The sequence below is a fragment of the Brachionichthys hirsutus genome, unplaced genomic scaffold (genome assembly GCF_040956055.1).
Source record: "Brachionichthys hirsutus isolate HB-005 unplaced genomic scaffold, CSIRO-AGI_Bhir_v1 contig_939, whole genome shotgun sequence".
NCBI lineage: Eukaryota > Metazoa > Chordata > Actinopteri > Lophiiformes > Brachionichthyidae > Brachionichthys > Brachionichthys hirsutus.
Genome location: NW_027180321.1, coordinates 433,254 through 574,261, shown reverse-complemented (window position 1 = coordinate 574,261; position 141,008 = coordinate 433,254). Strand labels below are relative to the sequence as shown.

At 44.0% G+C, this 141,008-nt stretch overlaps 11 protein-coding genes across 11 annotated transcripts in view; 5 read left to right on the top strand and 6 right to left on the bottom strand.

Moving 5' to 3' along the window:
• LOC137912678 (protein MTSS 2-like) overlaps positions 1–14,257 on the bottom strand; it is an 18,889-nt gene extending 4,632 nt beyond the window's left edge. Inside the window, exons 1-8 of the mRNA XM_068756812.1 lie at positions 14,189–14,257; positions 11,434–11,495; positions 11,246–11,319; positions 1,933–2,017; positions 1,644–1,735; positions 1,471–1,545; positions 1,077–1,085; positions 76–233 (exon numbers count right to left, since the gene is read on the bottom strand). Of these exons, the coding sequence (XP_068612913.1) occupies positions 76–233; positions 1,077–1,085; positions 1,471–1,545; positions 1,644–1,735; positions 1,933–2,017; positions 11,246–11,319; positions 11,434–11,495; positions 14,189–14,257 (624 nt within the window). The remainder of the gene's footprint in view (positions 1–75; positions 234–1,076; positions 1,086–1,470; positions 1,546–1,643; positions 1,736–1,932; positions 2,018–11,245; positions 11,320–11,433; positions 11,496–14,188) is intronic.
• A 5,359-nt stretch (positions 14,258–19,616) lies between these two features.
• Positions 19,617–25,500, bottom strand: LOC137912689 (mitogen-activated protein kinase 12-like). Its single transcript, XM_068756823.1, has 12 exons — positions 25,240–25,500; positions 23,608–23,737; positions 23,359–23,417; positions 23,119–23,230; positions 23,003–23,032; positions 22,802–22,849; positions 22,506–22,620; positions 21,450–21,521; positions 21,254–21,333; positions 21,011–21,089; positions 20,754–20,927; positions 19,617–20,623 (listed from the first exon to the last, which is right to left on the bottom strand). The coding sequence occupies exons 1-12, from the start codon at positions 25,356–25,358 to the stop codon at positions 20,556–20,558; spliced, it is 1,086 nt and encodes a 361-aa protein (XP_068612924.1). The 5' UTR covers positions 25,359–25,500; the 3' UTR covers positions 19,617–20,555.
• Positions 25,501–25,968: 468 nt separating this feature from the next.
• LOC137912690 (protein adenylyltransferase SelO-1, mitochondrial-like) lies at positions 25,969–31,265 on the bottom strand. Its single transcript, XM_068756824.1, has 9 exons — positions 30,686–31,265; positions 30,370–30,573; positions 30,110–30,287; positions 29,475–29,605; positions 29,018–29,295; positions 28,268–28,436; positions 27,624–27,809; positions 27,273–27,429; positions 25,969–27,050 (listed from the first exon to the last, which is right to left on the bottom strand). Exons 1-9 carry the CDS (start codon positions 31,237–31,239, stop codon positions 26,826–26,828), a joined length of 2,082 nt encoding a protein of 693 aa, XP_068612925.1. The 5' UTR covers positions 31,240–31,265; the 3' UTR covers positions 25,969–26,825.
• Positions 31,266–31,740: 475 nt separating this feature from the next.
• Positions 31,741–33,437, top strand: LOC137912683 (calcium and integrin-binding protein 1-like). Its single transcript, XM_068756817.1, has 7 exons — positions 31,741–31,904; positions 32,238–32,272; positions 32,378–32,477; positions 32,610–32,763; positions 32,846–32,964; positions 33,083–33,171; positions 33,259–33,437. The coding sequence occupies exons 1-7, from the start codon at positions 31,854–31,856 to the stop codon at positions 33,278–33,280; spliced, it is 570 nt and encodes a 189-aa protein (XP_068612918.1). The 5' UTR covers positions 31,741–31,853; the 3' UTR covers positions 33,281–33,437.
• Positions 33,438–33,486: 49 nt separating this feature from the next.
• On the bottom strand, positions 33,487–35,499 carry LOC137912682 (RCC1 domain-containing protein 1-like). Its single transcript, XM_068756816.1, has 8 exons — positions 35,310–35,499; positions 35,003–35,197; positions 34,763–34,928; positions 34,395–34,516; positions 34,200–34,312; positions 33,954–34,080; positions 33,850–33,879; positions 33,487–33,727 (listed from the first exon to the last, which is right to left on the bottom strand). The coding sequence occupies exons 1-8, from the start codon at positions 35,497–35,499 to the stop codon at positions 33,576–33,578; spliced, it is 1,095 nt and encodes a 364-aa protein (XP_068612917.1). The 3' UTR covers positions 33,487–33,575.
• A 262-nt stretch (positions 35,500–35,761) lies between these two features.
• Positions 35,762–41,574, bottom strand: LOC137912686 (protein unc-45 homolog A-like). The gene is made up of 19 exons (XM_068756819.1): positions 41,551–41,574; positions 41,248–41,440; positions 40,815–40,990; positions 40,631–40,720; positions 40,310–40,477; positions 39,989–40,157; positions 39,708–39,878; positions 39,291–39,462; positions 38,856–39,156; positions 38,671–38,765; positions 38,394–38,535; positions 38,082–38,222; positions 37,625–37,752; positions 37,471–37,537; positions 37,251–37,364; positions 37,041–37,156; positions 36,675–36,792; positions 36,435–36,590; positions 35,762–36,334 (listed from the first exon to the last, which is right to left on the bottom strand). Exons 1-19 carry the CDS (start codon positions 41,572–41,574, stop codon positions 36,059–36,061), a joined length of 2,817 nt encoding a protein of 938 aa, XP_068612920.1. The 3' UTR covers positions 35,762–36,058.
• A 4,796-nt stretch (positions 41,575–46,370) lies between these two features.
• On the top strand, positions 46,371–57,017 carry LOC137912687 (alpha-mannosidase 2x-like). Its single transcript, XM_068756820.1, has 23 exons — positions 46,371–46,502; positions 46,876–47,133; positions 47,218–47,362; positions 48,083–48,254; positions 48,478–48,605; positions 48,818–48,991; positions 49,423–49,609; positions 50,031–50,208; positions 50,463–50,665; positions 51,480–51,662; positions 52,300–52,414; positions 52,512–52,582; positions 52,663–52,828; positions 53,733–53,969; positions 54,170–54,292; positions 54,484–54,598; positions 54,709–54,842; positions 54,987–55,128; positions 55,268–55,401; positions 55,637–55,714; positions 56,156–56,350; positions 56,439–56,552; positions 56,749–57,017. The coding sequence occupies exons 1-23, from the start codon at positions 46,371–46,373 to the stop codon at positions 56,899–56,901; spliced, it is 3,537 nt and encodes a 1,178-aa protein (XP_068612921.1). The 3' UTR covers positions 56,902–57,017.
• Positions 57,018–61,934: 4,917 nt separating this feature from the next.
• On the bottom strand, positions 61,935–107,147 carry LOC137912685 (furin-like). The gene is made up of 15 exons (XM_068756818.1): positions 106,971–107,147; positions 86,512–86,610; positions 83,104–83,199; positions 81,402–81,530; positions 81,201–81,277; positions 74,306–74,394; positions 72,415–72,587; positions 67,941–68,153; positions 67,021–67,121; positions 65,590–65,693; positions 64,859–64,976; positions 64,437–64,616; positions 64,098–64,225; positions 63,387–63,515; positions 61,935–62,641 (listed from the first exon to the last, which is right to left on the bottom strand). Exons 1-15 carry the CDS (start codon positions 107,145–107,147, stop codon positions 61,935–61,937), a joined length of 2,520 nt encoding a protein of 839 aa, XP_068612919.1.
• A 7,000-nt stretch (positions 107,148–114,147) lies between these two features.
• Positions 114,148–121,651, top strand: LOC137912694 (1-aminocyclopropane-1-carboxylate synthase-like protein 1). Its single transcript, XM_068756828.1, has 15 exons — positions 114,148–114,790; positions 114,904–115,625; positions 115,730–115,789; positions 116,525–116,595; positions 116,679–116,748; positions 117,418–117,484; positions 117,868–117,965; positions 118,333–118,410; positions 118,821–118,921; positions 119,729–119,818; positions 119,916–119,961; positions 120,101–120,242; positions 120,545–120,687; positions 120,804–120,957; positions 121,258–121,651. The coding sequence occupies exons 1-15, from the start codon at positions 114,148–114,150 to the stop codon at positions 121,638–121,640; spliced, it is 2,868 nt and encodes a 955-aa protein (XP_068612929.1). The 3' UTR covers positions 121,641–121,651.
• Positions 121,652–122,888: 1,237 nt separating this feature from the next.
• LOC137912697 (uncharacterized) lies at positions 122,889–126,537 on the top strand. The gene is made up of 4 exons (XM_068756830.1): positions 122,889–122,974; positions 123,144–123,342; positions 124,442–124,633; positions 124,953–126,537. Exons 2-4 carry the CDS (start codon positions 123,156–123,158, stop codon positions 125,219–125,221), a joined length of 648 nt encoding a protein of 215 aa, XP_068612931.1. The 5' UTR covers positions 122,889–122,974; positions 123,144–123,155; the 3' UTR covers positions 125,222–126,537.
• A 9,391-nt stretch (positions 126,538–135,928) lies between these two features.
• Positions 135,929–141,008, top strand: part of LOC137912679 (V(D)J recombination-activating protein 1-like) — a 5,142-nt gene continuing 62 nt past the window's right edge. Inside the window, exons 1-5 of the mRNA XM_068756813.1 lie at positions 135,929–135,961; positions 136,487–136,488; positions 136,947–137,282; positions 137,370–138,481; positions 139,332–141,008. The exon at positions 139,332–141,008 is cut by the window's right edge and continues 62 nt beyond it. Coding sequence (XP_068612914.1) covers positions 136,954–137,282; positions 137,370–138,481; positions 139,332–141,008 — 3,118 coding nt within the window. The 5' untranslated portion in view covers positions 135,929–135,961; positions 136,487–136,488; positions 136,947–136,953. The remainder of the gene's footprint in view (positions 135,962–136,486; positions 136,489–136,946; positions 137,283–137,369; positions 138,482–139,331) is intronic.

Genomic DNA, 141,008 nt, shown 5'->3' with positions numbered 1-141,008 from the left:
GAACAAATTAAGGCTAATTTAACATGTCAATGTTAATGTGTAATTTTTCACCAATACTATTTCAAGTGTTCCTACCACCATGGGCTGCAGCATGTTAATAAACGTGCAGTAACGCCCTCTCTCCTCCAGGAGGGCTCTGCGCACCGCCTGCTTCTCCGTCTCCTCCATCAGGAGGTACAAGTCGCTGACGTCCTGCATGGCACTGTCCAGCTGGGGGCGCAGGTTCCCTCGGCCTGGGCGAGGGAAAAGGAACACAGGGGGGAGAGGGAGGATGGAGAGAGGGAGGGAGCAAAGATAGACGAGAGAGGACGAGGAGGAGGAAGAGGAGAGATAAGACGGAGACAAGTAATGACAGAACGGATGGGTGATAATTAAAGACGTGACATGAAGGAAGAAGAATGTACAAAGTGCAGTGAGGGGGGAGAAAGAGTAAAAATGAGACATGATTAGGACATAGTGATAAACGGTTTGTGTATTTGAGGCCAATGCACTGACAGACACTACAGTCCAATGGCTCTTGTGCATGGCAATGAGAGGACACTGAACACATGTCATCAATCAGGCGCTGACGCAAAGCAACTGGCGCTGTGCTTGTCCTGAAATGAATGAGATTAGATGCATAAAAGTAAACAGGATGTCTGCGAGTCATTCAAGACCGCATACCACAAACACACAAGATGATGATGGCGTCGATGGAGGAGGGAAAAATAATGAAAAGGATGCGATGAAGATGATGAGCTATCTCTCACGGTTCGAGGGCCTGAGCTCAAACTGCCAACTGCTAATGCCCTACAGAGCACCTTTACATAGCTTGAAGAAACGCGCTGGACACATGTTACCAGGCGAAGTTTAGCTGTTCCCATTTTCAGCCTGATGAGCCAACCCTGCTTGTGGTAGTTTCATATCTCGAACACATGTCATCAGTCATCGATAGGACGAATGAGCATTAGTTGGACGATGTTTCTTTTACCTTTAAATGAATAATTAAAGTAATGGCCTTTCCTTTCACTGGCCATTCTAATCTAAAAATGAATATGATTTGAAAACTCTTGTAAAGTTCTCACCAAAGGACACACCCAGAAGCTCTACAGCCAGGGGAAAGAAACAGAGGAGGGGTTTGCAGGAACAGGCAGGGTGGTGAAGTGAGAGGAGGACAGAAGAACAGGCAATGTTAGATACGTCAGGTCAGGGCATAGTGCATGTTCATGACTAGCCCCTGTTGCTGTTACACAGTAAGGCCTGAAAGAAAGTAGAAGTTTAATTACAGCTATCAGCAGCAACTAATGTACGAACTGCCAGGAAAGATCCTTGAGTCGATTTATAGGGCAGAAGTAGACAAATAATCTGTCGCCTCTGAGATTGTGACAGGCGGAGATGGTGTCATTTTAATCAGAACCATGTGAAACCATCCTTGCTATGTGAGCTGCTTTTATCTAATAGGTTTTTCGTCTCGAGGGAAAGTTTTCCCACCTTTTCTTGCTTTTTTCTGGAGTTTTACTGTATCCAGTGACTTCCTTTTGATTTCCTGGCGAGATCGCTTGTATTCTGTAGAGCGATGCAAAACCAAAAAAGCATTTGTCAGTTTTTCCGATACGATCACAAATGGCCATCTATCCATTTTTGTGTCCTCCTGGTTTATCGACCTTTGGCATGATCTTTGTCCAGCTGATTGGTCGTCTTCTTCCATTCCTCCATCCTGTCCTGAAGTGGCGTAACAAGCCCTTCCATGAGAGCACTGCAGCGACAAAGAGACACAACATGAGAGAGAATGAGGAGCAACCCAAAACACACTCAACGTAGAGTGGCAGAATGGGACGAAGGTCAACAGAGATGCAACGGGACCCGAGACACTCATTCACGCACACTCACGATTGATGACATGGGAACACGATCATTCTCAAGGTGAAAAAATAAAACATTGGTTACACTGACTTGGTAAAGTGGCGTAATTTTGCCTCGATACTGCGGTGCCGCATACACATCCTGGTCAGAGCTGAGCCGATGTCCCTCGTGGCACCTTGAATGGGACGAAACACAAATTCTCATTTACAAGGTTGATATTACAAATCAGAGGTGTAAATCTTTGCCTTAAAAACAAGTTTTCTTTCTGTGAGGAAATATAATGCAAATATAATGTGCAGAACGCTTTCTATTCAAGGAATGAGAGACACTTCTTATTTCAGCCACTAGGTGGACAAAGACAGAGTCCAGAAATGTCACATTGGTCGGGAGGAAAGAAAAACCGTCGCAGTGCCCTATAACAAAAAGCCTACGATCCCTCCATCTGGACAAAAACATGCGTTTTACACTTGAAGATGGCGTGCATGACTCTCACCACGGAGCACCAGCAGATTGCATTGAGCTCCTTCTCTACTTTTCCTCTCTGAAATGTAATTAAATGGGGTTTCAGCCCCTAAAGCCGCGGCTGGCCCGCTATCTAACTAATAGTTCACAGACCTGTGTAATATGTAGCAGTGCTGATCCTGTTGTAATCTGGGCCACATAGGGCTAATCTGAGCGTCTCGCAACACACACACACACACACACACACACACCTCTCAGAGTCGAAAAGCGAGATCGTATTCGTATTCATGAATGAGTTTGGAAGGGCCTACGCACAGGTTTTCCTGCATCCTTGTGTAGATGTGGACAGGTGGTGTGATTTACCAACCCCAACCCCACCTTTCCTAAATTCTCACCCCCTCTATCCTGAAGGGAAAAGGAGGGTAACCTGAAAGGGGATATCCCTCTATTCTTCCGTGCTTACTCTGCCTTTCCTGTTCTCTCTGCTTCCTAAACACCATCCATGGGCGGAGAGAGGGAGAAAGACAAACTGCGGCCTGACCCAAGCCGACGGAATAAAACAAAGAAGCCCACGACTAATATAGCAGGCCTGAAACCAGATACAGAGCGAGGAATGCCGCAGCTGCTCGTCCGGGGAGATCCGTGCCATTTTCTAGTTATCACAGAGAGAAATTAGGCTTACGCCTCCGGTCGATATCGAGTCACGGTGCGAGTTCAAAGACCATTTCACTCCAGCGCTCGGCTGTCAACATCAGTGCAGCAGTTCAAAGGCTGGGTGAGATATGGACTCAATCATACGTGGACGTTTTCAGCAGGCAGGGTTGTTGTTCTTTGTTTCCGAGGAGTGTGTGTGGGGGGGGGGGGGGGGGGGGGTACAGGTTATAGGCCAGCTGATTCACATGCGAGCAGGAGGTGACGGAATCATCATGGGGTCTGCATTCAAGGCTTTATAAAGACACGTGTGACAGGTAGACATCTCTCCTCTGAAAAGCGTTATGGGATGCCTCCACAGCTCTCAGAGGACGGGGGGTGAGGCAAAGAGGGGGGGGGGGGGGGGCAATGTGGACTCTTCTATCTGTACAACAGAACTTCCTAATGTCGCTGTCGCCAGTCAACGGCTCCATCCTCCACCCGCTCCGCCCATCCACACCTGCCAATTTGTGTCTTTGCTAGTGTCTCCTCCTCTCCTCCTTCCTATCTGGGGGAGGAGGAGGAGGGGGGGGGGCATCAGCTGACAGCTCCATCCTGGGAAGGTCCAGACTCTTCCTGCCCATATCCAAGAGCCCTACTGTCCTCTGGCCTTGGCCCGGATAGACCGGGACAGAGATTTACTCCCATAGCGCCACCCAGCACACACACACACACACACAGGCATGTGACAAACAAAAACAAATTCTATTTGCATGGATTCTACTATTTTAAATGTTATATTGTTTAGTTTAGTAGAGCCTTATCCTTTTTCAAAGCTCAATCTTGCTTTGCAAACTGTCTCCCCAGAGAGCAGCGCTGGTAGTAACACGTAGCAGCAAGAGCAGTTAATAACACGTTCGTGTCGCCTGAGTCGGAGCTCAGGGTGGAGTAGCAACCACGCAACCAAGCCATATATCATGAGACACGGAGCACGGCAGTTCTGCTGTCCAAGTTGAGTGGCTGTGTTTACTGGTGGGAAGGTCAAGCCCTGTTTGCTATAGGCTCTGTTGGTAGCTGAGCGCCGGTACCCAGAAGCAGCACAGTGTGGTCAAACGTTTAGTCAGCGGTCCCATCCAGACCCCTGGTTCTGATTAAGTCCCATGATTCCTTGGGGAACGGAGGAACATTTTAATAGGGCTGCTTTATAGAGGGCTCTCCTGCCAGGAGCCCAGGAGCTAAACTGCCATGGGCCTTGTTCCCTAATGTCTTCAACGTGGCAGCTTAGCTTAACTATCTCCGTTTCAGCATGTAAACGCCGCAGCTTTCTTCCGACTTCTTTTGATTTCAAGACTACCATGCTGGGCAACAGTCTGCTGTAAATCCAGTTCTCCTGAGTCAAGTGTTTCTCTCTCTCTCTCTCTCTCTCTCTCTCTCTCTGCATCCTTAGGAAATGAAGCATGCTTATGGGCTGTAGAACCCAAAGGTACAGAGCATCCCTACAAAAACGATAAATGAAGTCCCTTCTCTGCTTTTGCTAAGCTCTCACGCAGTCACTGCTAAGCTGAGAAAATTGCGTCTTCCACGTGTTAAAGGTTATTCCTCACGTTGGCACCTTAGCTGCGGAGCTGGCAAGGACTGTTAGGACACGTGCCTTTAACCTCCTTTTAAGCGATAGTGTGAACTGGCAGGGACACAGCGGAGGCCACTGATGGGAGAAAAGGGCAGGAAGGCAAGGGAAGGGAAGAATGAAAGAGGGCTCACACTTCCAAGGTGCTGGGAGGGTTCGGCCAGTCGGAGGGCAGAGGAAGTGTTAGCTGGCTGCTGCAGGTGCAACAGGACAAAATCTCTCACAGCAAATGGTCCAGCAAATAAACGATTGATGAAGATCAGGGGTTCACGGATTGCTTTTAAAAATCTAACCTTTCATGTGATCCTTCACAGAGAAATGGAAACACCATGCAGATATTTTATTTTTCAATTTGCAAAAGTGATAAGACAACAATAAGGATGAAAGATTTATCAGAGAGATTTATTAGAGCCTTCAACCAAGAATAAGTAAAGATATGACGTGCTGGTTGGTTGGCAACATTGCTAGTATGATCAAGTCCCATACTAGTTCCATTCTAGTTTATTTGTTTCTAGTTTTAAAAAAGCGACTCAAAATTAACAATCAAAATCGACCATAGCCCAAAGGCTGTAGGATATGAGTGACTAAATAAACATTGATTTTAGTTTGTACTACACCAGAGAAAAGTCACAAATTATAAAGCGAGATGTATATATAAAAATAAAAATAAAAAGTCAAACTTTGCACGTGTTATTCATGAGATAACATTTGCGCATTACGTGCTGCATGTTTTCATTAGAAAACAAAACAGCATTCAGCACCTTTGTCTCACTTCCTTACTTGAAGAACGTCATTTTTACCAGCAACAATGCTAATGAAAGGAAAGGAAATGGCCTCAGCATCAACTGTATTACTCACACAGTCAAACACACTCAAGCCATTGTTGTCTGGCCAGCAGGCAGCGCAGAAACACCCACAGACACAGAGACCCTGGTGTTTATGTGGTTTAAACATGTTCTGGAGAGCATTAGGACGAGACCAAAGGAGAAGCAGGAGGAGGAGTAGGAGGAAGAGGAGAGAGCGTGAAGGAAGTGATATTTTTTATTTTTGAGGAGTTTCCTGTTGGGGGACATAATTGCTGCTAAAAATAAACGAGCCTTTTGGCTCTTGGATCGCACAAAACAGAAATGGAAAGAACAGAAAGCCCAATGATTTTCTTCAGCATGCCTTAAAGAAAGAGACATGTGAGGTTATGCAAGGCAAAGGTCCAGAGGCTTTGTATAAAACTTCAGACAAACAAGAGGGACTCTGAGGACAGTTCAGTCAGACATTGTCCTGCTTCAAACCCTTTGTACTCTTGATCTCAGCTGGCAAGGCTCTGCCCTCTATTTTGCTCCACCAAAGCTCCCGCAGCTCGGCTCATTTGCAAACAATCCAACAAACAATGCTGACGCCTGTGCTGATGTTGTGGTTTCTCATAGGCCCCGCCCACCCCCCACACACCTGTAGCCTTTGTTACCCTGAGAGTGCATTTCTCGTCGCCATTTCTCTTCCTCCTCAGTGAGAGATCAGTGCAGAGATGTAAAATACAGACTTAGTACATTCTATATAATTCACATAATAATTCTAGAACTTTTAATGTCCTCTCATACATTCCGGAAGCGAGCTCCCTCTTCTCAGTATTTTTCCTTACCTCCCGTCCACTGCGAGTTCGTGTTTGGGCTATAGCTGAACACTGTGTTCTCCCCAAGTCTCCTGTTTGTCTTCTCAGCTCCGCACTCAGCCTCAGAATGAAGGCCAAGCAGAGCCAAATGATCTGTTTTCTCTAGCAATAGTATTCCTTGCTTCATCATCTGTTCCTCACATCACTGTTGCAGACACGTCTCGCCTTTCTTTCACCGTGTAATCTCTAAAAATGGATGAAAGATATTTGTTGACCAATTAGAGCTTTTCTTTTGAAGCCCATAAACTCAATAGAAGGAAATCAGAGGCTCTCGCCAAATGTCGAGTGGTGAGATGGCAACCGAAGATCAGAAAATGTCAAACAATATCCCAGCCCCTATGCAAAGTACACCATAAAAGCGGCTGCATGAAAGTGCACATCTAAAATAAGATACTTTAAATCTATTGTATAAAATCAACTCTACATAAAACCCAGTGCCAAAGTTCCTGTATTTGTACATACTAGTACAACACTGACTCATGTCGGGCTTGGACATCAAATACTGAGCTTGACAGAGGGGTGTCAGAGACGGCCTCATGGGCGCACTTATAATTTGACATGTCCGTAAAAATAGCTGCGCTGCTGGGATAGTGCGGAGGAGAATAATCCCCTGATCTCTCTGCATTAGACCATGGTCACATCCCGCCTGTGCCAGGCCCTCCAGATGGCGGGGAGGGATATCCATCCCATCTGCCAAACTCAGACGAGCACAGGCCCGAGCAGATTACCAATTTGCCGAGACGCTGATCTACAAGCATACCTCCAATTCCTCCACTGAGTTACGAGACTGCAAGAGTAAAAGCCCGCCAGAGCAGACTCACAGGAGTCCGTGTGTGTCTGACGGTGCTCTGTGGCGCACAGATGTAGAGCAAGGAATGTTTCGTCAGTGTTGAATATAATTTCGCAGCGCATCCCAGTATAATCGGTGATGCTGCAGTGCGGATATATAAAGCGAGGCTCTGCTCATCAGGAAGGGATGGGAAGCCATGCTGTGTCTGTGTGTCACAGAGTGGGGTTAAGAGGATTAGCTAAACGACTCTGCCTAGCCTGGATACCCAGGGCTGTGGAAATCCCACTGAAATCACATCCCCCCACGGTAGGCCAACCCAACCCCCCCCTCCGGACTCATCTCACTCTCTCAAAAATATGGACCATGTATCTCATACTCTGATGGACCATTAGCTTTGAACTACAGAGGGGTGATCCTTTTTGTAACAGTATCCGACAATGCAACGCCGGTGGCCATATTTGTGGGCAGCTTTTACAGAGACGTACACAATCACTAATCATAACGTGGTAAATTCCTACCCGGACTTGGTCAATTACCTAATCTTTCAACCCAGCCTATTGTACTCTTTGAAGGACTTTGAGAATGATCGGAGTCTCGACAGCTACAATAGTTTGGTTTTTGCTCTGCTCACATAATCCAAACTAATTTTCGAACAGACAAATCAATGTAATATAAAATGTGGGCTTCATTTATTATGATATTACATCGAGCAAATGTTGCTTAATATAACCTGCCTGAAATGATCCAAGCAAACACAAACATTTTGTTGGCCTTTCATGCAGCTGAACGATTTTCGTTGCTCTACCTGTATATTTTGTCTTTTATTAAGAGAGCTGCGTTTTCTTTTTATCCGTCTCTCAGCGCTCACTGTGTTTCTGGAGTCATATGTAAAGGAATGTTCGCTACCATGCTAAAGGCTGAGCATAATTAAAGGCTTCAGAAAACCAGTCATCATTGTCTGGCCGGGGTTTAGCCACAGTCATAGCACGGCACAAACGGATCGGTTGATTGCAGCAATCCATGCTCTCCTTCGCCATTCACACTTCTGTTCTGTCGCTTCCCCTTGCCAAGAAATAACCTTAGGAACGCAATAGAAGCTCTTTTATTCCCTCTCCCTCTGCGATTCTGACGGTTTATAATAGCACACGTAGTCTGCATTATCACTGGATGTACGATCAACAACACTGAAGCGTGTAAACGCAGCCCACACATAAGGCCGCCCGCAATGCATTGTGTGAAATTGAGAAAAGGACGAACCCCTCTATTGGATCTTTGACCTCTATCTAATTCAACCACATCTAAAAATGGAGGAAGAAGAAAAAGCACCCTTCATCTGAGGCGCATGCCATGCGTTTCCATAGCAACAACAAAACACCAGCCACAGAGCACATGTCAAGGAGAGATAGGTGTTTAAACATAAACAGCTTTAAAAGGATTTCATTATCCCAATACATTCCTCCATTACAGCCCTTGTGGTTTGTGGGCCTTTACTGAACCGGATCCAAGCCCCCGGTTGAAAAAAAACATCAGCGCCAAAGCGCCTGGCAGCCGGCTACTCCGAATGCGCCATAAAACACAAACGCTTTAGCCTCGACCACAATCGTGAACTCTACAACGGGACAGCAAGGGCAAACGGATGCCTGAACATGAGCAAAGACTCTGCACGTTTGACACATTAACATGGCGACAAAGAGGTCGACACGTGGAAACATAAACTGTTTGGAGAGCGTGCAGGGACTACAGCAGCGATGGAGTAAATGTGTCAAAGGTAGATTAAAGGAAAGAAGAATAAGATGAAACCTCCAGCTGTGCCAACAGCTGCAGCTTGTCCCACAACGCCAGCGGGGAATTGGGGTGACGGTGATGACGGCAGATTTAAAAAAACAGATGAAGGGAGAAAGAAAGAGAGAAACAAAAGGGACAGAAATAGAGACTTATGGAATGGGTTCTTGAGTTACTGTTTCCTGAACAGTCGTAGCCAGTTTGGCTGACGGAACAATTGGAACGTTTGAATCCCAAAATACGTTTGGGTCATAAGAGAAGCAAACTGTATTTATCTATTGTCGACAACGCCTTCAACCCAGGGTTCAAAGGTCACCCAGTCCACCCCAGGCAACTCCGATTCATATTCACATTCCCTCACGCTCCAAATTAAAGGCTGGTTTCCAGAGCATGCAGAGAAGCTCAGCTCCCACGGGAGAAGTGGGTTTGAAGTGGTACGCTGGAGAGGAGTGCATTAAAAATGTACAAACGCTTTCAGATTCATTGAAATAATTGTTGCACTCGTCTGGTGGATTAAATTAGTATCCGATTAATGTGGGCAAAACTAAAACTCTTCCTAAACCACCATGAATTACTGCGCATTTAGAACAAAGTACTTTATGATGCTGTAACACAAATCATGTTGGGTTCACAGTCATTGAACTCGTCGTGATTTACAAATGAATGTTCGCAAAAAATAACGACTTAAAAGAGAATCTGCTCAAGACTGCTCAAATAAAATGCAGCCTGTGGCCTAGCTTGCAGCTATAATGTGATGATGAAAATTCATCTTCAAAAAATGATATTACTGTTCAGTATTTGTGTATATTATTGTTTTCTTTATCTATTTCTGCACTATGTACATCCTGTTTCTTTGTTGAGTGGAGAATTGTTGCCGATATAATTTCCCTATGGGATTATTAAAGTATTGTGATTCTGATGAGCAAAGTTTGTCAATGACCTTTTATTTCCATTTCACTTCTACTGTAAGAAAATGGCGAGATGACACCAACATTAGCCGAAGCTAACCACGACTAAATCAACACACAATAGTGTTGACAAAGAAAGATAATTAAAATGTAGTTCAAAGACAAATGAAAACTTCACCAACACTAATCCAATCCATGTTCCATTAGTCTCTTGTCACACAGATTACCCTGCAGCCCTCATACACTGATGAGTGTGTGTGTGTGTGTGTGTGTGTGTGTGTGTGTTAATCCCCCAGTGTGTGTTTAAATGACACACTTAGAGGGATTTCTTTAGTTGCGAAACTTAACACAGCCTTCTCGCTCATCTCTCTCCGATCCATTTATCTTCCTTCTGTGTTCCCTTCATTTACTGGTGGCAAACTCTAACTTTGAACTTATCTGCCTCTGGCTGCATGGTCCGTACCAATGTTTTATTGAAGCAGGCTGCGAGCAGCGCCCTGCTGGACTCCAGCTTACCTTGCTTCGTCTTGCCAAACTAACACACATTTACATCAGGAATCATTTAAGGTGATGTGACATATTGACCAATAGCAATGAGCCTCACTGTTACTGGACACGTTGCAGGAGTGAGGCTGGTGAGAATCTGCGCACGCCCTTTGAACAAAAGCCCAATTTGAGCCATTTTCTCCAGCAGTTGGTCACACTTGTTAAGATGGTGGGGGGGGGGGGGGGGGGGGGTTGACCTACATGCTACTCTCAATGATCAATTAAGAAATCTTTGTTAATCAGCTGCCTCTCTGGCCCGCCTGGCTGCTGCTATCTAGAAGGGTGACTAAGCAGATCAGCAGACCTCATTAAGACCAAAGAAACAATAAGCTCAGATTTTCACTTTTCCTGAGCTGAATGTGCCCCCCAGATGCCCCCCCCCCACACCCATGGCCAACCGAGAAAGGAAGAACCGTGTCTTTTGAGGTATTCTGTCTGCTCACACCGAGCATCAAATGTTTCACTTTCTGTGGTTACATGGAACACCAAGGACAATGGGACTACACACATCTACTTGTGCAATGTCAGTTTACTGGCAAGAAAAGAGCTAAGAATAGGCTTTCTAAACGTCTGATATTTAACAGTGTATATATCTTCGCCTCAGTGTTGGCGTTTAACAGTTACTGCTGACCGGAGAGGACATTTGTTTTTTTCATGTCACAAGTGTACAGAGAGAATGGGATAACAGAGAGTGACCTGGAATCTCTAGTGAGTCCAGCTAAAGGCTGGAAAAAAAAAAACTTAGAGCACAGACTCACACTCTTTCGGCCATTTTTCGCTACCTTGCTCTTGAGTTGTTGGGTTTTCTTTGGGGGGGGGGGCGGGGGGGATTTGCAGTATCCTTTAATCAAAAAACGTTTCACTTCCAGGGTTAGCTTTTTCCATGCGTAAGTAGGTAACGCATGTCCATTCATAATGGGGATACAGTCTCTCTCCACAAGTCCTCGGTAAACACTGGACAGAATTCCTTTCAGAGTCTAAACGCTCTGCCTTACCTCTTGAGCTAGTAGCCATGTCCGCCACCTTCTGAAAGGCATCTAAAAAGGCCACTGCTGCCAGAATTGTGGTCCTGTAAATACATTGGCACACGTTCACCGCACTATGACTTTGCAAACACAGTCTGTAAATGTTACGCCTTACTTTTCTCCCTCAAGTTTTACCATTCACAGGAAGCATTTCTCACCTGAGTTGAGAGTGCAGTTTTGTAGCTTTGGCGCAGAAGTCTTCCCACACGGGATAAGAGCTCTGGTGAGAAAGAGAAATGAAGTGAGTACACAACTGGACATCCAAGTGCATAAGCACACCGTTTCAAAACTGCGTAATACTGTTCAACAGGACACAGTCTGGTTTCCTAGAGCCGAGTAATAGTTCAGCTGAATTTGTTTGCCTTAATGCGCTGATTAGACACACAGTTGAGATAAAGGTTAAATAACTCAGAGGGCTTACATTAGATTATACCCTGGAGGTGAGAAACAGGTTAGTGTACGAGTACCATGCTCTGACTTGTCTTTAAACAAAGGTCAGAATGATTTCTCAGCAAAACACTTGGGTGATTACTGCTGCCTATGCACCCAAATGCCTTGTTCGTTCATTCCGGTGGTTGCCTTCACATGCTCTTTATGTCTTTTGTGCAAGTGTGATCTCCATAAGCTCTCGTATCACAAGCGTTTATGTTCACAGGCAAGTCAGTAAAGGCCAGTCTTTGTAAAAAAAAATCTGGATCAGATATTGCCCCAGGATCATCACGCCCCTACTTTGAACTACAGGAGTGAAAGACAAACAATAAACACATTGGAGGCTAGATCACATCAGAGGAAAAAGCCTGGCCCCCTGGAGAAAGGAGAGGAAGGACGTAACCCCCAGATACGCCTCGTTGATGGCGAGGAGCTGAAACAGAACACATTATCCTGGTTAGACATATCCTGTCTTGCATTCCTCCCCATTTCCGATGCGACCCTCCCTCCGGGGCACTGACGCCTTTAAATTCATTTTGTTCTCAGATGAAGTAGAGTAGAAGTAGATCATCACCCCGAAAGTAAATGTTTGTACGAACCTCCCAGCCCTGCTGTCTTCTGCACTTGACTGCCACAGGTGTCTAATTAGCTTTTTGTGACCCTGTCAGTCCCAATGGGGGGGGGGGGGGGGGTGCTTCCAACACAGCTGAGGTTGGAGGGTGAAGAAGTGAGCAAAGGGAGAGTGTGGCATGCACAGCAGTAAGGGGGAGTAGAGGAGGGCACGGTATTCTCTTGACATCCTCAACCAGGCGCTCCCGAGGAACTGAGTGGCAGAGGTAAATAGGAAAAAGGAGGGATGGAAAGTCTTCCTCCTGTGCACCATCTTGCACAGGAGGGTGAGGTCAGGACCATCGTGACTTATCATCTCTGAGTCTCATGGACGTCTAACACAGAGGTGTTGAATCAAATCCAACGTTGACCTAATTCCTGATCTTATCGAGATGAGTCATTGTTTCCACCTCCTCTTCAACCATCCCCTTCTCCTCTCACAGCATCAGCATATCATTATTAACCAATGCATGTTGTTTGTGCAGCCTGTAATGCAGTGCAACGGACTGCACTGCGTAGGTATCATTAAAGGCTGCAACACTGTTCGAACCCAGCGAGCTCAGAGCCAAACGCGTGGCTCCCTGTGGGTGGAAAGCTGGTCTGACAGGCTCGCATTGGCCCAGCCAGGCAGCCAGGAATGAGGTCAGATCACAGTGGACACCGACACTGTGCTGACTAAGGGCTTCAGTTTCATTCAACTGTTCTGCCTATCAATACACAGACTGCCTCTCCAAGAACCCCCCCCCCCTCTCTGTCTCTCTGGTCCTGGCATGCAAACAACACAAACTGGAAATATATGAAACCGAAGCAGGGCTGCCAATAGCTGAAGGCTGATTCCATTGGAACACAACAAACCGAGGCCCATAAATGGTCAGTCCAAAGTGAGCCCCCCCCCCCCCCCCACACACACACACACACACATCAATGATCCCAGGGTGAGAAGTCCCTCCTGATGCACGGACCTGTCGGCTGTTGTTGAAAGCAGCCTTCACAATGAGCTGCCACCCAGCCTGATGAATGGCGCACACTTTCCAGCTGTTGTTGCAAATAACAACCACCCGAGTTCAACTTCCTCGGCTCGACCCCTCCCCCAACACACACACACACACACCACTTGGATGTGTGTGAAAGATAACAGGAGACAGCTATAGGATCCTTTACATCTTTAACAGAGAGGAGTCCAGTTTGTGTTTTGTTATTTGGGGTTGGTTTGTATCGCGTGGCGGCTGCGATGCAACCTGGATTAATTTGGTTTCTTAACTGAGGCCTGAATCCAATTTGTCTTGAAATACAGCTCAATAGGAATGTTGTTGTTTTTCATGTCACCAGAAAGATCAAAGAGCCAATGTCAATAGCATGTGAGGCTGCAGGGCAGCGGGCGAGTTTCCTTTCAGAGCATCTCACCATCTTTTATGTTCAGTCTGGAAAGAAATCCTGTCTGGGATGGAGGCGTTAGAAATAAAGCAGCAGCAGGATATTTGTTATGGCGTAATTAAAATGATCCTCCCATTCTGATGGCCCTTTTTCCTGATTTTGTCTGATTGATGTCAGATCGTTGAACTAAACACTGTAACCCCCCCCCCCCCCCTTAAAAAACGCGTCTTTCTCTGCTGATACTGCAGCACGAGCAGTCCTGACACGACGAGTGGTAAACCTGAAATGTAACCAGTGTCTGATAGACCGACCTCGCATTACGCAAATAGCACAAAGGGAAACGCGTTTCATCTCTCATTTTGTCCCGCAGCGGTGTTTCAAGTGGGGGAGGTGGCGGGGGGGGGGGACCCCGCAAAAAAAGGGACAAAGGCAATAAAAATATGCGCCTGATCAGCCATCGGGCATAAACTGAAGGTCAAATATGATCGCGGGTTAATTTACCTTCATGTCGTTCACGATGGCTTGGAATAATCCACCCAGCGCGCCGCACTCCTTCTCCACAGACTCCATGGTGTCAAAAAAACAAAACGAAAAAGCCAGACGACAAAAAAAATCAGAGGAAATATCCGATTACCGAACCATCACACATGGAAATCTCTGTTTGGATGGTCCGCCCTTCCCCTGTCCTCTCTCACAATGCGCCGGCAGCGGAGGGAGAGGATGCGAAGCCTTGCGAAGCCTTGCGAGCCCGCGGCGGGGGCAGCAGCCTGCGGGGCGCGCAGACAAAAAGAAACGCGCGGCTCGAAGGCACCGGGCGCTGCCGCTGATTCTGCCGCTGCTCGCCGGCCCTCGGCCTCACAGGACGGATGGAGCGAAGGGGAGAACGACCTGCAGCCGGGTACTGTGTGCACGACTCACGCACCGTGCATCGTCATGACCGCCGCGTTTACGCAAATAACGGAGTGGACGCAGCTGTGGTTGACATTCTGGAGAGGGATGGGGAGGAGGAGGAGGAGGAGGAGGAGGTGGCACCGCGAGAGACGGGCTCGGTTGTTAGTGGCTGAGCAGATGTCTTTAGGGCAGGACTCCCCCCCCCTCCTAACACGATCCGTGGGAATGGAAAAGGGGCTGTACAATGGTTTTTCTTTTATACGTATGGAAGGATTGATTTTTTTTTTTTCCAGGAATCACTTAATCTCCCGAATAAACAATATAAAGGCAAATAATTTAAAATCAGTCCATCGTTTCCTGAAATTTAAAGGAAGAGTTCCAGAAAAATACCTCATTTTTGCTCTCTGTTCCATAAATAAATAAGAAAATTTGCGTGTGCAATTTAAATGGGACAGGGCGACTCCAATCGGGGGGTAGTTTAGCACGAAGTGCCTTTCAAATGTCACCTTTTAAACCCCTTTGGTTTTGACATAATTTTATGATTTAACATGATCATGTGATATCAGACAGTGGAGGTGGGGGTGAAATCTTCAAAGTGAAATAGTATTTCTTTGATTCTCAAAAACAAAAATGAAACGAGGGAGACTGCAAATCTCCTCCACGACAGCTCAGCGTTATCAGTCAGGGCCAGATATTTATTTATGTTTATTTGCTATGTTTATTTTTAGTATTAGAAATGTGCACCTTATCTGTCTTACCGTGGGAGAGTGGAAAACGTCCTCTCGATTCCTCGTATGTCTTGACATTTACAGTAAAGCGACTTTGACTTTGACAGACTGAGTTTGGATGTTTCAATAAGCAAACAGTTCAGAGGTCTTGGACCGTGAATTGATTTTCTGTGCCGCACGACTCCATGGAAACATCAGGCTAACATAAGACAATGATTTAATCAGTCGTGCTTCTCTTTCATCACTGCCTTTGGGTCACTAAAAATAGCTTCCTCAGGAATTACACAATCTGTGTCTTTTGTCCTGCAATAATATTCCTCATATTTCTTTATCCAGACGAGCACACGATTTCCTCTGTGGGGATCCATATATAGCAACCAAATAACCTGTCATGATAGCAGGATTTATTAACAAGAACAGGGTCTTAAACACGAGTCCTGTGGGAATAAAATCAACTGAGACTAACACAAAGAAAACACAATTATCCTCTTTCTTAAGTTGCGGTGACGAGATTCAGAATCATGTCAACCAGACTCCACTTTATTTTTCTTTAAGTTGTGGTGACTATTTTAGAACTATGTCTGGTTTAATATCGTACCCTCCTGCCCAGATGTGAGGTATTGGATGGGCTCAGAGCTTGTGCTTTCACCACAGCACTCACAGGCATCCTCTGAGTAAACAGCCATAAAACAGAGAATATCCCCAATGCAGATGCTGACATTCCTAGCTCCCAAGCAGCATGAGCCCCCTGGGAAAAAATGGGACGAGGGGGGGGGGGGGCATATTGATCTGTGGCGTAATATGGATGCATGTGCTCTGCATTCCTTAAATCAGAATGGGCGGATGTTTTGGAAGGATGAAAAGTGACGCGTCTTTTTTTTACTCAGTTCAGACTGTGAAACTGGCAGCCATCGCCCTCAACGTTAAAGGCTTTGAATTCTTTGGGAGTTTTCATCCATCATTGTATGATAGATCTTTTTTTCATCTCCCATCAGTACCAAAAACCAGAGGACAGCAATTCATCACCTCATTAACATAAGCAATCTGATAATTACTTCTCTTATGTAATATAAATCTGGATAAAATAGTGAAACATAGCACAGGTTATAAGTTCCTGAAAGTTTCTTTCCATATTTTCCCTCATGCTCCTTCTGAATGGCATTCCAGACTTCCGCTAACCTTGACCCAGCCATGGGAGGAGCGCTCCAGCACATAGGAAGGGAAACACAGGCCCTGTGATATACTGTGACCTCTCACCTCAGAGTCAGGTCCCATCCTCGCTCCAGCCGGAGCCCCTCACTGGTTCATCACCCAACCGATGAACGATAAAATTCAGGAAGCTGTGACCTCCAGCAAGGTCACCGCTGAAGACTTGTGCCCACTTGAGCATAAAATCCATCAGAATTTAGCATCTGTTTGGTCAGACAGAAAAAGGTGGTTTGCCCTCTCTGGGTTGGCTCCAGCACGACCGGCGACCCGGTAACGGACTAAGCGGTTCAGAAGATGAATGAATGAATCCTTTTGATTCATGTAAAATCTGATGTAATGATATGTAGAACAGTAAATGGAAGCAAGAACCGGATGGACGAGATGAACATTTTGTAGTTTAGCTTTCAATCTAGCAGAAGTCATTTGTCTTGGTTCAGCTGCTGGCATCCATTCTGAATGTGCCCCCCCCTCAAAAAAAAAAATCACATCAACACATCACAGATGGACACAAAATTGTTCTGGGAGAGATGACAGTCGTTCGGTATGCAGTCTTCAAACAGCGGGTGGATTTCTAATGAATGAGCTAATGTAAACTAAACTGCCCATTCCGTAAAGATAGGCTCTCCCACGGGTAGCCTGATTCTTCTTTTGTTGTTCCGTCCTCCTTCTCCTTTTATCCACCCATCTTTTCTTGCCTGCTTGTTTCAATCCCCCCTCGTCCTCACTGTTCTCACCATTTTCAGAGAATCCTGCTTAGCTGCTTACACAGGGGCTCACCAGCTCCATGTAAACCCGAGGAATGTCCTCGATGCTTTTCCCGGCAGTGCCGTCTCTCCTCCTGAAGGATCCCACAAGACACGTGAGCTTCGGTTTACACATTACACAGAGATCAGGGCAGAGAGGTTGGAGCTCAGGCACACACAGAAAAAAACAAAAAGCCATACAAGGGTTAGCAAGTGAGACGGACGGGAAGGCTGAGAAGCTGCAGCGACAGCATTCATCAGCCACATGACTGGTTTGGGAATGTTTCATCCCCACACACGTTCACCCGCTGAACAAATATTGGGCCAGACACGCAAGTAAAATCACGCTGACTCAGGAAAGCGGCGAACATAATTATTCATTTTCTGAAGAGGAAAAAAAAAATGGATTCTTATAGTATTCAAACTTAAAAGCCTATCACTATTATTACGACGAATAGAGTGCTGAGCATCCCGAGTAACGCCATATTAGGTGAAACAATTTAGCAGCTGTTGGCTCGCTTGTGCTAAAACTCTCATCCATAAGAGCGTGACACTGTGGACATGTGATGTGAGAGGACGCCCAGTCCTCTGTAAACGTGCCACACTGGCTGGAGTCATAACCAGCAACACATCCAAACTGACATCTGGGTCCAAGCAAACATCATGTTCTTAAACGGCCTGCTAAAGATGCACACACAGACGAGGACATTCACTCTGATCAACTTCAGAGCTGAGCCCTTGAATCTGCATGTTTGCTCTTCGGCAAGGGCGAGCTGTAGGCAATGACGTTCCATCATTGTCATTCATTTCATTTGACAGTGACGGCGCTGGGCTCCATTCATCGAGTCATTAGAGCTCCCACTAAAGTGAGACAGACTTTTCCGAGCTCATAACTGCTTAAAGAAGATGGATCTCTCATGAGAACCAAATCAACTCTATGCAAGAGGAGGAAGAACCTCAGCAAAGACAGTCTTTTTCCTCTCACCCTGGTAAGATTCGCAGTGATGCTACCCCCCCCCTAAAATAAACACAGTTCGTACTGACATTCCGCTTTAAAAAAAGCGACTGACCCAGGTCAGATCAGTTTGTTGCCATCACTGTCATTCCACATATACTCCTTCCTGAGTCTATCTAAAGTCTGTGTGTGTCCAAATGAGCATAGCAGACATTACAATGATTAATATGTCTTAAATATGCAAATATTCAGCTTGAACCCAACATGTTCTATAAATAAATAAATAAAAAAACAGAGTGGGCAAAAAAAAGAAAACAGCCATGAGAGGAGGATGGGTGGGTGGGGGTAAAATAAATGAGATTTCCCCTCTGTTTTCCTGTCTGAAGTGGGAACAGTGCTCGCTGTTTCGGTGAACTGTGCATCGCGCGTGTTCACGAGGACACAACACATGGCAGGGATAGCGTCCGAGGAGCTCAGGCTCAGTAAGGAGAGCTGAATTTTAAGGGAGTAGACCTTGGGAGTCAGGGATCTGGAGGTCGCTCAAGACAAGCCTGTTAAATTCAACACCAGCTGATGGAGGAATGAGGAGAGTCTAAACATGGACAGGCACCCTGTGGGAATGTTTAAACATTTCTTAGGCTTACTTGAAGGCATCAATCATATTTGGTACAAAAATAAGGTTGTCAGCGTTTAACTACCGTGTATTAAATCATTGCAGCGGCTAATCTCTGACAGATTGAATCGTCTAAAGCTGAATAATATTTTTTTTTAAAAAGGCTTAGAAACTGTGGTTCACTGAGATAAACTTTAGTCATCAGCATGTAAACATTCTCAAACTGTTGCGGCAAGTAACTTTAGTTTAGAAGGAACTAAGTCATAAACTATTATTAAATTACATTGAAGTTCTGACCTGTTAATAGTATTAAAGGTAAATTATGTCAGCACAGGTTTAACACACTGGGGGGGGGGGGGGGGGGGTCAGGAATTCCAGTGTCAAATATCTCACTGCCTATTAAAAAAAACGAATTCCATGGAAATCTATCCAATAACTGTCAATATATTTCTGATGAAAACCATGACATAAAAACAGCATCACCAAATGCAGCCAGGTTATGTTGTTTATGTGCTGCCACCTAGTGTTGATCGGATGATTAACAAGTGACACGTCACATTTAACAGGGAACATACAGGTCCCTTCATGAGTCACCAAGTCACTGAATAATAACTCGGAAATAATGTCCTCTATCGAGAATTCTTTTTAGAAAATGCATAACTTTATAAAAATAAAAATAAACCTTCATGTGTGCGCATAAAAGTGCGAGACCCCCCCCCCCCCCCCCACACACACACACACACAAACCACAAACACAAACACAAACACACAAGGATAATTCTCAAGGGTAGTTTTAATGACATAATTACAAGAATGGTGTACGGAGCGTGGAATCACAAATCGGAAAGAATGTGTTTTGTCACTTTTTGTTTTTTGACATTTGCTCTGCTGTGAAGTTAAAATGTGAATCTGATTAAAATGTACATAACCCGTTGGAATGGATGTCAAATGAGCAGCAGCTCAGGATACTTTTTTTGTTCATCATTATCTTAAGGCTACTGGGAACAAGGTCAGAGCAGATATGTAAAATACACACACACCAATAATTCCCGTCACATATCTATGAAGGACAAGCCATCTCTTCACTGTCGATCGAGATCATTTTCAGGTTAAAATTAGATTTTATCTGTAGCACCATCTGATCACTATTATATTACTGGTATACACTGGTATCCAAATCAAACATCCTGACCAAACAATGAATTGCACTAGAATGTCAAGAACAGTTTGACTAAAAGATTTATATTCCTCAAATTAAAATATGGCTAATGTAGTTTCTTGATTTGTACTTTATACCAACGGGGAAGTACTCATACATTAAAAAAATAAAAAAAATAAAGAATTCCAACACACAATATTCAAGATTCAAGATACTGTATTATCATTATGCGAACATAATAAAATCATGAAAAGGCCCACAGCTTAAGGCACACATCATAACATAATCAAATCGTGTGGCACTCAGATCAGTGACTCAAATGACACAACCCATAACCCCCATCATAATATAATCACCTGACTAACACCAAATAAGCTCACATCCTTGGAGCTAAACGTTCTGAGTCAGAAAGCAGACAACCAGATGAAAATGAGTTTGACGATAGGCAAAGGCAAATCCACAGCTGGAAGCTTACATTTGTAAATAGTGATGGTTTCCCGACTGAGGTCAAACTTGTCGGACAGGCTAGTTTGTCCTGATCCCAAGGCTACACAGTCAAATCTTTATGTCCTACAGTGATGTTTCCTTGGATTCTGGCACAACTGGCTGAAAGGTCAGGATCTCTGTGAAGGTGTGACCTAAGGAAAGAAGCAAAGGCAGGACATTAAACAGCCGTTATGGTCTCGGCCCGTTCCCCTTTCCTCGTCCACCACTGCGCTTTTTCCCCCTTTTTGCTCCATTGCAACAATATGGTTCCTCCATCCTTACGTTTCCACTGTCTCAGCTGCAAGTCTGTGTTGTCCAGCGAGTGATCGTACGGCTGCGCTTCGGTCTCCTCCTCTGGTTCCCGGAATTCTGCAAAGTAAGGCAGCTTCAGGGCCTCTGCGGCGGTTGCCCTGCTCTCTGGATCTAGCAACAGCATGCGTTCCAGCACAGACACGGCTGAAGGAGGAGAAGAGCATGGTTCATACAGTTCACAGTTTCACCGGTGAAGCTGAACAATCGAGAGGCTGAGCACATCTTACCGAGGGGATTAGCTGTGGAGAAAAGCTTCTGAAGGTCTTTCTTTTCCAGCCTTGGAAGACTTTTAATGTATCTTTTGGCCTAAGAGATTAAATGTCACACATCATCAGAATCATGCATGGATTATGTTTGTACATGAATTGAAAAGGTGCACACACTTATTTTGCCTGAATGTCTGATCTCTAAAGCTACAGAGAGAGCGAGAGAGAGAGAGAGAGTGTGTGTGTGTGTGTGTGAGAACTCACATCCTCAGATTCTAATTTCGATATAAATTCCTGAGTTGGTGTTCCTGTGGTCTTCATGATTTCATTCAGTTGATCGAGGTCTGAGAATAAACCGTCGAGGGTTAAATTCACAGGATTATTATTGGAGTATAACGGTGGACAAACACTCAGTCTGAAATACGTCAGCGGAGCTCAGCCAGTGAGGTAAAAAAGATACGGTCGCTGCCTTTGAAAAGAGGCTTCTGTTGCAGCATCTCTGCCATGATGCAGCCCACAGACCAAATGTCCACTGAGGAAAACACACAGAAACAAAACACACGTCACATTCTTTGTTACCAGTTCCATTTCAATGAATAAAGACAGCGGGGGCGAGAGAAAGCTGAATTCACATCTAAAATACAAGAGAAGTTGTTAAGGCAATAGTTTTAATGGCACATCCTAGAACATTCTATTTCTGAGCCCATTTTATCATTTATTATTTTGTGTGTATATTTTAGCTGCTCTCTAGAGTTATTCAAAAATCATTCAAATAACTCGGTCCATAGAGAAGAAATAAATAAACAAATAAACAGGCAGTCCCCTCTTAATTAAAGCCATGACATACATTTTAATTATTAACCTAACAAGTCATATGAAAAGTAGTTTATGCTTAATTCATGGGTAGTTATTCCTCCTTTGTGCCACGGCACAAATTGCTCAATACACAGTAATGTATTGAGCAATAGCTGACCAAAATAAAAAAAACTCTTTGATGCAAACGCTAAAAAGTGTAAAATCAATAAATCACATTCCTGAATCCACCTCTTTGTATGGATCCGTTCCAACCTAAAATGGGTTCTTCCCGCCCACACATCCAACCCTCCAAACAAGTTCCATGAAAATCTGCTGAGTGCGTTCAGCCTAATCCTGTTGACAGTAAACAAGCAGCAGAACAAACGCAGCTACAAACAACATGTCACTGGCTGAAGTCAGAACAACTCAACTTGCTGTCGCCTTCGCAGACACGTCCCGCGATCAGGCTTGCATGATACGAGTTAGAGAGGAAAAAGAAGCAAAGCAACAAGACCCAGCCTGTTCGCTGGAGGGTAATTATGGGAAATGTAGTAAACCTCTAACAGCAGCAGAAGCTCTGAGCTGAAGGACAAGCATTCAGCCGAATAGGGCTGAGTCATTCTTCATCTCTCCGTAGTGTGAAAAGCATGTGCTAATAGGGAACCCTGACGGACGACAGGGGAAAGCGCTGCTCCCGGCCCTGGGATGAGCTCCTCATTACCTGTCTGGGTGTAGTGCATCCAGTTCAGGATGACCTCTGGGGCTCTGTACCAACGAGTCACGACGTAGCCCGTCATCTCGCTGTCTGCCTGCCGCGCCAAGCCGAAGTCCAAGATCTGGTGGAACATGAAATGAAACATTAAGACACACACACACACACACAAAAACTATAGCTCATTGTCGTGCAGATCTGGTAACGAGACTAAGGCAGCATATTTCTAATTTCATAGTTAAACTGCAGAGAAAGGTGATTTCTTGATGCAGAGACACACAATGGGCTTCGTTTGGTTCGCTTACCTTGAGCTCACAGTCTTGGTTGATGGCCAGATTTCCTGGTTTGAGGTCCTGCACGATAGCAAAAGACAAACTATTAAGAAGAAAATTTGGAGAGTTATAGTTTGTGCAGGAAATGCCAACTCCCTTCAGAATGATATAATAACGTAATAAAGCGAGCTTGTCTAACAGAGCGGTGGATGGATCATAGAAATGATGACTTACCCTGTGAATTATACCAGCAGAATGAATATACTGTATTGGAAGGACATGAGATGGATTAAGCACTATAATTATTTAAGCATTAAAGTAACAGTTAATTCACAACGCAGGGTCTCCACCTTAAGCCCTTTGAGTATCTGATAAACCAAATATTGAATCTTCTCCTCCGACAGCTTTTGCAGCTTCATGAGCTTCCCCAGATCGGTCCCCATGAACGGCATCACCAGGTAACTCCAGGGAGAAGGGGAAAAAAACCAGTCAGAACAAAGCCGTGATAACGCACGCCGCTTTGAAATGACATGTGCAAAAATGTGCCTATATGTAAAATAGGTGATATAAAAAGAACAGATTGCACTTACAAGTCGTGAAATATGTCCAGAGAGAGGTCAGCGGTAAACACGTCTAACAAGCCAATCACCTGCAGACAGAAATACGTGAGATACTACACAGAACCCTGAAATAGTGCATGTTCAAGCTTCATTTTTCTAATCTTCCATTAAAGTCCAGAAAGCTTTCAAAGCTCCATCTGGCTCGTACTAGCAAAACGAACGAGTCGAGCAGTCCCGCATGCCTGGGGCCCTCCCCTCACTGATCCTGCTGTGCCTCACATTTTCATGTTTCATGTGTTTGAGAAGCCTCAGCTCCCTGTAGGCCCGCTTGGCGAAGAGCTCTGACTGGAAGGGTCTGTACAGCTTCTTGATGGCCACCTTGGTTCCGGTTCTTGAGTCCGCTGCTGAGCTGAGGGAAAGATTACAACAGGGCTCAATATCAGAATATTCCCCTGATGTCCTTTTGGACGACGTCGTATATTGAGTTCACGCGCAGGTCCGACGTTCAACTGATCTAGAATATGTTGCTATACCATTTTTACTGTGCCCCAGGAACGTCAAACAGGTTTCTAAATGTTGCCGTGGCTTGATTTAGACAAATAACGAAAGGAAAACCAGGCAGCTTTATGCAAAATACAAGCTCTGAGGTGCACATCTCACCGTCTTGGGTCTGGACGCCAGAGGACACGTGTCCATGCAACACTGTGGAGTTTGTCTTACTGCTGCATTCACTCAAGAATCTATGACCCCAACCACTGTGTAAATATCGGAAAACAAGCCCACAAAGTTTTTTTGGGGGGGGACTGTACATCAAAATGACGCTTCATGGTACTTACAATGTTTAATGTTAGCTCTGCTAAAGGCAACGCGTTATCATAACGTTAAATGTCATCAAGATCAGAAATCAAGCTGCGACAGATACAGGCCGAGGGCCCGTCTGTGCTTGTCAAACGGCATTATTAATGTCACTATGCACTATAGAGGGATGCAACTTTGCTATGGTTTAATTGCGTAGGTGGATAGACGGGACAGATATGTTGAAATTTAAGTATTCAGACAAATTGAGTACACGGAAATTAGCCTTTGGCTATAATTCTGTCATATTTTACATATTTTTATATGTTCATTAATATTTACTGTCCCCGTTTATGATCTACACATGAGTTTCACATGTAAATATGTTTCTGAAAATGTGTTTGTTCATTTTGAGTTTATGCCTGATGTTTGATGCTCAAATAAATAAATAAATAAATACATTTAAATAAAAGAAATAAACCTATTTAACCAACAGCAGCAGCAGCAGCCGTATGGCAATAAAACCGGCCTCATCCAGGATCAGGCTGGTGTGAAACGCACTAATAAAGTTATGAGTGCGTTGAAATCCACGTCTCACACATGGAGCGTCCAGCAATGGGGCCTCATAACATAGAAGATCCCGGACCCCGGCCCACGTCGAGAAGCGCCCCTGCTTCCAGCTGAGAGGTGTCTGTAAACGAGCGCTTCCACCTCCAGCGCGTTATTGCGCGACACGCAGACAGCCTAAAGCCGTTTAGTGGCCGCCCAACAGTTAATCATTGATAACAAAAGAGACGGCGTCGGGCCCGCAGAGTGCGTGAAAAGCTGCGATCGAATGACGTCAGAGCGCTTCACTTGTAACTTAGTCTTTTTACCGACAACTAAAGACGAGCACAACAACAACAACAACAACAACAACTGCTGTGAAAGCGAAGCGCGCCGCCAGCGTCTCCATCACACGAGGAAGTGGAGCAGCGTGCGGCGCGTTTCTTTTGTTTGGCCGTGGCGGAGCGCGCCTGCCTGTCTGTCTGCCTGTCTTTCTGTCTGTCTGTGGGGCACCATCTGTCCCATCGGGGTTCGTCATAAACCAGCTGTTACGCATTTACACTCACTTACCAAACCGTCCCGTACGCTCCGGTCCCCACCTGCCTCAGATCCCGGTACCGCTCCGGTACTTCCCACGACGTTTTGTTGACTTCATGGCGATGATAACCGGGTCTGACTCGTCGAGACATTCTTGTTTTTTCTTTTTTTGTTTTAAAGCTAATAACAAATAGAACGTCCAGGAGATGTTGCTCGGTGGTTGTTATTTGCGCCTACCGCCGTTCCACACCCATCGTCCCGGATCCCACCTATGCGCGCCGCTCTGTGCGGCGCTCTGCGCGTCAGCGGCTCAGGGCGCACCCTTAGGTTACACAAAAAGCCCCTCCCGAGCAGAGCTCCCTGATGAAAGGTGACAGGGACGCCGGGGAGGGAGCGAGCTGCCGAGACGCGCGTGACTTTGAGACGCGTCGGCAGGTGCGCCGTATTCCTGAAAGCAACTCAAAAGTCGAGGCAGTCTGGCGTCGTTGTTCCGCGGCGCGGACAGGTGGGACGTGTTCCAATCCGAAAATGCTTTTCGTGTTTGAGGCTTGCTGGGACATGAGGAGGGCAACTCTGCGCGGATTTGAGACGCAAGACTTTTACGCGTCCATGAAAGGCGTGTAAAGAAAGCGTGGTATTAAATAAATACTCTGCGAGGACTCGGTCTGTGGAAAATGCACATAAACATGAAAATTTATTTTTGCTTCTATCAAATTCAAAGACAAAAAGATGTGATTGGTCGTCAATAAAAAGAACACAAAGTCTATTGACGGGTCAGTTTATTATTCAGGCAACTCGAGAGCCCAACAACATTTTACTGTATTCATTTTGAAACACACGCCATCTGTTTCCTACCAGTTTAAATGGTTTCATTTAAACCGATCTGTATTAATAACGGATCAAAGCCGGATCGGTTCAAACCAGCGGTTTGTGGATCAGTCCTGCGGTAGCACAGTTCCAAACGGTTAATGAAGGTCTTAATGAATTTATCCACAACTGATAACGTCACATTTTGTGGCACAATGGGCAAGAAAGTTTGAAGAGCAGCTTGACTCCCGTTTTTAATGACGAGTGCTCAAGCTACAGAACAAAAACAGCTCATTAAGTAAAGAGCTACTATGACAGTACTAAAAACCAACAAGATTGTCTATAAGAGAATATATATTAGGATATATTGTGCGTGTTTATTTTTGCTGCACGGATCTATGCTTTCACCCACTAACATCCCCAAACATCAACATTTCTCTTTTGCACACACACACACACACTATTTGGTATATATTCGGGTGACACCCCATGTTTTGTCAGAGTCAGACAGGTCATTGTGTGACTTGTTGTCTGACTCGTCATTAATAGCTGACCGAACACCAGACAGACAGACAAGGAGCAAGTTTCTTTCAAAATGTAACCAAATTGCTCAAATTAAAGTCGATCGTCTCACAAGCAGCTCAGGCTCCGTCTGCCGAGGTTCAGCTCGGTAGCCTCTGGGGGTGTCAACCCTCTGGCTCATTTCCTTGATGCTGCCGACCAAAGAGAGGCGTGAGGCGAGAGACAGATGGCGAGGATCCGAAACTCTCTCGTTACTCTTGGCAGGCTAATCAAGCATTCAAGGAAGTTATTTACGAAGATCATGTGACACTCATTTTAGTAGCCCAGGCCGGAGGCTTGCTGTCATAAGGAACAGGACCTCTGGCTCCAGATGCAGATGGTGCCTCTTGCTGGCGCTCCTCTCCTTCATCCCTCTCTCCAAGCCTGGGAGTCTCACCTCCGCCGACCCACGCGGGAAACTCGAGGCCAGGCTGCGAGGAGAAAGGCTTCTCCAGAACCTTGAGGACTCGCTGGACCTGCAGCGCAGAAAGGAAAGTGAGAACATGCTAACACACCCTGAAAGTAGAACACTGCAGGGGCGCTGAAGTGAGCCGAGTAGAATTTAGCTGCTTTTTAACCACTTCTGTAAAATGCAAATCATTTTCTACTAAGGTCAAACAAACAGTCTAAAGTGACACGAGAGGGTGTCGATGAGCTTTTTACAATCTCAAGGGCATCGCGGCGGATCCAAGACTGACCTCAGAGAAGTCTCCATCCTCGGCGGCCTCAATTGCATTCTGGGCAATGTAGTTCCTGAGTATTACCCGGGGATTGGTGCTGTTCATCACCCTCACCCTCTCCTCCTGCAGGGCCTGCACGTCACTCTGCCCTTCCAGCTCGCGAGCCAGACGCTTCCTGCAGCAGTGATAACATAAAAAACACTCTTTAGCTACAGCGACGGACCAACGCCCCGGTTCCTCCCTTTTCCTTTCTATCCACCCCCTTTATCAGTCACACTTCACCCATCACCATCCTCCAGACACAGTCACGTATCCGGTCGACACTGCCCCCTCTCTCTATACACCTTGTTATTCCCATCCGAACCTCACCTATAACTTGTGATCCAGGAACTCCACTCCTCAGCATGTTTGGCTTTCAGCGCCTCCTGGCTGGTCTCCATCAGATCTTTCAGTTTGCTGATTCGGTCCAACTGCCTCGCGATTGTCGCCCGGTCTGAGATCATCTGGAACAGAGCTGGGTTGCTCTGCGCCATGGAGAGCAGCATCGCCAGCTCTCTGTCAAAAGACGATGGAAATCAGAACTGTTAAAAACAAAATGCAATCTGAATCCCTTTATTTTCAAGGTAGTTTTTTTTCCCAATTACCCAAACACAGATCGCAACCCTCAAAATACTTGGCTGCAGTAAGACATATCCAGGTGATGAGATTCTTCTAGCTGCCTTTACCATTTTACTCTGAATTCCTCACTTTTAAAGTCTACACTAATCAACTACTTCTTCTAATCAGTTTCACGCATGTAATTTTAAATTGAAAACTATTCTGAAATTGCTCCGATAGAAAGTCCATCCTTAACTTACATTCAAGTTTCATTGGATGTTTGAATTTGAAATGAAACATCTGTTTAATCTGGATTGAAAAATGTATCCCTGTTGCTGCGACGCAACCAAAATGTTATTTTATATTTAACTTGCCGTAACGATATGAAATAGACCAAACATAGCTTGCAGTCTCACCGTGGATCCATGGTAGGTTGGTTGGCAGCCTTGAGTTCCTCTAAAGAGGCGCACTGCTCCAGGAAGAGGTCTGTGGCTTTCTTGACATGGTCCTCTTCTGCCGCACTTTCTTCCTCGGTGGGAGAAGAAATCTGACTCAAGATGCGGAAGGTGTTGGTGAAGTCAGCACCTTCAGTTCAGGGGGGGGGGCAGAAATAGCTCCAATAGGTAAACCATCCTCGACCAAAAAGCAGCGATCCATCGGTTCCCCTCAGGGCAAGCAAAGACATTTATTCCTAAATGTGCTCAAATATTTACATCAATAATAATAATAAATATCAACTTACAATGTGAAATTTTCCAGGCACAAAATATCACAATCATTGGCGATAAATGTATTTTGTTATTTTGCAAGCTAATCCTGCCGAGTGCTCTGAAGAGAGTGGCGAGGCCAAATGTTTCAGAATAAAATATTAAATTAATATTAAATATAGATTCACAATGAAAGTCAGTGACGCAGCGCTGAAAGTTCATTTATAGAATCTGCCGCGTACCCCAAATGGGTTTTTTCCTCCTTCCATTTCATGTTATGGTTTTATTTACAATTACAAAAACACATCTTCAGGCACAAACAGCGCAGAATCCCCTGCGATAGGCCAAGTATTCTTCCTGTTTGATACCTGTTTGAAGTCTTGTCACAAAATGAAATGCTCTCTCCGGCTACACAATGGTGTAATAAAAATAAAAAAAAGCCCTCCCATCCCATCCCACCTGCATCGTGCATCGTGCGCAGCAGCTCGGTGACCAGGATCTCATCCTCGGGCTCGCTCTGCTTTAGCAAGCCCAGCTTCTTCCTCATGTTCTCGAGGTAAAACCCGTTATACAGGTCCAGGTACTCATCCATGACGGCCGCAGCCCGCTCGGGAGGCACCTCTGGAGCAAGAGCCTCGGCCAGCTTCACCAGGTTCCACCGGCAGATGGCTGGCTGAGCCTGGTAAGAGTATCGGCCGTTGTTGTCGGAGGCATTGCAAATGAAGTCTGGGTCAAATCTGAGCAGTAGAAAGAAAGCTGTTCTCATTGTTTGAAGAGAATGAGGACTTCATAAACACATAACCGTGTATTATCGCCTTAATTACTGCGTCCACGGCAGCTAAATAACACTCATTTGCCTTATATGCTAAGGATCAACAAAATGAAGACTGGATCTATGACGGCACTTGCACCCAACCTGTCCATGAAGCCGTATGGACCGTAGTCCAGTGTGAGTCCCAGGATGCTCATGTTGTCTGTGTTGAGAACGCCGTGGCAAAAACCCACACACTGCCAAAGAGCCACGAGTCGAGCTGTACGGAGCATCACCTGCAGACAGAGGGAGAAGGAGAAGCAGACATTTAGCATTTGGCTGGTTTAATGCGTTTCCCAAAAGAAATCTTCATCTGAAAATAAACACACATTAATTAATTATAAAAGGAAAATGTCAAGGTTAATGTATATATTTTATAAAACCACATTTTATATTATAATGTATATAATGTATTATATTATTTTATGTGTGTATCTATATCGCAAGTAAAAACACTTTTTCCATTGTTTTTAGCGTTGATTTGAGTGTTTTTAAAGGGGGGAAATTGATGAAATTGTTTCCTGTTATTTCATAAGGGGAACATTGATTTGTTGTACGATTGCTACGGTCCGGGAAGGGATTACCGTACCGAGCGGCACACAGACAGTGAACCAGCTAATGCATTTTAACTAGATAAGATCAATATGTTCTTCATCTGAAATTGGCTGCTTGATTAACTTTCACTTGGCTGACATTTGTGCGTTGCCGTGGCAGCAGAGCATCGCTCCACGTGCCCTCACCTCTCTGAAGAAAGCCACGTTCCTCTCCACCCGATCTGGGTACGTCCGCTGAATTTCTGGGTAAAACATCTCAATGACATAATCCATCATCTGACCTCGGATCTCGCCGCGACCGTAGCTGGGACCCTGACGGCCCGTGAGCTCGTCTGCCTGCTTGAAGATCTCAAAGGACCCGAACCTGCTCAGAGCGACCCACGAGTCAAGCAACGCGAAGCGCACGATTACTGAGGCGGATCAAAGAAGGCGACACCGTGGCTCACCTGAGGAAGGTGGGGGCGATGCGGAGGACCACGGAGCATCTCTCATGGCGAGGGTGCCCACTGTAATACACATCTCGTACAACCCTGCTGTCAGAAGTCACCAGGGAGCCAGCTCTGGTGGTGGGAACACCCAGGAAGAACATCACCTCGCTGCAAAGGAACTCTCGTATGCTGGAGCGCAGGACCTTACGGCCATCAGCTTGTCTGCAGACAGAATTAGTCCACATAGATCATGCAAATTCAACTGTCGAGAGAAGCGTTTGGGTATTTGTATTTTTATTTGTAGTATACTTAATACTATTATTCTCCCTTCTACCTGGAGTAAGGAGTCAGCCCCGCTCCCTTCACCTGGATCTCCCACCGGCCGCTCGGGTTTTCTCGCAGCAGTTCGGGATGTTGTCCGGGCGGCACCTTCACCTCCCCGAGGTAGCAGGCCGCTCCGTCGCCGAGCTGGCCGGCGAAGTGGCCGAACTGGTGCCCGCAGTAGCAATGGGCGGCGGGCTCGGAGCCAGGCATAGCTGCGGACCCGCTAAGATATCCCGGCCCAAGCGGGTCGTTCATTACCTCATCCCCGTCCAGCCCCAACAGTGCCAGAGCTTCGTGCGACACACACACGAACCGGGGATTGGTTATCGGCTGCGGCTTCACCCTGGAGAAACACGCTCCTTTCACCTGCCGCACTCCTGGGACGTCGCACGGATCCAGGGGGAGTTTCTGGAGGGCGACATTGTCGAACTCGAGCCTCTCCAACGAGGAACGACTCGTTGCTAGACCCATATTATCCATCCCGACCGAACCGAGGAGTCTGATCACGGACACAGCGGGAAGAAAGTTGCGTGACGGTCCCAGCCGAGGACCTAAACAAGCCATCCAACTAAAGCCATCCGTCAGCTTCTCTCCAGTGGCGCAGTTTGACTGTGCTAGCCTGTCATGCTTTCATAATCCTGTATCCTACAGCGGATGTTTACCACCAGACGGGTGGTGTAACAGTATTATTAGTCCGACTGGAAATACTTCGCTGAATTAAATGTCAAAATAAGGGCTGCAAAAATTATATTAACCTCATTATGTGATTATAACTTATCATTGTTTTAAGTGTGCAGATCCATATATCATTTTAATATAATAAAACGACTTGACTCTGCTCCATATTCGGTTGTGTCGGTAGAGACTTCCGTTCTGTACTGCAGGAATCCTTGCAAAGTTTGATCTGACATACTAGGACAAACATCTTTAAAAAAAAAACAAGAGTTAAGTAAAGCAGTTTTTTTTTATCTGACATGAAAGACTTTCAAAATACTTTTTTTTTTTGTCACGATGGGATCCATTTATCTGCGCCACAGCGGGGGGGGAATCCGCTGCTAATAGCAGGGCAGTGAATGCAGCAGCGCGAGTCCGGAAGCAAGCGATGCAAGGCAAAGCAGTAACCTCGTAGTTAAGCAGAAATCGACTCTAAAAGTCTGTTTCATCGGAAGCGAAACAAAATGGGAACTACGGCAAGTCACCTCGGGAAGGATTTGCTCTCAGAATACCAAGTACGTGTCCAAAGCAGAGTCCGAGCAAAGATAATCAGGATTCACCGAGCGGCTAAAGTTGAGGGCAGTAGTACTGGCAACGACGTCATAGCTGTTAGCATAAACTTTAAAGGCTAAAACAGGTATTACAAGTACAGTTGGATTTGTTAGTGATCTTTATTACTATTATCCATTAACAATACATATTGGCTGCTTCATTTACTTTTTTCATTATACAAATTGAAATAGATAGTGATTATTGCTAATGCCACTAATTGAAAATGTCTTAAAATTGTAGAAAGTAGCGTGGAGAACGTTTTCTGATTGTTGTTCTAATGATTATTTCCTTTGAAGGAGCTGACATTCTTGACCAAACAAGAAATTCTGCTGTGAGTTATTATTTGCATGCGATATTATAAATATAAAACTTGTTTTTGAAGTATGTAAAACCATAAAACACTGCTTTTTTTTTTACATGATATTTGCTTCTTCAGAGCTCACAAACGATTTGCTGAACTTCTCACTAAAGATGAGAAAGAACTTCCAAATATCAGAATTTCCATGGAGAGGTTTCTCGATCTGCCAGAGTTGAAGGTGATGTTTTTTTCCCCCACGTGAATCAGAAGAAATCTGGTATTTTGTGCAGATTGTTCTGTGTTTGTGTATTTTTATGAAAAAGCCTCCAGCATTGATAACATATCCTGATCCTTGCACTTTTCCAATCAGTCCAACCCTTTCAGGCAAAGAATCTGTCATGTATTCTCGACATCCGAAAGCAAAGACGGAAGCCTCACATTTGAGGACTTTCTGGATCTCTTGAGTGCCTTCAGCGACTCGGCGACCCTTGAGATAAAGTCCCATTATGCCTTCCGTATATTTGGTGAATACATTTTTACAAGTTAGCTGCTATTAATAGTGCGTGTAAGTCCATCAGCCCGTCTTGAGCATGTTGGTGTTTTCAGACTTTGACGAGGATGGAACTCTGAACTGTGGCGATCTGGAGAAGCTGGTAAACTGCCTGACCGGAGAGACGGATGACACGAGACTAACAACGGAAGAAATGAGACAGCTCATCAGCAACGTGAGTTCACCCAGAGATGTCTCCTCTTAAAAGAGTTGAAAAGCTCATCGGTTAAAACCGCCTGTGGATGCAGTTTGGTACGCCCGTGTGTCAATGAGCTTATCGGTCTTTACTTTAGATTCTTGAAGAGTCAGATATTGACAAGGATGGAACGGTGAACCTCTCAGAGTTTCAACACGTCATATCACGGTCGCCGGATTTCATTAGGTGAGAATTCAAGTTCGTTATTTACTCGTAATTTCTTCTTTTTTTTTTTACTTCAACTGTTTCTCTCATGTCTTGATGTCTCCGTAGCTCTTTCAAGATTGTGCTGTGACGACCTAACGTGCTGTGGAAATGCCTCGCCCTTTAATTCTCATGCGTTTCATCTTTATTTAGATGTTTGCCTTAAATTATATTTCCCTGTGGTTTTCAATGTCTTTGTATGGCTTAAAATTACCCTTCACACAAATTAAAATATTTATGAGAAACTACTCATTCACAATGTTTCTTTTTTATACAGAGATGAGAATTTGTGTGCATTATAAAATACATTTATTTCAAAGTCTCGTCTGTGATAATACACACGTCCAAAGTACAGTGTCCACATTTATAAAAAGGATTACGTGGCACTAAGTTACTTCCTCCTTGACGACAGCGGCAAAAGTGTTCCACGCCCCACACACGACATCAACGACACGCAGCTGCTGCTGCTGGAAGAACGCCACACGCTGAGGCTCGTCGGTACTGGTCAACGTCCGGTTTCCAAGCTGGCCGTACTCGCCTGCAATGATAAACGGGAAGGAATGGCTCAAATGAAGCATATTTAAAGTGTTGCTTTAAAATAGATCATTTATTTGAAATGGTACAAAAATGCAAAAACCATCGCATCCGATCCGAACATACCCCAGCCCCAGGTGTAGAGATGGCCTGTTGCTGGAATGAGACCAGAGAACAGTGACAATGCTGTAGACTTGCGAAGGAAAAAAACAATGGGCGATGCTTCTTACTCGTTACTGCGGCTGTGTGGCGGGAGCCGCAGCCGACGGTCCTGATTTCACATGAGGGAGCGACGTCCAGCAGAGCTGGGAAGGCCTGGATCGATAGGAACACCTCATCGTGATCCTCCCCTCGTGGCTCTTCAGGAGGACGTGCGCCGGCGTCTTTGCGCGGTTGACCTGTTCAGGGCGGTAAACGATGCGACACGTATACATTTATACAAAGTCACTAAAAAAAAAATCGCCTCAATAGAAAACAGTTTCACCTGCTTGTTGGCGATATTGTTGCCGTGGCGCTTTCCTCAGTCCTCGTGACGGAAGCCCAAGCTGACCGCTTTCATTCCAGCCCCACACATAAAGGTCGCCTCCATCTACAGAAAGGGATCGTAAAAGCTTTAACCCAATGGAGGACAACAAGATGCTTCACCGCCTAACATGTCGTGTGGAGCGTACCACTAATGCAGGCAGAGTGCCAGCCTCCTGTGGCTACACAGCTCATGGGCATCCCCCAGAGAGCCTCCACGACTCTGGGCTCCTCCTCAGAGGTCAGGCCTCCATGTCCCAACTGACCATGGCTGGCAAAAACAACAACAAATGCACACAGAAAAGACAAATGCATGCCTGGGACATGTGAAGTTTAACTCAGGTATTTGGTGTCATTGGTACCTGATGTTATTATAGGATTAATGTGTTTACTATGTAAACGTTGTAAATGTTGTAAATGTTATGTGTGCTTTTTAATTGGACCATTGTGTCTGCAAATAAAGATTTTGATTGATTGATTGATTAATAAATAAACGGGGTGCAGGTCCTGGCTCTACCTGCCTATTCCCCAGGTGTACACGGCTCCAGCGGCCGTGAGCAGGACCGCATGCTCCGCGCTCAGCGACAGCCTCTTGGCGGCCAGCTGCGGCGCTAAGAGGCGGTGGAAGGGCGGCTTGGCTGCGAAGTAGCCTCCAGGGACCAGCGGGAGATTCAAAGGAGGGCCTGAAAGCAGCACAACAAAAAGACTAGTTTATAGTCGGTGATCACAAACTCGAGGACGTTTTAATACGCGTTACCAAGGCGCCCGGGCTTTCTCTCGGAGATCCGCGGGGGCGTCTTTTCTTCTCCCTGGAGATCCCAGGACTCAATCCGGTCTGGGAAAGCGAGGATCAAGCGGGATTCGGCGACGCAGGCGTCGGTGCAGCCGCGGATCTGGTTCACGAAGGCGCAGCGCTCTGCTCCGAAGCCTGCCAGGCACACGCAGCCGACCCCTGCCAGGGCGGAGCGGCATTACAACCTCTATTTATATCACAGACACGTGTGTGTGTGTGTGTGTGTGCGTGCGTGCGTGCGTGCCAGAGCGGTTTCCTCTGCTAGGCTTACCATCCAAATGCAAAGACGCTCTCCGACTCCAGCTTGCGCTGATTTTATGGCTCTCCGAGCAGCAGCTAGCTAGCTCTGTCGGGCTAGCTACTTTCACTTCTCGGACATCGTCGCTCGAAGCTCCTTTTTTTAATTTCTCCTCTGCAACTATCTGTCCAAACGCATTAAAACCGAACCCAAACCACCGCATTTCTCACGGCCACGCGGTTTAAGCCGTCCAACGCGGGTATCCGCAAAGTGTTGACATTTGATGTAGAGCTACATCGCGCATGCGCAACAGCGTCACTCCACAAGGATCGACGTCACCGGTTTTATTTGTTTTTAGTCAAAGTGAACACAAAAACAAAACCAGATGACAAACAAGTAGAGTAGGAACGTCGTGATAATAGGGATTTAAAATACACATTTAAAACGAACGCGTGAATAAAATGCTTTCACTTTAACAAATGCAAAATAGAGCCGTTTTGTGGAATAGACATAATATCATGGAATGACAATCTTTAGTGAAGAATGCATAAAGTATAGCCTCATTAATATCCAAGCTGAATGTACGTTGCCTGCCAAGAGATGCATAAACATACAAAAAGTACAATCAATGAAAAAGTAAATCACAAAAACTCTTTGTTGCGCGTCAACTGGATTTCATCTTTCTTCCTAACGTTCGCTTCAGTCATAATTTCCACATCGGCTTCTACAATCTGACTTCCTGCTGGTTCAATGCTCTTAAACATTGTCAAGAGGCACTTTTTTCAGGGTTCACTTTCCTTGCCCTCCCTGGTCTTGATGATTCCGTACCCCACAGCCTGGTCCAGACACGTCTGAGCCGCCTTAGAAACAGCTCCCGGCGTCCCTTCTCCTCCCTTCGCCAAGACAGACAGGATCTCCAGCGCTTCGCTCTCCACGAGCATTTCAGCCAGACCCTTCTCCGCCCGCATCATGTTCTGAACTATGATCACTCCGCGATGGCGCAGGTCTGATATTTCGCTGAGCAACAGAGCCTGCATAATCTCTAGCCAGTGGGTCGTCTGAGAGGAGAGGGGGAAAAACAGGAAATTATTTCAGCTAAAATAGAAAAATGCATCATTGCCGTATGCGATAGTGCTCAAAGTGTGGATGTGTGCGTACTGTCCCAGGGATGCGGGTGCAGAGCTCAGGCTGTTCTGCAGTCAGCATGGCCAGAGTTCCTGCAGCAGCTCTCCGCAGCCTCTCATCCTCCTCTCCACTGTAGAGCACAAGCAGCTTCAGACGATCGGTCCCTGTGGCCAGATACAGCTTTTGCACCTGGGGAAGGGCCAAAACACACAACCATACTTCAACTTTTCAAGACATTTATGCAATAACGCAATATAGAATGATGTAGCTCACCTCTGTGCTTAAAACCAAATTGCACATGCATTCTGTGGCAGAAGCTCTGACCAGTTCGTGTTCTTCAAACATATAGCCTTCAATTTTTGGCACTGCCTTCTCCTTTATGATCTTTTGTCTGTCGAGCAACATCAACACAAGCAGCCACTTTAAAATCCGATGCAAAATGTCATGTTATAAAGCAAAAAAAAAGCAACTAACTAACTACCCTTTTAAAATCGTCTTTGTTTTCAGACTTCCCAATGAACAGAAATACATCAAAAACAATTAAAGTCTGGTTTGTCTGTTCTCTGCTAATTAACTGGGTGTTTTGTACATGCACATATTATTTTTTTTTTCGAGGAGAGACGCTCCCCAGTGGCCAACCTGAGTCTCTCACTGATGCCGGCCAGGTTGGTAAGAGCCATAAGTGCTTCAAAGTTCTGCAGCAGGGTGCATTCAAGGCTGAGAAGACTGACAAGGGGGCGTACTACCTCATAGATCTGACGACAAAAAGCGAGGCAAGATTAAATAGGAAAAGTTCTTCTCATTTTTTATTTTTATTTTGAAGAATTGTTTCGAGGACATTCTTCTCACCCTTTCTCCTGGAAATGCAATTTCTGGGTTTGATGTGATGGCTATTTTTGCCAGGGCTTGTGCTGCTTTGATTTTACCTACATCTGTGTTGTCAGACGCCAGAGGAATTAAAGCCTGTGTAGGAGAATACTCGACATTAATCACGTAAAAACAACTCAAAGTCAAAGTATTTTTTGGGAGCTTCCAAGCTAAACTAAGTTTATTTACGTGGGTGCTCTACCTTTCCTCCACCCTGTGCCACCACTGTGCCTCTGTCTTCCTGCCGGTCCACTAAGGCCAAAAAGACCCTGCCGAAAGAAATGGCATTAAGATAAAAAAAGAAAAGTATTTAGAGAGGAAAAAATGAGTGGGGAAACTGACTACCACGGGCCTACCTGGCGATACACTCCCTACAAGCCTCGGTGAGAGCAGGACTCTCCTGCTTGACCATACACACCAATGCAGACACCACACCAGCCTCCAGTAGCTTCTTCAGTCTTTTCTCCACATAGGAAGGTGCGTCCTGACACGTGACAAGAAAGACACGCTCGCATAAAACAGCCAATCATAAAGGAATACTGTGTGTGTGTGGTTCGCGAGTCTAGCAGCACGGTGGCGCAGTGGATAGCGCCGTTGACTCACAGCAAGAAGGTCGGAGGTTCAAATCCAATCTGAGGGCTTTCTGTGTCTCTCCCACTTCTTTCCACCACTAAAAATGTGCAACTTAGGTCCAGGTCTTTATAGTGTTTTTTTTTCTCTCTCTTTGTCCCTCTTCCAGGTCTTTATTGCAAAAGAGAACTAATTCTTAATCAACTTGCCCGGCTAAATAAAATAGCATATTTTAAATGTTACCTTTGGGTGCTCCTCGGGCACATGCTGCTTTGCATACTTTGCCAGCTCCACCATCTGAGGGTCTGGTTTCTCCACATCATAGCTGTTGGTGCAATTCACTAACGTGGAGCCCACAGCAAAGAGCACCGTCTTATCCTCAGACTGCAGGCAGGCGAAGGAAAGATGGTTGTTAAAGCCATCCTTAGATTGGTCCTTATGCATACATAAGATATTCTACGCGTGTCTGATTTTATGGTGGTCCCAGACTTTCAAAATATACACAATAGTCATTAAGGATGAAACCTTACAATCACAGACAGTCATCACTCAAACCTTTGCTAGCTCACACATGGCCAGGAGAGCGTTTTTGTCTTCCGCCAAGTCCTCCTTCACATCGGCATCGAAGGTGAGGTAGGCAAGTCCTTCCGCCGACCACCGGCGAGAGGCTGGGGGCATAGACTCATTACAGAGCCACCTAAAAGACAAAGCGACTAGCTTTTTATATAAAATAAAATAAATCCAACATGATTTTATTATAATGGAGCAACAAGGATCACACATTTATCTTATTCAACACCAATACTGTACACACACACACAGGCAAACGTACTTCCTGCACTGCTTGGCAAGTTTTAGCGTGGATCCCTCTGCAAACTGCTTCATGCTGAAATCAGTCCCTCCTGCTGATCCAAGCTTGCACAAGCCCTGTGCAAGAAGCACAAGACACCATGGCGGTTCCAGTCATTTCCCACTACTGCCTGGAATAAACGAACTGCTTTTTGATGCAGCACTTACCACCAGGGCTCGCACACGTATCCTGTCATTTTCACTCTTTTTATACAGGTCCTTCAGAAGGGACACGCCATTGGCTGTTATGAAGGACGCCCTCTTGGCTTTGCCTGCGGCGTGAATGACAGCCTCCACGGCTACCTGCTGGTGAGTTATATCCCCGGAGGCACAGAGGGATATCACCGCATCAATCAGGCCTGACATCTCCAGAGTTCTGTTTCCCACCTCACTTGGTCCTTGGAGGAGCACCGATACTGTTTGAATGGCTCGCAGTTTTGGACCAATGCCAGATTGGCTAAAGTGTTGCCTACCCAGAAAAACATTTGGAAAAATTAGTGAGACCGTCACTTTTGAATGATGGTCTGTTTCTCTTTTTACGTTCATTTTCAGTTTTTGCAGGTCAGGTGACAGAAAGAGGAAAACATTTGGTTGTTAACTCACCGCACATATTCTTCACAAAGTTTGCTAAAGTTCTCCCTCTCTTTGTCACTCTTCAGGTCATCATAGAGTTTGCCAAGCAAGACGGAGCAGCTCATATGGGAGTTGTCTGTAAGCGGTGGTCCCTCTGAGAGCTCAGGAACCGTCCCAGCCACCTCCAGGATTTTCTTCAGTCCTACAGGGAGGACAAAAATGTCATTAATCGCAGTGAGAGACAAAATTGGTGATAGACTGAAACGGAATTGGAACAGCTAAAGCCAGAGGTGAATTTCTTCTGAATTTAGAAAACAGAAAATGTGTATGTCTATAATGGAAAACTGATACAGATCCATGTTTGTCTGTATATTTCTGTCTGCTTTATAAAACATAAAAGCACAAGAATGTGGAAGATATTACTTTATCTGCGGGTGTGTTTCATACCTTGGTCTATCACCCATAATGTAAGGGAGTTATCTGGGTTTTTCAAAGACTTGCGGGGAACTTGTTTGACCAGGAGGTTGATGGCGCCGTCTCTACCCGGCCCCGACACGTCAAATGCTGGCAACATTTCCAAAAGGTGGTGCAACATTGAGCGGAGCTCCATGGAGGGTTCTGTGTCAAATTTATGCATTCAATTATTACTGAAAGCACAGAATAGAAATCTGACGTACATGTTATTGAAGCCGTCTGAAACACAGTCAGGAAGCGCAGTCAAAACTCACCAGGAAGTATGGCTTCATCTTTCCCCCTGATTTCTCTTTTCATGCCCTCCGTCAGCGCCTCGAACATTACCTGCAGCAGGTGGCAGGCAGCCAGAGACACGCCGGAAGCTACGGATCCCATCACCGCACACAGCTGGCCCATTCCCAACTCATTCACTATCGCCATAGTCTGGGAATAAACAGGGGGCGTCAGGAATAAAAAGCAGTTCGCCAAACGACAACAGGGAATAGCCTTCTGACAGAAGGAAGAGACACACGCGAACATCTGCCGATAAGCTTCAATACAGAAGACTTGGCAATGAATGAGAAGGTCAAACTTACTCTGGACTGATGCCCAGTGCACAACCCAACCAGGGTCCTCAGGGCAGAAAGGACCACTTCCTCCTGCATTGACTGAAGAAGTTTCTGAATCAGCTTCACGCCATCGTTACGGAAGATCCGTTCGGCTCCCGCGTCTTCTCGAGATAACACCACGAGGTTCTGAGCAGCCTGGAATTTCACAACAGGCCCCATTATTTTAGTGCAGTACGACTTTGCAGGAAAAATAAAATTCAGGCCAGCTTGCTAAAGATACAATCAATGCAGAGAATAGCATTCATGTGAAATATGTACATCAGCAATTTGTTGTCATTACATGCCAACCTTTTGTCGATCAACGTCTTTCGCAGACGCATCTAAGAGGACGGAGAACATTTGCTGTACACGAGCATCTGTGGATTTTAGTTGCATTGACTAGGCAATGAAGAGAGAGAAAGCACTAGTTAGCAACAACTTCCAAGTCAAATCAAATAACATGCAATCAACATTGAAAACAAAATATGCCCACCTTTTGTTGGATCTGTGCTCCCAGCTGTCTGAGCAGATCCTGGAAGGCTTTGTTTTTGGGCTCCAGCTGTGCACATCTCTGAGCATCCAGAAAGGCCTGGTCAAGACGAGCCAGTTTCAGAAATGCCTGTGCTCTCCTGAACCTGGCTTTCACATCACCCGGGTCATTATCGAGAGCTGAAGGGCGGAAGATAAAGAGAACACATTCAGGATCAGGCTCTCCACACATCTTACTCCAAAGTCAGTGTATCAGATCAAACAATTAGAACCTAAAGTAACTGTAAATAGTTTCCTCCACCCTATGTGTGCATGTGTTTTTCTAATTATACACTGTGGGAAGCTCTGACTATTTTCAAATGACTTATTTTAGCAGCCCTCAGACCTAAACCTGAACCTGCCACAGAAAATCAATGGATAGATTTAGTTTATCTCACCTGCGGTGGCATCAGCCTCTGCCTTGCTGTATTCCTCCAGCTTTAGATAGCATGCAGAGCGGTTGCGGTACAGAACGGCGCTCTCTGCTTGTCCGTCGCATAGCTTTAAAGCTTTAGTGTAGCAGCGGACAGCTCCCTGCGTGTCTCCTGCCTTAAACAGGGTGTTGCCCTCCTCCTTCAGGGCTGCAGGGTCCTGAGATAAAGGGGGGGGGGGGGGGGGGGGGGGGTATTTAACAAGGCAGTAAAGTTATCTGAATGCAATCGGCTAATCGCAAATGGCTAAATTACGCAGCGTCACATTACCTTTTCTTTATCATTGATGCTCATCTTGAATCTGCAGTGAACTAAACACTTGATGCGGTGATTATGTAGTTTAACTTTATGTGCAAGCCACCGCTAGCCCCAAAAGAAATAATGCTACATGTCACTCTGCTTCCTGTTTTTTTGGCAGCAGGTTGATGACGTCATTCAGGCACTACCCCGCCCTCTACCGACGCTGCATTACCAGAACATAAATGGAAGACGGGAGCCGAGCTCTTCCTCTCCTTTATTTGGTAGCATTTATTTCTGCGCATTTCTTTAGGTCACAGACACCGAAGCTTTTTATTAAAGGGGAAAACAGAAGAAAGGACGTAAAAGCCTTTAAGTGATTATTTTATGTCAGTGGATTCAGAAGCAAGAAGTGTTTACATAAGAGATGTGTAAACGACGTTTCATGGTTTTCTTTTATGACATTTAACTAAGTGTGCTACATGACAAAGTTCTTCTTTCTCTTCTTCTTTTCATATCCTTTGTTTTTATTTATATTCTCTTATTTTAACTGAATAATGCTTTATGGGTTTTTTCCAATAAGCCCATTTAAATTGATCTCTACTCTGTTTGAAGGACTCAACTATAGATATTAAAGATACCTCGGTAATATGCAAATAAACTGGTATACAATCAGTAATCGATCAGATCAATACGTCAAGTTCAATATGTACAAATAAATAGTAACAATCAGTCGTATTGTTACCTGAATGCTCCGCTCTCGCTCTCTCCATTCACCTCACTGGTCTGCTGTCTCTCATCTCCCAGAGACTCTTCTGTTTGTATTGTAGAAATGAAGAACTAACATTCTGTATCATGTATCGAGTTTTACTTATATGAACATGATACCATGATGATGTGTTTGCTGAAATGTTAATCTCAACAAGCCAAAAAGATTAGATATACCATACCGCGCAATACCATGCAAGATTATCCTCAATAAAATATGCAACCAGCTAATGTGGACTGTATTTCCCACACCTTTCACCCAGGTGAAAGTCTGACACTTGTTTACCGTGGCAGTCAGGCACCATTGTTGTGATTCCACTCTTGCTGTGGTGACAAAAAGATTATTTTGGGATGTTGCTTTCAGGTATATCTTTCAGATATATTTCAGGTATCACCGTGGCAGCTTAATAGCACAACAACCAGCCTGAATAGTCGGTATATATTTACTAAAAGCTGGGCTTGTTGTGAAGCTTCATGCATACCAGATCCACGGGACATGAACAGCATGAGCAAAGCAAAAGAGGCGAGCTCGAGTCTGAAAGCGCAATGAATACCAGCTGAGTAAACATGTGTTGCTTATCACAACTTGTTGCTGGAGGAGAGTTTTTTTTTTTACAGAACACGGTTTTGTGAGTGCTGTTGTTCTGCCTGGTACAGAACCTATTTTTCAAGTCTTGGTATAACACATTTTGAATGGACCAAAGAAGGTTGTCAACTTGTCAGCGTCTTGTGACAAGAAAATATCTGTTCATGTTGTGTGCAATGAAAGGAGATGATCAATTATTAAAGCACCAGCTAAGATCCTGTGTCCTTGAACACATGCCTGACTTGCTGCAAGATCAATGGAAACATCAGAACAATGTGACTTACCTGCAAGGCATCACTATATGTGTCATTAAATATCTACCAGTCTTTGCAGTTGTTTACCTTCACGATGATGCTCACTCCTCTGCTGTAAGATATAAGGCCAGTCTCAAGCTTTGATGGATATATTGCATCGTGATTCAGGCAAACAAATGTCAAAGTTACCCCTCATTCCACAAATTACATAACTGGAAATTGAGCTTAATTTACTCCATAATGGAAAGGTAAGACAGATAGGACTCACTTGCATCAAGATTCAAACAAGTTACCTTTATTTGACTGCTTGACACATTTAACATGCTATCAATGGGACTACACAAATTGTCGAAACAAAGGAAAGCCTTTTCATTTACAACTGCACAAGAGTACACAGAGAGGTCTATTGTCCTCTGGATCCTGGAGTCTTAATTATATTCGATTATATTAGATAGAACTTTATCAATCCCTTGAGAAGACTCCTTCAGGGAAATCCTTTTTTTTTTTTTTTTTGCCAATATCCCAACTTACTTCATGTCAAGTTACTTTATCCTGTGTGTCGTCCTTGCCTTTAACTTTTTTAACATACCAGACGACTGTCAATATGCCTGATTAGGCAATTTAGTCTTCTCCATTGTTGAGTGACGTGGACTTCTGTATTGTGGACTCGGTCCATTTATCAGAGTGGATGGTCAGACTAAGCTACCGGGGGTACAGCCCACATAATAATGGGCTATGACATTCTTCCCACTCTTTGATTATTTTGCACTGGAAACGAAACACACTCACGTACTATATTTTAAGATTTTCCATGTATCGTTGTAGACACATCACAGCAGTTATTTGGACAATGTTACCAGATCTGCTTATGGGCCCTTGTATTAACAGAAATAATTACAGACATATTATTGTATACTGCTGCTGGGATGTTCCAAATAATACATTCATAATAATACATTAGTTGATTATCTTTGACTTTATGCAGGTGATGTTAGACATGAAGTAACTGGGTAATAAAGTGCTGTAAATAGAGCTACGGTTGAAAAATGTTATGCTCATTCCTTGTGTATTTACGACCTTATGAAGAAACGCAATGATTCAATTCTGAGAGTATATTATATTTTTTGTCACAGATATTCGATTTTTGAAATATAATTATCAAATACCAAAATACCACTTTAATTGACTACTGAAGTATTAAAATTATTCAACCCAAGTATCTATATTGGGTTTTTGCAGCTATGTCCTACTGTAAAAACAAGACACAGCCAGACACCTGCTCCTGGCACTGTTCCTGAGGAATCTTAACACATTCCTCATGGAAAATAATTCCAGTTCTGTATAATATTCCAAGGTTCGTGGGATTGGTATAACCTTCATAATTTTCTTTTCCTTTTAAAGGGATAGAAGTCAGCTGACTTGTGATGTAAACTTGTAATGTTTCAGAACATTTTCTAAAATCTTGATTTGGCTATTGCAAACATCCGCTAAATACTTTACTTTTACATTTTATTCCATATGCAAAGGTTGTTTACTTGCTTTACTTTAGCTATGCATTGATGCCAAACGAATTCATTAATAATAATTTAGTAATTTGCACATTTAAATTGCATTGCAAGTAATCGTACACGCACACAATACTGAATTCTTTGTCCAGAAATGAAAGATTGATGCATTTATTTAATTTGACATCTAAAACGATCCAATCAGCTGATGCGCAGCTCCTCGTTTACCCATAAGCCTTTGCGGCAGCTCGGAGGCGCTTCCTGCTTCACTTGGTAATCTGTCATCCTGGAGAGAGAGCCACAAACGCGCTGTTTGGCTCGACAATCTTCCGGATTACAGTCCTTTGAATGGTAACGTCAGATTTCTCTTTGTTTTGTTCTCAAAGAGACGGATCTAAAGGTCCGTCATTGAATGTTCGATGATGTTTAGGTGGAAAGTGGATGCAGTAAAAAAAACAACAGCATCAGTCGCTCATTGTCTTGTTATCAAGCCATTAGTGTTTGTCTGTAATGTTAGACTTGAATCTTTCGTGCTGCTGCGCGGCGTTTTCACGGATGCAGGAATGCTTTGTGAGCGCTGTTCACACGGATTTACGTCTAAATGACAATCTTCACGGTAACGCTGTGGCTACTAGCGCGCAAACCAGTCGAGTTCATGTAATGTTATTACATCTTTGTAGCTAGCGCTAGCGTGCCCGTCTGCTTCGTCCGTGTACAGTCCGATATTAGTATTTAAGTTTGACAAGAGTACGTGAATGGATCAATGAAATAAGTATTTTTTTTACGTTTTATATATAATTAGTTGTCGCGTATCTGCGTTCAAACAAGACGGCATTCGAACTGTTAACACAACTTCTGTTGGATTGACAGCAATCTGTGCTAATGCTAAAACAGTCCCAGCCTGAGGAGTGAGCGGATTATGTCCTGTTGGATTTGTTCGCGGGAGGGGGGCAGGGGCAGGAAATCCTCCTGGTGTTGTGAAGAAATAAGTGCATATTTTACATGCTCCAATAATGAAAGCTTTTCTCCCCCAACAGCAAAAGAAGATCCTCCCAACTATCTGTCCATATGGCCTCGCTCCTGAGAGGGGGGGTATCATTTGTACCCTTTTGTTGTGTCGGACAGGATTACTTAAAAATGTTGGCGCGGTAAGCCAATCATTTTTTTCTTCTTCTCTCTCTTTTTTTACACTGTCTGGAGTTTAAAGTGTAAATGGCAGCAGGAATGGAGGACGAGTGACCAAAAGGGTCTGCGCTGGTAGACGAGACGGCGTTGTGGAGTGGAGTCTGGACCGGGACTGCAGATCCACGACGGCACACATCATGCTGCAGGGACACTAGGGCCCCTGTGTGAGGCCCTCTCTGTGTGGCGCTTGTTTTTTTCTTCTCATGCAGCCTCATCAATTTGGATGTTTGAAAACAAGGGCGACTTTGAAGGAGCCCACCGGTGGCTGTGGTTTGGCCGGAGCTGACAGACTCCTTGCCAGCTATTGCTGCAGCGCTTTTCACTTTGGTCTCCAGTATGGTGCGTGGAGGCTGGAGGCTTTGCAGGAGCGGAACTGAGCTGTTAATATTTGCGTAGCAGATTACATTTTATTATTTCCCCTGTACTGCAAAGGATTGTCATTCAAGCTTTCAAAAAAAAAAAAGAAATTCTGTGCTGGGGAACCCCCCCCCCCCCCCCCCCCCCAGCTGATTCAAGGACATTTATTTACATTTGGGAAGAAGCCTGCGCCAGAGGATGAAGCTGAGGAAACAGGTGACGGTGTGTGGAGGAGCCATATTCTGTGTGGCTGTATTCTCGCTGTATCTCATGTTGGATCGAGTCCAGCATGACCCTGCGAGGCAACAGAATGGTGGGAACTTTCCACGGGTAAGAATGAGTGTTGTCGTTTTAAATCGTAATATGGTTTTGTGATGAACGTATCAAGATTTTGTTAAAGCCCTTGTGGTTTGCATGAGTTACTTTTCATCCTGTAGCTCAAAGCATATTATGTATTATTTGTTTGAACATCCAAAATCTAAATGTTAATGTCAAGTCACAAACATTTCTCAGAAACTTCATTGCTCATCAATCCCAGACTGCCTTTAGTTCTGGCTGAATCCAGAGATCTTTCATTACTCTCTTATTTCTAGTCTTGAAACACACGTTTTGTTCACCCTAACGCAGAAGGAGAATGTGGGTGTAGTTTGCACATGTCCCGTGATGTTGGACCGCTGCGTGACGATGCCTGTATGTTTTTTAGAGCCAAATCTCAGTTCTTCAGAACCAGATAGAGCAGCTCGAGCAGCTCCTGGAGGAGAACCACCAAATCATCAGCCACATAAGGGACTCTGTGATGGAGCTCACAGACACAGGAGCTGTGTCTCCCAGTGGCCACCTGCCATTCAGGAGTGCCAACGGCTCCTGGGTCCTGCCGTTCGATGGCCGCCCCAGTTTCTTTGCTATTAAGCCCCAGGATTGCCAATTTGCTGCAGGCGGTCCCGGTGAAGCAGATGTTCAGGTGAGCCGTTTATATTGCTTTATTTGTCGTTGGACTCAAATTTCGCGTTTGGTGGGTAAATGATGGGTTTGGGTTTCGTCTCAGATGCTGGACGTGTACTCGCTACTGAAGTTTGACAACCCCGATGGCGGCGTGTGGAAACAAGGCTTTGACATAACTTATGAACCCGCAGAGTGGGACAGTGAACCCTTGCAAGTGTTTGTGGTCCCTCACTCCCACAACGATCCAGGTGAGTCGTTTTTCACAGGCTGGTGATTATAGCCACAAGCGGTGAAATTAAAAAGACGCTGGCAACGGAGCACTGAAGCTATTTCAATGTTGGATGAGCTGATTTTCGACTGATATTTCCAGCCTTTTTAGCAGCCTGTCGCCTGCTTGCTCACTTGACGTGTCGTATGATATGCGAGGTAGCAGAAACCTGGACTTTTATCCATAACCCTTTAACATAATATGATTTATTTGGAGCAGCATTTGTTTAACGTCAGCTGTGAATGCTCCTTTCTTTTTCATATACATACATACTAAGTGTGCACGTAAAGATTTCCATTTCATTATGGAAGTGGGGAAAGGATGTGGAACTCTGGTTTCTATGAAATCTTTTAGCCAAAAAAATGTGTGCGCTAAATAAACATGATGTTTAGGGGCTGTAATATTATATTCTGTTGGGCAGTCACGAGGCTATTTCAGTCGCTTTCTCTGAAACCACTCTGCTAAATGGCTTTCTGAGGGGAAGAGGTGTACTTGAATAAAATATGAGTTTTATTTTTGATCCATTGTGGCACTTTCCACAGAATTTTGTCTCCTACGCTGCTCTGTCATCTTGCCTTTGTATCAGCCAGCAAGATGAAGGCGGGAAGTCTGTGTCGTTTCAAACAGAGTCCAATCGTAGGGGACGGTCGGCCAGCGATTTTGCTAATTGCTCATGGACGGAATCATCTTCTCTTTTTAGGTTGGATCAAGACCTTTGACAAGTACTACACGGACCAGACGCAGCATATATTAAACAGCATGTTGGTGAAGCTAGCAGAGGATCCTCGCAGGAAGTTCATCTGGTCCGAGATTTCCTTCTTCTCCAAGTGGTGGGAGACTGCAGACGTACACAAGCAGGAGGCGATGCGCAAGTAAGTCACTGCTTGGTGAAAGCATGCACCTTTCCCCCGACTTCCCCTCCTAAATCTGGGAATCTGTTGAGATTTCTTTGATGCCCGCTGCTCTAGATGCAGTATTTTACTCAATGGATAGTGTTGGCGTTGGTCTAAAAATAGCTTATCTGCTTAATGAGATCCTCCTTCTAAGGGCCTGGATTATTGCCACCTTTTCTACTTTGCCCTCTCTCTCCAACAGGCTGATACTTGGAGGGCAGCTAGAGATTGTGACTGGCGGCTGGGTGATGACGGATGAAGCCAACGTTCATTACTTTGCCATGATAGACCAGCTCATCGAAGGACATCAGTGGCTGGAGAGAAATATAGGTACGCAAGGAAGCCGAAATTTTAAAGAATAATAATTAAATGCTTAGGAAGCTCCTTTCTTAAGAACCCAGTGGGGTGGGGGTGGGGGTGGGGGTGGGGGGGGGGGGGGGGTAAAATTCTTTCAGCACTCCCTGCTGTGGGCAATTTTGCTTAACATGTGCCCCCTTTCTTTTTTTAAACGATGATAAACCTGCCTCGTCTTGCCGTCATAGGTATAACTCCTCGCAGCGGGTGGGCGGTGGACCCTTTTGGCCACAGCGCTACAATGTCCTTTCTGCTGAAGAGGGCCAACTTGACCAGCATGCTCATCCAGAGAGTCCACTACTCCATCAAAAAGCACTTTGCCTCCACCCGCAGCCTTGAGTTCATGTGGAGGCAGTCCTGGGGTGAGCGGAGCAGAGCCAGCAGCGCCATCTGATTCAAGTACTAATCTTTGTTGAGCTCATTGCAGAGTGAGCCACGCCACTCCAGCTTTACCTTCACAGTATCACAGTGTGTTATTGTCTCGAAGGATCCGTCACCGTTAATGAAATAATCATCTCCCGACACTTTACTCTTCATTTGTTCTAAATTAGGAAAGAAAAATCCGATTTGATCTTAGATAACAGAGATTGTCACTTTCTGATGTTTACTTTGGGTTTGTGTGTATTCTATACGTGTTGCCGCTTTAACCTGTTGCGTGAATGTTGCCAGTCTTTTCAGAAATGCCTTTTTAAAATAGCAAAAAGGTACATTCTGTCGGAGCAGAATATACCTTTTTCAGTGCATTTTAACCTCTCAAGCCCAAGCTTTGCTTTCTCCGTTTCTGCCTTGACAGACACCGGATCGAGCACAGACATCTTTTGCCACATGATGCCTTTCTACAGCTACGACGTGCCTCACACCTGTGGGCCCGACCCAAAGGTCTGCTGCCAGTTTGATTTCAAGAGGCTGCCAGGAGGTCGGATAAACTGTCCGTGGAAAGTTCCACCAAAAGCTGTGGTTGAGGCCAATGTAGCGGAGAGGTGAGACGCTGACTCTGATCCTGCTGGTTACACGGCGGTAGTGGTTGTTTGTTCATCAGTTCATTTCGTCATTGGTGCACAGTAACTTCAGAAATGTAATCTATGGCTTATTGATGATTATTTAAGTTATTCACCAAAACATTCTGAGACTGCTGCTCTTCAAGCGTCAGGAATCTTGGGGAAGCAATCTAAAAAAATGTCCCGCTTCAGTTCTCCTGTATGCGTCTTGATTTAGTCTTGAATGTCACCACATTGAGCTGCTTTTGTAGAACAACTTTCCAGATGCCTCGTTCCACCGGCTAATGGAAAACACCTGCAGGCCTGTGTCCTCCAAACATTGGCAGAAGGAGTGCAGTTTTGGTGCCAAGAAACATGTCCTCAATGTTTTCCCCCCGTCACTCTTCCTCTCTCTCTCAATCAGGGCGAACCTCCTCCTTGATCAGTACCGTAAAAAGTCCAAACTGTACCGCAGTAGGACGCTCCTTGTCCCCCTGGGAGATGACTTCCGCTATGATAAGGCACTGGAGTGGGATCAACAGTTCATCAACTACCAGAAGCTGTTTGACTACATGAATTCTCGCCCAGAGCTACACGTACAAGTGAGGGAATAATTTGTCACCTGTCAGTGTTTCCTTTTTCGGCGTTCTCTCGCTGCTTGCCGCAGCCTTTTCCCGTGATAATGAATCACGCAGCGATACTTTAACTTGCCGACAGCGTGGAGAATCTGTCACGTCTCAAGGAAGGTGTCGTGTTGGATGAAAGTCACATGTGTAACTCTGGGATTGTGATACATTTGTTTTTTCTGTGGTAGAGTAAAGACTGTGCTTCTTCTTGTCTCTGGCTGCTGATCCAGGCTCAGTTTGGGACTCTCACAGACTACTTCAATGCTGTGTACAAAGCGCACGGCGTGGCCCGGGGCTCCAGACCAGCGGACTACCCCGTGCTGAGCGGAGATTTCTTTGCCTATGCAGACCGTGAGGATCACTACTGGACTGGCTATTTTACCTCTCGACCCTTTTACAAAAGCTTGGATCGCATTATAGAGTCGCATCTCAGGTGAGGGGGGGGTTCAATGACACCTATGTGTGTTTGCACAGACGGCGCTGTCATTGCACGCCTGAAACAACTAGATTCTGCCCCAAAAGTTCATTTGAACACAGTGGAGGAGTAATGGGGGGGGTGCCGTTTGGTTTGTTCCACCCCTGTGATGCCTGTGGAGGTAGTAACAGCACTGGGCCAGATGTTCTGGTGTGTGTGTGTCCCAGCCCAGGTGATATCCTGATGTTGCGACAGAAATCCAGCGTTATAAGCACATAGGATAACCTTTAACTTTAACAGGCTAATGATTTGGCTTCCTTGTTACATCATGTCTGACCTTTTTCTCATTCTCTCCCAATTTGGAGGCATTTGTGGTCTACTTTCTTTGCCTAAGCCGCTACTGGCTGCGTTTTAAATCTCCAGCTCAACACTCGTATAATACATCATCAAAAATGTCGCACAGCCATTCTGTCCTTCCAGTTCGTGTGTTTGCGCAAAGGCCGAATTGTTGCTTCCAGCTTAGAGGAAACTGCAATTACTAAACTAAAGACTGTCATTGTTAATTACAATGCTTACAAAATGAATCATCAGTGAATTATAAGAACGTACCTTTCGTACACCGTTGAATTGAATTTTAACCGGGACCTTTGCAACCAATTGTAACTTTTTTTTTTCTCTCGGCTATGAACAATTAAAATGAAGACAAAATGCTTCTGGGATGCTTTCCAAACTGCTTAAAGATTTGCTGCCATCCTAAAAATAATGTAGTAATTTAAACTGTTTTGCTGAGTAGATGAAGCTGTTTATTCTCCTCTTGCTCATCTCCTTCCAGGGGGGCAGAGATCCTCTACAGCTTGGCGGTCGCAAACGCTCGACATGCTGGCATGGAAGGGCGTTACCCAATTTCAGATTATAACCTGTTGGTGGATGCGAGGCGGTCTGTCGCCCTTTTCCAACATCATGACGCCATCACTGGCACGGCAAAGGAAAATGTTGTCATCGACTACGGCACAAAGTAAGGATCTGAGACTCTAGCATATGTCAGAACTACTACTGTACTTTCGTCTTGTCCCGTGAGGGGTCGCCACAGCAACCCAACGTTCTCCACTTCACCCTGTCCTTTGCATCGTCCTCCCCAACACCAGCCACTCTCATGTCCTCCCTCATGACATCCATGTATCTTCTCCTGGGTCGACCTCTAGCCCTGTTCCCTGGCAGGTCCATCATCAGCATCCTTCTACCGATATAGTCCCCGTCTCTCCTCTGGACATGTCCAACCCATCGAAGTCTGGTTTCTCTGACCTTGTCTCCAAAACGTCTAACCTTCACTGTCCCTCTTATTGTCTCATTTCTAATCCTGTCCAACCTGGTCACTCCCGAGGAGAACCTCAGCATCTTTATCTCCTCCGCTCTGCCTCCTGTCTTTTCCTCAGAGCCTCTGTCTCTAAGCCGTCCATCATGGCTGATCTCACCACTGTCTTGTAGAGCTTTCCCTTCATCCTCGTGTCAGCGATAGAATACATTTATTTTAAACACTGACGTTATCTGATCTAGAAAAACTGCTACCCCTCTGCTATTGTATTTTTGCCTGTTTAATGCGTGGAGGCCTGCAGTTCTGCAGTGAAGCATTCATTGCTTCTCTTTCTGCAAAGATTGCTGCGCTCCCTCATCGGCCTGAAGAGGGTAATCATCAATGCTGCCCACTTCTTGGTGATGAAGAACAAAGAGTTTTATCGCTTCTACCAAACGGAATCCTTCCTGGAGACTGTAAGAGGAAACGTGGAGGGACGCTGAGAAAGCTGTGTGTTCCGGTTCCTGTTGGTGCCTTCAGCTTGTTGTCTGTCTTTGTTTCCTGTTTGTGCAGGATGACAGACGTGCGACTCAAGACTCACTGCCTCAGCGTACGCTAATCGAGCTCAACCCAGCAGGGCCGAGGTATTGCCAGTATCCCCTCGCTCTTTTCATCTCCGCTTGCATCCTGTGCCTCTGATTACTCCCCCCCAATACGTTACCAGGTACGTGGTCCTGTTCAACCCCATTGAGCAGGAGCGGCTGTGTGCGGTCACCGTGTTGGTCAACACGGTCAAAGTGCGAGTGCTCACGGAGGACGGTCAGACGCTCCCTGTGCAGCTCAGCGCTCAGTGGAGCTCTCCCAGTCGAATGAGCGCAGAAGTGTTTGAGGCAAGTAGTAGCATCGGCTGTTTAATGTGCTCGAGACCGATCCTGAACTGCTGCTGCTTGTGATAAAAACAAATAAATAAAAAAAAACCCTCCAGAGGGATCTGTACGAAGTTTGGTAATTTAACTCGAGTCTGTGCCTGTTGGGACCGAAGAATAGAAAGTTTCACACCTCAACTCTGCTCGAGGCTACCTGAATGTTACATAGTACACCCGGGCCTCTGACTCACCTGTCGGAGCGGACGATGTCGCCCTGGGGCTTCTGCAGGTAGCAGGTTTTCACAGGGAAGAATAATACATATTTTATATATATAAAGGTTATATCTGGGGCAAGCAGTGGAGAAAAGGTCCCTGCTACGGCGATGACTTTAAATTGATGTAACAATTATTTCCAACTGAATATGTACAGAGAGTAAAGTAATAATCGAGTCCTCAGAGCTACGGACCGTACGGATTTCTTTTGATGTTTCCTTGCAACCAGGAACCAGAAGAGATGCATCGTCTTTCAATTCTAAAAAAATAAAACCCACCCAAGTTGAAGCAGCACAAATTGTGTATTGATTGTGCAGTAGTAACAAAAAGCTTCCCATCAGTATCCGCCACTGCTCCGGCGATTCTTTTTTTTTTAATGTGTAAATAAAATTCCTCCGCAGAAAGTAATGCATTGAAAAGAGAAATCTAGTTTTAATGACGCCATCTTTCATCTTGCTTTAATTACAGCCCACTGCCGAAGCTTTTAGCTAATAAAGAATGCGTTATGGTCAACGCTCGTCGTTAAAATTAGCGAGGAAAGTCAAGCCAGGGGCTGTAAAACACAGGCTTTTAGTGTCTGCACGCGCTTTTGGTTGTATGGATGACGTGGTTTATCACTATTCTCTGCCCCCCCCCCCCCTGCCCCCCCATCTAGGCTACGTTCATGGTTCGTCTGCCGCCTCTGGGTCTGGCTGTGTTCCACGTTTACGAGTCTCCTGATTCGCCCCTGACGCTCCGATCAGACACCCTGCTCCGGCTGCCCGGCCGCGGCATCGCCGCTCGAGCCGGGGACCCACTTCCTGTCCGATCTCAGCAGTCCGACTCTCAGACCTTCTACATCAGCAGTCAGTCTCTGACCCTCGGCTTCTCTGGAGCCACCGGCCTACTGGAGGTTCGACTTTCACAAACTTCTGTCTGAATTGAAACCTTCTGAGATGTTTTTGTTTCCTGCGCATCATTTCTCGGTAAACCTGGGTCGTATTATCAAAGTGAACATGGCATGTCTTGTTGCTCCTCAAAAATCCTTTCATCTCTTCTGTGTTTTTTTTTTTTCTCTGTGACATTCCTGTTCAAATGCTTTTTCATCTCCAGAGTATCAAGCGGAAGGAGGATCCTGAGGAAGTGAAGGTTCAAATGCAATTCATGGTTTACGGCACCCGTCCCTCCAAAGACAAAAGTGGCGCCTACCTCTTCCTGCCCGATGGAAAGGCGAAGGTATTACTCTGTCATCGCCTGTTGCTTGGCTGCCCGGGGCAAGAAGGCAGGCAGACTCTCTGCTGCATCGTGCGTCCTTGAAACACAACAGAGTGTCTTGTTTTCATGCTGTAATCTCCTGTTGTTTCCAGTAATCTAAACAATATGAGCGCGTGCAGCTCACCGTTCTACTGCCCTGTTCTTCCTTTCAGCCTTACAACCAGAAGGAGCCCCCCGCGGTGCGTGTCGTGGAGGGGCCCCTCTTCTCAGAGGTGGTGGCACACTACCAACATTTCCAGCAGACCATTCGTATACACAATGTGCCAGGTACTAAATGTATCTCCTATCAGCTCCCTATCCTAAATAAATCTGTAATATTTCCCAGGAGGGGGTCATGAGACGTCTGAGTTGTTCTACTGCTCCTTTTGTTCTCCCAGGGGTGGATGGGTCGTCTGTGGACATCAGCACCACGGTCGACATCAGAGATCAGACCAATAAGGAGCTGGCGATGCGGCTGGTCACCAACATCCAGAGTGGGGATGTCTTTTACACGGATCTCAATGGCTTCCAGGTCACTTCCTTTATTTATCATCAAGTAATGAAACTTTCACCTGTCGTTTTAGTATGAAGGGTATTTCCAAAGATTTGAGAACTAACATTTAATGTGTATATAATTAAGAATGGATATCATTCTGTGCCTGATCTCTTCTTGTAGATGCAGCCTCGCCGCCACCACAGAAAGCTCCCCCTGCAGGCTAACTTCTTCCCCATGCCCAGCCAGGCGTACATTGAGGACGGCCGCCGCCGCCTCACGCTGCACACAGCTCAGTCTCTGGGCGTCACCAGCTTGGAGAGTGGTCTGTATCTCATTCTGTTTTTATTCAATGCTTTTCCATGTTTGATTCAATGGAGCTTATTCCTGAAAGTGTCCAGAGCTGATCCTTTTATCTTTGTGAGTGATGGAGGCCTTTGTCGTTTCTTTTGCTGCTCCATCAGGCCAGCTTGAAGTGATCATGGACAGGCGGCTGATGCAGGATGACAATCGTGGGCTGGGTCAGGGCCTGAAGGACAACAAGAAGACGGTCAACCATTTCCGGTTGCTGCTGGAGAGGAGATCCACTGGGAACAAGGTCGGGAAGATGCCGATGAAGGCAGCTAGCGTAGTTGGTCAGGTTGGAAATTCCTCCACAGAACATCTAACTGTGTGGCGCTAAATGAATCAAACCTGTGAGCCATAGGAGTGTTGTGTCCGTCATGCTGCGCTCATTAAACCCTTTTGTTATCTTTTTTAACTACTAATTAACACCCCATCTGCTGTTATTGTCGTTTTTTTTGTCTCTTCCTTTTCCACTTCATTACCCTCAGCATGACGGCATCTTCGCCAAACTCTCCTCCTTTTTTTATTCTTTGCTCTCCAAAATCTTGAGCGGCGGAGTTCAAGAGGTAACGTTGCTGTGGCGACAGCCAGGGTGTTTGATAGCTGACATTAGTCTGTGCTGTACCTTTTTTTTTTTTTTTTACCTTCCTCCATAGACATTTCCAAACCAGTCCGTCTTCATGACGGCGCTATTGAAAGTAACAAATTTACGGTGTGTCATTTGTCAAGTAGAAGAAACTGACAGAGTGAACGGCATCGGTTGATTTGTCGCAACTTCATCCCAATAATCCTGAGCAGTTTTACCACAGCGCTGTGTGTGTGTGTGTGTGTGTGTGTGTGTTTTAGGAGCCAAACATGGATCGATTAGCGCTGTCTGGATTAGAGATGAACCGTAGCTCGTCCTGATTAGAGCCTCTTCCGCATGTAGTGTAGCAATGGCAAAAATGACGACTCGCTGACGCTGCGTCGGTCTCGCTTAGCTGATGTCTTTTTCTGTCCTCCTACAGATGATGGACAGCACAACAAATAGCTTCCCATCTATACTCAGTCACATGACCAACGCCTTTCTGAACCACGAGGTCCTGCCGCTGCCCGTCCAGCCCAAAAGGCGCGGCGTCCCTCCTCTGCAAACCTTCGCCCCTCTCAAGTCCATCATGCCCTGCGACTTCCACCTGGTGAACATGCGCAGCATCCAGAGCCAGGTGACGATGCAAAGAAGCAGCGCTCGCTCTGTCTACTCGGCCTATTGACTCAACCTGATTGTGTGTGTGTGTGTGTGCGCGTGAGCAGGAAGACGCACTCTCTCCGTCTCCGTACACGGCATTGCTTCTGCACCGTCTGGCTCTGGACTGTGGCATTGAGGCTCAGAACCTGGCCTTCAACTGCACCACCACCCAGGGACAGGTCAGGGGTGCTGCATAAATACGGTCTCACTTTCTCTGGAGTATTTTTCAAAGCTTGATGTTGCTCCTTTTTATTTGACTGTCTGAACTCTTCGACCATGAAAAGCTAAACTTGACATTTTCTAACCTCCGCATCAGTTTGTAGGATTTGTAACCCCCCCTCTCCCTGCCCTTGTTGTCTCTCTCTCTCTTCACAGCTGAGCATATCCGGGCTGTTCAGGAACCTGGACCTGCAGCTGCTTCAGCCCGTGTCTCTGACTCTGATGCACTCCAGCACCCCTCTGGCCAATGACTCCACCATTAGCCTGGATCCCATGGAGATCTCTGCCTTCAAGCTTAAACTGCGCTAAAGAGCCAATGCGGACTAAATGAATCAATGAAGAATATACCGGACTCCTTGGACCGAGAGCCGGGCCCATGGAGGGGGTCAAAGACAGGCACCAGTGGGATCCGGATCTCCTGTTTTGTCGAGCTGAACCACAAAGACTTGAAGTTTGAGACCGTAGCTGGACTGACTGCACAGCAGGGGGGGGTCAGACGTTAGCTGCCACTGTGGACAGCGTGTCTCCGGGTGAACTTGAAGCTCTTCCGAAATGAGACCGACTGCCAAGAACTGATCTTCAGATGCAACCGTAGACCTGTTGCCTCTGGGATCTCATGTAGTTCTGCTTTTTACGAACTCGTCTTTTTCTACACTCGCTCCATCCTGGAACGAACTACTGAATGTAAATATCAAGGTTGGTGGGTGGGGGGTTCGTGCCACATTCGTGCAATTTCCAAAGCTTTATTTGGTGTGTGTGGGTATTTCATTTTCTTTATGTACTCTGAAGATGACAGATCACAGCACTTGTTCTTTTTTTTTTTTTTTTGTACCCATTAATGTAACGTGGACAGCAGTTTTGATTCTTTGATTTTACCCCGACAGACTCGAATGCAGCCGTGGGTGGGTCGGTCTCTTCATCGTCTCATGAGGAGGCCGTCTCCGTTATGCTGCTGCGTATCCGAGTCCCGGAGCTCCACGCCACTGCGTGGAGACAACGCGCTCTTGAGTGTTTATAGGATGAGCCGCCTCCTGCCGCGTTGGCTCGTGTTCCCCGTTTCCCTGAGCTTCCTCTTGGCTGATGACAAACCCGTTGGAAGGCGTGTGCATTTCAACCCCCCAGGCCATCATCCCTGGCTGGTTTTGTTCGCCGCGCTGTATGCAGTAGAAGACTAGACAAAGGCCATACCTCAATGGGACACTGTGGCAGGTATCAGTGGAAGCGTCTGTAGAATTAATGTTCTGGGAGTATCAGGGTGACGGTGTGTGTGTTATCAGGGACCATTCATTGTGCCGTTGAGTGCTATCCATCAGTCTGGCTGTCTGTGCCGGCGCAGCTTCTAATATCAGGACAAAGGCAAAATCCCAGCATCGACTGTGATGTAGATTAAAGGTGTAGTTCCCTCTAAAATAAAAACCGACTCTCCCGCTCTGGTATTCAGCTGTGCAGATGCATTTTGTTTTAGAGCTACCAGTCTAAAGCTGTGAAAGATTATTCTACCATCAAATGTTTGTGTTAAAATGTTAGTCTTTTTTTTAATTTTCCAGAGAGCGAGGTTTATTAATTTTTCAGTAGTTTTCTACAAACAGCAATCCTAAAGCCAGAATAAAAAAATAATATATTGCAAATTTAAAAGTAGCACAACTCATTCTGGAATCAAACTGGCATTTTCACTGGCTAGAGATTCTCTAGTCTAGGACGTATGAAATGATTTTACTTTCCTGTGATCGTGTCACTATTTCCTCTGAGATTTGTGCCGCCGCTCTACTATGTAGCCGAAGCTGAATGGATTTTATTTTTAGTGCTCGGTGCATGAAACTGTATAATTTAAGATTTGACAGTGAGTAGATCAGCTTCCGATTTGCCCCAAGTTTTATTATAGAAAGAAATAACCGTATGATCTGAAGTACTTTTGATCATATAGTGTGCAAACTGGAAACTCGTGACTGAATATACAAAACCACGTACTATGCATACTATAAATATGAGTCCATCGTTTACGATTATAGGATGCTTCATTGTGCAAAAGGAATGTTGGGTTAAAACAAAGTTCTTACAGTGACGCTCTTCTGTAGTCTCTCTGCAGAATTCGGGGGCTGCATATTTTCCTGCTTGTGTAAAATGGTGAAGTAACAGAGGGATTTCTCAAAAGCAAAAGCATCGAAATATGAATATTTGATGAAGATAACTGATGTAAGAATATATACCTGTGATTGTCTTTTTTTTTTTGGGTGCGTGTGATTTTATTTAACCAATAACAACCTTTCTTGACCAAATATTTTTTTCCTGTTAAGCTGCACGAGTCTGTCTCACGGCGTGGAGGATGTTGTCATCTGTGTCCAAAGCTGAGGCTGGACGTCTCACTGCCCAGCTGTGTTCCCACTTTGTGCTTACATCGCACTCTGTGTCCTTCTACTTTAGCCTCTCATCTTCTTCTTCATTCTCCATGGGAGGGCTTCAGCTTTGTTGCCCTCCTCCTCCTCTGGCCTGTCTGCTCTATGCATCCTGCCTTCAACCCCCCCAGCAGAGATGGACATTTCAGTCATCCTGGATTTCGCTGCATCTTGAATTTACATTTTCCGTCTTGTCGTCACCTTTCCGTAAACCTTCCCTCCTGCTGATGTGATGTTGCACCTGTCTGTTTAGATGTCATTTAAAAATGTGATCCGTATTGTAGCACTGTTTATTTGTTCAGAGGTAATATATGAAGCCATGGTGTCATATGTTTATTCTTGGGATGGGGGGGGGGGTTAAAATTGCAGTAGAGTTTAAGAGATGAATGAAGTCAATAAAGACCAAACTACAAAACTGTCTTTCTGGAATTTGATCGATGAGTTCAGCCTTTAATGAATCCCACTGCATTGTCCTGTGTTGTAGTCTGCCCCCCCCCCTACCGGTAGGGGGCAGTGTTGAGTCAGAATGGTCTACTCTAGATACCGTAATAGCCCTAATGGACTGTCCGACGCGTCTAAAAGGTCTCATGCGCTCATTAGCGGCAGCACATTTCTGTTTCCGAGGCCCAGCTGTAATGCCCGGTGGGACCCCCCCCCCCTACCCCCACCGGGGGGCGGGGCCCGCCTACATTTCATTCCTTAACCTTTGTGTGAAGGATAAACCGAGCCGTCTATTTTTGGATGCGGCCCAAAGGCGCAGCAATAATGTTCGACCAGCTGACATGATGAGGCTGGGGCGCCGTGAAATCAGCTGATTTGTAGCTGTAATTATTTTTTCTTCCAGTGCATGCATAGTCACTAGACTGCGCCGCAGAACATGACGGCTAATTAACGCAAAGCCTAAAGAGCATGCAGGGAGGGAAACGAACGGGCAAGAAACCGATTAGGGCGCAAGAGAAAACACGCAGCGAAGGTGTGAACGGAGCGACGAAAGGCGTTAAAGCGCCGCTTTCAGTGTTCGCAGAGGTTTATAATGCAAAGGAAGGCCCGACACGCTGAAGGGCACCGCGAGTTCTCCCGGTAGATCTCATTATGAGCCAGAGAATAAACGCGCCTTACCTGCATGGCTCTGTCCGGGGCTACTGCAGAGAGAAGGTGGTCCCTGGTGGCCCCGAAGTGCAAAACACAACAACAAACCGTAGCGCACAGGAAAAAGAAATCATGCAAAGATTGTAGGTATGTATACCTGCCGTGAACAGGGCCCTGAATTTCTTCGGTGGCAGCCATAATTACATATAAACTTTCGTCAGAAAGACGATCCAATCAGCATCCAGACCCTGGTCACGGCAGGTACTTTTCTTGTCTGCGTGATTCCTTTTTTATTGTGTGCGCTACGATTTGTGGTTGTGTTTTGCACTTCACTGGGAAACAGTTCCTTCAAGGCTTTTTGAACAGCACCGCTTTTGTTTGCAATTCGACAATAGGGAGAAGATCGGATGCTGGCACCGAGATGAAGCTCAACGCCCCCCAGAGTGATCCCACTTCAGACAATGATGAAGCAGTGAAACATCTGCTCTTTTGGGTGCTGCTCGTAATGGCCGGGTTGCTATTTGCAATGCATAAACCCCTTAAAGGTTTGAACATCTGGCAGTTTACAAAACACAAAAAGCCTGTCTCATCTGTGCAGTCATTTTTATTCCAGCATGAAGCATCTCCACAATATTAACATTGTAAGTTAAATAAAAGGGTACAAAACAAACATACGAAATGTGAGACGATTATCTCCTTGTATCTTAACGACTGTCACCGGTCAAATCAAATACCTTTGATTCACCTTGTGCGGAAAGTTTTTCGTGTATTAGATGGGAAATGAAAAATCTGTTTGTCTCTCAATGTATGATGCTCGCAACGGGAAGGGAAAGCATTTCACAACTGATGAAGACATTCTGGGAGAACAGCGACCCTCTTCTATAAGTCAATGGAATTTGATGGCCTGATATTCCTCTGCCGTGGCAGCGATTCCGACTGTGCCTTGATATGAAACGCAGCATCCTCCTCATCAAACAGCCCGCGGGAAGTTTTCGTGTGCCGTCCCAGTACGCTGCGCAAATCTGCACTGATGCTTTCTTACTATTAATGAACAGCGTCGTGACTTCAAAACCTGGCATGAGATTGTAAAAAATATGACATGTTTATCCATTCATCCAATCGCACCTCTTACCGACAACAGATTCCGAGGTGATCCCAGGATAGATGAGATAAGTAGTCCCTCCAGCGAGATCTGGGTGGGGTGGGGGGGTCCACTCGCAGGAACATCTCCAAAGAGGTGCCAAAGGTTAATAAAACAGAATAAATGCTAATGTATCACACCTGCCTGTGATGATGATGTGCCACTGTGTCATCACAGTGTGCTGGATCACGTTCTGCTGTGTCTCAAAGACAACTAAAGATGTTTTGATGATTGTTCTTATACTAACAATTGAGCTCGGAGACTATATTTCCTTTTTCCTAGAAACTGGGACCGTTGCGCTTGAAAGACGAGATGTTTACCGTTTAGGAGGCCCTGAGGTATAACGCTATCATGTCGCCTCATGGGAAAGGAGTTTGCAGGATCTTTGGAGCTTTGGTCCTATACTGGGAGTCAGATAACATAGAAAATTTCTGATGTTATTATAAATATATGTTTTACCATTCTGTTCCCTCAGCATTATGGGAAAGCATTGCTAAATTTCAGAAGCATCCATTTTGACCCATCCGACAGGATAATGTGGGGCGGCTCATTTGAGCAAAAATGAGCAACTGCATAACAAAAAAACAAGAATCAAATAAATAAAAAATGTCAATAAATAGAGGAAAATGCAAATGACTGATTCGTTGATGTCCTACTTTGTGTTTTTTTGTCGCGTACCAGCTCCATCCAGTCGCAGCGGGACGCTGCTGCAGGCTCGGCTAGATGGAACTCTGTGTCTTGATGAAAGACGTCCTCTCGCTGTGCCCATCCGCTTCCTCGCTGTCTGATTCAGACTGGTAGGAGATCAGGTCCTCGTCCCCCCACACAGTGGGGATCCCCTTGTAGCATATCCGTGCTTTCCTATCCCGCCCTTGGCCGATGCCAAAACCAAGGCCCACCCTTACCCCCCTCATCTCTGAATACGCAGAGGGCAGTTTGGTCCTCCAGCGCAAGGAGGCACCACGGGAGCGCATCTGCAGCAAGAGGAACACCCCGGCGAAGGCAGCGAGAATGAAGGCGCAGCTGAGCACGGCGATGACGGCTGGCAGCTGAGTGGAAGGAGGGCTGCCGAGCTCTGGGGGCTCTTTGTCTTTTCCTCGGCCATGTGCTGCTGCTGGGGTCCCCCCCTCTGGCTGGACGCCGGCAACCTGAAGCGGCCCGACTGGTGTGGATTTACGCAGGACTTGGTTCTGGTGCGGGCAGGAAGTGAAGACCAGACGGCTGTGAGGTGGACAGGACAGGCAGTCTGTAGGTCCGGTGCCGGAGCAGGTGAGGCAAGCGGGGTTGCAGGGCAGGCAGGCCTGGACGGAATACAAGTCGACCCAGGTCTCCAGGGAGAGGTTGAGCAGCTGCTGTCCCGACGTAAAGCCCAGAGGACACAGCTTCACACAGCCCTGGAGGAAGAGGTAGAACCCGGGGCTGCACTCTGGATGGAGAGTAGAGTGGAGGATGAAAGCACAAGGGAGGTCACTTCTCACGAGGTCCAGTACAACTGAAGAATCTGCTCCTTTGTGGTTTCTTTGAAAGCTCACTGGGAAGAACTACAGTTTTCACATTTTCAGAAAGCAGTTTTTCCACCAAGTTGTAAATTATTTTTGCTTTTTCCGCAGGGAGATATTTGTTGCATCACCTGAACACTGTCTTGTGTCGCTATTTTAGAATAATTACACAATCCTTTCCAGTAACCTTGGGCTAATTTCTCACAAGTTTTTATGATACAGGGTCTCTGTAAAAAAATAAAATAAAAATGCAACCAGTAATTATTGAAATGTGTGTTTTTAAATAAATGATGTAAAAGACTGGAATCATTAAAGCCTCTGAAGGCTTCAAACTCATCTGCCTTTCAATGAGGCAGTCGTGCTCCTAGACAGTTGTTGACAGCATAGCACAGCCTTCTTCTTCTTCCTTTAAATCTCCCCTGCTACTCCTTTATGCATCCCATCCATCCATATACACACGCATGCATAGCCTGCGTTCTCGCATAAACAGCACAAGAGGGGGAAAACAGCCAATCTGTATTCACAACATTAGTTTTAAGCAAGCTAAACTACTCACCACAGCCCAAAAGGAAAGCCTGTTTAGCACTAATGACCGTGCGCCAGAGCAAATACAAATGAGCCCATTCAACTTAAGTAGCTCCCGTTCGCAGTTGGCGTGCCGAATGATCTCACCGATGCAGATCTGTTGGGCATCAAAGGTCTTGCAGCTGTTGTTTGACGGCCGAGGGAAGTCGGATGATGAGGGGTTGATGATGCTGGCTCTGGTGCCCCACAAGATGAGGGTGAACTGACTCAACACACCTGAGAGAGTTTGGGGGGGGGAGTCAGCGACAGATGAAAAGAAGAGGCGTGAGATGTGGATGAGAATATTAATGTAACTCTTCACCGAGAGCGTACTGGGCTGAGAAGAGGATAAAGGGGTGGATGGGGGGGAAACAACACCGGAGAAGGATAAACACAGGCTGAGGATACAGATGCATTCCTACAGCCTTTTATTTCCCAAGATGCTGAAAGTAAACAAAGCCCTAGGATTGGACTTGGACAAGATGCTTCCGTTTGCGCCTGTTAACAGAAAATGCAGCTCAATACAGGAGTTGTAAAAAAAAAATCATTCTCAACATACAAAAGTTCAGAAGGTTGCATGCAATTTTATTTTTAATTTTTTTGCAGAAGGATATTTTGTTAGCGCGGCAGCCGCCAGGGGTTTAATCGCGCCCCCAGAATCAAAACTTGGTACCAACTGAATCAGGAGAGCGGGCCAGGAAGAAAATAGAAAGTGAGAAGAGGCTAGAGAGGGACGGGCATTGAAAAAATGTGAAGAGGGACTTGAGTTGATGAGGGGATTGATGTGGCTGGGCTGGACAGCTAATGATATGGAGTTACCATAGTCACGACCATTGGGGAGCACGTTCTCAATTTCCAAGGTCCATTCCCCTTGGGGGTCCTCGTCCCATGAGTGGGTGGTCATGAAGGACCAGTCATTGAATCCCTCTGAGGAAAAGTCGTTGGGTCTGAGAGAACAGGGGGGGGGGGGGGGGGGGGGGCACAAAGATGTATGCTTTATTTTTCCGCATCGCTTCTTCCCAGCGAGCCTGCTTGTGGGAATACCTGTCGACGAGCGGGGGGGGGACTGAAGCACACACACACACAAACTCACGACGTGTTCTTCTGTGTGTGCGACAGATGTGAGAGATGTGTGTATTAGGTGGCGTGCTTGTTCACCTGGGGAACAGAAGGGTGGAGCATGTTCCCAGCGGGCTGATGAGATGAATGGCCAACTTTCCTCTCTGGTTGTGAGAGAGCGTGAGGCGAGCCTGAACGTGTTCCAGAGAGCCGACATATTCCGGCCGTCCCCAGCAGGCATCCACGCTCTTGCTGAACACCAGCTTGTTCCCGACATCTCTGCAGAAGCGGTGGGCAGAGAGTGGTTAATGTCGTGTGGCTGCAGAAGCGGACACACACACACACACACACACAGAGGCCCGTGCTGCAAATCTTTGCCACCATCACAGCTCTGGGCAGAATGCTATCAATCAGACTGGGCTGGAATTCAGAACAACTGCTTTTAGGGAGGCTGAATTCACTGCAGTTTGAACACATTACACAGAGCTTCAAATGACCCCCCCCTCCCCCCCCCCCCCGACCTTGGTTCTGTGAGCATGGCGTGAACACACTGGTGCTGCGGTCCAACTGTGGTCCAGTTCTGTGCCAAAGCCACCATAGCACCTGCATCCAAGAGCCCATAACCGTAGGAATGACTCACTGTGGGGGGGGGAGAAAAAGGCATGTCGAGAGTGGCAGGTGGGCGGATTGTGGCGAACACAACATCACATCAAGAGAACTGATAGTGAGCTATGCACTCGATTATAGTCAAATGAATAATTGCTCCTCAGTCCCTAAAACATATGAAAATCCTCGATTTAAAACGCAGCAATCCGATAGACTGTATGGAAACAACCCCCCTTCCCCCCCCGCCCCCCACCACTGCGTAAACATGGACCTAGAGTAAGCCAGGAAAATGAATTCTAAAAAATGAAAATGTGAAATCTAAATTGTTGTTCGAGCACATCGGCAGACATTACGATGCATTATCTTCCTTTGTCAAATTGCAGGTGAAGCGGAGAATGCAAACCGCAAGTAGCCTGACAGGATGTTATTGTGTGATTACTTTGTGCACAGAAGCAAACACGCAAATAAATCTGCTGTGCACCGAATGTATTTGTTCTTAAGTTAAATAGTTATTTGCATAATAATTACTTCTCTATTGAATGCAAGTCGGATTTACACACAAGCTTCTTTTTTTTGGCTTTCATAAGGACCTATATTCTGACACAAAAAGCAACATGTGCTTGATTTGGTCCAGCCGGCCTCTAACCTCTACGTCCCACTCCGTTGGTCTTCCAGTCTGTGGCGCCGAGGTGTCCGGGCTGGGCTGTCCTCACCACCAAGTGCTGCATGTCTCTCCAGGTCAGGTTCATGCTGCACAAATGCAGAAATATGTACCGATCGCTGGTATTACCTTCTAAAATTTTGCACACAATGACAAAAGCCGGGTTTTGCTGACTTCGGCTTTTTCAAAAGGAAATACGAGGAGGTGTGGGACACAAGAAAAGATCGGGAATCCCACATGTTATGCTGTTTTGTGATATGTCTGTACTTATATTGCTGTGCTTTTAATGCTATAGTGATGAAAGGTCAGGGAACACAGTAAAACAGTGGCTACAATATAGTGGAGGACCGTCTTCCCCACACCGTAATAATACTCTCTAATGAGGACTGGGAGTGTGGGGGGGTCACCTTCCACACAGTGTAAGACAGTTTTTCTTCTCATCGATTTATTGGGAGTTGCAGCAGAGAAGATAATGAATCGCACTCGTGCAAAACCACGGTCGGCAGAAAACAACAAATGCACTGTGGCACTTCGCCTCCACATCAGCATTCACATCTCACGCCCTCTCGTGTCTTATTAATTGACAAGTTCACCCGTGCACTCAATGTCACCTCTGCCGAGAGGAAAGGGGAAAATAATAAAAAGGCCAGACGGCCAAAAAACACTCTGCCTCATTAAATGATTGCATCTATGAGAGGAGCGTGTTCCCAGTCTGATAAACTGGCTATCCTGTTATTGCTGCTGCCTGTCAGAAGGGACGCGGCCGCTCACTGACAAACACTTACAGGCTCGGCTGCGTGGAGGAGACCTCAGCCGTCAGCCAGCGTCCCTCTCTCAGGCTATCAGAGGGGACAGTGAGACACGGCGGACGCTCCGCCTGAAATGAAACTGGGCTTTGAGGCAATACTTGATTTGATTTGACACCTGCTGGCTAATCGCTAACGTAGGTAAATTCGGTATAAATGGATGACTGCTGACCGATAAGAGGATTTAGCACCCGGCGGATAAAGATGGGAACATAACGGCGAGCACAGAGCTGCCGATGGAAACGTGGATTTTGGCAGCTGAGGTCCAGAATGAGCGATGATGAGTGGCGCTCTGGAGTTTCTACAGGTATTCAGACGTCTCTGTGGGCTGCAGCTGCTGATTTGTCTCGCTAATTAACGCATTATCAAAAGCTTAATTTACTGAGGGAAAAAAAACAAAATCAGAGCTGGGATTTAGGCACACTGCTGACTGCTAGATGTGTGTGTGTGTGTGTGTGTGTGTGCACACACTCAAACAAACACCTATCATCACAGCACAATGGAGAAAATGCAAAGGAATAACGATCTTTTTTCTTGTTGACTGTTCATTATTGTAAAATGAAAGCTAAATAGTTACAGTATAGGATTAAGAGACGTTGTTCCGACTCACTTGGCCTCCAGAGACAGAGCGATGATCCCAGCAGCCAGCGGGGCAGACGCTGACGTCCCGGTGTGAGAGTCGGTGCATTTTTGCCTCAGGTCTGTGGTCACCTTGGAGACAGGAGGAAGAGGAGAGCAGTCATACAGTTAAACAGACACACAAGAAGTTCCTCGCCGTGGGAGGGGGGAAGTTTCACGGCGAGTAAAGCTGAGAGTGAGTCGTAGAAGAGGAGAAGGCAAGAGGAAGTCCGTCAGTGACTGGAGATGGGAAGCCCGCGGGTCGTGCTGGAGCCTATCCCAGCAGCCAACGGGTGAGAGGCGGGGTACAACCAGGACAAACCACCAGCTCATTGCAGTGCCACAACACACACAGACAATCATTCACACTCACACTCACGGACAATTTGGTGTAACCAATTCAAACATGCAAACTCCTCTCAGAAAGGCCGCAAGTCGGATTCGAACCTGTGACCTTCTTGCTCTGCGCCACCGTGATGCCCCACCCACAAACAGCCAAAACATAAAACAAAGTGATCAAAACTAGTAGTCACTTTGGATAGAATAAAACTGCGTGCGGTCCACAAAGTAACTGCTGCAGTACAGCGCTTCCTTTCCCTCTGTTGGATGAGTTGTATATTTGCTTGCCTGCAGCACGCTCCTAGTAGCACGTAGCAGAGAACGGCAGCGTTACGGCTGTTTCATGTTACCGTACGTCCCCGAGGCGAGTCTTTCTTCAGCTGACAAGCAGCCAGGAGGAAACACGTGTGTTTGTTAGCTTCACATCAGTCGCTCTGGTTTTCACAGACTGACGCAAGTTTATGAGTTGATATCGGACGTACGTGCTCCAGCCTTTGACTGAGTGACACGGGGTGTGAGATGTAAGAACGATTCGTTTTTATGCGTCATGTCGACACTGACAGCGCCACCTACTATTTGCTTCTCCCCTGGGTTTCCGGAGCTGAATGTGGTGGCGAGGGTGGAAGCGCATGGCTCGCTGTACCACGGCACGTTGCCCGACTGTGTGGTGCTGCTGATGGACAGGGTGTAAATGCTGTTAGTGTAGCCGTCACAGTTGCAGTTGTCCTGCTCCCGGCCACCGTTTCCCGAAGCCCACACAAAGATGGAGCCGCGTCCGTCCCGTCCCTGAGGTATAGGAAACACAAGAAAAAGAAATGCATATGCTTAAATCATGAACCACAGGAATGCACAGAATGAAACGGGAGAGAGAGGCTTAGCAGGAAGCAGCCGAAGCGTAGCAATCAAGCGTCTGACAGACGTACACGTCTCACCGCGATAATGCCTCGTCGTTTACTGAACGCGCTTTGTTTCAGAAAGAGGCGTTTGTTAAGTAATACATCATAATTCGGGCGACTTACTGCGGCAGAACATCTGGTAACAGACAGAAGAAATGTAATTACAGCATCTACAGAACTGGGGCATGATGAATGACGTGTGACTCTGGGAAGGAGACTGCACGCGCAAATACAAGAGCTAAGAGGTGCACATTTAATCCAGGCGGTTAAAACTCTCAGGCGAGTTTACGATTCAAAATGTCACTTTTGAAAGAAACAAAGGATGTCCTTGCCAACCCCAGTTCCCTTTGGATCAGGCTGAGGAAGCAGCGCTTTTTTCTTGTCTTGTCAGTGGAACACAGTTCCTTTTCAATCAGCGACCAGGAACTTCATCAGCGGTGGAAGGTTTTGGTCTTTAGAATTGATTTTTGAGATTTAGAGTTTACTTCCACACTGTTGATCGGTTGATCCCTGCCCTACAGGGCTGATCTTATGCCTCTGGACCTCTGTCTCTGAGGTCGTGTGACGAGTTGTCGAGTGTCCATGACAAAGACAGAGAGGAACGGCATCTTTAGACAGACAGGTCTTTTCAACATATATTTTTTTAAAGGGCTTTTTATTTAATTTCATTTTTAGTTTTGCAGTCACATTTTATTATGTTTTTTCTCTTTAGAAAATTTGATAACCAAAACTGTTATTCTTTGCAAGGCCTTTCCAGCACTTTAATTGTTTTTATGTGAAGCGCCTATTTTTCAGTGCAATGCCAAATAATCATTATTAACTCGCATCTCTTCCATTCAGCACTTTATTACATGCCGCAAGCAAATTATTTTGTCAAAGAGTGAAAGCAGCAATGCAGACAAGGTGACTTTCAGATTGAAAGTCAAACAAAAACAGTGTAAAGTCAGAAATAAAAACTCTTCTTCCACCAATGGGTTGAATCAAGTGGGTGGATTCATTTTGTAGAACAAAACAATAAGATTAGAAAGAAAGAAACAGACGAATTGAGGGTGACCCTTTTCTTTTTTTTTACATCCCACATGTGGAGAAAAAACAATGAAACATCAAGAAGCAAGAAAAAATGTCAAGATGAGAGACACAGTGTATTTCATGTATTTCTCCAAACTCGTTTATCCACAGAAACAGTAAAACATCAAACTAGAATTATGTCCTTGCCATTCCACGCCTCCACCAACCAGCAAAGTTGTATCTTCCATCCATGCCTGTCCAGAATCATCAATCTACTGACAACTTTTAATTAAAAGAGATTTTATCCCCCCCTCCCGACACACAATGAAAGTTACTACTATATTGACATGTGACATCCCAGTGATAAATCTCCTGTTAACAACATGCCGTCTTCATCGTGAGGTGTTTTTGCTGCCTGGCGCAACAGTAATCACCAATAATGATAACAAACCAAATCAGCTTGCGATGGTCCACCAGTGGAAAGATCAGGCCAGGTTCACCGGTTATCACCCGGGGGCGAGGAAGTGAAGAAGGTGCACTCGTACAAGTAGCTTGGGGTCTAAATCAATAACAATCTGCACTGGTCTAACCTACAACATTGCTGCCTTGAAGGGTCAGAGCATGCTGTTCTCCCTGAAGACACCCACATACAAAATTGATCTGGCATGACTTTGTCAAGCTTGTCAATAAGTGTTAAAGTGCAATGAGAAAAATAGAAGGAAACAGAATTCCTGCTCCTGTTTTTGCAGGCATCGCCACTAAAACCAAAATCTGACTGGACGCCATGTTTAGCCAGGCAGCGCCGTCCTTCAAGTATGGACGGCGCAGCAATGAAGCCACATATTCTGAAAGATGGATGTTTCACACACACACACACATAGCTTTAACCTGGCGGAAGAAAAGATCTCTGATGTCTCCAGTTTCAAGGTGGGCAGTCGAGATTAGTGCCAATAAGGCAGTATCTGACTAAATGTGATTAAGATGCTCCTGATCCCAAGTCCTGGTGATGAACAATGTCTAGAAAAATGTTTCTGTAAAATGTTATGATATCACAGTGACTCGCTGTGAAGCTGACTTTTGGCCTGGAGGATAGAAAAATTCCATTAGGGCATCATTAGCATATGAATGATTGAGTTATGGCTGATAGTGAATAATTACCTTCATCTTTGACCTTTAAGAGTTAAAGTCGTGGTAAAGGTCAGCCGTTAATGTCAGAGCGGATTTGAACGGTTGCTGCTAGTAAGGAAGGGTTTGGGGTCAGTCCCACCTGAGGACCTGAGAGCTCACATGTTTTCCCATTCTACTCTGGCTTCCTTTAATGGTCCGAAACGTGCAATGTCTGTCTGTCTGTCTGTCTGCAATGTAATAAACCGGTGATCTGATATTGACCCTGCACACAATACGGTGGTTAGGGAAAATGGATGGATGACTAGAATGCCCAGTGCCTCAGAGCCTGGCTGTTGCAGAGACAGAGGCGTCCGTGCGGAAACTTGCCCAGGACTTTAGTTTCGCACGGAGCGCTAGTAAAAAATTTAATGAGAAAAAAAATGAAAAACTGAAAAGGTGGACCGAACCGAACATGCAGAACCGAAGCGTTTCAATACATGGCGTGAACCATTACACCCCTAATAAGTTCCAATATTGTGGCTTCTCAGTCCATCTAAATACAAAGATGTGCTTCTTATCAGTGTGCTGCAACACGCCTTTCTCTGGCATGGCCAATCAAATGTGAAGTACACAAAGAGACCTCAGAGGCTTTTTACATGAGCTTATTTTCCATATAGGATTATGCATTTAATTCTCTTAATTGACTCCCACCTCTAAATCTGCACATTGCCCGTGAAACAGAAACTGGGGAAAGTCTATTCCTGCTGTGTGTTCAATGCTGACTGACTCTGAACCATTCTGTATGCTAACATTAAGAGTCTTGGGGGCTCTGGGCTAATCCTCCTAAATCTTCCGGCCCTATTTTCGACCTTGTGCTGCCTTTGCTGCAGGCTGCACTGGGACACGATGACATTTCAGCGCCAGGGGTTATCTCACTGCCAGGGAAACACACATTGAGGTCCTATAGTGCTGCTGTCAGGCCATTTTGTCCTCACTGAACACACTGTGACACGTGGATTATTTCCAATTTTAGGATGTGAAATTATGACTCATTCTATTTGAAAGAAAGTGTGCAGTCTAATTAAATTATAGACAAATTACAGCGGCGGTTAAATCTGTTGAAACCATTGTTCTGCATCGGTGCTCCGCTGCTCTGTTACAGTTCTCCCAGCTCACATTTATTATTTAGCTGCTTTTAGAACCTCCTTTAATGCAGCACGCTGACTTTAGCTGTAGACACCGTGACGCACTCTTTAATGGCACACGCTATTCAACCTTCAAGGACTCGCCCGTGGCTAATTAGCAATCTCACCTTGATTTTGTTCTTTTCAACAACACGTAGAAAATGGAAACATGTTCAGATTTAATTTCAACATCGCTGTTTGATGGCTTGTTGAGAATTAAAGATAAATAAATAAATGAGTTCAATATTTTTGGTAAAAGGCACAGTATTTGTCTGCTTGCTGAGAGTTAGGGAGGAGACTAATGCCGCTCTTATGCCTGTGGCATAAATATAAGATAGAGCCAGCGGCCATATATACTGCAGCTTAGTTCAGCATAAATACTGGAGCTGGGCAAAGAGCTTTGTCTACAGTTCCAAAATCTTCAGCTCAGAATCACCATATTGTGTCAGGTTGGCTTAACCCGCATATGAAGTGAATTCTAAGTAGAAGACTTGCATCCAAGGACATAGTGCTTGTAGAAAAAACTGAATTTGCGCTGATATGAATAGCTTTAACCTTTATCACTGAAGACACAATACTATTCAGAAACGTGTTTTTGTGTGTGCATAGATTACTCTCTCTCATTATAACAGAAAATTGGCACACAGACATGAAAACTGCCTAATCTCAAACAAGACTAAAAAGTAGAAAAGCACTCAGAGAGCGCAGACCTCCGCCAAGCAGCTCATTCCCTTCCTAATTGGATTTACGCCATCCACATGGTGATCTTTATCATCACCAAAAGGTTCTAGATTCTTCTCGGTATCTTTATACATATATCAATTAAATGTACATTCATATGCTCTGACTGACCATGGTGATTCCCTGGAAGAAAGCCTCCTTAGCCAGCCTGGCAGGGCCGTCCAGTGACTTGCCGTCATCCTCTGGGCCCCAGCTGGCGCTATAGACATGGATGTGCTGAGGATTCAGGCTAAGCGAGTGTGCCTCCACCACGTCCGTCACCTCCCCATCCAACATACGAACTCCTGTAAAAATTTAAATACGTGCACAGCAATGCAGAATCGGTTACAAAACTAGATGTCATGGAGTACCAGTAAGAAATCGTTTAGACTGCAAGTCCCCGTGAAAAACATTAAAAAAACAGGAGAAGCTAAAGATTTCAAAGACAAACCGAATGGTTCGAGAGTTCCGGTTTTAATGAGCGAGTGCAGGAGAGAGAGTTCACCTGCAGCCGCTGCTCTAACAGAAGCGACAACATTTTACTGATACACAAACAGAAAACGCTGCTGGTTGCTAAATCGAGAAAGCCGTTTCCTGACCCCACTGAACCCACAGCAGGGACAAGAAGGACACACACACACACACACACACACAAATAGAGCTGAGCAGGACATTTACAGAACCTTCAAGCGACTGTTGTCTCTACAGAGTAGCGCAGAATGTCACCTTTCACAACGGCTGAACGCACCCCTGTCTGAGCCTTTGAAGTCAGTAGCATCAGATCAGTCCTCTGAACATGACTGCACCCTCATTACTGATAAAGCACCCCCCCCAGACACGGAGGGCGTCGCAACAACTGCTGACATTTACGCTAAGACTTCAATAACCCATCGAAGACAATGTGCCTGGCCCGGCAGGCGTGAACACGCGCCAGGAGGGATGGAGCCAAAGCAGTATTTACTCTGTTGGAGAGCAGATTCGCTGTAACAGAAGTCTGAATACCAAGTAATCTAACCCCCCCAAAAAAGAGCAATGTTTGTTCAACGGTCCCTGTGAATGGGCTCCGTTACAGCGGTAATAATAACTATCCTGGCAATGTCATCTACGCCCTGTGGCTCAGCAGTTCCTTATTAATATACGGTAGTGTGAGCTCTCCCACTGAGTCAGAGGGAGCAGGGTGGAAGACAGGTGTGTGTGTGTGTGTGTGTGTGTGTTAGGAAAACAGGTATTGCATGTGAAAAGAATCACCAAATTAGCAAAGCAGAGTTGATGACAGTTTTGGACACAAATGACCAATTATTGTGCAGCAAGGATTCTCGTATTTATGCATTACCACCAACATGGCCGATTGTGCACAATCGCACGTCGCTGCTAGCAAATCACAGCTGCTAATAAACAATCTACTGACCCCCCTGACGCGAACAGATTCGCAGAGGAATAATTGACGAGTGCTGGGCCGATGCGTGACTTCGTCTGCAGATAAATGTTGCTGAAAACGAAGGAGAGTTATGACTAACATCTGTGAATGGGACTGCTTGGGGGGGGGGGGGCACACGAGTCTCGTTGGCCGCCTTCACGTCGCTGACAAATTGTTTTGTGACAAAGGTTACTTCGTGCCTTCTAGCAATATTTCATCAAATGCTAAACATCCTTTCTGACTTAATTTGCGGTCACATTTATATTTCAAATGAAGCTGCATCTTCTCTATTAATGCATATCTGGAAATGCTGAAAGCAATATTGTATTACAGTTTTAACTGTACAGCCCTAAAAGTCAACTTTTGCATAAACTGCAGAAACATTTTAGTGCTATGGCTTTCACTACCAACATAACTAAATTTTAAAAAGATCTCACAATGCACAGAGTTCCCTACACTTTCAACTTGACACTTTACAGTCAAGCTGAAAGAAATAAACAAATACACCAATTGTTGAGATTATTGTGCATATTATTTCTCTATAAACACCTTCAGACGGATTAAACTAAACACTGCGCCCCCCCCCCCCCAGACTGCTTCACTCACCTCCAATCTTAGCATTGTAGGCCACACCTACACCACACACACCATTGTTGGCTACAGCTGCAACTTCTCCAGCACATCGCGTTCCGTGTCTGGGAAAAGAAGGAGTCAGAAGCACACAGCTCATAAGAGAGTATTAAAAAAAAAAAAGAAGAAGGAAGAAATAATTTACACAGTCAGCAGGGGAGTTACAATACAGCAGATAAATACTGATGGTAACAAAAAAAAAGGCTGCCATTGTTTGGAACTCCTGCTTTGAAATAAGAATAAAAAGAAGATCCCTTTTGTTCCTCCTGCTGATTTGTGTTGGCGTCAGCGTCATGCTGAGGCTCTATCAAACCTCGAATACCACATTTGTGCATACAAAATAAACGCGTCGCAGAGGAGTGTGTGAAAATTTCAAGGGCTGGTTAGATGGCAGGCTTAGAAATATTTTAAATAAAACACATTCTTAATCAGCCTCTTACTGCATCAGTGAGCGAGTGATTCCCACGTGTGTGTGTGTGTGTGTGTTTGTCTTCTAGTTGGAGTCATGCAGTTAATGCATTTAGTTTTATAATAGAAACAAATGTGCTGCTACCAACTTCCAGAGATCAGTAAAACGGATCAAAATCTGCTGACAGTTTGTGAGGTTGTCTGTCTGCACTGTCAATCAAATCTCGTTCAACACCCACACAGTCACAGTACAGGGAGCCTTTTTTCGAAACACTTTGCTCCATGAACAGTACACACTTTCATCTATATTATTTCACATGTACATAGTTTGACTAGTGAATTCAGTCAATAGTACAGTAATTCTTTTAAACACAGCTACAGAGACCCCCCCCCCCCCCCCCCGCCCCGCCCCGCCCCGCCCCGCCCAAGGAGAAAGACAATGATCTGTCCAATAATAACTTTAACTCGACTGTCACTGGCCACCAAAATGAGATAAAAGGGATGGTTTCACGAACATGAATTATTGATGGACTCACATTAATAACTCAGCTCAGAGTTTCAGAGAACAGACAGGTTCCTCATAAAATGTTGTCAAAATGTCATACATAGATATTTCAGAAGGGGACCCCCCACACACACGCACTGCAAATTGAAAAACATGCTCCATCAACTTCAGGTCCAATCTTGCTTGAACAGCTTTGCACATCTTCAGGAACCCCCCCCCCCCCCCCAGTGTAATTTGTTATCTATAGATAACTATCTTAGCTATTTCTATTTTAATGTATGACACTAATTTCCTTTTTCAATATCTTTAGCCTCATAGCATAATTGCCCATCATCAATAGGCATTGCCTAAGAGTTAGGCAATTATGCTATCAGGCTAACAATCTCTTGTTTTGGCAGCACAGTGGTCAGCGCTGTTGCCTTACAGCCAGAAGGTCGCAGGTTTAAATCCAACTGGAGTTTGCATATGTTAGCATTGCTGTCACGAGGCTAAAGTCCATTGTTTTACTGCTAAATAGCTTATTTCCTTTTGTACAAATGGGAGAAGGTAATGGAGAATTGAAAGTTGCCTCCAGGACATAGACTAACAAATGTGGGGAGGGCATATTTTTCTTTTGGGTCTATGGCAGTGTTCATTAGAAACTGAAGCTTTAAAACACCTTAATGACCTAATTAGCATTGTAGATCATTCAAATTCACATCCCCGAAGCAGCCTCTTTATCAGATTATTCAGATTCTATAACAATCGAGGCTTTCACTGTAGATTTCACTGCAGGAAGCATATCTTTGGGTGATTATCTGTTATTTCATCACAGCACTAAAGGTGAATAAACCTTCTAGCTCATTACATTTCAGCTCCATTATGCATCTAGCATATTTATCTTATGAGTAATGCTATTCAAGACAGACCTAGAACAGTGGAACTAACATATTTTTTTAGATTTTAATGCCTCTGTTTAACATAAAAACATGCATATTTGAAGACCTACAAGACGCATGCTTCCAATAATTTATTGGAGCAGTGGCTCACTGCTGCACACCAGTCTGTTTCAATGTGTTGGGAACAATTGTTTGCACTTGATTCTTTGACATTTAAAACAAAAATGTAATCCCATAATTATCTAGATTTTAAATTATTTTATACATCCCATTTTCCTCTGCAGTGTGGTTCTTTTAATGTTGGTGCAAAATGACACATAAACACAGAGGAAGCCCTAATTACTAATGAGAACATATTGTCTCACTTTCCTTAAGTACTCATGCCAGAAAGCCCACAACCATTCACTCTATCCTAAATACACAGTCAGCATTTTAGCTGCATATATGCCAACCGCATCTGATGCTCATTTGTGAGACCTGACCTGAAAATCCACACGATTCCCCCACAAAATCTATGAGGAAAAAAATGACACATGCAGAAAAGTTAGAAATAGAGTAAATACATCATCTATCGCTGAAGCAGAGGATGGAAAAAAAACGACAAACTTTGCCCAAGAGCCAAACTGAAGAGAAAGACCAAACAAAGCTTAAACACAGCTTTGATAAGGCTGCTGAACTAGAGCTACTCATTTCACACAGCCAATGGAACAGCTGTTATCTTATCAGAAAGAGGGAGGAAAAGGGGGAAGAACGAGGCCTTGGTGTTATCTCGCCGGCTCCACCGCAGGAACCACACTCTGTCAAATGCTGCCTTGCTTTTAAGGAAAGTGTAGATATGTCACTTGACACATTCTCGCTCAAGTAACCGCAAGGACCCAAAGGACTCTGCTACTGAAACACTTATCTATTTTCAAATATGTCTAAAAAATAAGAAAGATACGAGATAGACAACTTTAGCAAAACATATAGGACTTCATTGAATTGTGTCCATGGCATCATAATGCATCCCTGAATGCGACTGCATCTAAGCCATACTCGGCTCAACTGTGGGATCACGGCATTGCTTTGTGGGTTCGTATCTGCTTTTAGAAGGACTGAATAGGGGCTCTTCATTGGAGCTTCCAAAAGGATTAGGCTGTTTCCCCACTCAGCACAGCACAACTAAGCCCTGGCCTCAGGCAGGTTTGTTCAAATGGTTTTACTGGAATGTTACGGGGAGAGCTCCTCATTGTGTGGTCGGATACAGAAGCGCTATCTGCTGCCTTGTGAAGACGATCAGATATTTGTTCTAAATCCCAGAGTTGAAGGTCTTGGGTTTTGAAAAAAACTACACAAATTAGATAATTTGTAATTCATTTCAGTGAACTTCAGTGGGCAGAATTTTTGAGTGGTTCAGAAACACAAAGTCCTTCATCTGTCAAGAACCACTTACACCTTTAGGCAGTTAAATGTAAACCCCAGTCACCGGATTGCTGACTGGGGTTTCAAGCAGCTTTTTTCTAGCATTTTAATAACACGTTTTTGTATTGCAATAAATAAATATATATATATATATATAAAAAAACAGGCAAAAAGCCAGATGAACTGAGTTGAAATATGAGGTTCATGTTAACAACACCTCAGAAAATGTCTGCCTGGCTGTTTCTAATATAAAGACACCCTGGCCTGCAGAATAACAAAGACAAGAGGAAGCAGAATTATATTATTCAGGTTTGAGAAAGAGTGGCAGCCACTCTCTATTCTACTGAGACCCGATGTTGAGTTCTATAACGTGTCATCACCTAGGTGACCTTAATGCTGTGTTAAACCTCATAGCAGGGATGTTACAGCAGACCACACAGAAGGAAGCTGTCTGCTTCGGTTTGATGATTCAGGCTCTTTGCCTGTCTCTGTATTTCGTATATTTGCAGTAGGACTGTAGAATGAAATGTACTTACACATAATTCAACATGAAATGTTACATAATGTTACATTGTAAATTTATAGACTCAGTGAACTGCCAAATTTAAACAATTTCATTGGGTAAAGAAAAAGGAAAACATGAATGATATAATCTGGAAGACATGGTAGAGGAAAAAATTTCAGAAATATGTCAGAACATTACCATTTTGTTTATGCATGAAAATATATGTGAAAATATTTACAACTGATCACGTATTAACTTTTCAACAGCACAAAAAAAACAAGACAAAATCACTGGATCAAAAGTTACTCTGCTTAAAGTCACCAACTACTTTACCCCTTAATGACTGCAGGGGTTCTCTGACCGTACTAATGCAGCGGATCCCTGCTCAGCCTTGACTAATACCAGAAGAAATTAACACTACGAATCAAATTAAAATGATTTGTCTTCTGCAGCAAGTGATGCAGCTGCCTTTATCACTTTTCCTATTGAATGCATTCTTGATGAAGAGGCACTTTCATGGTCAGAGAAACTAGTAGTTGAGCCCCCACCAAGGACGAAGCACAAAACGAGAGATGCGTGCAAAACACTTTGCTTGGTCTTTCTCATCGTCATCATTCAGATCAGCTGACCACACCTCTTCCTTTATCTTTCAGGCCTTGAGTTGCTTCAGTATTCAAACTCTGCCATGGATTGGATTGAAGGACACACACACACAAGTGTAACATGCCAGTAAATTTCTAATAAAGGCCGTCCTTACACAATCTCACACTAAAGACATGCAGATGTGAAATAATGGACACCTGTGAGAAGTTCCTGACAGGCGAATGTCGCTCTTCCCCAGGGTTTAGAAATACAGACCATTTTTCTCTTTTGACTCACGTTCTCCCCGATGAAAGACAACATGAATTTGAGCAAGCAGGAATAAATGAATGAGCACAGCTGGTTGTTTTGCTTCGGGTTATACATTTAATTATAATATCCACACTGCATGCCCCCCCCCCCCTTCGCCCCCCATCATAGATATATCTTTTTTTTAGGAATATGTATATAGTTACCAGTATAAGCTCTACTGATGAGATGTGCAAGGGAGGTGAAATCAATGCTGTCATCATCTTTTCTTGCCCAAAAGAAAAATGAACTAATGGATGTAATGAAGGGGAAAAAAGATTAAATTAACCACACACACACACACACACACACACACACACACACACAAAAAAAAGACCAATATCATCATGATAAAGATAAAACAGCCTTCAAATTCTCCGACACACATTTGAAAAATATCTGGCAGATCTCTTACCTCAATATCAAATAGAATCTCTGTGGAACAAGCCCAGAGATGAGAATTCAAAACTCAGCCTGTGATCATTTCAGATGAACTGGGCTTCCCAGATATGGAAATACACGCCTCCAACTCTCCTTTGCTTTTTGTTTCCCTATGAATATATTCATATAATCTCACTGTGAGGGGGGTTGTGAATATTACTCACTGTCAGTCCATGTTAGTCAGCGGTGATTTACGCGACTCTCTGGATATAATTTGCCCGCAGGTCACGCCAAACAACACAGACACACCCCTGCCATTCATTTCATGTCTATGAATTGATCAAATTGAGGCTAATTGCGTTAGCAATTCCACTCACATGACAGATTACTCTGCACTCTATGTATTTATTTTATGTATATATATATATATATGAGTGTGGGTTTTTGAAGTAAAGGCACGTAGCAAGTTAAATAAACCGGAAACATTGAATAATCTGCTCCAGTCATGCTTTGCTCTAACGGAAGGACATGAGATCTGCTGTTACGGTGACAGAAAAGTTTGGGGTCGCTCCGCATGGCTGCTCAACCTGTCTGCAGGGACAGAAACAAGGACCCAGCTCCAAAAACCCGCTGACGCTACTCCCTTTCAATTGAAGCACACACCGAAGACAAATGGATCACATTTCAGATGACGACAGGAAAATAAATGCTACCTGTGAAATTGTTTTTATTTTACTGTATTTTATTTTCTATATTTTCTTTCTTTCTTTTGCTCAGTTTGTTTGCTGGGTTTTTCCGTGTATCTTTTCCTTTTTAGCTTTTATTTAACTTCCATTTTTTTGTTTTATATATATATATATTGATTGATTTTGTTTAGTTAATTTGAACTTGAGGGGAGGATTTTTATATAAGCCCATTTGGCTTCTTTTCCTCTCCTGCACTATTATTTGCCTTTGTAATGTTTTGTTTATGTTTATTATTGTGCATATGAATAAAATAAATAAAAAAAATGAAAATGAAACAGAGGCAGAAACATTCAAATCAGAACAGCTGCAAAGAATTGGTTCCATTCTCACACAGTATTCTTCAGAAGTTCATGAAGACTTGTTGGGCTTATTTAGCATCTCCCTTTGACCAACTAACAAGAGAATGTGACACTTTGAAATTGAGGACAGAAAAAAAGAGCATCATGGTGGCAAGAGTCTGAGAAAAGAGAAGAACGGCAAACAAATCCTGCTGTTCATTATAGAGAGAGGACGTCTGTTCTCATCTGCTCCAGGGGATTGGACTAAAGTGGAGGACCATGGTGTTTGAAGAAATGGGAATGGAAAGGAGGAAGGTGTTGGCTTCTCCCTCTCTGGAGCTTGAAGTGTTGCGTTATTAAATTGGTGCGAACATGTTTAAATGCGATCACCAAAGAAGGGAAGCGAAGATGAAGAATCACTGAGGGCAAGTCACCAACTATACTGTATTTGCAACAAATAAGTGTCAGAGTGGGTGTGGGGCTTATGGGCTGGGACTTGAATTGCAGCTACAGCAGCTTGGCTATTGTGCACTGAAGCAATGACAGAAAAGAGGGAGCGATCTTTGAAAAATAGCTGCACCAGTGCATTCTTTATATAATTGGTTTCTAAATGCTTGGCAAAAAGCCACATGGAGTCAGTGCCTTCTCAAAGTGTTGCTGCCTGTCAACTAACATTTGTAGGAAGGTGGAGCAGAATCAAACACCGAGTGTTGTTTGTTAGAAAACGGAAATGTTTAAAACATGCAGAGCGTGAAAGCATTTACAGTATTTTACAATCAGATTTATACCGTCCGCACTTCTTGCCAAATTCCAACAGGTGCAACAAACTCATTTTGAAGCCGTTTACGCACGTTGCCAGGTTGCCAGTTATGCGACCCTACCTGTTCTCATTTCGCTGAGTGTATCTCGGTTGGGGGTCGGCATCTCCATCATTAACATCATAGCTGGCCTCGGGGTCCTAAAAGAGACGCAAAAAGCATCAGCACATCAATCGCTTTGTATTAATTAGCTCCTCAAACACCGTTTAAACATGACTGGTATTTTTTTCCGCGCAACTGTAAATGCAGTTCTGCGTCGCTTACATAATTGCCATTGAGGTCAGGATGATCTTTCTCAATGCCGTCGTCCAGGATCGTCACCACGACACCTCTTCCCGTGTATCCTTCGGCCCAGGCCACTTTGGTATTCAGGTCTTGATGCGTTGGCGTCGACTGAAAGGTGCAGAAAAACCTTTGTTCGTCAGTCAATCTGCTAAGAATGAAGCTTCCCAGACAAAACCATGGCAAATGGTCTACTAGTCTGAATAGAAATTAAATAATTTGCAAATACTTTTTACTTACCACAAAAAATAAATAAAAGAAATCACATTTTAAAAATTCAACCAAAAAGGTTGATACAAAATAAACAAGACACAGAGGGAAGATGTGAGGTGATTCATGAGCACTTAAAATTCAATTCAAATTAATTGGATAACCTGTTACAGGCCAGAAATCTGCATGTATCTGCCTCCCTCCCAGTAGAAATAACTGTGCCCAGATTTCAATATGAGAGGCAACAGACCAATTAGAAATATGGAATTGAAAAGAGTGATTGGGTTGAAGAAGACATTTGCACTGGGTGGTATGAAGAGAAGTGAGTACAGGAGGAGTATAACATGGCTCCAGATACGTAAGGCAGATGGAGGAAAGGGATACCGAACAAAAAATCTTATCTGCCCCTTCTTCTATTTGCTGCCAATTCTCCAATTTCACGACAATTTTCTCCACAGTGCATGTGCACATCTTCAGCCACAAAGCCCAGACACTCCAATCTAAAATTGTCTTTGAACTGGCACAGACAGCAGCGTAAATCAACAAGAATTCAATGTTTGCTCCAGCTGAGGCTCCCAAACAAACTGATATAAAATGCCTCTATATATAATAAAATGGTTGTGCTACCAACAACGCTGGAGGCAAACACCCAAAGGCTAAACCACTGTGCAGAATAAAAGGTTCTAGTCCCCAGACGATTGGAGGTCCAGTGCTAAATGCCGGAGGTGATTTCACTTCTTTTGAGTGCCGATATCTAGTATGTCTGAGATATTCAATGCTGTTACCAATCCATGGCACCGACACATGCATTGTGAATATGAAAGAAAAAAAGAGCGGTCAGAGCAAATTGAAGCACCTCTGAGAAAAGCTGCTAATAATGAAACAGGACCATTTTCTACCAATGAGTCAAGGTGAAGCAGCTCAGCAGTGCGTCTGTCTGGACAGTTCATTTCACCTTCACCTCGGTGTCCTTAGATGCATCACATGAAGCACTTTGCAGAGATAATGTTGTAACTTTTACATAATTTGCTTCTACTGGATTGCTGGACGTTTGACTGACTCATTCGCTTTAGGCGGATGTGATCTGCACCGATGGAGGATTTGTTTTGGGTAGATGGGTATCCGCATCAATCTCAAAATGTAATGGGATCCAAGTTAGTATGAGACCCATCTTCAGAATTTCTTTTCCCCATCAAGATCCATCCAACAGTTTTTCCATCATCCTGCTAACAAACCTAAATTCTTTAGTTTCTAGAAATCAAAAGTGTGGGTCAGATAAAATAAGTGTGTTATACTGACAGCACCCCTTTGAAGCTCTTGTAGTTTTTATTAAAATGCAGTGTGTGGCATTTAAAAAAAATAATACATATACCGGTACAATGAGTGTTTGACTTACATATATATATATATATGTTTGTCATAATGATATTTGCAAAATATCCAGCCTGTAAGGATTAAAAACCATCAAACACACCAGATACCACTGCTTGGAGAAATCGGGGTCTGTTGGGTCTTCATAGACATCCCTCTTCTTCCTTTTTTTCACCACTTGCTGCTCCACCCACAGGACCTGGGGTACACACACACACACACACACACACACACACACACACACACACACACACACAATCCACAGTTTACATTAATCCTCACATGGATTTGCATCATTTATCATGTTCTAATCAGAAAGTGTTGCTATCTCCTACAGAGCGTGGATGTGGAAAAACATGGCTCCAGCTGTGTTCAAAAAGTAATAAGGAGAAAGAGAGGCAGAGATCAGAAGCCAATCTCATTTATTTCATTCCTGAGGTGCAAAGGGAAAGTATAGCTGCTAAACAGGCGGGGGGGGGGGCTTTGATGTCCTACATGGTGCTTGTCAAAGAAAATCGACACGAGGACAAATCATCTAGTCTGTCCTCAGTCTTATTTCCACAGAGTCATGATGTGTTCTGAGTATTCATTTGTTTTAGAATGATTGAAGATGCCAAATTGAATATATTATTTAATGGGTAAATATTTTAACACACAAATTCCATGAATAAACAATACAAATCTGTTTGAGCTTTTATTATATTGCACTCACAACCCCACGGGTGGGAGAGAACAGATCAACCTCTAGATGTGGCGACTCTCTTTTTTCCTTCAACACCCTGCGATCATCAGCTTCTCATTAACAAAGCCAAATATTTCACAGCAGTAAACTCACATTTCCACCGGTTGATCAATAAGTGCATCTTGCTTTGTGCACAGTACAAGGCATCGCTTACATATCGGGAAGAATGTGTTGCCTGCTCCTGTCGTTTTCCAAGGTGGGATCCCATTTGGACACAACACCAGAGTTACTGTTAGTGCAGTACAGACCTACTGATTATGTATATATATATACATATTGCATTTGCATCAACTGACCTGCATGCATGACAATGACTGTTGCATGCATTCTTTTTCTGTCCTAAAGGTCTGATAGTCTGCTGCCTGCTCCGGTTATCTAAGCCCAGAGCTGCCAAATACCTTCAGCCTCTCCCCCCCCCCCCCCCCCCCCCCATGCCTTGTTTTTGGAATGGTGGTCGACTGTAGATTCAAATATCCTAATAATAATACTACCTGAATGACCAGGAGTCTTTACAACGCTGTTATAAAAACTGACATTACCTGAGGCTGTCACATTTTTTCATTTTCAGTCAGCTGCCATATTTATAAAGAAGCTCCTCTGATTGGCTTGATTTCTTAACTTGCTGGTTCTGGTTGCACTGCTGTTCATTGTGCAACATCTTATTATCAGGGCAAAAAAACACTGATGCCTGAACAACATGACGAGGATAAACCAATACTCTGGAGTGTGGAGTTTCATTTATAAAGCCAATTAATTCAAATGACTAAAAGCTAATAAATTCACATAGCGGCTTGCTTATTTCCATTAACGCGGCATTCAATTCAATTCAACACAGGACGTGAGGTCATATTTTCAGCAATGGCAAACTGAAATATTTTGGAATTAATGTGAAGAATAAAAGAAATGGAACATTCCAGGCTGCTCATCCTTTCCTTCTAACTGAGGTCTTTGCGAAGACAAAGTCAGTCATGGAGAACTAGGGACAGCGGTTCAGTATAAATACTCATCTGAGGTCTGGGACAGAGGCAAAAGGGGAATCAGGCAGAATCGCGAAAACAGAGGAGACTGCGCATGGTTGTGGTTCAAAAGCCACTTGGGCAACAACACACTGTTTGTTCCAACTTTTGCACAGTGTCCTGCAGGCTGGTGATGAAGGAGAAGCCATGCTGGCACTGTTACTTGCAGCAAGGCACTGACACAGATTGGGCTTTATTCTGCAGATCTGTTCCAGATGGAGGAAGAATAGATGAGAAAGGACAGGCCTGGTGACATCCTATTATTTTCCTCCATTATATATATATTACAAAAAAAACCCTGAAGGAATGAAAAGTAACAAGACATCAAAAGTGTCCATCTATATCCTATATTTCTCTGTACCACATGTCTCCATTGTTGGCCAGAGACTATTAAAAACAAGTGAGGCATGTTTCATAATGACTACGAGTGCTATATTTTAGATCGACCCAGCCTAACAGACTTTCAGTGCAAACCAGGCATCGCAGAAAAAACTCCAGTTCTCCCATTCATGTAGATTGTGGGTAGTGGATTTGGGTTGTGACAGTTTTAGTTGTTGCCCCCCCCCCCCCCCAAAGAGAATTACACAGAAGCCTTTTGGTGAAAAGTCAAAAGACTAATTTGTGGAACAAAAAAATGACCCCCTCCCCCAAAATCAAGCTGTGCTGGCTACTCATATCAACCTCAGCAGCAATCTTTTTCAAGCAGCTTAAAACTTTGTCTGCGTTTCTATTATATTAAAATGCTGTGCTGCTAGGAGACGACACCAGCAGACCAAACATGTTGCTGCCACAGAAAAGCCTCTCCGTGAGGGTTGCTGCTCCTACATCAGCAGCCGGAGCCTGGATGCTCTCCAGGTACTGTTCACAGATCAAACAATGATATTCTCGGAGCGCTGTCCTCCCATGCTGCAGCACAATCCCTTGCTCCTGACAGTAAACCCAAAATTTGTTTTGAAATGGACCTTATTCTCCAGCTGTATTGTTTACAACCCCTGGATGTATGCAACCTATGATTTGAGATGCAACCCTCTAAAGTCTAAACACTGTTGAAAGTAGGTCAGAATGAATGCATTATTTCCCCCTGTGAAATAATCCACATTAACATGTTAAATAAAGAAGCAATCGAGCTTCAGGCTGAGGGTCTTTAAAAAGGGAGAACATTTTGGAAGACAGACGAACAATAGGATATTTTCATGACCAAAAACATCGAATAGCACTTGCCATTTCCATACTGATAGTAAGGCCCCGTCAAAATAATAATATGATGCAATCTTATATCAATAGGTAAACTCTGCCGCAATATGGAGAACGGCAGAGAGAGAGAGAGAGAGAGGTGGATGCACTGAAGGGTGAAACATCTTCGAAACAGAGCATGCCACAATGAGGCTCATCACTATGATAAAAACGGTGTGGTACAGCTTTCATTAAAAACTTAGCATTGAAAGATTCTCGATGTTTTCAACACATTAACGAGGTAAATGTGACGCATGGAGCAAGAGAAGAGCCGATGCCTAATCTCTGTGGCTAATCTCTGCGTGACTGGATGCTAAACACTGTAATTTGTACAAAATCAACAGCAGCCTTCCCAAACAACTGTCTCCCTCATAAGAAAGGTGTGGGGTGTGGAGAGGACACAACAAAACGAACCTCAGAAGCATATAAGTGAAAGCTGCCAATGAAGTCTCGTCACTTTTTGGTTGTTGCCAACATGGACTACTGCAATGACCTGGGTGAACGCTGACATCCGTCTTACCTGTGGTTCTTTTTGCAGTCTGACGTGCATCTCCCTGTGGCCGGACAAAGCCCTTTTCTCCACGCTGTGATGCCTGAAGTGATAATAATCTCCAAAAACCTGCATTGACACAAAGGCAAAGGCAATAAATTCAACTGCAACACCGAGCAAGGCATCCCCTGTGCATTTACAAGCAAACATGAAGACACCATTTGGACATCAGAGCCCGGCCATTTCTGTCTATGGATTCAAAACCTAAGAGAGGATCACCACTGCGATGATGAGCACAAAAGTGAACATCACTTCTCTTCGTGGAAAAGAAAAAGCCCAAGGAAGCTAATGTATCAGTGGAGTATTTGATATGGACAGAGTGTAAAGTCCTATATGAATGTATTAATAAGAGTAAAAAGTCTTATAATCGCTCAAGAGAAGGTGATTCATTTTTGCAAAAGCCAGTGTTCATTATATACATATAGCTGAGGGGCTAAACAGACCCCAGAGAGGCACCCATTACAAATCATGAACATTATAAATCTTTTGATGGATGCCATGTATGGAAAAACATTAGAGGCATTCGTTGGAGATATAGTCCCCTCAGAGCGAGACGAAAGCATTTATCATGCCGCAGTCACAATGGCTTCGCTTGTTCCACGCATAAAAGAGCCTTTAAGGAGAGGCGATTTGCTGACAGCCGTCACCAAACTGGCCTTAAGCCTCAGAGGGCACACTTTCCTTTTGTTAGCCTGGCTCTTCAGTGACTCACGGGTCAGCCTGCCCCCCCCCCCACCTCCCCAAGTCATGGTCCAGGAAAGCTGACTTGAAAGCAAGACAGAGACTAAATAAGACAGACATTGAGCTATGAGCATGTGAATGAAGACAAAAATAACTAAGCAAAAGGGTGGGGAGAGAGAAACGGAGGAGTTCGCAGCCCAGCATCGCTTTGTATGGCTATTCACAAGAGAGCATCCTCCATTTGAAGCGAAAGCATCGCAATCTGTACAGTAGCGCCACTGGGGTTTGGCTCACCTTCACAAGCCCAGTGGAGCGGTGGAAGAGGGGAGGGAGGGTTGGGGTGTAGGGTTTGACAGGCCGACTAGGCAGGATGGATGTGAGTCGGGAGGGAGAAGAGCAGACACAGCAGGATGGAAGCTTCTCCTGAGGCTGCGGCGGATTCCGCTGGCTGGCCGTCTGCAAGTCGACCAGACTGGAGGACGGAGCTCAGAGACCGAGTCTGGCAGCACGGATACGAAGCTGCCAGCCTTTGCGTTGGCCAATTTCACTACATTTTCTCAAATATTTGCAATTAAGACTTTTTTTTTTTTTGCTCTGATAATTTGTACATAAACCAGTGAGGGTCAATCATTGTGGAATTACTCAATGCTATACAAAAAGGATCATTTCTCCCCTGCAGAGCCGCACGCCATTTTGGATAGTGTGTGGAAAAGATTAATGAAACTGCCTCTATGAGATGACAACTTTGCAGGGCATTCTGCAAATGATAAAAATGCGGTGAGGCAGAATGTCGACATGAAATAAGATTTCCTCAATGACTTAAGCCCGCATTGGACAGGTAAAATAGGATATGCATTCAAGTTTGTGTGAATTTTGTCAGCTATTTTTAAGTTTATGTCTTAGTCTTGTCTCAAAAGCCCTTATTCGTAATAGGAATTTAGACAACATAATCCTTTTATATTAAGTTTTAGTTGACTGAAGGTCTGGGGATTTTAGTCATATTTGATTCAAGGAACACTATTTATTTTATTTAGTCAAAGAACATTTTAGAGAAAGACATTTTAGTCTTTTCTAAAACATCCTGGCCATGAGGATTTCAATCTTGTCTATTTAAAACCTTTTTTGTTGTCATTTTATTTTTATTTCACATATTTCACATTTAAGGGTTATATCCAGAGGGAACATGTTTGATTTAATTGTCTATTTTGATGAGATCATTTTGGCCTCAGGTCCTGCAATTATTGGCAGATAAAAAGGCTGACTACCAATCATTCAGGGCGAAAAAATTAACACTATTTTCAAGAGAAGCAATATTTTTTGATTTGATTGCCTAATATGAAAAAGATATTTCAAATCAGGAAAAGACAGTCTTGATTAAGTAGTAAAGTTAATAGGAGCAGACAGTAAAGGAAAATCAAACAACTATAATAGCATACTACGCAGTCGTGAAAGATCCTCAGTTGATCTTCACTTCATAATATCTTCAGTAAATTAGCTGAAGAGCAAAATGACCTTACATACACCTTGTCTCAAAAATAATGTCAACGCCATGTAATCGGAAATGGCCTCTGAAAAGAGGAAGATGGAAGTATGACATGAGGAATTAATGATACCCACTTCACATTGATTGCGGAAGGGCAGAGAGCTAATTTGTGGTCCACCGGTGTGGCTCGTCTTTGGGACAAAGCCTATTTCCAGGAGCGCTGATGCCCTAATTTACAGTCAATGGCTCTTGGTAAATTGAGATGGACATTGAAACGTTGGTGCAGCTTCCTTCCAATAAGTGTGGCTGAGTCACGCCTCGCTCTAGTCTGAACCAGAATGAGCCACATGGTGTGTGAATGTGTGACAAAGGTAATAATTGAGGCCACTGAGGGCCGTTAGCCGGCCTGACACTACGCTCTGAGTCTGCATGATGCATATACTTTCCTTTAAACTCCCCACAGGACACTGCCAGAAGTTGCTATTTCAGGTGTTTCTTATTTGAGCTATGTTGATGACATTGGTGGCCAGGTAAACGTGTAGCTTGGTGTTCACTTTCAGCACACAATGAAAAGCTTAGGTCCAATTTTAATATGATACACATTTTTCGGCAAAACTCCAAAGATTCATGGGAAAGTTTTCTTTTCAGTGTTATCACACGTGCAAGAATACAATTGTGCAATGCACTTGTTGAGAAATGTGCCTGGAATCTGTTTTGTTCCAGACATGCCATGGTTGTTGCAAGACATGGGTGATGGAAAAAAGTAGCTATAACTAATAGTGCTGTCAAGAGATTATTATTATTTTTTTGCAATTAATCAATTATTATCTGTAATTAATTAATCTAATTAATTGCTGAGAAAAGCCCTCAACTCGAGGCATTTTCATTTAAATTCATTACATTATTGTGGCAGATCAAAAGATTGATATGTAACAAAAAGTAGCTTTATAAAGTCCGAGCCATTTACATTCTGCTGCATTGCAACGAGTCCCAAGTGCTGCCTGCAACATTTGGTTTCGACCATGGGGGGGAATATTGCTGCGTTCTCTTGTCAATCTCCAAGAAAGTAAAATAACACATCAGGTCCATAAAAAGTGCTGTAAATTTACACATCAAAAAACAGAACACTTTTCTGAGCAATACAAGTATTTGAACACTGAACTTGTTGGTTTTTCTCTGCTTCAGATAATATAAAATAACACAAGACCCATCAATCTATATTCAGCAAGAGAACTGAACACAAATATTTCAAGCATTCAGCGTGGGCGCTTAAGGGTCTGTCAAACTGACATAGATGGTGACAGAGTTCCCCCTTTTATTGTATTCCCTTAAGCTTGGACAAAGTGCATAGAGGCAATTCCACCCCATTGGAAATGCAATCAATCAGACCCATCTTTTTACAGAAAAACACTAGAAATCAGCAATTGGTTAGAGACAACAATAAAAGTATTTCACTCTAAACACAGAGCACCTTCATTTATAGCCTGTAACACAAGATTCCGCTATCCCGATGGACAGTTTTCCACAGGAGGAACATAAATGTAAAATGAATGCATTGCTCTGCTATTCCTCTGTACAGCAGGATGGCACTGGCAGGCGGCTTCTTTTGCGCATCTCAGATAATTATGTCAGTGGAACACCAGAGCTCATTGATTGCCACGCAGCCCACCAGCCCAATCTCCTCTTTCACTCTTCGTTTTATACATCGTCTTTCATTTTAGAATCGTTTGTTCAAACAAAACACACACGGCACTGTATGCCCTTACAGAAACGGGTGCTTGCTTTGCCGTGTATTGCGTGGTGGACAACTTGCTGCTGTGCTAATAGAACAGTCATGTTATTATTGCCCACTGAGCCACTGGGTTGCCATCTTCGAGACTAATTACAGCTGAAACTCTGGGGTTGGGCTGAATGAGGGAAGCTCATTATTTTACTTTGGAACAACCAGGCTAATTTGAGGGTTTTTAAAATGAAGGGTAATTATTTGTTTTTGGATGTCGCCTGCCTCGGCCACATTCGCAAATTCAGTGAACTTGTTGCTTTTGGGGAAACAGCAGTAGCCACAAAAGATGTGTTTGTGGGTAATTGTATCGCTGAACAACGACGATACAACAATATGTCTATGAAGTTGATACTTGCAGTAGCGATGAATTAAAAGGGACGGATGCAGAATTAAAAGTATGTAAACCGCTACGAGCAACAGAATACATCTTTCACAGCAAAAATACAAGAGGACATTTCAAGCACTTGTTGGGAAGAACAAATATCTTTTTTTTAAATAAAGAGATTCCAGTTCAAGGCATGGCCATCCAGACCTGCTCTACTCTGAGTAGGATGCACTGACAATATGAAATATGAAGAAAGGAGAGAAATGTCACAGGAGAGACAGCAGAAAACCAAGTGGAAAATAGTTACAACGGCCATATATGATGGAGGACGTCAGACATTACTGATGCCTGACCCTCAGCTAATATTATCATAAAACTACATTTATACAGTTCTGTCACAGTAAACGGCCACTGCCTTGTAATTCTTATCGATTGTATCCCCCGAAAATCCAGAATAGAACAGAGTGAAATCCTCCTCACTTTACAAAGGCAGCAGTGCATTGTTTAGAGCTTACAGTGCTCCATTACTCGATTAGAGCACCACGGTCCCAGGAGTCAGGCCTGCTAGAGTATCGAAACATAAAATGGGAGGCAGGGCTTTCATTTATCTGGCACTCGTCCTGGGCACACATCTTCCAGTTTGGCAATGGGAGGCAAAACAAATTTATATCACATCGATGCATGCTACAATCTTCGCTTCATCCCCAGAGTATCATCATTGTATTTTAAAATGTATTAGTAGTCGTAGAAATAATAATAATAATAATAATAATAATATGGATCCATTTAAATTTGTTTTGTGGAAAGAGCACATGCGTAACAATTAAACCATTTTTTAGTACAGCAGCATTTGGTAAATTTCTGTGTCTCAACACCAATGAGCACCCAGCTCGCGTTGCAAAAGTGTTCTGTCTGTTAAAAGGTAGTTTTGCTCATGGGTGGGGGGGGCATTGGGAAAAACAAAGCATGTGGCCGACAGAAATGTCATTCATTTAAAATGGCAAAAGGTCGAGTGAGTCAAGCCTCTTCCCCTGCTGAGGTCCAAAACAGTCAGAAACCTCATGGTCTTGACTGAAGAAAACCAAAGTGTTTATTTTGTTGAGCATGAAGTATAAAACGTTTACTATGTTGCACTAACGTGTTTTTGAATCTAGTCATTGACAAATAATGTACATGTTTTTCAGCACTTTTGCTGCTGCTTTAGTTGAGACACTCGATTATTAATATGTCAAGCAGGCTTATAGGCAACGCTTATTAAGTAATGGAACAAAAGCAAAAATAAAATCTCAAATTTCATGATTAAAAAAAGCCTTTCAAGCCAAAAAGGAAACTTAATGAAGTGCCCTTTCAATGAAAATTGAGGTCAGAAATAATTTCAGATGGAAGGATAAAATTCTCATCTTCCTCGTATTGCGAGTGAAGGCATTGGCGAGAAAGAAGCTGTGTGTATAGCTAGCACTATTAGCTTGGCTCATAACTGGGCTTGATTGGCTCTGTTCTGCTTCCTCTTGCATCACTGCAGGGGTTCGTTGGTCATCGCAACACTTCGAGTGAATGATTTCTGCTGAGATGGAATTCAGTGCTCCAGTGGCAAGCCAGTCTCTTAAATGCAGGATCTCATTTGAGATATTTTGTTTTAGATGCAAATCAATGTTGGAGAGCGCCGAGCGGCAACCAGTAACCCAACGGCTCAGGAATCCCTGGGTCCCGTCTCCGTCTTGATTTGGCTCGCGGGCCGATAATTGCCGACCCGGGATCTTGATCCGCCCATTTTGGAATGTGTAATGAGAAAACTGATTTGACTTGGTGTAATTTCATGCTTGAAAAAATAAAATATGGTGAATCCACACGGAATCTGTGTTTCGATTCAGAATAGACCAGATAATCAAATGGTCTGAAAATATTTTTTTTCCATGCACTACCAGCAGACATCAGAAATTTAGAACATCCAGGAATCCAGACGAAATTTATCCTTTTGTGTTTTATTAGCACGCAGAAAATGTTAAGAAAAGACGTAGTCCTTATCAAATGCCAAATGCCCCCCCCCCCCACACACACACACAGGGGAAAGATTCTGAGCCATGGCCTTGTGTAAGTGAGATTGAAACACATAAAAAGGCTGTGTGTATGTCAGAACAATCAGTTTGCTCTTTGGCTTTTTAATTTGAGTTCTACCCCAGCAGGGTGATTCATATTCTCGACTTAATCGAAGGTATGTGCTAACCAGCTTGTAGACACAACTAAGCCTCACCAGAGTAATGAATATTAATCGAGTCAGGGGAAATGGATATTTATACAGTTAGAGGCTAAAGTTAGTTAGGTATGGATGTAATGTAATATATGTAATATTGGTGCTTTTTTTCAATGAGCCAAAAAAAAAAAAAACAGCAGGAGAAACAAATATGAAGAGAAAGAACCAGAGAGAGATTGACAGATTTGGTTGTTTCAGTATGCTAAATAGAATGTTAGCTGAAGCTGGGGCCACGAGGGGCCTCTTTCTCTTGCTATGAGGAAAAAAAAAGACAAAATGATATATGAAATCAACCAGCAGAAAGCAAAGGAATTAATCTAAATGGGTTAATTCTACAGTCACCGGAAGAGGGGTAGAATACATAAACGTTTTAAGCATCGGTGCTCTTTGGATCGAAAGACACTGCAAAAATAAATATGCCACCATCATTGCTGCATAAATGACAAAGAGACAAGGCAATTGAGTTTAGCATTATGCAAATGAGGAGTGACAAAATATTGCTTAAGAGTGAATTTAAAAAAAAGCATGCTGCAAATAAGAATCTTCTGAAATACTGAGCATATTACAGCTTTTAGGATTCTGTGTAAGTAGAACTGCTGCTGGCCTTTAGTTTATGCCTGCAGGCAGCACGCCACCTTCATTCTCATGCCATCAACATTTACAAGCTATTCTGATCTAACGTGCATTGCACACAAGCTGCACTGGATTCCGTCATGTAAAAATAATAACAACAATAATAAAAAAAACATTTCCCTCCCACTCCTCTACTCATTTATGCTAATGAGAGCCTCATGCTCAGACACGACTTTCTGTCAGCCCACAGAGTTACAACTCTTTCCAAAGGAATGAAAGGCAAAGCCACTTGTCGGTATGTCAACTACAGTCCCTGTAAAATCACTCTGAAAAGCACTCAAAGGGTTGCCTTATTGATTTTTTCATACACAGATCAGTCAATCTTTCAAATGTTCGCAAAAAAAGGGTAGTAGGAGTACTCAAACCATGGATGGACAGACTTTTGAAAGGAAAAGAAGCAAAAGGTCCTCTGTCTGGAATGTGCCCTTCACTTTAAGGGCTCGCCTCAGGAAAATGGAAAAGCTGTCAGCACCTCCAGACATAGATGTAGAAGATCTGCCGCTAATACAGGAATAGTCATCACGGCCTGATGGCGAAACACCAGCACTCAAACGCACTCACCGACACATACCGGTACTTCTCTCACTGTTAAATCGCTCCATCTGCAGCTCTCCATGTGCAATGAAGACTACATTAAAAAAACCAATCCAAGCCTCCAGCTGTCCCATCCGGCTCTCTCCTCTCATGGTGTCCTGTGAAGGAGCCCTGGGATTCTGCTGGATTATTCATTTGCAGAATGTAACTCCGCCTTCTCTTTCCTACATTGCCCATGCTGAACTCCCCTGGTGCCAGACCAGACTTCCAGGCTCTGTGACCCTATAGTTTGAGAACTAAAGCAAATAGATTTCACTTTCTAACCGCAGGTCTTCCACTATTCCATCGAGTAAGGCCATCATGTTCAGGCCGTCTCTTCTCATGACATAGAGACCCATATTATAATATTTCTTCCAATCTGTCCGTTCAGGCTACAAGTGGTCGGAGATAATGACATATAAAGTTGTGTCTGCCCTGTGCATTTATGGACATTTGGCATTCTATGTCTGTGCCTTTTTTCGAAGGTGAAGAGATGTTTTCCTCCTTTTCATTACACAGTTCAGGATTTTGAAGGCTTACCTTGCAATGCAGGAGGTTGAAAAGTTTGTGCAAGGTGCTTTGATTCTAGTCTGGCTGCACACTGCAATTTTCGTGTCAGGATTGAGCCGTCTGCTGCCTGTCTGCATAAATAGGGTCGTACATGCTGTGTGGCTATGTGCACCTCTAGTCATTAGTCCAGCTGCCACTTTAATAAATACAGTTCCACACCTTATAGAGCTCAGCACAAACCATCATCAAAACAATCATTTGTGTGTCTGTTTCACTTCGGTTATTAATTCTAATTTATGTTTTCACGATGAACGATATTGTTGCAGCCAGTGACGTATTGAAGAAATAAATTAAACAGTTATATTTATCCAGTGATTTGTAATCAAAAGTTATTTTCCATTTAACTTCAACAGCTTTAGATTATATTTCATTTAAAAATCGATGAATATTAATATTTATTGTTCAAATGCTGACAAGAGACGTGCGGTGAGGCAGCAGCCAGCTGAGCCTCACCGTGTATTGAGAAATCACCAGGGATGGATGGGGTAAACTAGTGTATGCAGCAGATGTGTGTTGTGTGTTTGTGCGAGGAAAACAAATTAAAGTGTCCCTACCACACTTATAAAAACAACTAATCTCTTTTACCAGCTATGTAAGAATAATATTTCTATTTACCACTTTATATTCTCTCCTTTGTTATATGTGTGATTGGAAATTACACAAAGGCTCTAAATAGAAGGAACAAACTAATAAAACTCGGTCTGCTCAGCAGCATTCAAATAATTACCCATAATTCTATACTGAAATACATTATAGAAAATTAAATGGGAAATTGTTTATTTCAAGGTCTAATCACACAATGAATAACATGTATGTGTGTGTGTGTGTGTGTGTGGGGGGGGGGGGACAAAACCTCACATTCTTTACAGAGGCCTGATACTGCAGATTAAGGAGAAGTCTTTGAAGAAGCAAGGCTGCAGTTCGCTCTGTTTGCTTCCTGAGAGCTGAGCTGAGATATGCCATGCAGTGGCCATGGAACGAGAGCAGCAAGATTGGAAGGGTGTGTGCAACTTTGAACCAGGAATCGTTCAAATTCAACGAACATCAAACTCCTTCATGGTACCACAAAAGCTCAGACAGTCGAAAACATCAAAAAACAGCAACTTTAGACTTGGAGCTTTGGGATTTCTGTGTATTGGGAACGGTATCCTGGAAGATTTGCATATCATTGTGACAACTTGAAATAGCCTCTGTAGGGGCATCATGCTCATGTGATGGAATGGTGGAAAATGTCAGTTGCAGAAATACCGCTACAAAAAAAGTTATCAGAAACTGACACAGAAAACCCCAACATGAAAAAGATTTCTGTTTGTGTTCTGTCCTTAACATCCGAGGAGTAGTATTTGTCCTTAACAGTGCAATTAAAGTGTAGTAAAATTATTTAATGCATTCAGTTCAATGAAATTGGGACTATTTGAATCAATAATATATTTTACAAGCTCAAAGTGAAAAAAAATCCTGCATTAATCTCCATTGAATTGAAGTTGAAGTTGATTAATTTTCTTGTTGTTGCCTCACAGCAAGAAAATCCTTGGTTCAATTCCACCTTGTGCGTTTCTGTATGTTTTCCTTGAGTCTAACTGGGTTCTCTGAATCCCGCTCCCCTCCACATCACTAAAAACATGTAACTCAGTTGAATCGATCATTCCAAATTGTCCGTAGGCATGAGTGTGAGCTTGAGTGGGTCTCTGTCTTTCTGTGTGGCCCTGCGATGAACTGGCAACGTATACATGGTGTACCCCGACTCTCACCCGTAGTCAGCTGGGACAGACTTCAGCATAACGCGCAACCCGGATTTGACTAAGTGGCTGAAGACGAGGCGATTCCGAAGATGAACGCAACGAATATGAATTAATTGTTCCGTCATATTAACTGCTGCAAAGGCATAACTGCGGACATGGAGCTAAGATAATGGATGACACAATGGACAGAATAACGAGCGTCCAAGCACAATTTATCCTGGTGTGGAATTCAGCAATGCCAAGGAAGCTTTTCTGGTACCGTTTTGAACCTTCCTGTGCTGGAGAGGGCGAGACATTTACAATAATTTCAGTGGAAAACAACACACTGAAATCAGTGGAAGCAAGGATTTACAGCGATCATCCATTTAATGAAAAATGAAAACAGGTCCCACAGACCCGAACACCACACAAGGGTTAAACAAAAGTTCAAAAGAGGAGACAAAACTGCAATCATTGGAAAAAAAAATATTAATTCAGAAAGCATTTTTTTCTTCATGATTTAAGAGTTTAAATGCATGACACTGCAGCAGGGCATAAACTGATATATCAGTGCAACTAGGCAGAATAAGCTACCACTCATGTTTGCTGTGTGGGCCGTAAGCATTTGCGTGGTAGCCCTGAACATGCAAGAGTACAGAGCACTTATTATAAAAGGACTGTTGTGCAAGGTCCCATGATGGGTTTCATAACAATGATAAATGGTTGGAGCATCCTGCTGAACTATTATATGACTCACAACTTTTGGCCTTTTCTATAAAACTTTAAAAGTGAGAATGTACTGGGACACCTTTTGCTTTTCAATTTGCTAGTAATTATGGGATAAATAAATTAACTTGCTTGCACCATCCCTGGAATAAAAGCATAAATACTAATCATCATCATCATGGGAAAAGCAGCATGCAATAAATTGAAGGAAAGTAATCTGAAATGTTCAGAGGCAGAAGGGTTGAGTGTCACTGGCATGTGAACACAAAAAGAAGCTTCATTCAAATAAAGAAGTTCTTTAGTCCCAGTTTATATGACTGTATATCAGGAGCTAAAAAGCACAAGCTGCCATTTGAAAAAGAAAAAAAAAAATGCCCCCGGTATGTCTGAGTCTTTCATGTCAGTTTTATTATAGAAAAAAATAATTTGAATAATATTTTAGAACTGCTCATGAAGCCCCGGACATCATCAATTCAAAGAGAATAAAAATTGTCCAAATAAAAATGTATCTCCTTCTGTGCAGCTGTATGTCCACATGGATGGCAAACTCCATTCCCACATTATTCTGGCTGTTTTAAACTCTAACTACACAGAACTCCTACATGAAGCTGCATGATTGCTTCCATCTGCACACTTCCCTAAAGGCTCTCCATGAAACCTTAGGCAGAGGTCATGGATCAAATTTAAATTAAAGGGATGCATGATATTTGTTGGATGGACAGATCATTGACCAAATAATGAGAAATTGATGTACAATCGGCTGAAAATTCAAGGTGTGCAAATACTAAATATTTTGAATATAATAATACAAAACTGAAAAAAATCTGTACCATTCACGTGATGCATTCAATTATCTCATAGCTACATAACGTAAAAAAATATAAAGAAATACTTGATGCATTAATCTTTACATACATTTAAGAAATGGAGATCAGGGGTGTTAAACTCATTTTCTCCAAAGGGCCACAAGCCACATTAGCATTATGGTTGCCCTCCAAAGGCCAAATGTAAACCGTAACACAATAAAGAATGTAACTAAATGTAATGTTATTTAATGTAAAATGGGTCATTTAATGTAAAATGGGCAAGATAAAGAACATTCCACGAGTCCAGTTCAGCACTGGACAGCTCAATAGGTACACATGGAGCTGTCCAGTGCTGATCCCGAGTGCCATATGTAGCCAACATTTCAGCACATGCTGGAAAAAACAAAAAGGTTCAAATAACTTTCAATAGTCACCGCCAGCAGATTATTCATTTCCTGACTGCAGCGTGTTGCTATTGTTATTTCCATGTTGCTGAATTTGTCCGTTTGATCAGTTCACTACTTAAGTTACAAACACTGCATATTCAATTGTGTAGTTGTAAAAATATATGGATAGATTATTGCTGTTATTATAATATAAATCCTTTCAATTGAGCAGGTTAAGAAAACCACACTACTACATCGATCAATAATCAAACTTATTCAAGTAAATAATATCAAATAATAAATAAATTAATCAGTCTGCATCACAATTTGTCTTTTGAAAAAGTGAATCTGTTCCTTACACTTGCACATTTTCCGCCTTCCATAACATCAGTATCAAAGACAATATGTGCCACTGGTCTCCTGATGTATTCCACCCACTGACAGGCACCGCGGTAGCAAGATAATCAGTGTACATGTGAAGAGAACATGAAATGGAAAGATAGAAAACAAGATTCTAAATCATCAAATCAAAGATTAACGTGTGTTACATTAAGGTATTTGTGAACAATAACTCGTCGCATGTCTTCAGTTACAGTCAAATAGCTGGTTTGTATGCTTTGATAGCATCTCTTTGCCATTTCATGTTTTTGTCGAGCAGGGATAAAACGAGTATTTCAGGGGTTCTCTCAGCAGAATGCAATCGTGGTTGAGCTCTGATCTTATCTATAACTAACAATTTATCCCTCATGGGCATTTTTATTTTATTTCTAGGTCTTACTTCCATTCATATGCTTCTTGATATTCACATATATTACATTTCTAATAACATTTTCTAAAAACAAGGATCCGATTGCTGACAGAAGGCAGGCAAGGCGAGCCAGAGTAATGCCACTGACTAGGTGAACAGTGGAGGAAGAACGGCTGAGCAGAGAGGAACTCTTGAAAATGGTTTTAACAGTAATGTTGTTTGGCATGCAAAAATGTTTGAAGGTCGTTTCCTGTATGAAAAGCCCAGAGTTGCTCTGTGCTTCTTTTATTTTGTATGTTTTTTTTTTTACCTGGAAGCTAGACAAAGGATGAGCTGCAACACTCTACAGTACTTTCTCGGACATTAAAACAGCATCCAGGGGATTACCGTCTTGGCAGCAATTTGCAATTCATTTAAACAAGAGTTATTTTTCCCCTCTTATTGATATAATTCACTTCAATTTCAGCAAAAAAAAAGGAAAACTAGTTATAGTAACAGATAAGGTAATAACACTTTATTCTATTCGGCATAAGAATAATAAACATTTTAACAGCTGCCCATGCTAAAGAAAACTGTTCTGTTTGAATCTGGTATTTTGCCGTCAGTGGCCGAATGAGTAGCGGCAATAATTACAGAAGCATTCAAAGAGCCAGTTTTCACTTTTCAGTCTTGGCAAACAAGTGAGTGGTTTCATTTCAATTTGATTATTGAAATTTAAATTGTCTCAGATTGCTTGTTGCTCGAGCTGGAGTAATCTATTTCTTATTTCTTGTATTGAATTGACAGCATTTATTTTATTTATTCATAATTTCATGCAATGAATGAATCATTACACATCTACAGAGCAATTCAGAAATATGTGCTTCTCTAAATGTTTCAAACCGACATTGCAAATGTAATAAACCTGACATGTGCCACTGCATCAGCTCATTTCTGACAGCAATGCAGTCGGTGCTGGTGTTGACCGTTGCATGTATCGATCTGTGCCGGTCATCGAGGTGAATAATAATAGGCAGATTTGCACGTTTAAATTTAATGAAGATGAAAAAGGGATTCCTTTATTGACAGCAGAATTAATTATATCAATTGTAATGTAAAAATTACAAATACTGAACAGGTATCAGATTAGTGCCTTGTATGTGAATAGAAGAAAAATAAATTGCAATAATAATTCAACTGAAGAGAAACACTATAATGCCGGCTAACTGAAGTCAATACTAAAGTTACCATCTTCAATTTATTGAAGGTCATCCAAAGTCAATAATAATGGAAAGATTATGAATTTAAGCAGTCTTGAAAAGAAGACCCCCGACGAAAGATACTAATATTAAAGAAGGGCGGATGAAGTACACACATGGCTGGCTTCGCATCTCTCAGGAACAGCCAGCAGTCTGATAGACTTTATCTGCTTCCCGAGTTCCCGCATACACTGGATTGAAACAGTCTCACCTTTGAGTTACACTCCAGCCATCCTTGACACAACAACAACCACTGCCCCTTCAAACTTTCCTTCTCTCAGCAGGCCCAAAAAACCTGACTGAAAACGTCTTACTAATGATCTGTAGCAGGCGTAACACGAGTCTTGTCGTTTTATAGGTCAAAGATTAGTATTATTTTTTTTAAAAACTAATTTTAAACTAATTTTGAGCAGTTCGTAAGCAAAGTTTCCTCTGGCGTAGCACCAAGCGATTTCTCGTGGACATTTTTAGAAACGGCTAAATTGTCGGCTGCTGGCTCTATTCTAATTTTAATTTAAATAAAGAGATGGTACTGGCTCGAGGATCTCCGACCGCTAAACACAAAAAGAGGTGGTTGAAAAAAATGGATGAGAGGACGAGGAGCCGGGGAACGGAGAATATTGTAGTAACATTTACCAGCAGATTTGACAGAAATGTTGGAGCAGACAGACGATAGAAACATGTTGCTGAAGAGAAAGGAAACAAAGGTGGAAAACCTTCATTGTTAAAAGTTACATTTCCAAATGGCAAGAGACCTTGAGATTGAGGGAGAGGCATAACATTGTGTTGCCAACAAAATTGACCCTCTCCACTGACAATAAAATGAAGAAATCTACTGGAAATAATGCGCTGGCAATTTTCTCCATGGCAACCAAATACTAGCACAGGCTGTAGGATTGGTACACCAGCAGGCAGGCCAGAAGAGACCTCACAGAATGTGTCTGAGGCAGTGAGCAGAAGGGAAGCAGCGTATCCTAAACTAGATAATAAGAAATAAAATGAAAAGTAAAGAAGATAGAGATCAGGCGAGACTGAGAGGTAGCGATGGAGTTAAATGCAGACATTTCTACAATGTCTGCATGTTGAAAAGCAATTTCAAAGTATTTAATCTCAAGGATTCTTCCTCGAATCCTTGAAACTCACCGATTCAAAATTCCTTGAAAGGCTTCAGAGTGAGGCAGCATTGGGGTATTAACAAAAATGTGCGCTTGCAAATGTAATGAGGCCATTGCTGCAGAAACGAGTATAGCAGTGTTTCATGAACTACTTCACATTGTTGGTTTACAGGAGATCCTGTCAGCTCTCTTCCCTTGTGGCGTAAACACATGCTGGTCGTAAAACTTCAAGCGACTTCCTAAAGCTCGATGGATTTAAGAATAGAAGATTGAATCGAAAATAAAGCAATAAAAAAAGGGGCTCAAGAGCAAGGAAATCTTTTTGGATTGTTGACACGGACTAAGGTTGCAGCTTTATAGCTGTTGTTGCTTTTATGTTTGGCATTGATTGCACTTTGGAAAAACAACAACAAATGTTCAATGTTCATTTTATAAGCTGCATTCATTTCGTTAGCTGGACACTTTTTAAGGCGCCGGCAGCAGAACCATCGCCTCCATGGTGACGTACTGCTTTTTCACTGCAGTAAGAAAGAATCCACATGGCCACAGCCCTGCTGACTACTTACGGCTGTCAATTTATGCATTGAAAAAAAAGGTAGTTGTTGATGGACACTCTTCAGTCTCCTCTTAAAGATGAGAAGATAAAGAAGAAACAAAAAAGAAAATTAGCAGACAATGTCATTCATTGATGCTAGAGTGTGTAGTTTGGCAGTAAATGCGCCAGACATAAGGAGGAGTACGGACAGACACAAACCTCTAACCCCTGTTTTCAGGGGATTAGAACACAGGAAGAAATATATATATATATATATATATATATATATTGGAGCCATCATTTTAAAATGTGTCTTTTTTTGGATCGTGTCGTGGATCTTAATGATTGGGATGAAATCAAGTTGCAAAAGCAGAGGTGGATCAGGGCAGCGTTCTTGATGTTGTTGAACACCCGAAAACAATCAAACTCAAATCTTCATGCATCACAGAACACTTCTACAAGCGCCGTTATTTCTACCTCCCCATTTCTGGTTTTAGAATAGTAAATACAGGGTCGACAATCATGACAGGATAAATATGGAACGCGTCAAATCTTCATGTCACATTAATTGCTCACTAGCGAGTCATCGTGACACACCTCACCGGAACAAATGCATAAGTATGTGACACATCTTCAACTCCAGCGGTGACCCTAGAGTCGTGCCTATAAATAAAAATGTGGAATAATGAACAATGAATAATAAATAGATAATGAAGAAATGCTGCAACCTGTGCAAGAAAATCTTCATATCAAAACGCTCTACAATGCAGCAGGTTTAATATACAGAAGAGGTCAAGTTAGGTGACGCTACATGAAGGATGGACAAATCCAGGACCTCCATGTGTGTCCCCGTCAGGTCATGCTCAGAAGGATAAAACCCCGTTCAGCGCCGTCTGCCGTCAAGACGAATAAAGGGGAAATCTACACTCCTCCAAAATGTATATTCATTACAGCTTTAATACCTATGAAAAATGAAATAAAGAACCAAAGGGAAAAGTGTTCTGAAAAACAAACAGTGTTGATAGAGGAAAAATAAACTAAGGCTTCTGCTAAAACAGAATGTTACTCTTTCTTAGAATAACCTCCTGATACCATTATAATATAATATATTAGCATCTCGGCAGGCGTGCGGTTGGAATTCGCTAGCGCCAATGGCAAGACTTCAGAGCTCCCTTTCAGAGAGGCGCGTCTTATTCCCATTTAAAGTCCCGTGGGAAATAGGAGACAGCAAATACTGCAGGTGCAGCCATTGCCTGTCTGTGGGCTGCAGAACAGGGTAGTTTGGGTTTTATGGAACCGGAGAATACATAAACATCCCAGAATGCAGGAGGCAAAGACTGAGAGTGAGACCCAGAGCTACGTTTGATGTTCCTTTTAGTAAATTACTACGGGAAAATGAGGGCAAAATCATTCCATATAAATTAACTGACACACACACACACACATGCACACACACACACAGTGAAACAAGACAGCGTATTTCTGTTTTCAAGGCATAAATATGCAAAACCAAAGAATTAAACCAGTTCACATTTGTATAAAATACAATAATCATAAACCCTTCAATGAAAGAGAAAACTGCCCAGTTATATTCTTTATAAACATCTGCGCCCTAACGGCTCACACAACAATGGAAAGACTGGGCAGCGAGAGTGCACCATGCATTTATTTTGTTATTTTGTTATACTTCTTGCCAATATAGCTCATATGACTGCAATTGAATTGGTAAAGAGAGCGAGAGAACGGGAGAGAGAGCGCCTACCAGTAGGGTGGTGCATCACACAGTTGGCAGGGTATTATGTGTAGAGTAATGGACAGTGGGCTTTGGAACACATTATATTCTACATGTGTTTGTGTGTGTGTGTGTGTGTTCGGGGCTCTGCTGGTGTGAAATTGGAAATCCGTGGTCCGTAAAAATGAGAAATTACAGCAGGAATATATTGGATTTTGAAGGAATACTATAGTACGAACAGCAAACACAAGGTGACTGCAATCAAACACTTGCTCACTAACTGGAAACTACCTGCTACGTCTGCAAAACAAGAGTCAGAGGAGGAGTCGTTTCCCGGACTTCCTGGAGAGAGGCTGAGCTGCCGGAGCAGATGGCAGGAAGACGGAACAAAATCGGTGCAAGGTGATTTTAGATCAAAACATAGCCACAATTTTGAGCACAATTAGCCATAAATAAAAAAAAGAGACCAAATTGCCACAGTTCAATAGAGGTAATGAGAGAGAGTGAACGATGTAGGGGGGGCTCTGGCATTTGACATCTATTCCACAGCGTGGGGGTGGGGCGAGGACTCAGTCTGTCATCGCCCACAGACTGCGCCCATCCTCGTAAAAACAATAATCCTGACTCCACTCACCAAGAACAAAACATGACATTTAGCTCTAAACTCTGCCGTGGCACTCCCACAGAGACACACACAAAAAAAATCCATAACAGATTACAGAGAGACAGATAACCAGGAAGTCTTGATGACATTTACACTTTAAACCCCAGTGTTGAACAAACGCATGCACTCAGTCAGACACACACACACACACACACACACACACACACACACACACACACACCTACACACACTTATCTAATACCCAATAAAAGAAAATGGAAATATAATGATTTAATCCAGAAATACAAAAAGGACCAAGGCATTTCTGAGCAAATCAGTTCCACGGTGATCCCATAATCACCTTAGTTATCAAAATCCCATTTTCTCCTGAACACATCAGCTTTTTTGCTTCCTTCAATTGCTGCGTTGTACAACAGCCAAGGACAACGCAAGATTTCCAATTTATTCTCAACAAGCTTTCTTAATTAAAGCGCCCTTCTCACAATGGCAACTCAGGTTGCCCATCTACGGTTTTAAGGCACATGCAATAAATTGCATATTTCCTTATACATGCATTAAATTGCATGTATAAGGAAATATTTCAACTTTCTAAATATAAAGTTTTCAGTCCATGTACAGCAAGTATTGTAAAAACAGCATTTAAGTAATGCCCCTGAAACAAATCCCAACTCACAGAGTGAGTCTAAATTCAACTGCTAACTGTGAAAGCAAAATAAAATACAAAAAATGAAAAAAGCTCCTAAATAGCAAAATAAATCATGTCTGTACTTGGTTATTGTGTGCGGAAGGTTTAATAAGGGGAAAAAAAACCCATTTAAGTTACGAACCAGAAGAGAACTTTTAGGACAGATGTTGTTCCTGAGAGGAGTCAATAAAAACAGTAACAACATGACTAATAACCACGTTAATAATACTTAATGATGATGAGCCCAGATGCTGCACGGACTGTAGATCATCCTCCCATCACTGCCCCCCACTCAGGGACTAGAGAGTACAATATATTTATTTTGAAGCCTCTATGAGACAATGACTAAAGATCTACTCCCTCCCACGTAATCTAATTCCAGACAGTATACTACATTTCATCCTTCCCGTCATCCAGCACTTGTGCTTTTCACTCCGCAACACCAAACTCCATTAGCTATCAACAAGAGCCCAATGTACGTCTTTGGTTCTCCCTGGTGACTCCCACACATCTTCACCTTCTGCGATCACACCTCTCACTGCTGTTCTTTTTTCTGAAATACGCATGAACGAAGTTCCAATACAATTTCTTTTTAAAGGAAAAGAAGAATAGGTTAAAAGGAGATGGACATCTTGCAGATTGAGATGGTGTCACGCACCCAGGAGTACGCGATGCACTATTTTGTGTACCCACCAATTGGAGGAATCCATCCTCTGACAACATCCAGCTGTATTTCCTCAACAAAATTGCTATTTAGCGGGAGGGGAATTAAAGCTGTAGATCTTCACAACAATCTCATGGTTTAATGATGAGACTGTAGGCTGGAGATACAATTGTGTATTGTGTGGGTGCAACGAGGGAAGGACAAGTAAAGAGCAGAAAGACAGTCATTCCACTCAAACAGTCATTCCGTTTAACAAAAGATAGAAATCTAATCGAAGTTCGTCACAAACCCATGATGTGACAACAGTTCACGATAACAGCAGTCCTAACAACATCGAGCTTTGTACTCTGCATAAAAAGATCCACTAATGAAAAGCTAAAGAAAGGAAAAGCTAAGCTTTAAATTCATTTTTCAAACCCCTCTTTCAGAAAAGCCACATGATTTGAGGCGAGGCAAAGTCGGGTGACACGATGCACGACCTCCTTCGCATCGGAAGTTGTTCGCTAGCGTGTGGAGTTCTCCGGCAGCTCCACAAAGACTCATGCAAATGAATGCCAGCCTGGAGTGGAGCAACAGGGGACACTAGGGGACGGGGTAGTGACTCGCTGTCACCTCCAGAACACAAATGTGGGAAAACCATTTTGCCATTCAAGAGACCTACCACATCACTGAAAGAACAGCAAGTCACTACATCCCCCCGTCTTTCTCACATTTTTCTCCCTTTATCCTCAAAATGTGACACAATGGACCATTTAATTAGAACGTCCTGCCATTCCCAGAAAAACAAGGCAATTTAAATAATTAGAGGTAAAAACCTTCCTTGTGACCATGAAACAAAGGCATTATTGTTCTTTCCATTTATTTCTAACACCATCAGTAAACACAACCATCTGCTTGTGTGTTGGGAAGTCTCGCCCGTCCCACTTCAAGCTGGACGAGGTGGTTGGAGGACAAGCTTTGGCAATCTGCTGCACAAACGGGATTGCCTGGAGGTGTGGTGTCAGGAACTCTGATGCTCAGCTTTGATGTTTCGTGGCATTGGTTTTCATCTAAAAGCCATAGCTGTGTGAGGACACCGTCTCGCAGGGAGCGATGTAGTTACAGCCCTTTAGAGACAAACACACAGTATATACAGTAGGAAGAACTTACGTTGCCGTGGTTGATGAAACCATGCTCCCTTGCAATGCGATCCGCCTCCTCCGCTCCCCCGTCAACCTGGACTGCCCAGGTGTTGGTGAAGACCTCGACAGTGTCAGCCCACTTCTGCTCTGCTGTCAGGAGGACAAGGGCTGTCCATAGCTGCAGCAGAGCTACCCTGGCATCCATGAAAAGGTGAACGCCTCACAGGTCACTCAATCCGCCCGTCCGTCCGTCTGTCTGTCTGTCTGACGCTGCTTCCCAGTGTCGATCTCACAGCAGCAAAGTAGAACAGCGGTCTGCAGAGGAGGACAGAGCGATCTGTGAAAACCCAAACACGGCCCGGTGAACTGGGTCAACCTCTTTGACCCAAAAAATCTGCAGCAGAAGCCATTCAGAGAAAAAGCCAAACCCTGCAGGAAGAGACTGAGTCGGTGAGCCTCATATTCTAATCAAAGTGTAATCTACTATTACTACTGCTACCCCATGCGGCTCCATTGTAAAATATTAAGCATGACAAAAAAAAGCCATCATTTGAGCAGATATTCAAACGAAGACGATTTTCACTCTTCAGCATTCGGTTGCCTTTTGAGTTGTAGGAAAGGAGGCTGAAAGGCACGCATGAAAAGGACAGCAGGCTTTGACTGAGAAAGAGGATGAAAAGGTGTGGGGGGAAAATGTACACCGCTTAATCAGAAGGAAGACGGGGAGGAGCGATTTAAATGGCGGTCCATCCTACTGCTGGTTTCATCAAAGTCATTTCAAACTCTCATTCAAGCTAAAACCCTTCCTCACCACAAGCCGATGTGAAAAGAAACAGATGGAACCTGAGTGATGGGAATGGAAAGCTGGTTCTTGCTGAGGACCGGCTCCCACTGCTTCACCCTGGAATTGCATGCCATTTTTGCAAACGATTTCCTTATAGATTCCAGCGGCCGCAAATGCCTGAGGCATTCGTGCGTAGCGACTTCACTCATCATCAAAATTAGTCTTTTTTTTTTATGTAATAAGGTCTGGTTTGTTTACTTGTGTTTTCCTGTGTCCCATTTTTGTTCTCACTAGTTTAGGCTGAATGCAAGAAACACTGTTGATTCTCATGACCCTCAGAGGATGAATCCTTCCGGGTTTGGTCGCCACCTGCCCCTTCTATTGGTGGCAAAAATGTGCCAATGTTCTGAATATGTCATTAATCTGTATGTAATATACAATTATGCATAATTTATATACCAGGTGGCCTCAGAACAAAGAGAGGATGCTGGGAGTCATGGAGACCAAAAGTTGCAGTTCGCACCTCTCCTCTCTTCCGGTAATTTCCATTGCATCTCATTTTGGGAACTTATTGGAAATAAGTTGCAACTATTCTTTTTCAGCACGTTTGGGCTTTTGTTAGTCTAAGGACCGTGTTGTTTTTTCACCTAAGGACAAATTCACGTTTTATACCCACTCCATTAAGGTTCTGAAAACAGCATCAGTGTGTTATTCATTCTGTCAAACGAAGGAGTGTAATGAGCACTGCAGGCTTAAGGGGCTGCGATGGGGCTTTAGGCTTTCAGTCAGGCTAATAAATCTTTGAAACACTACAGAAGCATATGTCTAATGGAAGATAAGGCAAACCTCGATGTGCAATCTGTTTCCCCGACTGTGGCTGAGCATGTTTAAATTCTTTATAGACTCTGAAGGTGAAAAAAAAAAGGTATTCTCACAGTGCATTTCAAGTAAGTAGGACAGACGGTCCAGCCATTCTGTGGGAGAGTTCGGGCATAGGATGTCCTGGTAAAATGTACACAGAGCCTATAAAACATCGGAGCATGTTCTTAATGATGATCTCATTACAAGGACCGCAAAGATCTTAGCATTTATCATTTCTACTTAAGCTTGGGGAAAAAATGTCAGAGTGAGCACCTCATGATTGATTTCCCACAGTTCGTATACGTGCACAGTCAATAAACGTACCCGTTTCACATTGACGCATGATGATGCTAACCCTAACTGAGATCATATGTGTTCAGTCACAGAACAGGAGACGGGGATAGTGTTGTCAAAAGTATTCAAAAGTCCGACTACGAAAATATCATTTTGGTGAAAGCGAGTTAACCACACGTAAATATAACATCAAAAGTTAAATGCCGGACTGATACTCTACATGTATAGTATAGCAAGTAAAAAATAAATAAATCAATGTTCTACTTAAGCGCAGTACTTGAATATCTACTGGGTTACACTCCCTCCCTGGCAAGGTGTCTACTGTCACTGTAAAGGCAGACAGGAGGAGTGTGTGGGGGGGCAAAAGGGGTGGCACCCCCTCCATTATGCAGCACTGTGGAAAATAATGAGAACATAATAACATCTAAATCACCTTCTCGTGAAGTGCAGCCTGGAGAGGAGTTAACACGTGGCTGCTTACGCTTACAATATACATCAAAGAGTAGACCCCCCCCCCCCACACACACACATATGAGAAAACATAAGACCACAGAATCTAAACTACAAAGAAAACCAGTCGCATAGCCTCTTTCTACATGGATGGCGTGTGTCAGCAGAGGTGGATGAATGACCTGTGCTGCACTAAAATAACACGTCAGCGATGAATGACTCATTCACGAGTTTCTGATCATGCAATAAAGATATTTGGAAACTGAGCGTAATTAAGCTGCCATAATTTTTGCAATTTTATATACCGTATTTGATTTTAATAGCCATCCATCCATCATTAGTAATACATGCTTAATGAGAAACTGACTTGCATTTTACATGGCACTTTTCAAGTTTACAGGTTCCTCACAGCACTTTTCACATGGCAACAGCTGTCATCAGCGGCAGCAGCTGCCATGCAGGGCGCTGAAGGGGAGAAACAGCATGTCAAATACCCCACAACATTTCTATGCTGAGCCGCACAGACGACCACGCGAATGCAAATGGAACAGGCATCACAGGCAATTTAGGGTCCACCACTCTTTCAGGGGACTTTCTGCATGCAGCCGGCGCCACCGACTGAACCACCAGTCTTCTAATTAGTGGACAGTTCCATGCAAATTCTAGGTTCCACCTGAATATCTAATATTTAACGTTTTATTTTTTTTTGTATATAAAACTACAAGATATAAAGTATCTGGCCCCAGTAACAATCTTTCCCTCAAATCTTGAATAATAACATTTGAGAGATCCTTGACAAAGAATATATGTTTAAAAATTCAGATCGGCCAGAATGTCATTACTTCTTTTTAGCACTCTTTAATCATCAAAGACTCAGCCCATCTCAGTTGTGGATTAAACGAGTATTGAATGACTGGTGAGCAGCGCGGTGGCACAGTGGTTAGCGCTGTTGCCTCGCAGCAAGAAGGTCACAGGTTCAAATCAGACTTGGGGCCTTTGTGTGAGGAGTTTGCATGTTCTCCACGTGTTCTGCGTGGGTTCCCTCCGGGTTCTCCAGCCCCCTCCCACCTTCAAAAACATGCAGCTTAGGTGAATGGGTTATGCTGAATTCAATTCAATTCAGTTTTATTTATATAGCGCCAGATCACAACATAAAGTCATCTCAAGGCACTTTACAGGATTAGCAGGGAAAGACCTGCAGGGAAACACAGAACCCAACTTGACCCACAAGAGCAACGGAGGCAAGGAAAAACTTCCGTTTAACGGGCAGAAACCTTGGACAGAACCTAGACTCATGGTGGAATTGTGTGTGTGTGTGTGTGTGTGTGTGTGTGTGTGTGACTGATTGTCTGTCTATGTGTGGCCCTGCGATGAACTGGCGGCTTGTCCAGGGTGTACACCCGCGGTCAGGAAAATGAATGAATGACTGTAATGTACTAATAAAGAAGGTTTACGTAAAAAAAAAAAAAAAAAACCTGGCTTTGACAGAAGAGAGTTGCCAATTTGAATTTCCAACTCATCTGGAAAATGCCAATATCTTTGAAAACACTTGACCCTTGCTCGACTCAGTTAACACGAGCGGACGCCCACAGTTTCGGACCATGAGAATGTCCAACTGGGAAAAAAGTGATGCATTTGGAAAAAGCAGCATCTGCACACAATTCCCTTTCTCTGCGTGGACTCCCTCTCAGGAGCGATACCATAAATACAGCGCGACAGAGGAGCAGATCTACTCTTGGTGGGCGTGGAGCAGGTGTTTCTATTGCAAATGAGCGGTGCACAAAGCTGTGTAGGAGCAAAATGCAGTACTTCAGGCCCTCCTGTCCTCTCATAGAGAACCACAGCATCCAAAACCATGAGGCATTGCACAGTGGCACGCTGCGCTCCGTCCAGACAGTAACGCTCATCTGAGGCACAAAGTGAAGCGAGCAAAACTCTGTAAAGCCTGATCCATCCTAGCTCTCGCTGCCTATGAGACACGAGAGAATCGGAAAAAACAGTTGAAATGATGTCTGGGACGGCAGCGATGTGTTCAAGAGATCACATCAATGCCTCACGAAGACAGAAACAAATGTTGTCTTGGTAAAGGAGAGCCCTTTGTTACATTGAGGCTTCATAATCCAGTTGAACATTGGCTGGTGACCTTGGACTTTCTCTTCCCCTTGTCCAGATCCCCAGCGGAAGTTCCTCCAGACATAAGAACAGTAACCAGGGACAAGACGGGGTGAGTTCAGCCGCTTGAAGCTTTCCCCGCTTGTTGGATAGAACTGGGCACAATTAGATTTTCATAAAATCAGGGCTCTGGTTGGTCGTGGGGAAGAAAAGAGAATTTCACGTGCTTTGCCTGAGAAACAAAATTAAACCGAAACACATTAAAGCAATTCCCAGCATAGACAGATAAAAGTGCTTTGATGGGGGGGGGCAGCAAATTAAGGCTTCAGGGTGAAGCAAGAGAGAAAGAAAATGTGGAAATGTGCATGCAAGAAAGAGAGAGAGAGAGAGAGAGCATGAATCTGAATGAAAACATGCAGTCCGGACACACGATCAACTTACCGACAATGAACTTCAGAGGAGAGGCGACCCGGTCAGCGATCGGGTCCAGCGATCGGGTCCAGTGATCGGGTCCAGTGATCGGGTCCAGTCATGCCTCCTTCAACACGCGCGGTGCGCCTGGAGAAGGCTTGCTTGCCAGACAGGTACGCGTCTACCTAACTGGGAGGACTGGCGAGAGCTCGCAGCTGCTTTATACAGGAATAGCCGTCATGCCGTCTGCAGACCCCCCCCCCCCCCCCCCCCCATTGTTCCCACCCACTCTGCCACGGCTTCCCCCCCCCCCCCGCATTCGAACGCGTCTAAAACTCACACGGACAAAATACCAACAGAACCGACGCGCCATGCCGCTTCATCCTCTTTCGCTCCCTCCGATCGGAGCCCCCCGTTTTCTTTTGACTTTGCACGCAACCTGAAAACCGCGCGTTTCTCTTCTCGATCAAATCAAAATAAATAATATCGCTTATCCGAACGCACCCAGTTTTTTCTAGAAATAGAAGAACTCCACTCTCCGCGCCGCAAACGCCATCGTTACATATATTTTTTTGTCTGGTGACTTCGTCAGTCGCATTCCCAGGAATTTCTTTGACGCTTTTGCTTTCCAGCGGTTTCAGGTCTGGAGCGTGGTTTTTATTTGACTAGCGTGACGTCACGCTGACATGGACACGCAAAATGCAAAGTAAACACGGGAAGACAAAGAGGAGAATAAAAGGCGAAACGAGCCAACACACAGTCTGACGGCGCGCTCCTTGATGGAGAGATGAGAACAAACTGCCCACAACAAGCCCCTTTCCTCCAGGAAGCGCGTCACCGTTTGAGCCGACTGGACTGTGGCGTTCGCTTGATTCGCAGCACCGTTTCCGTTTTATTTATTTTACGTTATTTTTTTTAAATGCACCAGGATCGTACATGAGGTGATGTCAATGTAACTGCAATTTGACTTTACCTTAGACTAAGCAAACAATTGAAATACATGTATTTGTGACACAGCGTACACCGACGTTCCCTCTAGGTGCGCTCGTGCGTAATTACGCACAGCTGATACGGTCTTCGCGCTGCGAAAATCTACGTTGCGCACAAAAAAAATAATCCAACCTAAATTGAAAATAAGATAAACACGTAAAGATTCATTCTGTGCTATTCTCCACTGTGCGTCAGTGAGTGTCCGGTGACCGGCTGCTCCAGCTAATGATGAGATTCACATGTTTTTACGCAGCTAATAGACGCCATTGTAATCGGAGTTCCAGGACTCTCGCCGGACCACAGTACACACATCCTTTGCTTGTTGATTTTATCTGTTTTATTTGTTGATTTTTATCACTTGTTTTTATGTTATTTATTTTTATTGTGTACTTTGAGATTTGCTTTCAAATGTAAAGTGCGTTTAAAATAAAATGTATTATTATAATGTTGCTCAAAGTTGTCCAAGGGACTGCTCGGGGAGTTTGTGTGTTTGCTCAGACGCATGAAAAATTAGAGTGAACATTGGCGTACACCTATAAATGTATCGTTCGGGATAGTAAAACATTTTACAATCTGTACATGAAAATATATTGAAGGCTGAACTACATTAAAAGTTTTTTGTTAATCAACATGTTTCTATTAAAGTTATTATAGTTTTGTTATTTTTTAAACCACTGCTGAATGCTTAGTTTATCGCTTACAAATCAATTCCGGGTTACCCCGACGAACAAAACCACACATATCCGGCAAGCGCCCAAGCGACATCATTTCTCCCTGCTGTGTGCTATCCCCATCTTCTGGAAATCTATCGTAACTACATGCACAAGCGATTCAACTCCACCAAAAGAGGGCGCCATTGCACAAAGTTGGTCCGACTCGGCCAGGATACAGACTGGTGCGGGTAAAATCCCACCTCGCCTTGAGCGCAGCTCCTCCTGTTGTCACGGACCAAAAGTTATCCCGGAATAAGGACAAGCACGCATGTGCCGTCAACCCGGATGTGATCATTTTGGCACAGGCGAGATGTCGCGGTTTAGAGGATGTTGTTAACAATCATTGATATATTTTGCCACAGATTGGATAAATGTTCCGCTATAATAAACACATTATAATCGGGGCCATGAGTTAACTGTTTGACGAAGATTCACGGTGAGAGAATATTAATTACGGAAAATGGCTTCGGGATATTTATTGTTTACGTGACTTTCCATTTGCTTCCTTAAAGTTCGGATGGCTGCGGGCGGGCATCGAACAACTTGCCTCCCCGTCTGGTGGAGAAATCCGCCCCTTTGAACGCAAGAGGATGGACTTCCGCGGCAGGAGACACGAGCGAGGCAGCAACTGGACCGACCCGGAGATCGTGGAGCTGCTCCAGCTGTGGTCCGACGAGTCCGTCCAGGTCGAGCTGGAGAGCTCGCTGCGCAACCAGCGCGTCTTCGACCGCATCGCGCACGTCCTGCGGGAGCGCGGCATCTACCGCACGGGCGACCAGTGCAGGGAGAAGATCAAAAAGATGAAGCTGGAGTACCGCCGCATCAAGGACAACCACAAGATGAGGTCTTGGAAGTTCTATGATGTGATGGACAGGGTGCTGGCGAACCGACCGGCTGTTACCTACTCGTCCCTGGGGGGGGCTGTCATAGCTCAGCAGCAGGTGCTGCAGAACCAGGGGGGCCCCGACGCCTTCCTGCAAGGAGGGGGCCCGGCGAGCTCCTTCGGCCCCTTTTCCTCAGGCGGGTTTCTGTTCGGTCAGCCGCCGAAGACGGGAGACCTGCTGGACATCAAATGTGAAGATGTCGGGGAGAGTCTGCCGAACTCAGGCGCTGCGCCCGAGATGTACTACGGCTCTGGAGATGAGCAGGAGGCCGCGGGGCCGTCTCTGCTGGGACCAGGGGAGGCTTCGGCTCGAGGAGAGAGCTCAACCACCGCAAGAATCTCCCCTTCAGGTTGCCAGTCCTTATTTTGCTTTTTTTTTTTTTTTTTTTATTAAAATGTTTCATTTTGCAAATATAAGGTGAGAAAAATGCATTCTCTTTTCTCTCTCCCCCCAAATCAACAGCTTTTAGTGACCTGAACCTCGCTGACTCGGCCACAGCTTCCACCCAGGACACGTCTGAGCAGCCCAGGAAGGGCCGTTGGAACCGCTTCGCCTCCGCCAGGCAGAGGAAGCACCATCAGGGGGGCAAAACGGCATGGAGCCGCAGGGGAGTGAAATGCTGCAGCCAGGGGCGCCTGGACAAAGCGCTGGCCAGCTTCCTGACGTGGCAGCAGTCGGCAGAGGAGCGACTGCTCTCCCTGGAGGAGGCCAGGCTGGAGAGAGAGTTGCAGACTGAGGAGCAGAGGGAGCAGCGGGAGGAGAGGAGGGCGGAGCGGGAGCGCCGGCACGAGCTCCACCTGTTCAGCATGCTCACGGAGGCGTTGGCTGCTGTCAGACGGGGCGCTCCGACCGCTGTGAAAGCACAGCCTGACCCCTCCTTCTCATCTCCTCCTCTGTCCCCTTCATCGGCACCCGATGCCAACCCCTCCCTATCGTCATTCTTCTCTCAGCCACCATCAGCAGTTGTAGCAGCAGAGGCCACTTCCAATCAGGAGTCATTAAAGGCAGTGGCGTGCACGCCTGTCGGCCAGAAGAGCTCTGAAGCGATGGGAGACGCAGAACCTGCTGGCCCCGGCGGGTACCTGTCCAACCGCGGCAACAGCATACTGCGGCAGGAACGCATTCTCCAGCAGGGCTTCTCTGTGTACGATAAAGACAGATATCACAGCACGGAGAACGCCGAGGTAAGCGCGTGTTCAAAGCGCGTGTTCAATCGGGCTGTTCGACATGTCACCCTTCTCTAATCGTACTACAAGCGCCTGCTGCTTTCTGTGTGCGTTTCTTTTAGGGTATAATCAACTTGGGCACCAGTGAGAACAAACTATGCTACGATCTTCTTCACAAACGGGTAAGATTAATGCAATATAAATCCTGCTACCAATGAAGGAAAGCTGAAAGAAGTGGGTTTAAATTAAAATTCAGGGAGAATCCAAACAGGAAAAAAAAAAAAAAGCAGTTTGCACTGAAAAAGATCAAAGAGGGCAGCGGCAGCTCAGCCCTGCGGACTTTGCTTGGGGCCCAGACCTTGTTTGAGACCACGTCATCACTTCAGCTGCTCCGCATTGCATGTGTATCAGCCCTTTGTGTGTGTGTGTGTGTGTGTGTGTATTTAGGCCCATTCTCATTATTTTAGTGGTTGATGATTTGCTTTGTCCGTTAAAAACTATGAATGTGAAATATAAATATGAATACAAAACTGAATAATAAATATGAGCTGGCAAAATAAGTTTCTTTCACAGTTCGTCTAAACTTTTATTCATGAGGTTTTTTTTTTTTTTTTGAAATGGCTTAACGTTTTTATTTCAATTAAGTCACATGACGGTATTTAAAAACCATTCGTCTTACATTCAGTCTGTTTGGTGAGCTCTGCCACGGTGATCGTTTATCTGTTTGTTTGGTTTTACTTTTTAGCAAGATAACTCAAAAATAATTGATGGATGGATGTCAATCCAGTTTTCTAAAGTAATAAATGTCGGACTATTTCTGGTGCAAATCACAATATGGTGAAACTGAAGCGGTTGACCGAGGCCAGTGCTCTCCCGGTGCGTTTCTATTTTTTTTTTTTGTTTGTTTGTGTTTGCAGCTGACCAAGCCTGACATGTTGCATGTTGAGCCATGCTTGTTGGAGTATGGAGACTGGAGGGGACAACTGTTGTGAGTAATAAATGAAATTTACCAAGTTGGATCACAGTTGCATCATAACCAGAACTGTAAATTTGCACTTTGCTCTTTTGCAGCCTGAGGGAGGAAGTTGCAAAATTCTTAACCTATTACTGCTGTTCTCCAAATCAGCTAAAAGCTGAAAATGTGAGTGAAGATGAACGCTGGCAATGTCTAACTCTAAACAGTCATTTGACTTTAAATCATATAAGACTTTGACACTATAGCATTTGATCTGATTGATCATACAGAGAGAACAATCTCTGCCTGGAGGAGAGTAAATCCAAGAATGTTACTTCTAAAAATGGATTTTACTCGAACAAGAATTCCGAAGCTTCATCGTGAGCATGATAAATAAGGAAGCACTTTACACACATTGTCCAACACGGTACCACCACCACATTTTTCAATAGATATCTTTGACTTGTGTTAAAAAAATAATAATAATCCTGTTCCCGTTATGATACTGAGGTCTGGCAAAAATTACGCTAATGTTGCCGCCGCACCCACTCTGGGTTAATCATTCATTTTTATTCCCCCGGTCACACCCGCAACATAAAAACAAAATAAAATCCAGCACCGATTGCATAACCTCCTACTCTCTGTGGCAGAGGTAAACATAAGTAAATGTATTTATGAAGTAAAGTGAGACGTAATCCAAATTCTAAAGCTGAACTAACCTCAGGGTAATAATGAAGTTACGGTGTGGCTATGTGGCTGGTACGTAATGAATTGCTGTCTGAGTAGTTGGATGAATTGGCTCTGTTCCCTGTTTAGGTCTTTCCCAACACTATTTTTATGTGTACGTTTGTCCAGGTTGTGGTGGTGAATGGCTGTTCATCCCTCTTTTCATGCATCGCTGCTGTCATTTGTGATCCTGAAGGTATGCTAATTAAGCGCTGCTACCACCAAAAACACCAATTTATGTGAATTGGTTAAGCTGAATTGTCCACGGGTGTGAGTGTGTGCGTAAATTATTGTCTGTCTGTGTGTGTGTGTGTGTGTGTGGTCCTGCGATGAATTGACGACCTGTCCAGGGTGTAGCTGGGATAGGCTCCAGCATGACCTCCGTCCCCCTGTAATGGACAAAGCAGTCAGGAAAATGAATGGAAAAAAAAATCAACCCAAATTTTATTAGCAAGTTTTATTAGCAATGAGCTCGGGTGATGATTTTGTCATGAATACGCTTCTGTGTGAAACATTAAGTGTAAGGAGGGGGGAGTGCAGTGAGATTTCATGTGGCCCTCTTGTTTGTTCATGTTGTAGATGCCTTGCTCATCTCCACTCCTTTCTACGGGGCTGTAACTCCTGACGTTCGTCTGTATAGTGGCGTGAGACTCTTTCACATTCCTCTTGACTCTGAGGTAGGAACTCAAATCATGATTTACTTGCAGTTCTCACGTTGCTCTTGCGTGTAAAAAGCTTTATTCAATATGGCGTGGCTCGACGGGTCGGGGCATTGGTTGGAAACTGAAGGGTTACTGGTTCAAGTGGGGCCAGTCTACTTGCAGAGCGCTGCCAAGGTCCCCTTGAGCAAGGCACTGATGCCCCCGTACCCTGCTAGGGTGTAAATGTAATTTCATTGCTGTGTGTGCCGTGTCCACCATTCAGTGACAGTAATAAAGCTTCTTATTTCACTCACTAATTGTATTAATTCAGTCTAAATATTATCATGCGCATCAAATCATGTTATACTGATAATTTGTTTTGCTTTTGTTGATTCATTTATAGACAGATGGCAAAGGGATTGGTCCATTCCACCTGACTGTATCAAAGCTAGAAGAAGGTCTGAAAAGGGCTAAACGGGAGGTAATTTTCAAAATATCTTTTTTTTGGGGGGGGGGCAACAACCCTTCATCTTATGGATGCCAATGACTCCAGGTTTCATGACTGCCAGGGAGCATTGGCATTCATAAAGGAAATGCTAAGACTCCTGGGGTGTCTGATTGTCTTGGTGGTTTCGGTACCTTCTTTGTTTTCTGCTCCAACAAGAGTATAAGAGTCTAAACCTTCTAGCAGTCTCTCAGAACTGAAGAAGCCTCTAGGATGAGAGGTGAAACGTCTTCGATCTAACTTCAACGAGTCCAGTTGACTCTTCTTTGCTCTTCATGATGTGTGTAGGATGTTCTACTTGTGTGTTCTTTTTTTTTTTTTCTTCTCTAAGACTTGATGACGGTGTTTCTTTTTGCATTAGATCAATTTGAAAACTGTCTTTTTAGGGATTGACCGTCCGAGGACTTGTACTGTTGAATCCACACAACCCTCTGGCTGACATCTATACGCAGGAGGAGATGGCTGGCTTTTTGGAGTTTGCTAAAAGGTATATGTTTACTTCACTGTTTCATCCTGCTGTAATCTGACACTGTAATCAATGCAATCTCATGACTCCTTGATGCACTTTGGCTTTATGCACGTCTCTTCAGACATTTCCTTGTGTGAAATTGGCGTTTGACACCTTAGAGCTCTGGCCCATGAGTGGAATATTAACCGTTAACTCTACTTTGTAATATGTTGACGTTTATGTGCCAATGATCTGCATCATCCATCATTTTCCAAATTATGCTGCCAGATTTATTTCCCCTAGAGACCCTTGCAGGCGCAGAGATCTTGCATCCATAAACCACAGTGGTTTTACACTGTTCAAGGAGTTATTGTTACATCAATGTTGCATTTGTTTTGTCATTGACAACCCTAAGCAATATGAAAATTGAGGATTCTTAATGTAGAACAGGGTGGGGGGGGGACTTACTTGATTGAGTTTGATATTTGCTGCTTCTGTAAAAACCATGTTCAGTCTAAATTGTAGCTTGAAATCCCCTGAGTGAGCATCAAGATGCAGCATTTGTAACCAACTCTGGGCTTGAACCGGCACTGGTGCAGTACATTATTTGTATATTCTGCACCTGGTAAAAAGGAAGTCTGCTGAAATCTTGGCTGATTTGTCATGTTTTTGCATGTTTCTTTTACATGCAGCCATACTTCAAACATCACTCTAAGGTCCCTCTCCTCGTGCTTGAATTCTGGACGCTCAAGCACTTTGAGGAAAGGTTAAAGTAGGATGTTGCCCTTTCAGATGATTGGACTCTGACTTCAAATTATTATCTTTTTCTTAACTTCCCCCCGTTAGACATGAACTCCACGTCATCGTTGATGAAGTGTACATGCTGTCGGTGTTTGATGATTCGGTCACCTTTCACAGTGTCCTCAATATGGAAAGGTAATGCATGAGCCTATTGGCTTCATGACGACTCTGCTGCACCATTCATCATAACAATAACGACAGAAAACCGCTAACGATGTGCTGTGTTTCCCAGTTTGCCGGACCCGCAGAGGACCCATGTAATTTGGGGACTCTCCAAGGTACGTAGTTCTGGGCCTGGGACATTTGACCTTGCCGCTGATGGCACAGAGAAATGTAATTGTTCTTCCGGTAAGCGTGTTTTTTTTTTTTTTTTTTAAACACAGATCTTCGTCAATGACTTCATTTTCTCATTTCTAGGACTTTGCAATGTCAGCAATCAGAGTTGGAACTCTGTACACTGAAAACAAGCGCGTTGTGGAGGCAATAGACTGCTTGGGTATATTCCATGGTATCCCTGGAACCACCCAGCACCAGGTAGCACAACTGTTTAAGGACAGAGGTATGGACCCATCAGATTTGCTTTTGCAACCACATTGCATCGGGATACTGAGCCTTACATTTAAGCACCTCTTCCAAAAAAACCAATCAGCTCTAGCCATTGTTTGATTAACTGTTAATTCACGAGGAGATATATTTGTATTTTAATTCAAGACCTTTTGCAGCTCAGCTCCGCTCAGGAAGCTAGCGACTCCTTTTTCAATATAACTGGTGTACAGCATGGGGCTCTGCACATTCCGCTGCACAAATAGCCAACGCTTCACTTGGACTCTTTCATTGCCTCTTCATCCTGTTCCGCACCAGAGTGGATCGACAAGGTGTTTTTGCCTGAGAATAGATCCAGACTGAAAGCTGCTCACAGCTACCTGACAGGTGAGCTGAAGAGCATGGGAGTCCCCTTCCTGAACAGGCCTGCTGCATTGTACGTCTGGGCTGACCTTAGAAAGGTACCGGGTCACAATCACTAAAATGCCAATATCTCAGTTATTGTTTGAGCATCACTAAAAGCAAATGAATTTGAGCTTGGAAGTGTCACCTGTAACTTTTTGTTTTGTTTTGATAGTACCTCAGAGAGCCTTCGTTTGAGGAGGAGTTGTCTCTGTGGAAGTGCTTCATCAGACACAAGGTGATTGTGAGCTGTGGTCAGGCCTTCTACTGCAGCACACCTGGCTGGTTCCGCTTTATCTTCGCGATACAGCAGGACCACCTTCAACTCGGTCAGTATTGAGTGTGACTACAAGGAAACCTGGTTTAATGACGAAATACGGGTAGAATTTGTTCCCGGACTGAGCTCGTGACTCAAATCACTCGTATGTCAAATCAAAATAATTTTAATCCAAATAATTTGGATGATAAGTAGACATTTTATACCGTAACTGTACCTTACTAGTATACTTGCATAAACTTAGACATAATAATTACACCTTTGGAAGGCTTAAATGGCCTATACAGTACGTACGCAAATATAAAAAATGTTTGACCACATATTCTGCTAATGTTTTGTGTGTTTCTTTCAGGCCTTAAGCGAATTAGGGAGACTCTGAAAGAAACTGAAGACGGCATTAAGGAGCACAGGAAATCAGTGAAAGCGAACAGCGGCGATTCAGACAATGCTATGGTTGTCAATTCAAAATCATCACCCGCGAGCAAGTCATCTGACCAGCTGACGGAGAAGGATAACATTGTTCCTGACACAGCCTCAGTGACCACTGAAGAGTTCGTGTTGCTGAGCAACCAAGTGGCAAAGCCCACAGAGAGCATGGAGTCTCTGGTCGGGATTCTCAGGAACCAGATCCGCTCCTCTGACTGGCTGGAGCAAAACACTCCAGAGCTGCCTGGGGGAGAGGACCCAGAGATTCTTGATGTCTTCAAGGATTTATTGCAAAGAGCTGCAAAGTAAATTTAGGATATGAGGGCTTCACATGAGATAGTAGCTATCAAAAACGTATTGAAGGATGTTTGGGTGCTGTCTTCTCATCTCACAGCATTTACCTTTTATTGATCTGAAAGGATAAGTTAAGATAAATTATGACATTATGTTCATGTAGGTTTAGATAAATTGGGATACGCCTAGATCAGATGAGATTCAAGTAGCATGGGCGTATGTTTTTTCACTTGAAGCAGGTGCTGCGTTATTTTGTTTATTTTATTTATTACGTTTATTTTGTTTGGTTTTTGATGGCACTAATCACAGCTTCTGTCTGGGACTACTGCTGTCTGGCTGGTGGCTTATGGTCTGAACCATCGTGTTTGTATTATTTTAGTTTCATAAATTGCTTCCAAATCCCAGGTGTTTATCCAAATCCCTCTTCCTTTCCCTGTTAAAAATAAATAGGTCAACATATTCAATCTAAACAAGGATGGCATTTTAACTCCTTTTTTATTTTTATCAACTTCCATATGCTAAAACATCACCATCACGGACCCCCCCCAACACAGTTTATTAAATCAAGGTTTTAGTGAATGTTGAATGTTAATCAGGCAAAATCAGCCGCATTCTTTTTAAAGTACTTTATGTAACGAACCATAAATAAAGAATTTGATTATTGTATCTGTTTATAATGGTCTTTCTTACAGAGTAAATGTGAAACTAATATTTTCAACTGACATGCAATCAATTTCCATGTTCATATGTACTAAGAAGGCATTGCAGTGGAATTGTGTTAAAGCATTCATTCCATTTTCTGAACTGTGGGCAACTTTCCACAGCAACAGAGGAAAGTGATGGAGGAGGTATTTGTGACGAAGCGGAGAGACACCTGAGACAAAGTGGGTTTCCTCAAATGTCTTAAATAATGTCAACCTCCATACCCTTTGTGGTTTTTATATATAAAAACAACTCAGAGTGGTATATTTCTGTTATATTAAATGGTACTCTAAGACATCAAGCAATTCTAAGTAGTTTAACTCCAGTTTAATGTTGACACTCCTTTAATAAAGACAGTGAAACATCTGCTTCCTCTGATATTGAACAGGCGTTATCGGTGCTTTCACTTTGCACACAGTTTGTGTTGGTGGGTCTCAGTGGAGGAGAGCTTCCTGAAAAACTGCTGGCTGGGGAGTTTCCATAAAAGCAGAGGCGGAGAAACACTGATCCACGAGTGACTACGTGTGGTCGTGTGCAAGAGGCAAACTTCTGTTGTACAGAAGCAAACACAAAGGCGTTCCTGAGTAAGCCTGCCATTATTTGCACACAGACGAGCTTCACAGCTGTGCTCTTGTCCTGCAACAAAGGTAAGCTCGTACTTCAATTACAATTCTGCATTCTTAAGGATAATAGAACCAAATTTGAAAAAAACGAAACAAAGATTGGTTTTGGGGATGACATTGCGTCTGGTAATTCAAACTAAAATAATGTAATTTACATCTACGATTGTTCTCTCTGCCTCTTTCTCTCTCTCAGTGGTGCACAAACATGAAGGTGCTGGATCTGGGAGACTGCGTCAGCCGCTTTCGGTCTTCCCAGGCCTGTCTGGGCTTGGCAGGATGCCTCTGTGTGCTGTATGCAGTCTGGACACCATTCTGGCTGAAGGAGAGGGGGCTTTGGACAGACTGGAATAACACTAAAAGTGACCTGAAAAATCACAAAGCTGTCTTCAATGGTGAGATACGAGCCGAATCATCGATGCTGGTTTTTTCTCTTATCTAAAGCCATCACTCATGGCTGAGGGTAAAGGAATGAAAGGCATGGGCAGAAAGATGGACAGCGCTGAAATGAAAGTAAACTTAATGTCGCATGAATGTCTTCGCTGTGCTGTGCTGGGCTAATAGGGGCAGGTTCGCTGAGAGATCAGCCTTAATGAAACTATTTTACATTCTCAACATCAGGAGGTGGAACATTTGAAAATACACTCCGGGGATAACAAAGAAAAAAGAAAAGCCTCCACCGTGTTGAGCTGGACAGTGGCTTGGGTGCATTCCATGTCCTTGCCAATTTTGATTTTTCCTTATCGTAGGTGTGGATGAAAGGGATTGGGGGGGGGGGGACTTACTTGAATGAGTTTGATATTTGCTGCTTCTGTAAAAATGGTATGTTCAGTCTAAATTGTAACTTGAAATCCCCTGAGTGAGCATCAAGGTGCAGCATTTGTAAACAAGTCTGGGCTTGAACCGGCACTGGTGCAGTACATTCTTTGTATATTCTGCACCTGGTGAAAAGGAAGTGTGCTGAAATCTTGGCTGGTTTGTCATTTAAGTGCTTTTCCATGCTGTTTTTATTTCTTTTACACGCAGCCATACTTCAAACACGGATCTAAGGTCCCTCTCCTCGTGCTTGAATTCTGGATGCTCAAGCACTTTGAGTAAAGGATAAAGAAGGATGTTTGCCTTTCAAATGATTGGACTCTGACTTCAAACTGTGAAAGGAGTATTTAACAACACATTCAATGTTAGTCTTTATAAAAGAATAATTTTTTGCCTTGGGCACTATTTTGTCCTCTGTCAGTGTTAGTTGTATTATTATGAAAATACACTTTCTGAATGCATCTAATGTGTTAAATTATCTTAAGAAGCACGGGAAGTGCACAAGCCTTTGGTTTTACTCTGCCAGGGGCTTTTTCTAGGAGTGGGCCTCACTTTAACATGTTTCACTTTGCCACATTCTCTTAAAACCGACAGCATTGCCAATCCTGAGTGAATCAGCCACGGGCACATGTTTACCTTTCATATTATAGCCTTCGTTTTTGTGTCTGTGTTTTGCAGCCTTGGAAGCAGAGAGAGTGTTTGCGGTTCTTGCTTCCTTTCTGGCCCTGAGCACCGGGGCGCTGTGTGTGGTGTTCGCCCTCTGCTGGACGCGTGAGACGGTGCGCTCCTACTCCAACACTCGTGCTCTCCTCATGGCGGGACAGGCGCTCTACCCCTCCACCCTGCTGCTGCTCACCATGGGCTCCACAGGTAATGTCGGAGCAACACATTGTGTTTTTGTGTTTGGCTCTAATAATAAGTGGTTTGTCATTGTGGAAGTTTTTAAATAATATATTAATTCTTAATAAAGTGAAGAAACAATTACCCATTTCCATTTGCCCTCCATGCAGCCTTTGGTTTTTGTGGTTCAGGTAATTGTGTTGCTCATTTACCCCGCAGGGCTGTGATTTTTACAGTTCATATTGCATAAGCTTCAGATATACTCTACACACTAATTCAATTGAATGCCCCCCCCCCCCCCCCCCCCACAATTGTACTTGCTATAACTTGTTTTTGACTCTATCTACAGGTTTCTTCTTCCTCCTCAGTTGGTCTCTTTTCACTTATCAGCACCAGGAGGAAATCAGTCAAAACGTCTTCAGCCTTGGCTCTTCCTACTGGCTGGGGGCTTTAGGATGGGTTCTGCTATTGGTTGTGGAGGTAATAGTATTTATAGCTGAACAAGCTGTTGTGCCAGACATCCTGCCAGACTTAGAGAAGGCTGTGGAGTCATGGCGGATTTCATCTCGACTTAAAGCTGCTAAACACTCCTTTAGTGATTGTTATCACCCTGGGTAGAGCACAAAAATAATAAAAATGACGCAGCTCTGAAGAGCTATATGCCACCTTGAGAGGATTTCAGAAGTAACATGATGGAGAAAATGTATTTGAATGTGTATCAAACACACGCAGACTCAATTAGAACCCAATAATTCCATGCTGCTTTATAGATCTATTTGACCAGGCTGAATATTGATTGACTATGTTTGGAGAACAGTGTTGGCTTGACAATTTAAGATCTGAAAACCTGGAAAATGATTGTGCCTGAATGCTTCAGTGTTCTGAGCAGCTGATTGTACTTGTCATTTTCCAGTTTGCTTCCAATGTCGACTGAAATGAAATAAAAAACAAAAAACACTACAGACGGGCAAAGACGAGACCCACTGACTCAATTAAGACCAGATTTGTTTTTGTTTGTTTTTGTTTTCCTTTAACCAGCCTGGATCAGTCTCACATATTAAACTGATGCTGTATATTCATTAACTTATAATTTATTAATTAGTAGACTGATTAAAATTGTTGTTTCTCACATTGTATAAGGTATTAACTGGATTGCGATTTTCACCACCGTATTTATGAAGACTGTTTTTCTGAGTTCTACTACTCTTGTCTTGCTCATTTTGTTTGTGGATAGTTATTATTATTTTTTTACTAGTGAATATGAATGTGTTTTTGGGGTTGGCTTGAAACATTGCTGACCGGTTTGGATTGATGCAAAGGTTGGAATTCTGGTCCTGTGAGGGATTCTGTATCAGCTGGAATGATCCTTCCATCTATGCTGTAGCCGCTCATCCTGTGCAAGGTCATGGGGGTTGGGGGGTCGAGGGGGGGCTGGGGGGGTAAACCACCAGTTCACCTGTTTATGGTGGTTGGAGGAAGCGGAATAACCCAGCGGGGAACCCACACACACGGGGAGAACCTGCAAACCTCACACAGATAAGCTGCAGACCCACAGGTGCATTCGAAGTTTGTCCTTTGTTGTGTTTTTTTTTGTAAAAAGTTCAAGATATTCTTAATCTTTCTCTGAAATGTTTTAACAAATGCTGCAATGCAGTGGACGAATGTTAAAAACGTGGAGAAGGCGAGTGAGATTGTTGTCGAGTACGAATAACACATATGCATTGTGCTTCAATGTTTTAATTTAAAACCTAATACACATCCTCTTTGCTGATGGCTAATTCATTGTGAAAATGATTCCACTGTTTTTAAATAATCCCTTATTACTAGTCAATATTTGGAGAGATTGCATAAGGTACAGCATGTTTACCTGAAGATACATTTGACTATGAGGGTCATTCAGACACTTTCATAGCTGAATAAAAGTCACTTTAATATCTGTGTCAATGTTTGTGTGAACGGCAAAAGTGTTCTGTGTTAGAATAAGAACAGTACGAGTTCATATTTTGTGCCAAAGCTCGATGGCTTGGCACTTGGAAACCTTCACCTCATGCATTTTAAAGGATCCTCTTCCCAGCTCTGCACAGCATTTGGACCAACACACGACAGACTTGCTCCAAAGTCGTGATTTACTTTTCTCTCACACAGTCCCTGGAGGAGAGGAAGCACTCAAATGCAGGACTGCTTGCATTTATGCTCTCAACCTGCCAAAGCAGAGGAGAATTAAGTAGCTCTGGCTCTGTTAATTGGGCGTTAATCAGGTGTTGCTCTAATTAAAAGGCAGTTCCGTCCTGTTGGGCTCTGCTAATGAGTTTGTTATTAAATCCACAGAGAATTTTTGTCTCTTTTTCAATTTACCAACAGGGTGCTGCTAAACTGCTGTGCAAATGAGGGTAATGACCTTGAAGGTCGACATGCCCCAGAACGCAATCCAGGAACGGAATTTTTCAAAAAGAATGTTACCACCCAAACTTCACATCCATTCCATCTACTGTATTTTGCCCTCTTGAGTCCAGCTGTGTCTTTCAGCAGTGACATATATTCCCCTCACTCCCCTGTTTTCATCTTTTTAATGAAACATCTTCAAAATCATCTATTAATTTTGAAAAAAAAAAGCAAGTGGCCCTTGATATTTTATAAATAAAGTACATAAATGGATTTCTTCCTCTTCTTCAAAAGCTTTTATTTCCCCCAGGTTGAAGTTGTCTGGGCCAGTGAAAGGACAGCCTTCTGTGGCTACTGTTCTTTCACCTTCCAGTGAGAAGGAGACCAAAGGTTAAGAATGCCTTGGAGAAAGATGGACCAAATCAATGCGCAGATGGATAGACAAAAAAAGATAGCGAGACGTTTAGGCACAAAGATGACAGATGAATGGTGGAAGATGTTATACACAGATAGACAGCTGGCCTGATGGACACAGAGAGATTGCGAGTACTGATTGTTGAAGGACATTTTCTACAGAGACATCAATTGGAATGTTGGCGGCGCCGTCGTTTCCTGCCTGTGACAGGCATCATGTGTCGAGCACAATCCAGGCTAACTGCTGCTCTTCCCGTCTATAAGAGAGCAATTATTCAGGCGTATCTGACTAATTAAGCCACTACGCTGTTCCAAAGTATCAAGCATGTGTTTCTCCCATCACCTGCGTTTCCGTGGTCATGTTAGTTGAGATACCAAAAAAATCAAAATAAAATAAAACTGTGCTGAAGCGTCCATAATCTGATTTTTAACGTTGTAAATCTTTATTATGGAGGCAAAGAAAAAGAAAGGAAGAGCTGTAAAAACCTGTTGTTTACTACTTCTCCTTTTGGTGGCGCTGGTGTAACATCGACTGCTTTTTCTTTGCTCAGAAATCTGGAGAAACATGGGAGACACTGCTCCCATTTCTGAGCAATAACGCAAGATAGAATATCTGTGCATGCATGCGAATGTCTGTGTGTGTTGGGTTCGTATTTGCAAGTTAGATAAAGAGGGCTTGTGAACATATTTCAGCGGATTCTAAACCAGATTGTGTCAGACTACTTATGAACTGAGTTTCTTTTTAGTTTGATCCAGAAGCGTGAGGCATTATGAGCTGAAGCAGGAGCACATAGTTTTTTTTATTTGTTTTATTAACAATGTGGTTTACAACATTCCCTGTTAAATTGCTGACAGGATAATGCTGTCAGGTTCAAAGTGAAGGTACAGAGGAAAAATGCAGAGGACAAGACAGCAGGGGGTGGGGGACATAGAACAAAGGTGGAAAGAGGATTTTGGATGTCACATAACAGTTCTGTACTGCAATTTTTGGCATCATATTTTGTTGACATTTGTACCTTTCTTTCTCTTCTATGCCATTGCTTAGCACCGGTTCTCTATTGCCCTGCAATGCCCCTGATGTAGTAAAAGTCTCTAAGACATCTGACCACTGCAGCGTTGTGCACACCAATGTATTGCCATCAGAGCGCCATCTCCGAAAATGGAAAGGTCAGGCGGTGCATATTCCGCAGCTCACGATCAAACATGGGAAGGAGAGCCGAGGAGAAAATATGGGGAGAGTGCTCCTCGTGTCCTTCAGTCATCTTTCTTGCGGGGATAGAGCGCATCTTGCCTGTGGAATCTGCAATGAGCCATTGCTCTTTGTGATTGGCATGCCACCCAGGCCACTATGGATAATTGCGTTTGTTCAGCAGAACTATGTACAAAGGAAATGGACCAAAAAGAAAGAGACAGTTTGGAGGAAGGAAAAACAAGTTTCTTGATTTTTCTGCACTTACATCCAACCGTTCGATATGAATGCGCATGTTCTTTTAGCTCAGTGGAATGCTCTCTGCTGCCTCTGCTAATAAAATAATATATATATATGTATATATCCTGTGTCTGTACCGTATCTACTCAACAGTACCTTCTCCGTGAGGGGTGTCGTCTCGGACATCTCAGTGCAGACAATGAAGCTGCAGTCCCATTCTTGTCAATCCATTCATTCCTGGCCAGCTGCAGCCGCTCCTTCCTCTTATCGCTGTGTGACCAAGGAAATTAAATTACAAATATAATCAGTTGGCAGCAGTTTCTTTAACAGGGCGCCTCTGTTTTGCATATTGAGTAGTGTGCTTGCTTTGGAGAGACACCGTGTGAAAGTTACTTATTGGCCTATTTACAATAATGGGCTCTGCTCCACAAGAGGAGTCAAACACACCTTTTCACAACAATGGCATGAAAAAGTGAATCATGATGCGACTTGTGAAAAAAAATAACATAAAGAGACGTAAAGACATGCAGCAATCTTGAGAGAAGATTCTTGCACTCACTTGACACTTTATGTTTTATAATGAGAATCCATGCGCTATTATGCACCTTTAAATGGGGGGAAAATTCCTGAATTCATAACATAACATGCCTGCACTGGTGTGTAAGCATGGATAAATAGTGAGCACAATATCAGCCTGTCTATATTCTGTTAAGTTTATTTTCACTCTAATACTGAGATTGGCCTGAAAATGTGATTTTGACAACCATGGTTCCATTCCATTATTGGATCGATGTTGTGAATCGGCACAGACATTTACATTTGAATTTAAGATTCAAAATATTTGTCAAGATGCCTCTAAAAATATATTTATTTAAAATCAACTAATAAAACATATTTATTATTTTTTTTATTTTATGTCCTTGTCACTAGTATTTTGAGTTTAGTGTTAACAAGGAAATGTTACCTTAGCTGTAGACATGGTAAACAGGTACTCTTAAAGTTAGTATATTTGCTGTGCTTATTGTTGTTTATTATAGAACACAAGGTAAACACATACATGGGGCCTAGCTTTCCCTCTTACCATCCAATCGTACCTCTCAAGCATGCAGTCATGAGGCTGATTGAGATATCAGGTGGTAACAGATTGGTCACATCTATTGATTAGCACAGCAGATGTGATTCTCTCTGTAGCTATTTAGTTCTATAAAATACCAAATACGTGTCCCTGCGATAAACTAACAACCTGTCCAGGTTGTACCCCGCCTCCCGGCCAATGCCAGCTGGGATAGGCTCTAGTGTAAGTCCGTGACCCGGATTCAAATCTGTGGCTGAAGACACAGATTGTCTTGCCTTTCTGAAAATGAATGAATGAATGAAATACTAAATACCAATGTTATGCTTTGCCTTAATAGATATGCTATCATCAGAGACCATGATTTATAAAAATCCCAAAATCCTGAATTAATTTTTCAACATTGAGTAACTTAAAAGAGTGATTGAGGGAAGGGTTTTGGACCCAGAACCATTCACTTACTCAGCAGTGCCAGTTCACATGATGTAGACAACTTCCTCTTCGGTGAAAATTTATTCCAAACACGTTGGACCATCTGACAGAATAAACAGTCCCTCTCCCTCTCCCTCTCCCTCTCCCTCTCCCTCTCCCTCTCTCCCTGCCTCTCCAGCAGGACACCCACAAAAAAGCAAAGGGATGAAAACCTGTGCATGTACGAACGACGCATATCCCACAGTAACCAGAAGGGAAGGGAAGAGTAAGGGGAGTGTGAATAGAAGAATATGATTTTTTTTTTATCATTCTTATTATGTGAAAGCCATCACAGGCCTCCCTTGGCCCTTTCATTATTCCCTATTCAGTTCCCCTTTCCATCTGCTTATGCAGAAACTGTTTCAATTGCTTGTACAGGCAGACAGGGAAATGCAAATAAAACTGTATCAATGCTTTCCAATCTTTCCGGGCCCCAAGCACTCACCAAAGCAGGTGGATGGGTATTTATTTGTGAACCTTATGCATTCTGTGTTACCCTCCTGTCCAACAGCAGGGACCAGTCCCTTCCCGAGGCACGTCTGTGTTCTGTTGCAGTGACGAGACACCATCTGCACCCTGACTAAGACTCAACTGTCTGATTTATTCTCAGTACAGTCCAATCCACAGATCATTTATGACACTGAGAATTCTCTAAAAAAGAAGGGACTCAACCAAACTAGTTTTCCTCAACCAATTACTAAAAGCGTTTGCTCCCATGCCAGTGGGGCATTAAAAAAATGTCTTCCCTCTGGATTGTTTGAATCATTGCACATCGCCACTCAGGGTCTGGCTCCTGTAATTATTTCTCTCTCCAACTAGACCGGCTGCCAAATGACAATAATCTTCCTCCCCAAGCCCCTACCTACCCAGAGCATCCTTCACATCCTTCACATCCCCTCCCTTCAACTCCTATAATTACTATACTCTAAAAGTCACTCTAAATCAGCTCTAAATCTTTGCATGTTACTGGGCCCATTGTTTCCTTGTCTGAGCTCTGGCAGAGCCAGAACAGAAATGGCCACTGGTGTCCTGGCGTTTCCTGTAATGGACTCTGTATAGTGGAACGACATGGATATAATAATAAGCTGATCTATGTCTGGGAAAAGTTGTGTTTGGTGGGAAGCTAAGACCATGGACAGTCGGGGGGGTTAGAATTGACAGACAACAGCACTGCTCTTTTCACCCTCCTTGACACATAGTGGGACAAAATCCTCTATTACATCTTTCCCCAGAGATTACAATTTGCACATTACATTCATAGCATGGGACTGATGGAGGGAGCAAGGAAGGGAAAGAAGGAACATGATTAGTTGAGAGAGAAATCGTGGTATTTAGGATTATAATGCAGTATCACTCTTAATTTGAGAACTGTGTGCATGCAAGACACTTATTAAGGTGTTAAACAACTGTCTAAGATGTACCGCCATCCAAAATCCTGAATGTTTGGAATATTTAGGAGTCGTTTTTGAACGATTATCCTTCAGCTGACAGACATTCTGTGTAAACCAGCACCAGGCAGGCAATACGGGAAAAGCTGGCTAATGCCTGATTAAACACAACACGATCCAAATCCAGGGAGCGGATGTTTATATGATTGGAAGTCCCTCAGCATCAATGGGCCGACTCCTCAATCAGGGAAAGCTGCCTTTAATTAACACATAATTAAATAGTATTGTTATTCTGATTGAAGACACTGGTCTTGATTCTCCGCTTTACTCGAGAGCACCTGAATCGGGATTAGGGTTTCATTTCATTTTGTTTACTTTTTTGAGATCCAAACTGCGCAAATATTCACTGATATATCTACATGTGATTGACATATGCACAACTCATCTTGCTTTTACAATAGGATTTGTTGAGTGGAGTTTTTAAAATAGATTAATAAAAAAAAGACAGGTGCTTACATGAGTCACCGCAACACAGAGACCAATGCAACTGGCCCAAATACAAAATAACTCTGCATTGCCTCAGGGAGTTAGAAGACAAGATTTTAAATAAATGAAAGTCATCCAAAGGCAAGTGAGATCCAATAAATTGAAGATTTGGATTGCTGAGCATGAAAGCTATTGTGGTGTCAGTCCGTCCGTCAGTAGGTTGTAGGGGTTGTTTTTGGTAGCAACTGTATTTGTGTGTCTGTGTGTGTGTGTGTGTGTGTGTGTGTGTGTGTCCTGTCTGTTAAAGCCCCATCAGTCAGGATGAGTCAAAAACGTAGCTGAACCCGTGGCTATCATCGTGTGATTGTTATACAAATGCTAACCTGTGCTCAGAGAGAGAGAGAGAGAGAGAGAGAGCAAGCAATTAATCACCTCATTGGAATTACACCTAACTGATTATTGACAAAACCTGAGGTGAGGCTGAGCGAAGAGGGGAAAGACGATGGGAAACAGGACGTGAGCGTGGGAGGCAGGGCAGAGGAAGGAGTGTGGATGTGAGTAGTAGGATAAGAGGTTTGTTCTGGCAGGTAGCTTTGACAAATAGCTCAGTGCTGACGCCTACCTCTTTGAGTATTGATCTGTCAAATCATGTCTTGCGGATGAAGGATAAAAGAAGAGGTGAACAACGGGAGGCGACTCGCTGACTGGATGGGGCTTCATTTAAGAAGTTGCTGAATATGTCAGGAAAATGCAATTAAAAATGGGCATACTGAATGCTCAATGTACTGCATAAACATCCTGCAAAAAACAGGTGCAGCATGCCCTCTTTACCCCGAATGGAATTACAACGTTCATCTTGACATTTTGAAGCACGTTGTCGCAACTTCGTTCAGTCTATTTGAATGTGAACAATGCTGACATTTCCTTACTCGTAAGGAAGATATTGATGCTGCTGTGATCCTCATCCAATGACCATTTGGGCAATTGACACTTTCTCTTAAGCTGCCCGCTGACTTGAGCTGTCAGAGGGTCTTTTCTGTAACTCTGGCTTACATAGTTCTGCTTCGAAGGCTTGATCTTTTACGCCCCCCCGTTTCCTTGTCATAGCTCACAATCTGCCTTAAGCCCATTTGTGTTGTCCACTTTGAACTAAGCCTGTTATTCTGTGCTCCTCTACAGACGATCACTGCATCCTCCATCTGTCTGTCCCCTCTTGGCACGTTCTCTTCCATTCTTTTTCTCTGTCCATTGCTCTGTGTTAAGACATAGAGATAAACATAATCATTCTGGTGTATTAGTAGCGCTACTTGATATATGTTTGGTCTGTTTCCCTTGCGTCACTCAAACACCTGCACTTTTGAACACAGCACCAAAACCCCTCCCAAATGTCTCTTCTCCTCACATGCACTCTCTTTGCCATGCTTCCACTCATCCTTCTTGCTGCACACACCTGCAACACATTCAGCTATGAAAACATTGCTCACCGATGTTGAGTGGATTCATCACATTAGAAGAAATAACCCCCCCTCCTTGTGCACGGTGTCAGCTCACTGGTGCATTGCAAAACTCCTGTGTATGTCCTCCTGAACCACAACCTTTGTCCCCTAGGATCCGCTCCTCACATTCATAACACCCCGCTTCCTACCAGGTGGCTGTCGCCACAAGTCCTCTTTCCCATAAATCAGCCTGTCTTTGAGTTTGATCAATAACAAGTCAATTAGCAGGTGCTGCGAGATGAGGGTCTCAGAGGGTCACTGCTTGTTTGTCAGGTAGACACCTGCAGCTTCGTCTCTGTCTGCAGCGGAACCGTGTTTGTCTTTTACCTAGGAAACATCTGAGTATAGCTGGCTATCATTAATCTAAATATCAGCTATAAATAGGCTTGGAAACATCTTACGACGATCCATCATTTGCTTCTAGTGTCGGATATGTAATGTATCAAGCGTTGCATACTTGAAATCTCCCATCTGTGTCTGATTGATTTCAGTAGAGCGCATTTTGCTATTCTTTACTCATCAATATTTCTTGTGCATAACAAACAAACAAAAAAAAACATGCCTTGGCTGTCTGAGGTCACAATGACCATATGCGACAGATATGGACCAGCACTAATCTTGCTCCCCTGTTAGGCCAACAGGAGAGGACTGGGCCCAAGTGTTTTTTGGAGCCCACCGACTGTGCATCTAATGACTTGGCAAGCAAATGCAGCTCAACAGCAACAGGCTCCTGCAGAGAAAACACCAGATAAGCCCCCTGGAAAATTACAAACAAGAATGATCTTGGGAAAATACTCCCCATATACCTACTCAGACATGTCATCAAATGATTCTGTCTAATTAAAACTTATTCTGATGACATGGAGACAGCATTTGGATAAATAGATTACCGGTACACATTCTGATGTTGCAAAGACAGCTGCAGATGAGAAGCATATTTGATGCCCACTTATCAAATCGGTCATTGCCAGATGAACACTGTGGTTCAAACAGCCATCACTGTTAATTGGTATCCAGGCAATACAAGTGCATTAATGACTTTTATCATTTTGAGTCAAAGCCCCATAAATTCCTGAGCGATGAATTGATGTGTCACAATGACACGGTAATTAGCATAACAATAATAACATCCTGTGTCATGACCATTTTTCTTCTTCCCTTCTTTAATCTTCTTCTAGCTACCGGTATGTCTTTTTCATATTTCATGTTGCCTGTTCACTTATAGCTACTAACGCATGTTTCTCTATCTCTGTTGATTGCGCGCACACACTCCCACACCCACACACACACACACACACATCTAACAAACCTACCTTCCTTCTTACAGATATCACTGGTGTTGTTTTGCCTTAATGTCAGCATCAGACATCATGTTTGTTTACATAACATAATATAATGTTATATTAAAAAACACACACAAAAAAAGTCAATAAACAATATATATATATATATAGTATATATTTGGCTTTGAGGTACTATTTATAAATAGTGACCATGCTTAACATTTCAAGTATTACAGTTACACATTGAAACTGGGCAGGCTGCTACGACACAAACATGTGAATCAACTTTCATATTAATCTCCATATTTGTTAGATATGACTTTTGATCTGACTGAGTTTGGTCAAAGGCGAAACTGTAATGCCACATTTCTGAAAATATTTGTCTGTGAGTTCAAGAAGGTGCATTAATCTATGAGCCATTGTCCCTCTGCTTTAGTAACCTTTCCCTTCCGTTGGTGTCATAAACACTATTTGTCTTTCTGTCAGAGAGAGGACACCTGGATAAAGTGAGCAGGCAGACGGATATGACAGAGGAGAGATAAAGGTGAAATGTTTCAAGCTCAGAATCATTGTGGTGTGGTACAGAGTTGTCTTCATGTCATTGAATTCTGCACACATATATGTTTGCAACTGTGCTTCACAGCTGACCTTGTTTAAAAAAAAAAAAAAAAAAATCAGCTGCCTGTATCAGGTGCCATGAGGAGGTGACTGTTGGGATCCCGCTGTAGGAAGGGTATAAGTACACAAGACACAAGGAGACAGACAGCGATTCCACAATAGAGTAACAACTCCTGCCAACAGATTCTCCAGTTTGTGACTGACACAGACGCATATAATATATAGGCAGTGTTTAGTGCTTGGCTGCGGGGCATCCCTCACATGCAAAGAAGACCCCCCCCCCCCAGGGGAGCTGACGCCAGCTGAGACTCAAAATAAGGTAAGAGCACAGCTGATACACATGCACAGAGGCTCAGCTGCTTGTCTCAAAGGAGAGTTCAGCATGTGAAGAACAGAACACAGAGAGCAAGGAAATGAAGGAAACTGTCAGATCCAAACCTCCCAGAGAGAATACCTAGTGAGAGGACTGAAAAATGGATCGCCGGGAGATGTGTGCAATGGTAGGACTGTTTAACCACTTTATTGTCTGAATGAATTGCAGTAGAACCAGACAGCATAGGAGCAGATGAAATAAGGCCTGCAGCAGAAGCAGCATCATTGATCTTACCTGCACTAGATCGTGAGGAAGATGACTCTTTGTTGTGCTTGGAACGCCTCTTCATGATCTTTCTTCAATATGCTGTTTTCTTTACCCTTATTTTTGGTCAATATCTATGTATTATGAAAATAAGTTTCCTCTGTCTCTGATTTTTATCCCCCCCCCCCCCTGATTTTAAAATGTCACTTATCGGATAAAGGGGCTCCAACTCTCTCTGACTAATATAAATGATTGGCAGCCTTTCAGGGGTAAGGTTGCCCATTTAGCAAACTCGCTGTGTCAAAGAAGTCTCAATGTTCCCCTGAGTTATGGGATTGGAGATGAGAGAAAAGAAGATTTTTGTGTCATATCGATCCCCCAATGCTTTGTCTCATGCATTTTACAGATGATCTAAATGCCACTTATGGTATAATACAGGGCTCTAGGTCAGAGCTCACCCCTCTCTACTCAGTGGGATTTCAGGATACTCAGTGTATAAATTCATCAGGAATCAAGTAAAGCTGTTAGACTGTGGCCATGATGGGCTTAACGCCGAGATGGAACTTGGTGCATCTGAGCATTTGGACCTTCAATTTTTTCTCTATAACCATTAATATTTATCTCGTGGACAGTTTAGTTTATTTTCATACTATTGCAATTGATCAGATTTAAATCTCTTCTCTCCTCTCCTCTCCTCTCCTCTCCTCTCCAGGGTGGATGGTCTAAGTCACATCATGGAGGAGCAGAGCCTTCATGACCCTAGATCCTTCATGCCGGCAGAGTTGCACCATCGTCATTCTAAGTATTCCCAGTGGAAGTTTAAACTGTTTAGGGTGAGGTCCATGGAGAAGGCACCTCTGCCTATTGAGACACAGATGGAGAAAGAAACCTTCTTTGGGATTTCACACCCTGCAGCTCCAAATATAGACTCAGATAACGGTGTGGGTCAAGGGAGTATTATGAAATTGGGTCTAGGGGGAAAAAGTAAGGACAATGTGGAGGGTCCGGGCCGCAGGGTAGATATGAAACTAAAGGAAATGGACAGCCACATGAACCACCTCAGGTGATTAAAAGTTACTATTCTATATTCCATATTCAGTTCATAATTTGTATTTCTTTCTAATAATTTGATTGCCTTTGCTCTATGAAGGTGCTTGTGCCGTCTGTGCGGACTGGCTTTGAGAAAAGTCAAAGGACCAGTGCACGATGTTCACGGGAATCTAGATGAGGCAAGCAAATTAACTCTGCGCAAAATGGGCTGCAGGCTAACATGTTGGCCAGAGGTGATCCTGAAAGTCTTCAAAGTGGAAGTGACCCAAGACACAGAATCTATCCACCCGCTTTCCTTTTGCCATCGATGCTGGATGGTTGCCATACGGGGTGGCGGCATCTGCAGCTTCACCAGAACAAGAGTCCCCGAATGGAAATCCCATTCGTCCCACTGCCACCTTTGCTTTCCCAGGAAACATTCATTTCAGCAGATTGGGAGGAAGAGACGAAAAACCACGCCCGGTGCCCAGATGCTGGCAAAAATTGGTCGGTGGGCCCACGGTGACAATACTGCTGTCGGTGAGAGGAGGGCTCTGGGAAATCCTGTGCTCACGGCCACAAGGAAATCTAACAACCAGAAAGTGCAGGGGCTGAGGGACATCTTACATTGCTGCGAGGACCATCTCAGTACCAAGTTGATCTCTGAGAAGCTCCCTGCAGACTTCCTGTTTTCCTTCACCTGCATGGTATGTGGCCATCTACTCTCTGATCCAGTCCAGTCTCCCTGTGGGCACCTCTTCTGCCGCAACTGTATTACCAAATATTTCTTTGTTCTGGGACCCCAATGCCCGGCCTGCAACCTGCACTGTACTCTTGATACTCTCACCTCACCTGTCAAAGCATTTTTTCTCACCCTACAATCCCTACCTCTTCTCTGCCCCAGAAGTGGCTGCGGCAAGCAGATAAGGCTAGAATCATTTACATCTCATTGTCTGGATCACGAGCAAGATGGACAGGACACAAACAAGCAGCCATTAGAATTTGACAAGCACTTCCTAATCAATAAAGGGGGAAGGCCCCGCCAGCACTTGTTATCCCTCAGCCGTCGTGCCCAGAAGCATCGACTGAGGGATTTGAAGGACCAGGTGAAGACGTTTGCAGACAGAAGGGAAGGTGGCGACTTAAAGTCAGTGTGCATGACTTTGTTTTTGCTTGCTTTGAGATCTGGGAATGAACACCGGTTGGCAGATGAGCTGGAAGCAACGATGCAAGGTAACAGACTATTATAAGGCTTTTGTTCAATCAAAAATAACCCTGCACAGCAAAGACAGGAGGACGCAAACAAATTAAAATTACGATTGTATTTACTCGTCAATTTTTCCGCTTCCATTTTCCTCCAGCGGTGAGGAATGCAGTCGTCTCATAAATAAGAATGAGTTGAAAAGTTCAGAAGAAATGCTCTTTGTGATTTTTGTTGCAAAGCAATTACTTATTGCCCCACTTTGTTTTATTGAGCCACCATTCACACTAAAATAAAGCTTCTTTTTCCTTTTCCCGCTCCCCTTCTCCCTCTTAGTCTGCGTGTTTGTCTCACACTCCCTTTAATGCACAACAACAACTCTTGAAGGGACTGTTAGAATCAAAACATCAGCAGCTCCTGTATCTGTAAATTACACCGACAGCACCCTCCTCCACTCTGGGGGGGGGGGGGGGGGGGAGAAGCCAGCTGGTGTCTGTTTTCATCTGCAGCCAATACGTCACTTTTGCCAGCTTCACTGATTCACCCTCTGCCCTCTTATAACATTTGGAAATTAGGAAATATTGGATTTTGTAATCATGGGCTTGTGCGGTTTTTTTTTTGACAATGATACATTCAGATTTGGGGTGTTCATTTTGTGCTTCTCTCGGTCTGGTCCAAATGTGTGATATCACATGAGAAAGTGTTAGAAATTGCAGCCTTTCTTTCTTTTCTTTTTTTAAGCATTGGAAATGGACCTCACAGCTTAGTGTTAAATAATTCGCATCATGTCTAAATCCTTTTTCCACGCTTTGCTATTATATTTTTCGGCATCTTGTTTTTCCTCTCATTGAAACGCTTAATTTTTTTTCTCCATCTCTACAGGCAGAGGCTCTGGGTTGCATCCGGCTGTGTGCTTGGCAATTCGGGTCAACACTTTCCTGAGCTGCAGCCAGTACCACAAGATGTACCGAACTGTCAAAGCCACCAGCGGCCGCCAGATCTTTCAGCCCTTGCACGCCCTGAGAGCTGTAGAAAAAGAGCTTCTTCCTGGCTTTCACTGGTTTGAATGGCAGCCAGCTCTCAAGAATGTGTCTCCATCTTGCAACGTCGGCATTATTAATGGTCTCTCTGGTTGGGATTCCTCAGTGGATGACTCCCCAGCTGACACCATCACTCGCCGCTTTCGCTATGATGTGGCACTGGTGTCAGCATTAAAGGATATGGAGGAGGACATTGTGGAGGGACTGAGAGAGAATGGAATTGAAGACAGCACTAGCCACTTCACTGTCATGATCAAAGAGTCCTGTGATGGCATGGGCGATGTCAGTGAGAAGCACGGTGGAGGACCGGCTGTCCCTGAGAAGGCTGTGCGTTTCTCTTTCACCGTCATGTCTGTCACTTTTAGAGCAGACCGCAAGGAGGAAGAAGTCACCATCTTTGCAGAGTCAAAGCCAAATTCAGAACTGTCCTGTAAGCCCCTTTGCCTGATGTCTGTGGATGAATCAGACCACGAGACACTCACAGCCATCTTGCATCCTGTAATTGCAGAGCGCAATGCAATGAAAGAGAGCAGATTAATCCTGTCCATTGGCGGACTTCCTCGCTCCTTCCGGTTTCATTTCAGGGGTACGGGATATGATGAGAAGATGGTGCGTGAAATGGAGGGCCTCGAGGCATCTGGCTCCACCTACATTTGCACCCTCTGCGATGCCATTCGTGCAGAGGCCTCTGAAAACATGGTGCTGCATTGTATCACCCGGAGTCATGAAGAGAACCTCGAGTGTTATGAAATCTGGAGAACCAACCCATTTTCTGAGTCTGCCGATGAGTTGCGAGATAGAGTCAAAGGGGTCTCTGCCAAGCCCTTCATGGAGACCCATCCCACAATGGATGCATTACACTGTGACATTGGCAACGCCACTGAGTTCTACAAAATATTCCAAGATGAGATTGGGGAGGTGTACCAAAAGGTCAATCCCAGCCGGGAGGAGAGGCGTAGCTGGAGATCAGCCCTAGATAAACAGCTGAGGAAGAAGATGAAGCTTAAGCCAGTAATGAGGATGAATGGGAACTACGCCCGCCGGCTAATGAACCTGGAGGCTGTGGAGGCGGTGTGTGAGCTGGTGGCCTCAGAGGAGAGGAGGGAGGCCCTGAGGGAACTGATGAGAATCTACCTCCAGATGAAGCCAGTGTGGCGCGCCACCTGCCCGGCCAAGGAGTGCCCCGACCAGCTGTGCCGATACAGCTTTAACTCCCAGAGCTTTGCAGAGGTCCTCGCCACGAAGTTCAAATATAGATACAATGGAAAGATAACCAATTACCTGCACAAGACTCTGGCTCATGTGCCTGAAATCATAGACAGAGATGGATCCATAGGGGCCTGGGCCAGTGAGGGGAACGAGTCAGCAAACAAGCTGTTCAGGCGTTTCCGGAAGATGAATGCACGTCAGTCGAAGACCTTTGAGTTAGAGGACGTGCTAAAGCACCACTGGCTCTACACTTCCAAATACCTGCAGAAATTTATGGAAGCTCACAAAGACTCTGCCAAAGCTCTGCAGG

Coding starts and splice junctions, on each gene's coding strand:
- LOC137912689 (XM_068756823.1), bottom strand. CDS start 25,358: ATGTCTCGACGAGTCAGACCCGGTTATCATCGCCATGAAGTCAACAAA. Junction 22,850..23,002: donor CTGCTGGTATAATTCACAGG/GTAAGTCATCAT, acceptor GCTATCGTGCAG/GACCTCAAACCAGGAAATCT. Junction 21,334..21,449: donor TCTTTTCAAAGGCAGCGACC/GTATCTTTTTTA, acceptor GTTTATTCTCAG/ACCTCGATCAACTGAATGAA.
- LOC137912683 (XM_068756817.1), top strand. CDS start 31,854: ATGGGAACTACGGCAAGTCACCTCGGGAAGGATTTGCTCTCAGAATAC. Junction 32,478..32,609: donor TCGATCTGCCAGAGTTGAAG/GTGATGTTTTTT, acceptor TTTTCCAATCAG/TCCAACCCTTTCAGGCAAAG. Junction 32,965..33,082: donor TGAGACAGCTCATCAGCAAC/GTGAGTTCACCC, acceptor TCTTTACTTTAG/ATTCTTGAAGAGTCAGATAT.
- LOC137912682 (XM_068756816.1), bottom strand. CDS start 35,499: ATGCGGTGGTTTGGGTTCGGTTTTAATGCGTTTGGACAGATAGTTGCA. Junction 35,198..35,309: donor AGCGTCTTTGCATTTGGATG/GTAAGCCTAGCA, acceptor CCGCCCTGGCAG/GGGTCGGCTGCGTGTGCCTG. Junction 34,929..35,002: donor GAGAAAGCCCGGGCGCCTTG/GTAACGCGTATT, acceptor TGCTGCTTTCAG/GCCCTCCTTTGAATCTCCCG.
- LOC137912686 (XM_068756819.1), bottom strand. CDS start 41,574: ATGAGCATCAATGATAAAGAAAAG. Junction 40,478..40,630: donor AAGACGTTGATCGACAAAAG/GTTGGCATGTAA, acceptor GTGAAATTCCAG/GCTGCTCAGAACCTCGTGGT. Junction 38,766..38,855: donor TACGTGTGCGAGCCCTGGTG/GTAAGTGCTGCA, acceptor CTTCTTGCACAG/GGCTTGTGCAAGCTTGGATC.
- LOC137912687 (XM_068756820.1), top strand. CDS start 46,371: ATGAAGCTGAGGAAACAGGTGACGGTGTGTGGAGGAGCCATATTCTGT. Junction 47,134..47,217: donor CCGGTGAAGCAGATGTTCAG/GTGAGCCGTTTA, acceptor GTTTCGTCTCAG/ATGCTGGACGTGTACTCGCT. Junction 52,583..52,662: donor CTCAACCCAGCAGGGCCGAG/GTATTGCCAGTA, acceptor ATACGTTACCAG/GTACGTGGTCCTGTTCAACC.
- LOC137912685 (XM_068756818.1), bottom strand. CDS start 107,147: ATGGATGCCAGGGTAGCTCTGCTGCAGCTATGGACAGCCCTTGTCCTC. Junction 83,200..86,511: donor GACTGCAAAAAGAACCACAG/GTAAGACGGATG, acceptor TGTGTACCCCAG/GTCCTGTGGGTGGAGCAGCA. Junction 74,395..81,200: donor ACTCAGCGAAATGAGAACAG/GTAGGGTCGCAT, acceptor TTCTTTTCCCAG/ACACGGAACGCGATGTGCTG.
- LOC137912694 (XM_068756828.1), top strand. CDS start 114,148: ATGGACTTCCGCGGCAGGAGACACGAGCGAGGCAGCAACTGGACCGAC. Junction 119,819..119,915: donor AGTGTCCTCAATATGGAAAG/GTAATGCATGAG, acceptor TGTGTTTCCCAG/TTTGCCGGACCCGCAGAGGA. Junction 120,688..120,803: donor TCTGGGCTGACCTTAGAAAG/GTACCGGGTCAC, acceptor TTGTTTTGATAG/TACCTCAGAGAGCCTTCGTT.
- LOC137912697 (XM_068756830.1), top strand. CDS start 123,156: ATGAAGGTGCTGGATCTGGGAGACTGCGTCAGCCGCTTTCGGTCTTCC. Junction 123,343..124,441: donor TCACAAAGCTGTCTTCAATG/GTGAGATACGAG, acceptor TGTGTTTTGCAG/CCTTGGAAGCAGAGAGAGTG. Junction 124,634..124,952: donor GCTCACCATGGGCTCCACAG/GTAATGTCGGAG, acceptor CTCTATCTACAG/GTTTCTTCTTCCTCCTCAGT.